Consider the following 144,179-nt stretch of genomic DNA (forward strand, 5'->3'; position numbering starts at 1 on the left):
ACTAAATGACCAAGATATAACAAAGAAGTAGACCAAAAACATGGAGACAAGAAATGTCCAAAAGGCACATGAAAAGATGCTTGACATCACTAATCATCAGAGAAATGCAAATCTAAAGTACAATAAGATATCACCTCACACCCATTAGGAGAGCTAGAGGAAGGAAGGAAGGAAGGAAGGAAGGACGGACGGATGGGAGGGAGGGAGGGAGGGAGGAAGGAAGGAAGGAGGGAAGGAAGGAAGGAAGGAAGAAAGTAAGTGTTGGCAATGATGTGGAGAAATTGAAACCCTTGTGTACTGTTGATGGGATTGTAAAATGGCATAACCACCATGGAAAACAGTAGAGATCCTCAAGAAATTAAAAATACAATTACCATATGATCCAGCAATCCCACTTCTAGGTATATATCCAAAAAGTTTTGAAGTAGGGTCTCAAAGAGACAGTTGCACACCCATGTTCATAGCAGTACTATTCATAATAGCCAAGAGGTAGAAGCAACCTAAGTGTCCATTAATGGTTGAATGGATAAAGAAAATGTGATATATACATATAACAGAATATTATTCACCCTTTAAAAGGGAAGAAACCATACCACATGCTACCACACATATGAACCTTGAAGTCATTATACTAAGTGAAACGAGCCAATCACAAAAAGACAAATACTCCTTGATTCCACTTACATCACTTATATAATAAGGTATCTGAAGTATTCCAATTCATAGAAACAGAAAGCAGAATGGTGGCTACCAGTGGCTGGGGGAAAGGGAGGAAAGGAAAACTGTTTAATGGGTATAGCATTTCAGTTTTGCAAAATGAAAAGGTTCTGGAGATCTGTTGCATAACAATTTGAATATATGTAATACTACTGAACTGTACACTTAAAATGGTTAAGATGGTAAATTTTATGTTATGCATTTTTAGCACAATAAAAAGATGCATGAAAGAACATGGAGACAAAGTACAAATTCCCAACAAATCAAGTGGTGCAGCCTTGGCTCTCAATGTATTTACCCGGGCAACCACTGTCTTGGCTGCCCAGACTGGATGTGCGCGTGGAGTGGGAAAGGTGTGCGTGAAGAGAAGAAACGAAGACTGCTTGCTGCGTCCCAACCCCCGGCCCCCTGGGGGCTGACAGATGGCCATGGATCTGTACCTCAGCAACTGCTATAACATTGCCCAAGCTGCCGCCGCTAAGGCGGCTGCCAGCAGCCTAACTGCCGACAGGCTGCAGTGCGACTCCGTGAGTGGCGGCCAGTCGGTCCTCCTCCAGGATCCGGGGCTGGTCTCAGAAGGGAAGGAGGGCGGGCAGACAGAAAAGGGGGAGATCTCAACAGAGGTGGGGATGGGTCTTTGATGCTTGGCTTCCAGCTCCCAAGCCCCTGGCAGTTAGTTCCTAGAGCTGCCTCTGGCCTGGATTAGCTCTGAATGGTGCTCAGAGATAGGGTTGGTGACCAGGGTAAACTGGGAGGCCTTCCAGGTTGTCAGCAGTGTGGGTTCTTTCAACCCTGAGTGTGTGATTCTTTGGCTTATTTGGAGGTATTAGCCCATTGAAGTTTAAGTAGATTGGTCTAAACTAAAAGAATAGTTCTAGAAAAAAAAGAAACTTTCTAATTATATCTGACAAGAGCTCTCAAAAAAACCCCATTCCAGAGGTGGGAGCCGCTCATCTACTGAATCTTCCTCTTGGGGTCAAGCTGCCTACAAATTTAAGTGAAAAGGTAAACTAACTTTTAATAGTGCTGAAGTGATTTTCTTGACTGTTTTCAGCTAGCTATTAAACTTGAAACACTGCTATGATTTTGCTTTGAGTCAACTTCAATTTCACACACCAAGTGAAGTTAAAATGAGTTAAAGTGTTCAGTGTCTGAACCTCACTTTAATGACAGAAGCCCCCATGATATGCCTCAGCCACCCAATTCAGCTTTATCTCCAACCCAGAGCCTCAATTCTGAAAGGTCGGGGTCTTTTCTGCCTACCCACACGTACCATGCTAATTCCTACTTCTGTGCCTTTGTTCTTCTGGCTCCTGAAACTTGGCATGCACTCCCCTCCCCTTCCTGACCTTCAATCGGAGCCATATTTCAAGAGCTACTATATGAAGCCTTTCCCCAGCGTCCCAACCCCCAACTGTCTCATTTTTCCTTAGAATTTACATTGCCCTTGGCCTGCACTATCTCACTCAGCACTGAAAGTACTATTACTGGTGCAGAGTGCTGCATTCACATTGTTACACATTTTAAGTCCTCTGCCTAACACTCCGCACACTGTCCTTGGCTTTAGGCCAAGCCTGAAGGAGGTTGAGAACTCTCTGGTTGAGTGTGTGCTTTGATCACAATAGCAAAAGGTTCTACAGGAATATTTATGACATCCTTACCCTTCCACTCTCTAGGGTGTCATCAAGGATGAGTACAGGGCTCCTTGGTATTTCTGATATTTGTCTAATATATACAATTTTTTTAAGTTTTATTGCTGGAAAACAATATAATTTCTATTTTCAAAACAAATATGTTCTACCCACTCCCATGAATTAGCATTCCTAAAACATACTCAAAGCTTATTTCACTACTAGTGATAACACTCCTTTTTACTTTGTAAATGTAGCCCTCTCTGTTGGTTTCTTCCTCAAATCTCTTTTTTAAAAAAATATTTATTTATTTATTTATTTTTGGCTGTGTTGGGTCTTCGTTTCCGTGCGAGGGCTTTCTCTAGTTGCAGCAAGTGGGGGCCACTCTTCATCGCAGTGCATGGGCCTCTCACTATCGCGGCCTCTCTTGTTGCAGAGCCTGCTCCAGACGCGCAGGCTCAGTAGTTGTGGCTCACGGGCCCAGCTGCTCCGCGGCATGAGGGATCTTCCCAGACCAGGGCTCAAACCCGTGTCCCCTGCACTGGCAGGCAGATTCTCAACCACTGCGCCACCAGGGAAGCCCCCTCAAATATCTTTTATTTGCCATATTTATATTCTGTTATTCACTTGTTAGCTACTTCTTATTTCCTGATATTTTTCCATACTTAATTATACTGATTTGCTCTATATTATATTGATTCTCCCAAAACGTATGCATTTTTACATGTAAATTTATTTATTTTATTTATTTATTTTTGGCTGAGTTGGGTCTTCGTTGCTGCGCGCCAGCTTTCTCTAGTTGTGGCAAGTGGGGGCTACTCTTCTTTGCGGTGCGCAGGCTTCTCATTGTGGTGGCTTCTCTTCTTGAGGAGCATGGGCTCTAGGCATGCAGGCTTCAGTAGTTGTGGCTCGCGGACTCAGTAGTTGTGGCTCGCAGGCTCTAGAGCATAGGTTCAGTAGTTGTGGCACACGGGCCTAGTTGCTCCACGGCATGTGGGATCTTCCCGGACCAGGAATCAAACTCGTGTTTCCCACATTGGCAGGCAGATTCTTAACCACTGCACCACCAAGGAAGCCCAAAATGTATGCATTTAATCATGGTCAGGTACTGTATTCAACTCCTGTAAAGACTAACTTAGTGGGATCCTTCTTTGTCTTTCGGCAAGATCTCCTCAAGGAAGTTAGACTTTATATTTACACATTTAGTTGTTTTTTTGTTTTCAACTTACTTTACCCTCATGACCACCTTTTAAGGTGAAGCTATGACAGGTAGATAGTGGCAGAGTTTAGACCAGAACCACAGTCTCCTGATTTCTTAGGCCACGCTCTTTCACCTGACCTTGCTGCTTCCTGAACTGCAAACCACTTTAGCAGAGCACTACAGAAACAAGGAATTTAAAGGTCTTTCATATTATTTTGAATGTGAGTGTAAGGGAAATTATAGTATTCTACTGTCTTCTTTTCAATAAGATTAAAATATAACAATGTAATGTACCTGTCTAGCTATTCATTAATCCAAACCTGACAACTGATCCTATTACTTCAACATTTTTAATTGAAGTATAAGTGATGTACAATATTATGGTACAGGTGTACAACATAGTGATCCACAGTTTTTAAAGGTTATACTCCATTTATAGTTATTTAAAATATTGGCTATATTCCTTCAACATTTGATAGTAAACTTATTCTCAAGTAATTTATCTATAAATTAATTTGCTTATTAGTATACTATACTTGAGTAGCACCTGTTCACAAACTCCTTAAATTGGTTTTATTGTAAAGTAAATAGTAAATACTTTGCCAATTAACCTTGACACTTTGCTTTCAGGAAAAGATATCAAGTTAAGTGAAAAGAACAATTTGCATACTTTTAAAAGTCTGCCCTATGATCTCCCACTGGCAGGTAGTGATGACATAATAAATTCTTCTGTTCAGGGAAACCAATTAGTTTGATTGACAATAGAAAGCTTACCCTGTCCTTAATGAATGGATTTGTTCTTTCCTGATAGGTCAGTAGCCAAGGTTTGGTCAACACATGCCATCACCAACAAAAGTCAACATCTAAAAGAAGCAATAATCAACCGACTAACTGCAGCACTGTTTCAATGGCCATCACTGCTGATTGTTTCTCTTCTAGGAAAGATATGGGCTTCCTGTTTAGTTTCAATGTAAATTAAATCATTGCCCAGAAGGATGTCTTTCTTTACCTTTACAAGAAGACATTCGTAGTCAGGGAATCCAGCTTCCTTATATAGGTCCCTTGGGAGAGACAAGAAGCTGGCATCAATCAAGTAGTCAGAAACTTACAAAAGAAGCTTTTAAATGGAAAAACAAAGCTAGAACCCATCATGCCCCTTCCTGTCTGCTCCTCTGCTCATATTTAGTACCCTACCTACCTTGCAGGAACTCTTAGGGCCATATCTCAGTGTCCAGGAATGGGATTGAGGCTGAGGCTGCCACCTGCAGCCTAAAGTCAGCTCTGATAGAGAGGGAGAGAAAGCCATTAGATTTACCCAAATCAGCCTCACTTCAGATTCCCTCTGAAGGAGGGAGTATTCCCTCACTTCAGATTCTTCTTGCATGTTTTATTTTCAACAAACAGCCTAATCACTTCAACAAACTGAGGTTTAAATGTGTGATTTCATTCATTTTACACATGTAGTACTTTTGAATCTGTGTGTTTGCATCTTTATCAACCTTCTTATGACTTTAACCTGACTGATCCTTATTGTCAACTTTTGGAAACCAGCTATAAAAGCCTGCACGATCCACATTTAAAAATATACTATAGGCGAAAGTATATCCTGAGGAGATTAAAGAAAGGCGGCTATGTCACCAGCAATAATAAGGTGGGTTGAATCCTGCTTCCTGTTAACCAGCAAAAACCTATGGACTTGATAGACACCTGCTTCTGTACTTCACTGGGAGCCTGTGTCAACTTTTAATTGAGCAATAAAGAATATCTAACAGGGGGTTTCCCTGGTGGCACAGTGGTTGAGAGTCCGCCTGTCGATGCAGGGGACACGGGTTCGTGCCCCGGTCCGGGAAGATCCCACGTGCCGCGGAGCAACTAAGCCCGTGAGCCATGGCCACTAGGCCTGCGCGTCCGGAGCCTGTGCTCCGCAATGGGAGAGGCCACAACAGTGAGAGGCCCGCATATGGCAAAAAAAAAAAAAAAAAAAAAAAAGATTGGCATAACAGTTTCACATATTAAATGACAATTCAGAACAGCCTTATTCCCTGAAATTAACCACGCTATAGTAAGATTTTAGAAAAGTTGAAATGTGAACCCACAGGAATAATCCTGTGCTACTTCAGACTTCCAGCGCTCGTGGTTATCAGTTATGTTAGTGTTGCCATACTCTAAGTGTAGGGACTATCAGTAACAAACTGTAAGATAACAAAAGAAAAATGGTGAGCCTGAGGGTTTAAATGTGTTACCTAGATCCAAAATTTGAATATTTGTCTCAATTCTTAATAGAGATTTACCAGAAACAACTTGAGTGTTCCCACTTAGCCCTTAGGTTATAGACTTCCTAAATGATGAGCTTCAAGAGCTTCAAGGTCCATACCTATGCCATGCAGAGGAATCAACATATTGGGCTTTTGTGAATCATTTCTCTTCTAGTGCTGATGGGTTGTGCAGAGACAGCCATACTGCCTCACCCTATCCCCTTTGTGACCAATGATCACTCATCTGATGGCAGGAAGCTGGCAACAGACATTAAGGGTACCTGCTCACAACATATATTACCTCTGTGTGTTGCCAATTTGTCATTCATTATAAGAATCAAATGTACCTCCCTGGCTCCGTTAGCACTGCATTAACTGACTCACCTGTTCTAAAAAGTTAACAGATTTTGCCATATTCTGTATTAAATGCATAGAAAGTGACAGACTCAATTATATATAACTCTTCAAATGTAGCATGTTAGCCACAATATGTTTCTCTATATAAACAAATATTTATAAAACACCTGCTATGTCCAGGGCACTGTGCTAACATCCATAATCTGTATGCTTAGTACCTGATTAAAGAATCTTCTTAACTACTTTAAGATAGTTTAGTAGTTGCACATCAGGAATTAACAACTTTTTTCACTAGCCTCACTATACAGTCAGAAAAAAAGTATTCTCTGAGTGTAGCATGAACGGCAAACTTAGCACTACATATGTTATCAAAAAAACCCAATAAATGAATTTAGACCATCTGTTTTTAAAGAAGGCTTTAAAATACATTGGACAATATGAGTAAATCAAATGGTCACAAATACCTAATTTACTTTGAGAAATAGCATGACCACTTTTATTACAATAGAATCCAATGCTATTTTCCAGCTTATTTCACCCATCACATCAGTGTCAGGAAATGTACTTCTGGTGGCTTGTGTTCAACTCTCAGGCCTGGAAAACAAATAAAGTCTACTCTGTTGGATTTATCTTCCTGTATAATTACCTAAGCAGGTAGAGCTCTTGGCCAAATCAAAGAGTCACATCCCTTGTGTGCAGAAAACCTGCTCTGTGCTTTCTAGCTCTCTCAAAACATTTTCCCTATAGTTAACTTTCTTTAAAAACCACACATACTCTTTTTTAGCTATTCAACTGATTACCTTCCATGCTGATCAGTGCATTCCTCAGTTAGTTAATTTTAGTATACTAAAATGAGTTCTATAAGCCTTTGAACTCTGTAAGTAATGTACATAATGTAAACCAAATGCAACACGTGTGTATTATAAATGGACTTTTTTAATCACTTTATTAAATTTCTGTGAGAAATAGATGATGTTCAAATTCTTTGAAAACTCATTTGAGGATTTTCTTTGTTTTTTCTTGTGGCATGTATAGGTGACATATGCTGATTTGAATGGGGAAAAGGCCAAGAAATCAAGCTTCAACTATGAGTCAGGTAAACATTAACAATAACTATTAAGGAAATCCTGCAATCCATTAATGCATTCATTCAACTAACATTTATTGAGCTTTTGCTACATGCCATGCACTATGCTAATTATTGAACACACGAAGTAGAGAAACCATGGTACCTATCCTGGATTTTACAGATTAGTGTAGAACAGTCATGCCAGTAATCACAATCCAACATGATAAGTGCAATAAAGGAGGTATATACAAAGTCCACTCTCCACAGGGAAGCCAAGGAAGCTTTAACAGAAGGTGCCACAATTGAGCTGAGACATGAGGATGAGAAAGAATTTTCTCAGCAGACAAATGGAAAGAGAACCTTCCAGGAGAAGGAAATACATTTACCAAGATATATACATTAGAGCATAGTGGGTTTGTGGAAATAGGTTTTTTTTTTCAGAATTGCTTTAAGTAAAAGTTCAAGTTAGAGAATTACAGAAGATGAAGCTTGACTGGTAGATAAGGGTTGGATCATTAAGATTCTGGTAAGCTGTGCCAGGAAATCTACCTTTTATCCTGTTATCGAAGGGCAACTATTGAAGAATATTCGCAGGAGCATAATATGGTCAGACTTTGCCTTTCCTGCTCACAGACATAGAAAACAAACATACGGTTACCAAAGGGGAGAGTGAGGGGGGATAATTAGGAGTTTGGAATTAACAGGCACACACTACTATATATAAAATAAATAAAAAACAAGGACCTACTATATAGCACAGGGAACTATATTCAATATCTTGTAATAACCTGTAATAGAAAAGAATCTGAATCACTTTGCTGTACACCTGTAACACAACATTGTAAATTAACTAGACTTCAAAAAATGACCAAAGGGGGCTTCCCTGGTGGCGCAGTGGTTGAGAGTTCGTCTGCCGATGCAGGGGACACGGGTTCGTGCCCCGGTCCGGGAAGATCCCACATGCCACGGAGCGGCTGGGCCCGGGCCCGTGAGCCATGGCCGCTGAGCCTGCGCGTCCGGAGCCTGTGCTCCGCAACGGGAGAGGCCACAACAGTGAGAGGCCCGCGTACCAAAAAAAAAAAAAAAAAAAAAAAAAAGAAAGACCATAAAAAAGAAAGAAAGAAAAGAATTTGGCTTTCATAAAAAAGGAAAGTGGAAGTAGACGTGGAAAGACTGGAGGCAATGAGACAATAAAAATAACAGTTAGCATACACTTACTATGTACCGGGAACTATACTAAACTATATTCTCTCATTTAACCCTCCCAACAATAAAATTATTTTATCTAAAATTTTACACATAAGTAAACTAAGTCTCAGAGTGGTAAATTATCATGCCCAAGATTTCACATAATATGTGGCAAAGCCAGGGTTTTAACCTAGGTCTATCTTACTCAACCAATCCTAACTGCAATACCATACTGCCCCTTATTACAATTAAGAGGCTATTACAATAGTCAAGGCTAGAAATGAGTCCTGAACAAAGTCAGTGGCAGTGAGGAAGAGCTGAGCACAGATTTGACTCAGACTAAGAGGGTCGGATGGATGAGATTTGGTTACTGATTGAATATGGGGGAAGACTGAATTGAAGACAACTCCCCGATTTCTAGTCTGAGCAACTTAATGGATAGTGAATAGTGGTGCCATTCAGTAGACAGGCAATACAGAAAGATGAACAAGTTTGGAAGAGAAAAAATTAGTTCAGCTTTGAATATGTTGAGTTTGAGATGCCTGAGGGCATCCAAGTGGGACATCTAAGTGGAACAGTCAAGGGGACAGTTGTAGATATTGGTCTGGGATGCATGGGAGAAGCAGTGAAAAGAACACCTTATATCAAAACCTATGGGAAATAATAAAAGCTGTTGCCATAGGTTTGATATAAAGTGTTCTTTTTAAGGTAGATTATACTTTCTCCTTTTTATTCCCTCTTTGATCTAAGAGTTATCCATAAGTATGTTTCTTAATTATCAGGAAATTAATATTTTTGGCCACCAGTACGCGGGCCTCTCACTGTTGTGGCCTCTCCCGTTGCGGAGCACAGGCTCTGGAAGCACAGGCTCAGCGGCCATGGCTCATGGGCCCAGCCACTCCGCGGCATGTGGGATCTTCCCAGACCGGGGCACGAACCCGTGACCCCTGCATCAGCAGGCAGACTCTCAACCACTGCGCCACCAGGGAAGCCCCTTTCAGCCACATTTTTAAAGTTAGGTTCAGAGAATGTAGCCTGTAGATCTTTAACACATTGAAGTTGTTAACATTTTCTTTGTAGCCAAATATGTGACTGATATTTGAAAGTGTTCCATGGACATACCAAAAATGTATAATTCTCTATTTAAAGGATGTAAGGCTCTAAATGAATTTTAAATTATATTTATTGATTATATTATTCAATTATATGTCTTTACTGATTTTTTGTCTACTAGACTCTTTTCTTAATGTCTGCTAGATGTGTCCAGCCATCAAAGAGGTGTATGGAAGTTCTACACTATAATTGTATTTTTATCAAATTCCCATTGCATTTCTAATAGGTTTTACACAGTTAGGCTCTTTAGGATATTTAATGCACCATGTTGCTAGAGACCATAGAAGAGTTCCTTATTCTTTTAACTGCACCATTATTTATCTATTGCTGAATAACCAAAAAAAAAAAAAACCCCTTAAACCTGGCAGCTTAAAAAAAAATCATCTCACAGTTTCTGTGGTTAGGAATAGAGAAGCAACTTAGCTGGATGGTTCTGATTCAGGGTCTCTCATGAGGTTATGATCAAGATGTCATCCAGGGCTGCTGCAGTCATCCTAAAGGCGTGACTGCGACTGGAAGATTCACTTCCAAGGTTTCTCACTCACATGGCTGTTGGCAGCAAGTCTCAGTTCCTCACCATGTGGGCATCTCCATACACCTCTTGAGCATCCTCATGATATGGTATCAGGCTCCCCCCAGAGTGAGCGATCCAAGAGAAAGGGGCTGAAGCCACACTATATTTCACAACCTAGTCCAGAAGTTATACATCATCACTTCCACTATATATTCATTAGAAGCAAGTCACTAAGTCCAACCCACACTTAGGAGAAAAGAATTAACCTCCACCACAGGAGGAAGTATTATGAAAGAATTTGTAGACATATTTCAAAAACACCACAACAGTATTATCTTCACACTGTTTTCCAGGTTTGTTCACTATTAATTCCAGCTCCTTCCTTTCTAAAACTGTACACACTCAAAAACATACTCATACACAAAGAAACTCAAGAAGGTACATAGAATTTAAGTAAAACTTCTATGCAAATCGTTGGAATTTATTGGTTATTCACAATACACTTTACATTTATTGGGAGAAAAATAAATAGATATTCACCTTGACTTTGAACTGGCTTTAATTGGTAATACTACCAATACTTTCTATTATTCAAAGTATTCTGTTTGTCTAAGACTGTTTAGTCATGACTGTGCACAATCGACACACACCATCCCAGTATTCCTATGGATGTATTCTCCATGAAGACTTGCTTTAGTATCATTATCCAGAAATAGCTGCTAAAATCCACTTTGCTAGATGGCATACGAAGCATGTTAGACAGTATTTGAGTGGGAAGAGATTAATGACAGGCAGACTAATGAACAAACACTGAGCCAACACATGTGTTAAAGAATTAATTCAAGGGACCTCCCTGGAGGTCCAGCGGTTAAGACTCGGCGCTTCCACTGCAGGGGGTGCAAGTTCAATCCCTGGTTGGGGAACTAAGATTTTGCATGCTGCGTGGTGCAGCCAAGAAAAAAAGAATCAATTCAATAAATAAATGTTCTTGAGTGCTTAGTATATGGCAGGTACTGTAATCTAGTACTCACAGTACAGCATAGTAAGTCCTATAACAGAAGGATGTATAGGGTGCTTTAGGAGCATTGACAGAGAATGCGTCTATCTAGGCAGATATCAAGGAAGGCTCTCTGAAGGAGGTGACACAAGCTGAATGAGTCCTAAAAATGAGAAATTTAAGAGGGACACTAGAGTTACAAGGGAAATAGTGAGGGCAAAGGGAACTGCGTGTTGTTCAGTATCTCTGGAGCATAGAATATATGTAGAATGGTGACCAGAGATGAGGCTGGTGAGGAAGGCAATCATCCCAGATCTTAAGGTATATTTGATGCCTGATTGGTAGTCCCTGGAGGGTTTAAACAGAGCACTGACAGCAGGGAATAAAAGACCTATTAAGATATGTTAATTACCATTTTACAAGTAGTCCATGAAGGATACCAATAAATAGTAATTTTCTTTTTCTCTCTGAAAATTCACCTGCAGCTCCCGGAATCGTCTTTTCTCATGACTCGTCAATTAAGTATCTAACAAAACTTAATGATGTGTTGTTTTAAATTAATATTTAAATAATTACACAGATGTGCTGTTTGAATCCTCCATTCTTGTAGTTTTACTTGTCTGTAGTAAAACTCTCACCTTTTGCAACCTCTCAGGACTAAGCTAAAATTGTAAAGTAGGCAAAGTTAGTTGTTCGTGCTCTTCCACCTCCTTCTCTCTTTGTTCCTACTTTAGTCCTGTGCTCCCCTAATAGACAGTACTTTCACTCCCCTTTCAGGGAGCACTCCTTCTGGGATCTGGATCTATTCTTTTCCCCTGTCCCCACTCAGAAATGCTGCATTACTTTTGCCTTTTGAGGTTACTGGTTTACTAATGATGATAAATTAGTTTACTATATAGTTTTTTTTTTGTTTTTTTTTTTTTTTTTTTTGCGGTACGCAGGCCTCTCACTGCTGCAGCCTCTCCCGTTGCGGAGCACAGGCTCCGGACGTGCAGGCCCAGTGGCCATGGCTCACGGGCCCAGCCACTCCGCGGCATGTGGGATCTTCCCGGCCCGGGGCACGAATCCGTGTTCCCTGCATCGGCAGGCGGACTCTCAACCACTGCGCCACCAGGGAAGCCCTACTATATAGTATTAATGACTTAATCTGTTACCCCCCTAAGGATATTTTCACTGTAATCTGAAGAAATCAGTCTCTCATGATGCAAAATAAAGGCCAGTGGAGAACTTTTCTTTGGCCTGGGAGCCTTTCACCCCTCAAATCTTGGTGGCCACCCATTCTGCTGATGTCCTATTCCCCTCAAACTTGAATAATAGTTCATGCACATATAATAACTCCTGATGGAACACACCATCATCTTTTAAACACTCAACAAACACCATCATCTTTTAAACACTCAACAAACCAAATGAGGTTCAGGATAGTTTTTATAAATCCCAAACTGATGCAAATGGTTGGGTAAAGTGAAGTAGTGTGTGGTGGTAAATGGTGTTGATGTTCAGACCAAGTTTCTTAGAAAAGGATTTGGGGGTAGGAGTGATAGCAGTCAGCTTGTCTGATTTGCTGAGGGCTCATGGGATACAAGGATGCTGAAGGAAGGAAACTGACTAGCTCAGTATCAAGGTAGTTTCAAGAAATAAAAGTGAGAGAATAATGATTACGTGTAGTTTTACAGAGTGTTAATTCCTGCCTCCCTCTTCCTCCTGCCCAACTCCCACCCTAGACTACAGAACTACAGAATCACTTGAGTCTTTTCAATAGCAAATGCTCTGGATATCCTTTTATTAAAAATCAGCTAAGATGAAGAACTCTGTATATGACCTGGAGCTTCTCTCCCGTTCCTCTCAAATACACAGGGTTAAAAATACCTTTAGCTATACCTAGGACAATTCCAGGACACAGCACAAGAAAACCTAGCTACAACACATCTGGTATGGCTCTGCCCATTGCACCCATGTCACATTCCTTTACCTTACAGAAAAGAACCCAGGTTCAAGGCCTTTGGCTTAGTCCTCTTGTTCTGATGCAGCTCTTTGCTTCCCAAGACTCAACTGTGGACGCATCATGTCTGTTCCACCATTTACCTCCTCTCTCTTCTCTTCCTCCAACTCCTTGGTTCTCTGTTTTTTCTAATGCTAATGTAAAAGACATACACAGTAAGCTTAATAAAATAGAATTAGGAACCAAAGAAGTCAGGACAGGAGGAAGCAAATGTGATAAGATAGCGATGTGGTAAACAGTTGTAACTATTAAGCTTTGCATTTAGATACTGAGTATGTTCTGATGATTGGGATAGAAGATGAGAGGAGAAACAGAGTAAAGAAGGCAGTGAGTCTGTTGCTCTGAAGACTGTGCTCAGAAGTTTGTATTTCACTCATTGAGTGACAGTCTAAGGTTTTGAGGAGAGATGTAGTATTATCAAATCAGTAACTTTGCTCAGCACCCCTGATAGCATCATATACGACAAATTGAAGACAGTTAAGTAGGTGCTGGCTGCAGAAGTCCATTAATGATTTGTAGCCTGCACAGTGGCCTTCATTTGTACACACAGAGCTAAAATATGTTAAATGGAAATTTATTTACCAAACTTTCTTGAGAACCTACTATGTTCAAAGTATAGTGCTGGTTATTAGACAGATACCAAGATGAATAAAGCACTTCCCCTGACTTCATTTGTACTTCACAAAGCACCAGAAGAAAAGACAGGGAGACACGAGCAATACCAGAGAGTGAATTGAGGGCAGGACAGTGGATAAAATATTAGGCAAAGGGAGAGCCACCCATGGAACTACCCAGTTTTTGGCTTATCAGATTGGAACACTGATGTTAGGATACAGAGGTGCTGCTTCTAAATCCCATTCAACCACTGGAATGAGTAATGGATTTGGCAATAGAATGGACTACATGTATGTATGATCAGGAGGTATGAGACATCACCCCAAACCTGTGGGCCTGAGGTACCAGTAGAGGACCACCAGTTACATTAAAACTTAGATATTCAGAAGGATTAGGCAGATGGACTAAAATTCAGTCTTGTCACATTAATCTTCAAGGGGTGGTTGGCCAGTTATCTTTTGGACTAAAGTGAGGTTGTATGGAGGAGAAGGTTAGGAAGAGAAAGGTTATATTTGTAGTTTTGTGACATAGCAAGTTAAACGGTGAAAAACTGTGCCTTATCTTTGGGGCTTCTAAACTAATTATCATTAATATCACTGCCCTCTTTATTTCAGAAGTAGAGAGTTGGCAGTACAAATGACCTAAACCTTAGACGCTTTAGTAGCATCAACCTATTAGGGAAAACCACCTAAGGCTAGGGAAAAGTGAATGGAATATTATGGCACTCCTAGAATTGTGGTGGAACTTTCCAACATAACAGTGAGTTCATTTGCATGTTTCTGCTCAATTGACTCCAAAGAGAAACTGATAATTCATTGCAAATTGCAGATTTGTATCCAATATTACAACTAGTTTCTAGTGGTCTTATATAAGGCTTTTCTGATCTATATGGTTAGTTTTGTTCTTAGTTCTAAACTAAATACATGCCTTTGGGACAGCAAGTCTGTGGGGACAGGTAGAAACATACACAGGACTCCACTTGCTGCCTGTGGTATAAGACAGGGAGAGCAGAAAAAAAGAATCTGGGTGCATTGGATTGCAGAGGATCTACAAAAAATAAATCGTGCTGGAGTTGGCCTAAGAAACTGAGTCTTAGAAAAATGAATGAAGCCAAAGGATAGGAATTATGTCACTGATGTGAGCATTCATGTTCTAGGTTCTATATTGCAAAAAAGTATCAGTCTGTGGATGGACTATTGATGCCTAACCCTAACTGAGACCTTTTCCTGCTAAGATTTAGGTTGTAATTTCACAGTCTGAGTGTATGTCTCAAAATTAGGTTGTTAGGCCTTGGAGGAAAAAGTAAATTTGATAACATAAAGGCAGGCCAAGTAAAAATGAAAATAGAAGCACCATGTTTCCTTTAAGAAGGTCAAGAAGAAGAGAGGCAAGGGATCCATGGAGGCAGAAAAATATGAAAGTAAATCATAATTAGTCTTAGGCCTTGATTTTTAAAAATCTTTTGTTATTATTCTATAATTTACATGATTTTGTTGTTCCCTTGCTACAGTTTAGTAAAATATAATTTTGCTTCCATGTAGTAGGTCATAACAAATAATTCTGATTAGAACACAGAACAGAATATTGTGATAACTAGAAAAGGGCTCCATCTAATTTGGTATCGCATATGATCTGAAACCCGTTGTTTTAATCTATCATTGTCAGTGGATCATCCATAGATATTTTCCTACTGTGGGGCGAGGAGAGGAGATTAGGAATTTTGAGGAGGTGGGTAGAAAGTGAATTATCAGAAAGTTCTGATCAAGCAGGACAGGCAAAAAGGACTAGCCCATCCCCTCTCTCTTCAACCCCATCCATGCTCTTCTCAACTCACTACAGAACAAACATGGCTAAGGTGGATCAAGAGTGGTAATATCAGATAGGTGTTAGTTTACTCAGCACCTATTATTCTACTCTTTATGCAGCAATTACTCTACTCCTCTGAGTAATTAATAGAGCATGTCCTATACCCAGGGGCCAATTTCTAAATAAGAGGCTAAATAGGAGGGTTAGATAAAAAGTAAAGCTTATTCTTCTCTGTGAATTGCTGGGGAGGAAAAAAAACTCCCAAGCACAAAGCGGGTAATCTGATTCAATGATTAGGAATTTGGAGGAAAGTTACATAAATTATTAACCATAAGAAATAAAATCAATCTCTTTTTACTTTTTCAGGCAACAAGACTACCATCAAAATCACTGTCAAGAAAAAGTATGTATGATGAAACTCACTGATAAAGCAATTAAGGATATTTTCTAATATGTTATTAGAGAAAAATCTATGAATCAGACAACCAGCAAAATCATCTGGTGATATTAGTCAGTTTCCCTCTTTGCCTTTTTTTCTTCCTTGCCTTTCATTCTCAGTTAATCTTGAGTTTTGCAGAGGTCCAAAATTATTGTTAAAAGAGTTATTGTTAAGGGGGGTACAAAGTTACTGTTATTGGCCTTTTGTCCAGGGGGCTCAGGACGGTAGATTGGGGGAGGCTTAGGAGGTTTAATCATCACGGGGAAAGCATCAAATACCACAAACCCACTCCATAATGGGAAGACATTAAGGGAAATGCCTTTGCAGACCCCTGCAGATCTGCCTCAGGGCTGAGCATCCTGCCCATCAGGCAGGTGAGCCAGGATGCCTAGATCTGTCTCTTAATTCTCCTGGGAGTAAGAAGAGTCTTAGGATGGCTGCTCCATCAAAAGAAGGGACCTGGTCACAAGAGAGCTGCAACTTGGGCCAGGCAGAGAAGAGGGTAAATTTGATAAGCTCCAACTCTGGGGCTAGACAGAGGAATCATGAACAAGAAAGGGGTTCAAGGGAGTAGCATACTCACACACTCTTTCACACATACACCTGATCAATTCATAGAATGTGCAACAAACACAAAGGCTGAGACATACTGGCACCAAAACGATATTTCTTGGTTTAATAGTATAGTGAAAATGAGCTGAATAATCAGATTCTACTTATCGCATTTCTCTTCATTAAAAACTTGATGAATGTCCCAATTTTATATGTCAAAGTTGGACATGCTTCTTCTCAGCTACCCTAAGAGTAGTAATGTAGGTCTGCTGTACATTATCTCTGGTGATAAGAAAATCATATATATTGAAATTCTTAGCTCATATGTATTGGAACGGATTTAGAGCAATTTAGACCAAGAAGGTGAGTAACTTACTTATTAAACCATATGCTGTCATTTCAAACTATGTTTTTCAAACTCAGTAGCCATTTTCTGGTCTGCACAATAGGTGAAAAAAAAATACACTACGAGATAGTAGTGATGTTTGTACAACATTGTCAATGTACCTAATGCTGCTGAACTATACACTTTAAAATGGTAAATTTTACGTTATATGTATTTTATCACAATAAAAAATGCATTAGGAGATTTGGGAAATGGACTCAAATAAAACAGCTTTTCCATGAAGTGTCCCTCAAACCTTCTCTAATGGGTCAGCAGAGAATATGCTACATAAGGCAAGGTGTTAACTTTGTTGGCCTAAACCTGAACGATCTGGGGCTACCTTTGGAGATAATTCTGAGGCAACAACAACGTTATAGGGAATCGGGTGCCCAAATGCCACGATATCAAACAACGCACAGCTAAAATGCCAGGCATCCAGCCTTTGCCGCCACTGACTTGTAGCCACAGCCTTGAGAAATAGAGTTCCTGTGGAAGGTACACACTCCTGGTCTGGCTGTCTTGAGGATAACAACTTTAAAAAGAATACTGTTTTATTATAGGCAAAAGGATTTTTATGATCCCAAAATATATCTGCAATAAGTACACATACATAAACAGTTATAGAGTTTGGCAGGGGCACTTTGCATCTGCCCCTGGCCCAGTCTAAGCTGTAATAGTGCACATAATTAACCATGAGGAAATGGCCATTCAAGTCTGGTCCCTGGGTTTCCACTTCAGCTCATACTAAAAGAGCCCCAACTTCCCTCTACTGCTTGGCCTTCTGGCCCTTTGAGTTCGAGTTCTGGCTCAGCCGTTTTTCCTTCCGAAATTAATGTGTTTCTTTATTTCTTGAGCTGTCCTCTGCCTCCCAATCCAAGACAGTTTGCACTGATCATCTTTCGTTGGACCTAAGCCTGTTCATTTCCCTTAAATCGTCAGTGCTAACCGTTGCCCACGGATTAAACTTCAACAACTAGCTGTAGTCATTTGCATATATAAACACAGTCAATTGACAGAGGAAGGCAGCAACAGGCCAGCCACAGAACTCACAGGCTGACCCCTCCACTACGGGGCTTCATTTTTTTACCCTCATTGCCTAGCTAAACGGATGCCTAAGTAAAAGGAGGCTATATCCACAAAGGCACATAAATGTTTGGACTGCAAATTTGTTTCATGAAATAGTTTGTTAGAGGTAACCTGGTTTGTATTTTTAAGAAATATTGCTTGGGTCATAAACACAGTCTTACTTCTTGCCAGGGCATTTGTTTTCTATGAGCCTAGATACCCACTTGGCTGTTTTTTTTTTTAACCAGGAAGCCATTTATCCTCAGCAATAAACTTTTATAGTTCCAAGGGATTTGGGGGTCTTTTTCTGCTTTATTTTATTTTAATGGGTGTACTATTTTATTAACATTTAAATTTCACCAAAAATGAGCTCAAGTATATGGTAGCCATATGTTCAGATTTTTGAAACAAAGATAAAATGGACAGACAGCTTTAAGGGTGCAATGTATTTAACACTACACAATATAGCCAACAATTAGACAATCTAGGTGGTGGTATAACTATACACTTAGGAGTACAAGTATAGGGTCCAAGGGATTTTGAATCAAAGGAAATCTTATTCAAAAATAGATCACAGCCACAGAGAATAAACCAACTTGAAACTACTCTGGTGTTCTAAATAGATTTCCCCTGTTCTCGCTATACACCATGGCTGGATTGTAGCTATGCATTGTTTGATAAAAGGAATTAAAGGTTAGTCCCCGTCCCTAAAATAGAGTAAATTCATATGTGATTTCCCTTGTATCCCCACTCGCCTCCTTTCCAGATAACTTCTGAAGAACTGAACAGTATAATTCAAAATATAATGACCTGTGTTGTGGTTGCAGTGACCAGTGTATTATATCCAGCCATCACAAAATATGAAGAAAGGTCACGAAATATTACATACCCAATGCCTGATGACTCTACCCTCTCTTCTGATAGTGAGAGTTGCTGTAGCACATGCTGTGAAACATTTCTATATGAAACAAGTAAGATGGTTCAGGCAGAGCCCTGTGTAGAGGCATCTGACAGGTCAATAGGGCAACCAGTGGCACCGTCAAAATCATCTTCTGCCCATAAAGAAAGAACAGATGTAGAAAGAACATATCATAGGAAAGAACACTCAGAAAAGAAACCTAAAACCCCCGAACCTAAATATAATGAGAAATCTGAACACCCCCCCACAAGCTTAAAACCTGTAAATCAATAGTCACCTTGTTGCACTGATTCAAACAGGCGCAAGGAAATGTAAAGATACTACCACTGAAAGAGATGGCTTAGAATGCCCACTGTCTCCTGATGAAAAAGCAAAAGCTGTAAATGAGATTCAGGAGTTAAATGATGTTTTAGTTAACTTTAAATATCACCTAAAAGAGGAAACTGAGTTGATTTTAGGAAACATTTTTCATGAAATGGTGTCTGAATTAACCCAGACCATCCCCACCCTTTCCTTTGTTACGGCCGAAGCTTTGGTTGACCAAACTGACACTGACAAAGGAGACTTGCTCTCCAGTGTTCATATTTCCTCAGCAGCTGCTGAAATTATGGAAAATGTGCTTGAGAAGCTACAGTCTGCAGTTGAGAAAAAATGTACCGAGGAATTTTCACAAGAATATGTATCCGTTCACTTTAAATCAAACTTAGTCAGTGGAGAACATTTCATTTCTCCAAAAGAAAAAACTTCAAAAGTTTCACTGCCCTATGCTTTGGGAAACATGAATGATATTGCAGAGAATACAGTACATGTGATTTTAGAAAAGCTGACAGCTCTTACATATTCTAAGCAAAATGAACTTGTTCATCTTGAAATCACAACTGAACTGGCTTATCAGCAACACAGGGAAGATCCAACATATACATTCCTTTAAAGAGCCAGCAAAAGGAAATCCAATGTTGAACCTGATGCTGCCAATTTGATTGGCAAGAAAGAAATACAAAACTTAGTGTCAGGGCTTCCCTGGTGGCTCAGTGGTTGGGAGTCCGCCTGCCGATGCAGGGAATATGGGTTCGTGCCCCGGTCCGGAAGATCCCATGTGCCGCGGAGCGGCTGGGCCCATGAGCCATGGCCGCTGAGCCTGCGCGTCCGGAGCCTGTGCTCTGCAATGGGACAGGCCACAGCGGTGAGAGGCTCACGTACCACACACACACAAAAAAAAAAAATTTAGTGTCAAATATTTTCTCCCAGTCCTCTCTGGTTGGTTATACAGAGGAAGCAATCAGCACTATACTAGGCTATATACAAATTGGACTTAATAATGAAAGGCTCATTGCAACTGAAGAAACAGTGATCATCCTTCAGCTATTTGATGATATCTTGGCTCAGCTACATCAGACACCAGTGAAAACAGATGTCCAAAAGAGTAGACACTCCAGAATGAGCAGTCCTTCTGGCACTGAAGAAGAGAACAGACTCACCAGCACTAGAGTAACTAATGCTCCTAGGTATGGGTGCCCATTTCCACCTATAAATATTCCTGGCATGGTCCTTTATTCTGAAGACGAAAATGAAGAAATAGACAACATTGTAGAAAATGTATTGATTTCATCTATCAAAGATGAAAAAGAAAAATTACAAGAACAGGTTCCTGATTACTGGTTAATAAAGGAAAATGCTGGTTTTATATACAAAAGCAATATGAACTTACCTACAAAGTCTGCTTATCAAGACAAAGTAGTATTTCACGATCAGGGATTAAATACTGATCTTCCAACTTTTAATAATAAGGACCTTTTTAAGGACAAGGCTGGTATGAATAAAGACATTTTACTTTTCAGCCAAGATGAAACGTATCAAATACAAAAAGCTTCAGAAAATATAGTTAGAAGTATTTTAGCACAGACGCTCAAAGATATATCTTCTGGGCTCTCTGAACACTTAGATTATAAAAATGGTAGAGAGGCTTCACTTCTTACCTCAGGAAAACCACAAGATCTGTCACATCAAGAATGGATGGACCAGATGTTCTCTGTCAGAAATCCATATGGTAGCTCAAGATATTGTAGATGCTATATTAAAAATACTTCACATGCCTTCTAGTCACATTATCGCACATTCTTCATCAGTACATCAAACTTCTCTAGATAATGCTGACATACCAAATAAAGAGCCATTAGCAACATAGTTTGATAGTAAAAGGAAGAAATTTTTATCTGCGCTTGGCGTAGACTCTACAAAACATACCTGGTTAGAACCTGGAACAAATGGCTCGACATCTGAACCTGTAGATCACATTAATGATAAGATCATTAACACGATTTTTAAGAAGTTGAACTCATTTGTTTGTCCAAAATTACAAAACTGCTTCAAACCAGAAAGCCACGCTGCCCATTCAAAGCCTGCGCCTGACAAGAAATCTTTGTCTCAATCTCACCTTAGTGTTTACACAATTAAAGTGATAAAAATTGTTCTGGATGTTATCCAGGAAGAACTACAATACAATAAGAAAAATCTAAATCTTAGGAAGAGTAGCCCTCCCAAGAATTTTAGAGATAGAGGATTTTTCACTGACACCAAAAATGAATTAGATTCTGTTGTCACAAAGCTAAGTAATGACATTCTGACAAGTTCATTAGCAACTTGCATTTGTGAGGTGTCAAGTGGAAACACAGATAGTCCCTTCAGATAAACTAAGGTCTAAAATCTCATATGGAACTGGTGGCATTGATCAACAGAAACTTTTGCCTTCTCATTGCCAGCACATGCAGGAGGAAGTTCACCAGTGTACTAGATTGCAAGTGTTAGACAGAATTGGAGATACCTTATATGACATGTTATGCAAGCTCATAGGAGACCATCCACATTCTCCCCTACCTGATAAGCAAAATACAGAGGGGATCAATGAGAATTTGAGAACAACCAGTACACTGCAGTCCAATATTAAGCTAATTTCTCATACAATTCTAGAAGGTATTATTTCAAAATTATGTGGTGTTGAGATAGATTGCATTTTCAAAAATTCAGAATTTAAAGCTATCTCAGAATATATTGACACTGACAGCCTGTCATTTGCTTTGCTTCTTGAGGAAATGAGCAGAGGCTCTGACATAATCTCCAGGATGGTACCCAATGTGACCTGGCCAGGTAGCCAAGAGGTGACTAACAAAAAGGGAAAAACTACTGCCCCCAAAACAGGAACCACAAAAGAAAAGCATCTAAATAAACTGAAAATCATGGCTTCAGATATCCTTAAAATGGTTTTTGCTAAATTGGAAGGGTTTGCCAATAGAAATTTAGAAACTCTGGATGCTATAATCAGTGGAAATAAAAAGGACAGCAGGACATACTGCGAAAGTGAAAATACCAACATTTGTGCTAACACACGTGAAAACGGATTGCAGTCGACTTTATACATGCATGCAAAGAAAGTGTCAAGTACTATTTTGAAAGCTATTCAAACTGAATTAAACGTGAGCTTGCCAGATTTGGAAACATGTATAAGCAAGCCACTGCAAGAGAAACAAACGCTTAAGAATTTAGTCAATTTCATTTTGGATGCAATTTCTCCAGATATGTTTAATGAAACTGAACCAGAAGAGAGGCACTGAAAATTACAGATACAGGCCAACCTATGGAAATCTTCTTCCTGGAAGAGTTGACCCAGAGTCATATCTAGAAGATCCTGCAGAAACAGAGAAAGAAAGTGCTGAAGAGGAAAGACCAACAGAAGAAGAAACTAAATCAGATTCTCTTAAGCAACAGGAACTCGAAAGAACATTAAAAAAATTTGAAGTAGAACTCAAAGAGCTACAAAAGTCCCCAGTCGTGCCCATTATAAGAAATATTTTGAATGAAATTTTTCAGAATGACTTAATTGATCAAGCAAATGTGCTTCCTCTTCCCCAGTCCCATTTATGTGACATTCCTCATGCTGGTGATGAGCCACTTGCTCAAACATCTGTTCAATCCCTGGATAAAACAATGGGCCCTTTAGTGTCTGAAGCGTATGTAACCATTGTTGCAGATAATGTTGTTAGAACCATATTTCAAAAACTTTATTCTGCTGCTATGACAGATAGAAATGAAAATGAAAATAGGTATAATACTATCAACTTTCCTGCAAATATCTCTTTTACTGAACATACCAGTGGAGGAAAGTCCCCTGTTTATTCTACCATACTGGACAGAAATCCATGTACACTTCAGTCCACATTCAATATTGGTAAACTGACCAAAATAAATGTAGTTGAAGATATTATACAGTCAGTATTAACAAATTTAGAAATATTTGCTAGTACCAAAGTAAAAGCCCTCTTTTGTCCTCTTATCAATTTCACAGTTCCAATCACTTTACCTTTACAGCAGGATGAGACTGCTTCAAGCCAACCATGCTTATCAACCAAAGATTCATATTCTGATGACCAATTTTGTTGTTGCTCAGTGGATCATAATGTATCAGGAAAGACCACCTCAATATGTCAACTGAGTGCCTCTAAATTAAATATATATGCAACAAAAGTGGCTAGACAAATTTTACAAGGAATCAAACGTAAGTTAGATATAGAAATAAAAAGTCCATTCTTAACTCATAATGTTGTGGCTTCTGAAAGTATTCCAAGTCAGGTTGTTAACACAATGTTAGATATTGTGTCTACTAAAGGCAAATATGAAAAGATTATATTTGACAGAGAGACTGATCCAGGTCGGCCAGAAGATATTGTTGAAAAGCTGTTCAATAAAAGTGATTATCGAGAAAAACTTCAATTTCAAATACTAGATACCACCGAAGGTATCTTAATTAACATCTGTAAGGAAACAAGAGATGAGAATAATCTCCCACTTGCTGTATCCACTCTTAAATGTAATGTAAGTGGGAGACATTTAGAAACAAACTCTGAAAGGGACCCCAAGTATGCAAATAAGGTTATTCTTAGGCTTTTAGTTCCTAAGGAGTATGCTGCTATGATTTCCAACGGTATGGTGGATATTGTTCTTCAAAATCTCACTTCTGCTATCATGCTTGCAGTAAAGGCAAAGGATTCTATTTCTCCAAGACTGCCTCTGATATTTTCTGACGCATTTCCTATAGCAGAGCTTCAACAATCTCCTGTTATAGAGTCAATGAATGAAAGGAAAAGGGAGAGATTTCCATTTGCAAGAAAGGAAAGAGATGTACAGCTGAAATCAGCTTATTCTGATGATAATCAGACAACTGTACTTAAGAAACAAGATGCCAGACTTCCCTGGTGGCGCAGTGGTTAAGAATCCGCCTGCCAATGCAGGGGACATGGGTTCGAGCCCTGGTCGGGGAAGATCCCACATGCCACAGAGGAACTAAGCCCGTGCGCCACAACTACTGAACTTGCGCTCTAGAGCCTGCGTGCCACAACTACCGAAGCCCAGGCACCTAGAGCCCGTGCTCTGCAACAAGAGAAGCCACTGCAATGAGAAGCCCGCGCACCGCACAGAAGAGCAGCCCCCGCTCACCACAACTAGAGAAAGCCCGCGTGCAGCAGTGAAGACCCAACACAGCCAAAAAAATAATAATAAAATAAAAATTTTTTAAAAAAGAAACAAGATGCCAAGAAATCTGCTCCTGAGCCATGTGAGGAAAATGCTCGTTTCATTACTAAAACTATTTTGAATAGATTAAAATCTTTTGCCACAGAAAGAACAGATTTGCTACTTATTCCTGATACGGAGAATAGAGAAAAACCATATGTTGCACCAGAATTTACAAATGGTATACAAGATGACAGCGTATTTCTTGAATCAAACCAAATGCCATTAGATATGAATATCCTGAAAATATCAACAGCTAAAACTGTTCTCAGTCAACAAGTCACAAATTACATATCTGCTAATTACAGAGAAAAACATGGACCTGCAATTCATGTATCACAAGCTAGTCTTAAGGAATATACTGACATAATCGCCAGTACCATTCTGACACATAAGAAATGACATATACCTAGAAATCCAAAAGATGTATACATATCAAAACAATACTTCATTCCAAGAAAACATCATTGCAAGTGAAACTGTCAACAACATCTTAAAGAGTTTACATGATAAAATATCTTTAAAGGCAAGTAGCTTTTACTCAAAGCAGGACCCTGGTCTTTTTACACAACTAACTGTACAAAATGAAATACTGCCTGGTCAAAGAAAAATGGAAGACAACACTGAACTGCCTCTCTTTTCAAAACGCTCAGATCAAAACCAAATTATAGGGGGCTTCCCTGGTGGCGCAGTGGTTGGGAATCCGCCTGCCGATGCAGGGGACACGGGTTCGTGCCCCGGTCCGGGAAGATCCCACATGCCGCAGAGTGGCTGGGCCCGTGAGCCATGGCCACTGAGCCTGTGCGTCCGGAGCCTGTGCTCCGCAGCAAGAGAGGCCACAGCAGTGAGAGGTCCTTGTACCGCAAAAAAAAAAAAAAAAAAAAAAAAAAACCAAATTATATCAGAAGCAGAAAACCAGAGAAGGACTTTGGAAGAAATATTTAGAAATGGAGAATCTGAACAGGAAAAAATAACTTCTTTGTTAAGTGTAGTTAAGGATATTTTAAAGAAGGTATATCAAAGAGTAATGGAAGATACAGACCATTGGCCTCCATTTAATGAACTCCCCCACTTTACATCTGATTCTAAAATTAAAACATCAGCACACAAAAAAAAAGCCTTCCAGTCACATATAAACAGTGTCGCAAATGACATAGTTGAAAATGTTTTCAGAAAAATGTTCTCAATAATTATGACATCTTTATATGAAAACAGTGAGACCAGGGGAGAATTGGAAGCATCTGGCAATGATGAACTGCTGATGAATCCATCGTGCTTTAGAGAATTGAAACAAGCAGAAAAAAGAAGTATTCCCCCTGAACCTGTGATACCACAAGTTTATCCTTACACAGGTATTGGAAGTGTCAACTTCATTGGAAAACATTTTATTGCAATTTTCTCCATTGCAACTGGGTGAACAATTGGTCCAAAAGGTTCTCAAAAAGATCACAGATTTTGCTTTGCCGAATCTAGAAGACAGTTCATCCCCTAAAGGTCGATCTGATGAAATTCGATATCTGAGGCCATGCAGTTCCAAAGCTAGCCCCAAGGGCAGCCCTAAGGCAAGTTTTACAACAAAATCAAAAGTTACCTCTGGCTAAATTTGGAACAAAACCACAGCTAGGACCTAGTGGAGCTAAAGCCAAAAGCAAAACCAAGTTAGGTCTTAGAGAGAAGGCTCTAAGAGGCAACCAGTCCAAGACTTCCATTTGGCTACCAGGCCTGCTATCCATAGGGGATGCCAAAAATCCCTCAGTGAGAGCAAAACTCCCCACTGCGGAGCTAAAAATGTATTCCAGGGATACAGTAAGTAATATTCTGGAAACAACTGTGTATGAATTTCAAGAGGTGAGGCAAAACAGAGCAATGGTAAATGTAAACACTTTACCTTCTGATCAAATTGAGATAGCAAGTGAAATAGTTGATGCAGTTTTGCAAGGATTATATGCTACGAAGAATAATTTGGCCCATCCAATAAAAGGCTCATACTCAGATGATCTATCTCAAACTTTCACAGGGATATTTTAGTACAATCTCTTTTGCAAATTCAGAAGCCCATTTCTCTTCAGAGAATGTTTCTTCACAACTAGAAAAAATCTTTCCTAAAGAAAATATTTTTAAACAAATGTTTGATAAATGGCAAACAGAACCAAGTGACATGGATAATGAAAAATATAAGCTATAGACGATAGCTGAGGCTGTTTTGAATGTAATTTCAATGAAAGCAAAAGAATTAGAACAATCTGTTTCACTTTTAAGTTTGTCAGTTCTTGAGCCTTGTGAAAGCAGGAACCATAATTTTAAAAGAGCTGTTTCTAGAGTTAAGGATTCCCAAACACAAATTAATACATTTGGCCAGGAAATTGTTGAAAAACTATTCGAAAAATTAGAGTTGTGCTTCTTGACTCAGATGTTCACAACATATAGTAAAGAAACACTAGAGGGCTTCCCTGGTGGCGCAGTGGTTGAGAGTCCGCCTGACGATGCAGGGGACGTGGGTTCGTGCCCCAGTCCAGGAAGATCCCACATGCCGCAGAGCAGCTAGGCCCGTAAGCCATGGCCGCTGAGCCTGCGCGTCCAGTGCCTGTTGCTCCGCAGAGGGAGAGGCCACAACAGTGAGAGGCCTGCATAATGCAAATAATAATAATAATAATAATAATAAATAAATTTTAAAAAAAGAAACACTAGAATGCAAGAAAGAAACTGCTGCTACAAGTAAATGTAATTCCTTGAAGACAAACAATCTCAATTATGTACCAACTTATAACACAAAGTTGAAAGACAGAAAACTGGGGAGCTCTGGCCACCAAATTGCTCAAGAGATCTTGGAAGGGGTTCTGAACACCTTACAGTCATTTGTAGACCTACAGTTTAAACATGTCTCTACATACGCTTTTTCTGAAATTGTGAGAACACCTATTGAAAACTTTTTTGCTGTGCAAAGGAAACCATTAATGAAAACAATATTGCCCAAGTTACAAACACTGAATAAATTTCCTGATGAATCTAAATCAAGTGGTATGATTTCCCAGGAAAACATACAGAATACCCTTCAACAGCTTTACTCATTCCATTCAGAACTGCTTACTTATACTGTCAATACTGTCAATGACATGCTTAGTATAATTAAGAACAAACTAGACAAAGAAAAATGCCATGAGGAACTATCTTCAATTAGCATGTTTGAAGAAAACATTGTAGCAAGTCAGATCATCAGCACACTGATGGACCAGTGCACTTATTTCTATAAGTTGATGAGCAAAAGCCACCCAAAGGAAAATCTGCTCCAAGGAGCTAAAAATGCCTGCACTGCTAATTGGTCCAGATTTGCAACTGGAATGGGAATGTCCACTTCAAAGTCAAAGGGAATTAGCTTCCGGGATGATCCTCCATAAATCTCTGCCTTGTGTTATTCAGAGGAAGATATGAAAATAAAGGACAAGACTTCCTCAAATATATCTTCAGATGTCAGATACTCTGCAGGAAATTCAACTAAAACCACAGAGCCAGTGGAAGGGTTCGAATCAGACCTTAAACCATCATCTTCTAGAAGTGAAGCTCAAGTCTTCAGCCATTTTGATCAAGCTGTGAAAGAATACTGCTCTCTCCTCGAAGGCACTGTCTTATAAAAATCATCTCAGAAATCTAGTGACTCTGCACAAGCAGCACTAGAGCACCCCATGTCCTTCACAGAAATGGAAGAAGGTGAAAATCAAAGAGTGCTTCACTATGATCCCCCCAAACCAGTTGTTAATCCAAACCAAATACAGACAACCATTTCTCCACTCAAAATATGTATAGCTGCAGAAAATATTGTCAATACCATGCTGTTGAGTTATGGCCTTTCAAGTCAAACCCCACACACTAACGAAAGTATGGAAACTATGAAGCCATTTTTTGTATCAAAGGAAAGGCCTTTCTCTGTTATGTGTGAACAACAAAAGGATGAGAAAAGCTTGCTTAAAATATGGGGGGAAAGAAACAGCTATGAAATTGAAGAAGAAAACAAAAGCTTTGTGGCAAGTGGAGAAGATTCCACTTTACTGGAAAAGTGGGAAAATAAGTACCCAAAGTTAGAGAAAATAGCAACTCTTGAAGAGGCTGAGGTCATTGCTTTTGCAGATCAGGAACTGGGGCCACATGAAATCCATCTAGTAGCAAGATACGTTACTATATCTCTGGTCACACATTTCAAGAACTTTGAAACCAGAGGTGAGTGAGGACTGACTTATAAAGAGTTGGTCTCATTTTAGGGAAAAAAAGTCATTGATAATCTTAAGATTTTTATTTTTAACCCTCACATGCAAGAAGCTACATTCACTGCTTCTCTGAAAATAGCCTTAGATTTGGGGTGGCTGTTTATTTACTTGTGTGTTTTTCAACTGGTCAGTATGCTAAAATAAAAAATGTTACCCATTTACATAATTTTTATATGGAGGAGTGTTTTTCAGTTTTCCCTATCTACAGATGAGATTAAATGGGCATAATTTAAGGTGGGATATTTTGGTTGGGCATGAGGTATGGCTATGAAATGATGTACTGCTTGGGACACACAACTGCTAAAGGCAATTCCCAAACAGAAGTTCCAAGAGGGTTTTTTTAAAGTTCTTTAAAAAAAGACTTCTTACATTATAGTCAGACCTCATGCATAGTTAATTGCCTATAATGATTCAACTTCTTTCTGAGGTATAAAGTCTTTACAATTATTGATGATAGTTTATAAGAACAGTGGCATTAAACTTCTTGTTCTGTTCATGTTCCAGTGTTCTGACCTAAATCCTCTTTAGATATAATACTCTAAACCCATGCTTACGAGTATGATATCTGCACTCCTTTTCTATGAATGCTTACATGCATATATTGGGTTGAACCATATGAAAGAGCCATTTTTATATGTCAAATATCAGCAGTTTCATTCTGTTCTATTTAAATGGGATAATTAGATGAATAGCCAAAAATGTTTTCAAGAATTATATGAGATCTCTAGATATCACTGGAATCACTCTAGGGCCTTGTAACACTAAAAGCTAGAAATCATTTCTCTGCCCCAGGATTTCAGCTTCTTAAAGCAACATAGCTATCCAAGGAAGAAACCAGCAATTAGAGATTTGAATTCTAAATGGGCTTCCCAGCAGAAGTAAAGATTCCACAGGTGGGAAATACAGATTTGAAGAAAACCCAGTTCCTTTCTTGACTAGATTTTCCTATTTCTTGAGTGAGGTACACCAAAATGAAATTCATATGTAAAATACTGCCAGTATTTTGAATGGTCAACATTTTTCCTTTAATGCATGTTAAAAATACCAATGTTTTCTGTTTCAAGGTCCTCTTGATGAAAAAGTGTCTATTACTTCCATGCTATTAAGCAAAAAATGCAAATCAAAACAGCCTCTAAGAAGCATAAACAGTGATTCTTCACTTAATCAACTTTGTGAACATCTCACTGAATTGGTTATTTCCTATATAATTTCAAGCATTTCTGATTGCACCAAAGATGGTGGAACAATACAGAAATCACTGGAAAACCAAGATGCAACTTTTAGCAAGGTTATTTTAGTTCATTCCCAAGCGTTTGAGAGTCAGTCAATTTCTATCAGAGGACTTGCTTTAAGCATTTCTGAAATCATTATTCAAAGCCTTTTAAATAGTGATATTTCAAAGGCAGACATTACAGAAGTGGTTTCTGTAAAAGCAAAATATATTTATTGCCCAAAACCAGCTGTGGCTGACTTCAGTGATCTCTGTCAGAATCTCTTAATAGGAGTAACCCATGTTCTGTCCAAAGAAATAGGAATAAATCATCACCCTGACAGCAAAGGAAGAAACAAATCACCGTCCACACCTAAAAGCCATAGTTTGCCCATTTGCAACAAAACCAAAACTATGAAAAGACAGATAGGTGCCAGAGGTTGGAAATTGGCTCCTACTCACCAAATTAATCAACTAGCACAGAAAAATAAATTCTCTAGCATGTAAGTTAGACATTCTGGTCGGCAGCCTAAGAACTCATGAATTCAAAGAAGTAGTCAACAAAATTTTCAATATTGTTTTCAATTTGTTTTTGCCAGACGAATGCCCATATTGGGATACAGATTCTGGCAAAATAGCAAGAGAAATGTTCCTATCTTTAAATAACCAGCAAAGTCATAGAATTCCTAGAAATAACCTAGGGCTCGCCCCCAAATCAGCTTTCCTTCTGAATGTTGTGTGTGAGAAACTTATTAGAATACTCTTGGAAGAATGCACAACAACTTCCTTACAGATGGTCCTCTTTCTGATGAAATATCAACAGAATGTCAACTGTTCAACATACTTCAAAATGCAGAGGATTATTGCAGGGGAACAATGGACTATGGCTTACCAGTTGAAGGATATGACATATCAGACCTTTTGAAAATTTGGCAGAAATAGATCAAGAATCTATGCTTAGTATTATTTCCCATAGCTTGGTAAAATCCTTAATGGAAAAACTGTCACGCGGTATACAGCAACCTCCCAGAAGTCTACCACTTACAAACAAGCATTTAGCATAAAGGACAAGAGAGAGACCTCCTACTACTTTCCCCAAAGCAAAAAGGCCAGAATTAAAAGAATCAAGACAAGGTTAAAGACTCTGTGAGATTCATGAGTTATGACAGCAAGCCTCTGACAGGACCATTGAATAATCATAGGGTGATTCATTCCAAAATGCAAACCCCATTTCATAAGCAATTTTCAGGAAAATTCCCTTCTCTACCTCCTCTTCAAAGACCAGGTAAAAAGGAATTGAATGCAACAGCCTTTCTTAACATGCGATATCGAGGAGGCATGAACACAGGAGTGTACTACTCAGCCACATTTCTGGAGGAAATAATTGCAGACATTTTTCTTAATCTCACCACCTCAGTGCAGGGCAAAAATGTAAATATCACTGAAGCCCAGCTCAACGAGATGAATATATTAGATGTCAACTGTGTGGTGAATGAGTTGGACATATATACACTACCAAACGTAGAATAGCTAGCTAGTGGGAAGCAGCCACACGGCACAGGGAGATCAGCTCGGTGCTTTGTGACCACCTAGAGGGGTGGGATAGGGAGGGTGGGAGGGAGGGAGATGCAAGAGGGAAGAGATATGGGAACATAGGTATATGTATAGCTGATTCACTTTGTTATAAAGCAGAAACAAAGACACCATTGTAAAGCAATTATACTCCAATAAAGATGTTAAAAAAATTTAAAAATAATGCTCAAGTCACTGTTTTACGGGATGTTGAAGAAAGGATATGTTTTCCACCAATCTATAAAGAAACTGTTAGAAAGATTGTTGACTCTGTTTATAATGATGTATTGTGGGACTATGCATTTAAAGTTACCTGTGGCAATCATCTGGCACATGCTGCCACGTCAACAGCAGAACAGATAACCAATGGCATACTGAAAGAGAGTACAGACTACCAACCCCCATTGTGCTTTGTTGGAAAGCTCATGCCTAATTCATATTACCCTCTTAAAGCTGAAAATATACTACAGAAACTTCAAAACAACCTGAGTGAACTTAATTACCAAGGTCAACATTCAACAGGCTATACTACCATCCTAACACACGCATTTTTAGAAGATGTCATCAGAAGACTATTATCTCAGCTCATTCCTCCACCCAGCAAGTCTTCATGCTTGGGAGAGAAATACTTAAATGACTTCGGATTTTAATGAGATGGCCACCTATATAATAAATAAGTTTTGTTAGCCATTTCAAAGCATAAGATTTGGCTCACTAAATACGATTGTCAATATCTATATACAGAAAAAAAACCTTCAAAATATGGTGGAGTCTGTTTATAATAATATTTTGCAGATGTCTGGCTTGCTTGCGTCAATACAGAAAAGTATAGAAAGCCAAAGCCCAATAATGGTTGACCGAATGGCTAGTCTTATTATTCAAGAAATTATTGAAAATCATCTTCAACCCTTTAGTGTGAAGAGGGCTCACCTCATTCAATGACTCCATTGGATGAAATATCAAATATGGTTAAAGAGGTTCTCAGTGAAGTCACAGGGTTACACAGACCCCAGAAGCCAACATCACTAGGTATGGACTTTTATCCTAATGCATTTGTAGAAGAAATTGTTGCCAGACTATTTTCAAAGCTCTTCGATCCAAAATATAACACTGAGTGTGATTTGGATAAAGTGACCCAAAAAATAGTAAACTCGGGCTTCCCTGGTGGTGCAGTGGTTGAGGGTCCACCTGCTGATGCAGGGGACACGGGTTCGTGCCCCAGTCCAGCAGGATCCCACATGCCGCGGAGCGGCTGGGCCCATGGGCCATGGCCGCTGAGCCTGCGCGTCCAGAGCCATAAAGGGAGAGGCCACAACACTGAGAGGCCCGTGTACCGGGAAAAAAAAAAAAAAGGTTGTCCTGGAACCAGATTTTAAAATAGATGATAAAAAGAAGAGTGACAAGAAAAAAGAAAGTTCATTAGGAAAAGGGGAGGTAGGACTTCTGGACCAACACATGCCCATTACAGCTTATGGTGTATTTTTTACAGATAGGGTTTGATTGGGAATCTAAATCAGTTCATGGTGTGAAGTATCATTCTATAGCACTTGGCATGCATCACGGCCCATCCACGTTTGCCATAAACACCCCAGGCATGTCTCTCTCTTCAGAGTGACCAGTGCCAACCAGGTGAACTCCACTGTGCTGTTCACAAGCTAATCTAAGCAGCATCAGCGTGTCTTGAAGGAGAGCTGGTCTCACAAACCTGGCTCCATTTTGACATATCTAACTCCTACTTCCAATACACTGAGAATGCCACACCTACTACTTGATTTCTCTTTTCAGCAGCTTTGCTTTGAAAGGAATATGACTTGTTAGCCAAAGGGTTCATTGTGCCCCTAGGGATGAACTTTGTGTGTGCTGTTATTCTAGCCAGTGCCAATCTTGAACAATATGCAGAATCTATTAGTGACTGCAAACTAGGGGCGGTGTCTCAAAGTGTCATTCAGAGACTGCTTGCACCAGCATCACCCAGGATGCTTATTTGCAGAATCCTGGCCCTTCTCCAGACCTGTATAGTCAGTATCTCAGGGAAATCGTCTCCAGGCATCTGCATTCTTAACAAGACCTGCAAATTGCAAAAACAAAGCTTCATTTTTTCCCTTAACATTTTCAGAATGTGGCTTTGTGGTACATGTCTCAATCCTGTAACTAAGTCTTTGTCTTGCTTTTTCAGAGATCTCTCCACTCAAGCCTGTATCTTCCCCTCTGCAGATTTTGGCTTTTTCCTTATTAATTTCTTCATTGTTCTTATTTTGTTTAAACTACCAGCACATTCCAGTACTGCATTATTAATCTGAAAACCTGAACTATTTTCCCCCTTATTTGGGGGTAAATTTGCTATCTGCTACCTTAGTTTTAATCAGAGATCCTTGAGGTTCCTAAGGTTATACTGCTAGAGAAGATAAAAACTAGGGAACTGTAAGAGGTATAGGAGAACTTTGTCTTTTACTAGAAATAAGAAGGTATGTGCTTCATTGCCCTGGGTCTTTTCATGACATCCTGTCATGATGCATCAGCAACACAGATAACTGCTCATTTCTGTCCTTACAGATACAACAATCATTTTGTTAATATAAACTATGATATACTTTAAATAAGAGCCCTTTGCATAAAACAAGTGGTGCAGAAAAATGGGTCTAAATGGAGACTCTAATTGGCCACACAAGTCCTTTATAGCTCACACAACAAACAGATCACTTGGGGTTAGTCAACTGAAAATTTACCCAAAGTGAGTGAGAAGCGATAGCCTTTTTAAATGCACTGCTGCTTCTGCCTGGATATTTTGAAATGGACACCAGTACTGTTCAAAGTTGAAAGTTACTTTTTCATGTGGAATTAGCTCATCAAGCTTTTTTGGATAGTTATCTGCTAGCACGAGGGAGGCAAGGCACTGCTGAGCTGGCTCAAGAAGCATCAGGGTGCAGGGAGTGCCGAGCTGGCCTGCACATCAGAAACCCTGGGCCCTAGGGCAAATCTGGCCACTTTCTACCCACATGACCTTAGACGAGGCATCTGACCTCACTGAATTTCTCCTGCGTCCTTCCCAGGGCTGTCAGAAGGAGCAAAGTACTCTTTGTGAAAAAGCACTTTAAAAATCAAAAGCTATTATATAAATACTTCTTTCTGTATCCAAAATTATCACTCCCCTAGCCTGACAGCCTCAATTGGAAAGCCTGATAACTGACCACATTTCTCTTTTGGTTTGTTCACAGACTCTGATAAGCCCAGTACTTCCAAAAAGGGGTCTGAAATGATGAGGAAGGTATCATCAGCTCTCTCCAAAAGTGTTTTCAAGATCTAATGCCAATGTTCCCAAATCTTCCTCACCCTAACCCCCTCACCAAGACACAAGCTGAGGCTGCTACACCTGATATCAATTAGCATGTTGACCTTCCTCAAAAAATAAATGGTTTTTGAAACTGCTTCCATGGGACAGAAACACATGACGAAGATCACTCACTAGTCATTCTCATACCAAGGCTTTATCCAGGAATTTAGGCCAGTGGAAGGTCTCAGATTTATACAAAATGCCCAAGGGAAATATTTCAAGGCAAGTAAATGTCTTTTCTGCTGTACCTGTAGTTCATAAATGTTATGTTAACTGAACTTTAGTAAACAGAATGGCAGGCAGTTCTGCCCAAATATCATATATACCCAAATTTGGCTGCCTTCATCTACTCGCTCATTTCTGCCCTTACATACTGAAGTTCATCACAGGCAGCAGCATAAGGTTAAAGTTAGTTTGTAAAGGTCCACAATAATGATCAACACTGATCTTACATATGGTTTTGTCTTTATTAAAAAGAAAAAAAATGTCATGAACTGACTAGGGGTAGGACGGGAATAAAACACAGACCTACTAGAGCATGGACTTGAGGATATGGGGAAGGGGAAGGGGAAGCCGCGACAAAGTGAGAGAGTGGCATGGACATATATACACTACCAAACGAGGGTGGATAGCTAGTGGGAAGCAGCCGCATGTCACAGGGAGATCAGCCTGGTGCTTTGTGACCACCTAGAGGGGCGGGATAGGGAGGGTGGGAGGGAAGGAGACGCAAGAGGGAAGAGATATGGGAACATATGTATATGTATAACTGATTCACCTTGTTGTAAAGCAGAAACTAACACACCATTGTAAAACAGTTATACTCCAATAAAGATGTTAAAAAAAAAAGTAATACCAGGCTTCCCTGGTGGCACAGTGGTTAAGAATCTGCCTGCTAATGCAGGGGACACGGGTTTGAGCTCTGGTCTGGGAGGATCGCACATGCCGCGGAACAACTAGGCCCGTGAACCGCAACTACTGAGCCTGCGTGTCTGGAGCCTGTGCTCCGCAACAAGAGAGGCCGCGATAGTGAGAGGCCCATGCACCACGATGAAGAGTGGCCCCCACTTGCCACAACTAGAGAAAGCCTTTGCACAGAAACGAAGACCCAACACAGCAAAAATAAATTAATTAATTAATAAACTCCTACCCCCAACATAAAAAAAGTAATACCAATCCAGTTTGGAATTCAAAAGTTACAAACGGTACAGTGCAAAGTAAGGCTCTTTCCCTCTCCTCTCCCAGCTGCTACCTGGTTCTCCTCTCCAGAAGCAATTTCTATTACCAATGGATGGAGTACCCTTCTCGAGATAGTCTATGGATAACAAGTGTATTATCGTATGACTTTAGAAAGAGGTCTAATTACACATCCTCCCTCAAAAAGGCAGAAGACAGAGAGACAAGAAGAGAGGGAGGGAGGTGAGAATGGAAGGAGAGAGAATGCACACATGCTATCTGACAGCTACTACGTCCTGATGTCACTGCTTGGGTCTGTTTTCAATTGCTGCATTCTTAGCTTCAAATAAAGTCAGTCCTCATTATTTAAAATGCTCTTTTGTCTAATGAACTAAATGTCAAAAGGTGAGCAGCAGAGTGGTAAGAAATGCACCTACCATAGCTCCTCAAATCCTGCTGGCCAAAATACATTGAGAATGTATAAGCTTGCAGCTCAATATCAAAAAAGCAAACAACCCAATCCAAAAATGGGCAGAAGACCTAAACAGACATTTCTCCAAAGAAGACATATAGATGGCCAACAAACACATGAAAGAATGCTCAATATCATTAATCATTAGAAAACGCAAATCAAAACTACAATGAGATATCACCTCACACCGGTCAGAATGGCCATCATCCAAAAATCTACAAACAATAAATGCTGGAGAGGGTGTAGAGAAAAGGGAACACTCTTGCACTGTTGGTGGGAACGTAAATTGATACAGCCAGTAGGGAGAACAGTATGGAGGGTCCTTAAAGAACTAAAAATAGAACTACCATACGACCCAGCAATCCCACTACTGGGCATATACCCTGAGAAAACCATAATTCAAAAAGAGTCATGTACCACAATGTTCACTGCAGCTCTATTCACAATAGCCAGGACACGGAAGCAACCTAAGTGTCCATCGACAGATGAATGGATAAAGAAGATGTGACACATATATACAATGGAATATTACTCAGCCATAAAAAGGAATGAAATTGAGTTATTTGTAGTGAGGTGGATGGATCTAGAGCCTGTCATACAGAGTGAAGTAAGTCAGAAAGAGAAAAACAAATACTGTATGCTAACACATATATATGGAATCTAAAAAAAGAATGGTCACGAAGAACCTAGGGGCAAGACAGGAATAAAGACACAGACCTACTAGAGAATGGACTTTAGGACACGAGGAGGAAGGGTAAACTGGGACAAAGTGAGAGAGTGGTAGTGTATATATGGACATATATACACTACCAAATGTAAAATAGATAGCTAGTGGGAAGCAGTCGCATAACACAGGGAGATCAGCTCGGTGCTTTGTGACCAGCTAGAAGGGTGGGATAGGGAGGTTGGGAGGGAGGAAGATGCAAGAGGGAAGAGATATGGGGATATTTGATTCAGTTTGTTATAAAGCAGAAACTAACACACCATTGTAAAGCAATTATACTACAATAAAAACGTTAAAAAATAGTAATAAAATAACCCCCCCTCCAAAAAGAAGAAAATAAGAAAGAAATATTCTGTAGGAATAAGGCCTACAGAAACAGTGGAAATGTCAGGACAGTGTTAAGTTGTACTGATGCCCTGTAGCAGGGTAGTGAGAAACGGGTGAGAGTTAATAAGTAGCTAAAGGCTAAGTGTGAGAGCCAGAGGGCCTCTCTGGAGCTTCCAAAAAGGTCCTTAGTTCCTGCAGTGAAGGAGTGGACACAGCAGAGAAACAAAGAGGCCATAAGAGTTGCAGAACTCCAGGGAGATTAAATACTCAATATTTAACATGTGGCAGGTCTGCTTTGCTGCAGTCAGGGCCACATGACTTCATGTGGTTGGAAAACCCTGAGGCCCTGAAACATGGAGTAGGAACATCTGGCCAGACATCCCTGAAAGTGTTGGCTCTGCAGAAAACCCCACCCAGCCCTCAGTTTTCAGAGGGAGCCACTCTTTCCAAATAAGAGCTAGCATACCCCATGCTGGAAGATGCTACAGCGGCTGCTACCCCCACCAGGCAATCAGTCCCAACCCCTCCCCCAAGGAGCTGTGTCCAGCCTCTCTCCTGGTTACCAAAACTGATAACTAGGATTAAATTCCAGCTTTCCCTGGCTGCGGAAGTACCGGGCCTAATAAAGGAGAGAGTATACACCAAAAAGCTGCAAGAATTAACTGACAGGTACTGACAGGAACCAAGGAAACACTGGGTTTCAAGGGTGCTGTATCAAGAGGGCCAGAAAAGCAAGAATTCAGACTTGGGAGCACTTTCTCAATATATAGGATTTAACCCCCTCCCTGGCAAGGACTGCTGGGGGTGAGCAGTCTCTACTAAGGTGGCTCTTAGAGGACTGGAGAAAGTGCTGGCCACCACTAAGCAAAGTAGAAACACCTGAGCTGTCCTGGCAAGGGACCAAGGAAGGAATGAAAAGGCCGAGGAGTAGGTATGCTGGAGTGGAGAGATTACATGAGGTCAAAAACCTCACCAGAGGGTAGTGTTCCACAGGGGGGGCCCAGAAGACATTCCATTCACCGAGGCCATCAGGAACACACTGGTGAAAGGGGCACCAGCATCACTAGGTTCAGAGGTGGCCACCTCTGCAGGCCAGGGATGGCAGTACGAGACCATCACAGAGCTGCAGCCCCAGAGTAAGACACCCAGGTAGAGGTGCTTATCCACCAGAAGGCAGGAGGCCACAAACACCAAAATGAACCACACGGTCTGAAGGGCAGCCAAGGGGGCTTTACCCAAAGGGACTTGTGGAGATGGCATGAATGGACCATGGTGTCCCTAGAAGCAATACAGAGAGCCAACAAGGGTATCACTCAACATCTACAAGCTGAAAAAGACAAGAGTGGAGAAAACGGGGTTGAGGGAGGTTCCTCAGGCAAAGTGTGAAGATTTCTGCATCACATGTTAACAGCCATCAGAAAACATCATAGAAGAGGCACTGAACCACCAAGCAGACACAATGACTCAGCCAGGCACGGGGGCCTTCATCAGTTACCACACAATTGGCATGATGGACACATAAGAAGAGAGACCACAATGGCTGATGGAGGCCCAACAGCAATGATTCCTGCTTGCCAAGGCTCATCTAGCGGGACTCCTCTGACAGGTGTCTTTGGCTCAAGGGCTCACCACGGGTCTTGCTGAAATATTCTTAGAACTCCACAGCAGTGTAAGACTTTTCCTACCAACTTCCTTCATTCCTTCCCTTTCTTCTCCAAGAAGTTAGACCTACATCATTGTCTGACAGCTTTCCCAGACTCCTCCAGCTCCCTCTCCATTCTCCTTCATGGGCATCCCAACCCCAAAATTTCTTGCACATCTAATCTAGGACCCATACTAACACACCACATAATCTAACTTAGCGCATTCACTATTAAAGCTCTAGTCCTCTGTTTTACACGGTCACAAATTCCACTTTAATAATTCAGCAGGGGTATTAAGGGCCTGTGAACTACTTCTTATCAAACTCACAAGGGATTGACTGATAAAAAAGGAAAAGAATCTCAAAATGAGAAAGAACTACCAAGCAGATCAGCTAGATACACAATGGAGCCGACAAAATGTTCCCATCTCATCCAGAGCAGCTACTTGAAAAGCAGACTAAGCCCAGAAGCAGTCTGGTATGTCTGGAACATGAAAAGGGAGCTGGCTAGCCAAAAGGTGGAAAGAACCCACAAGTCCATCCACTCAGGAATGGGTAAACAAAATCTGGAATATCCATACAATGGGACACTATCCATAAAAAGGAACGAAGTACTGATACAATATGGATGAACCTCAAAAACATTATACTAAGTGAAGGCACCGAACACAAAAGGCCACGTTATATGATTCCACTTATATGAAATGTCCAGAATAGGTAAATCTATAGAAATGGAAAGCAGATTGGTGGTTCAGGGACAAGGAGGAAGAGGGAATGGGGAGTAGCTGCTTAATGGGTACAGGGTTTCATTTTGGGATGATGAAGGTGTTTTGGAACTCGATAGGGTTGGTGGTTTTACAACACTGTGAATGCACCAAATGCCACTGAATGTTCCCTTTAAAATGGTTAATTTTATGTTAATTTCTTCTCAATAAAATAAATAAATAAATAAGTTGTAAGGAAAAGATGTAGAGACATATCAACCCAAAAAAAGGGGGGTGGGGGGGTGGGGGGGAGGTGGGAAGGGTGCAGGCTGATGTTAAGAACCCTTACCACATTCACAGCAAGCTGTCTGAGCGTAGTGAAGCCACACTTCTCTACTCTATGGTTATACCTGCCAACTGGAAAGGTTACTGCAAGGGTTCTAAATATCTCACAAAGACTGGAATTCTAGAATTGCCTGGTATTTCCCCTTCCTGGCCATTTCATCATAAATTGGGGTCACAAATTCAAGGGCCATATTTATGAACCCAAATTTAGGATACATACTCTGGTTAAGTACCAAAAGTACCAAGTATACTTCCAGGGACAATGGATTTTGCTCAAAAATCCAGGACATTTAGCTGTTAAAAACTACAGCTCTCTCTATCATTCTAACACTCAAGGGATTAAAAGAACTCATCCTCAGATATTTTACATATAGAAATAATAAAAGCATAACTGAATTTCACTGTATTTTAAAAACACAGTTCATTTCCAATTCACAGGCTGTGGCTTCAGTGATGCCTGTGGTCACTAGGATTAGAGGACTCCCGGTCCCAGGAGTGCCGGGCCCTTTTATGCCTGTGGGATTTATCTTGACTACGACTTCTACTTCTGTGACTATGCCCCTCAGAGCGCCCACTGTACCAGCTGCAGTGTGCGTCTGAGCTTCGACCTCTGTCTCTATCTCTGCTCTTGTCTACTCTCTCCTCCCTCCTGCTTGATGACTTGTGCTCATGCTTGGGCTTCTCCTTCCTCGGCTCCCTCTCTCGGTCCTCTGTTCCACCACGGCAGGTCGTCCTGATCTCAGGGGAGCTGGGGTGGGGCTTCCGCACCTCCCTGGACTCTGACTTCTGACCCCTCTCTGAGTTCTTGCCACTGTGCTTCTTAGAGCCAGGGTCATCCTTTTCCTTTATCATCTTGCTTCTGGGTGATGAAGAGGAGGCTGGCTGCTCTGCCTGTATCTCCTGGTCAGTCTTCTCTTTGTCTTTCTTTCTTTTCTTTTTTTCCTTTCTCTCTGGAGGAAAAGAAGGGCAAAATAAGAAAAGGAAGATGGAAAAGATGGAGGACATGCAAACAGAAAGCATCCTTGGCAGCAGCATGAAGCAGTCACAGTCTCTACTTCCAGAAAAGTGCCTCTGAGAAGCCAAGCTGGATGTCTGTCACCCTTGATATGTCGAGTTGCTGTATAAGGCAACTCCCACTCTTAATTATCTCTTTAAAGACCCTACCTCCAAATACAGTCACATTCTGAGTTACTTGGGTGGGGGCGGTTAGGACTTCAACATATGTATTTTGGTGGACAGAATTCAGCCCATACCATTAGCCTTCTGCTGATACCTCTCCTTTCCCAATTAAAGTAAGCTTCCCCACACCTTCCCCCTTCGCACTTAAGAACTGATTACCAGCTCTCAGTGAATGCTAAGAAGAGCAAACACTAAGCCTACCCAGAATCTTCTCTTGGGCCTTAATGCTTTACCATTTTTGTGTTTTCTGGTGGGTTTGCCATCTTCAGAGCCCTCAGATGAACTCAGTGAGGGAGTGTGAGCCCCACAGCCCCTCTCTTGCAGCTCTCTGGTCACATCATCCATTTCTTCTGAGTCCTTAGGAGCCCGATAGTTAGACACATGATCCACTCGGATAGTTCTTCCTTTGATCTAAGACAGACAGGCAATGCTTCAGCAAAGACAGCCCTCCTATCTAACTATTTGAACCCAGCTGCAGAAATCCATGGTTTGAACCATACCCATTACCCTCCCGCTATTCTATTTCTCAGGAAATCTCAAAAGCAGACCTACCCAACTGGTGTGTCACAGCACATATCCCTACACATTAATTCGCTCAGCCCTTGGGGCAGCCAGGTGGGGCCTGGGGCAGCTGGAGCCCCCAGGGCAGCTGTACTAGGCAGCCTCATCAGTTTACCCCCAGAGTGCCATACTAATATCTTCACGTTCTACATGTGCCATGAAGTGAAAAGAGCCTGCGAAGTACTGCCCCAAAGCACAAGTAGCACGGAAAACTGTAAGAGTTCAGACGCACAAACAATGAATTACCCTCAATCTGTAACACCCATAGTGAAACATACCATGAAAAAGCCTGGCAGCAAGAGGGAATTCCTGAAATTGAGCTCAATGCTAAAGCTGCTTTCTCAACACAGCAATTAGGACGAGGCCAAAGCAGACCAACAGTTGGGAGGGGGGAAGGAATCTAGGAGGGACTACTTTCTTTTTCCTTAAGCCCTCATACCTTGCTCTACTCCCACCATACTGGAACAACTGGCTCACACTGATACTATTACTGCAAAGCACAACTCTCCAGGTGAACAACAAAAAACTGACCCCTTACTTAAAACAAAAACATTCAGGCAGATACAGACTTATTCTATAGACAAAGCCATCTGAAATTTGAAATGTCTGGCTTTTACTGTTCCATTCAAGAGCAAGTTTTTACTCTTACCTTTAAGCCTGAGCACTTTCTATCATCTATCCTACTCCCCATTTCAAAACATTTTTGAAAACCTTCACTTTATGGTGACTCCCTTTGACTGCTGGCTCTCTTAAAAATCAAGCCTAGAACCTTTCTCCACCCTGTCCTATGATCTCCAGTTGTTCCACACTGGTGCAGTCAGTGACAAACTCTCCAAGTCAAGAGTTACCCCTCTGACCTGTGACAACGCTCGTTCAATGGCAGTGCTTTTCCTAAACAAGCAGAGGGACCACATGGAGCACAGATAAGCCTGACTTGCCCCATCCCCTTCTCTCAGCCAAACATCTCACTTACAAGGGTGAAAGAGAGAGGGGAACAGAGGAGAGAAAACTTCAGAATGAGTTACTTTTGTAGAATTTGTCATCAGATTTTAACTAGAGAATTTCCAGGGCCCAGTACTGCTAAGTCAGTGGAGACATGTGACAGAAATACATGGCTATGTCCTCAGCCATGAAACCATGATGGAGCCCCAAATTTCCTGACACAGGACAGCACGGAAGAGCAGCGTTTGCTAGTCTATTTGCTCTCCAGTATACCAGAAATGAGAGTGGAGTGTGAGGAGGGAAAGGTGAGAAATAGAGGCCTGGTTGGGTGCCGGGTGAAGCGGAGTGGGGGGTCATGGTACCTATGCTCCTGAGGAGATGGTTTGCTAAGAGATGGGTAAAGGAACAAGTGCTGGCCGAGTCATGAGCCAATGGAATTATTTCCTGGGATCATTTCCTGGTCAATATGTCCCCACACCTCTGCAACCCTCACAACACACCCAGCTGACCAGTACTGCCCTTGAGCCTGTGGCTATCAGGTGGGAAATGAAACTGAAGCCCTACATGAAGGAAAAGTTCTGCTTAGTAAGCATACTCACCTTGATCCCATTAAAATTGTCAACAGCCAGAATTGTGCTCCTCTGGTCTTCATAGCAGAGGAAACAGAATCCTTTGGATTTCCCAGTCTTCTTGTCCCGTACCAGATTAATGTTAACAATTTCGCCATATCTATTTATTTCATAAAAGAGTAAGACACTATTGATTTAAAATGCAAAAACTTTCAGACTGGACGACAAAATTCAAATAATATAGTCTGTACGGGAGACACATCTAGAACAAGATGACAAAGAAAGGTTAAAAATAAAAAGTTAGACAAAGATATATCAAGAACACCCAATTAAGAAATTGGTGGTAGTATTAAGATCAAAGATGAATTCAAGGCCAACAAAAAAAACATTTACATGTGACTAAGAGGGCTCTTTTGCTCTGAAAAAAGGTCCTAATACATAACAAAAGTCATGAAATTTTATGCATAAATCAACAAATCAAAAATTATAATTAAAAATAGGATGAGCAAGTAAGAGTGAAAGCTATGAGAGATTTTAACACACCACTTTGAGTTCATAACACATAAAACTGAGAAAAATAGGCCAGAGAAATTAATTAATATAAAATTATATAATATAAATACAAATAAACATATAACTAATAGTATAACAATTATATTGTTAAAAATATTAACATCACACTAGTATATATATAGATATATTTGATTGTACAAAAATGAGAGTTTTTTCTCAAGAATCCATGAAACACATATTAAAATTGACTGTAGACTAGGTCTCAAAGTAAACCTCAATCATCTCCAAAAATAGCACAGACCATATTCTCCAACCACAATGTTAAACAGCTGGAAATAATATTTTAAAACAAAAAATACCTTACCTAGAACTTGAAACCTATTCTCCAAGCTAACAACTGGATGAAAGAGAAAGTAAAACAAAATAAAGAAACCAATGGCAGACTAGACTATTTAGAAAATAACAAAAATGGGAATATATAGCAAAATTTATGGGATGTAGCTAAAACCACACTCAGGAAAACCTGTAGATTGTACATCCCCTAAAAAGTCAATGTTACCATAACATAATTTAAACATATGAATAAATTAATGCATAAAAATTAAAAAATAATAATTTTGCATAGCAAAAAGATCACAATAAGCAAAGTCAAATGACAAACTAGGAGAAAACATTTGCAACTTATATCACAGATTAAGGACTAGAAAGCCATTTTTTTCCTTTTGCTATAAAAGACATTATCAGGACAACTGGTGGAGTTGAATAAAGTCTATAGATTAGATAATAATACTGCAACAGTGTTGATTTCCTGAATTTGATCACTATACTGAGGTTAAACAAGAGAATGTACTTGTATTTGGGGAAATACACATTGAAGAATTTAGGAGTAAATGGGCATCATGTCTGCAACTGACTCTCAAAAGGTTAAAAAAATATGTATAGGTGGCGAGAAATAATAACAAAGCATATGTGGTAAAATGCTAACATCTGGGGACTCCGAGTGAAGGGGGTACAGGTATACTTTATCTATTTTATAACTTTCCTATCTTAAGCCAGAAATTATTTCAAAAGAAAAAATAAAAGAATACAGGAGTTGGCGTGAAGGGACTACTACAGACCAAACTGGGACAATCTGAGCATCCAGAAATAAAAACAAAGGCAATGTGGTATAACACATCAAATTTAAAAAAAAAAATTAGTCCACAGCAATACAATACATGATAAAGTGTTACAACAATAAGTTAATATCCTTAACACAGGAACAGCTCTTGTAAAATCAGTAAGAAAATGAGGAATACACTAATAGGCATAAAAATAGGCAAATGATATTAATAGACAATTTACAAAAAAAAGAAATAAGGGCCTGTAAATCTATGAAAGGATGTTCAACCTCCCTGATGATGAAATAAAGGCAAAGTAAAATAATACTGAAAGGCTGTATGGTAATATTTTTTTAAATAACCATTAATGATTCAGATTCAGAAAAATGAGCATTCTAGTGAGTGGAAATTGATACAACCTTTTCAGTGGAAACTGAAACCTTTTCAGAGAGTAATTTGGCAATGTTTATAAAACATCTTAAAAATGCTACCATACTGCTCCAATAATTTCACTAAGGAAACCATCAGGGATGCATACAAAGATGTATATACTACAATGTGTATTGCAGTATAATTTATAACAGTAAAATATTAGAAATAATGCCCAACACTGAAAAGAAGACAATAAAGAAAAACACCAAGATGTTAACAGTTTTTCCTTAAAATACATTCTATTTTCTTCTTTATAATTTTTCTTTTTGCCAAATGTTCTTATTTTTTATAACTATACATTTTTTTAACATCTTTATTGTAGGACAACTGTCCCACAATGGTGTGTCAGCCTCCGCCCTACAACAAAGTGAATCAGCTACACACACACACGCGCGCGCACACACACACACACACACACACACACGTCCCCACATCTCCCCCCTCCCACGTCTCCCTCCCTCCCACCCTCCCTATCCCACCCCACTAGGTGGTCACAAAGCACGGAGCTGATCTCCCTGTGCTATGCAGCTGCTTCCCACTAGCTATCGGTTTTACATTTGGTAGTGTATATATGTCCATGCCACTCTCTCACTTTGTCCCAGCTTACCTTTCCCCCTCCCCATGTCCTCAAGTCCATTCTCTATGTCTGCGTCTTTATTCCTGTCCTGCCCCTAGTTTCTTCAGAACCAGTTTTTTTTTAGATTCCATATATATGCTAGCATATGGTATTTGTTTTTCTCTTTCTGACTTACTTCACTCTGTATGACAGACTCTAGGTCCATCCACCTCACTACAAATAACTCAATTTCGTTTCTTTTTATGGCTGAGTAATATTCCATTGTATATATGTGCTACATCTTCTTTATCCATTCACCTGTCGATGGACACTTAGGTTGCTTCCATCTCCTGGCTATTGTAAATAGTGCTGCAATGAACATTGTGGTACATGACTTTTTGTTGTTGTTGTTGTTGTTGTTTGTGGTACACAGCCCTCTCACTGTTGTGGCCTCTCCCGCTGCGGAGCACAGGCTCCGGATGCGCGGGCCCAGCGGCCATGGCTCACGGGCCCAGCCGCTCCGCGGCACGTGGGATCTTCCCGGACCGGGGCACGAACCTGCATCGGCAGGCAGGCTCTCAATCACTGCGCCACCAGGGAAGCCCCATGACTCTTTCTGAATTATGGTTTTCTCAGGGTATTGCCAAATGGTCTGTAATGACTATACATTACTCTGATAATCAGAAGACAAAATACCTTTTGAAAGCCACTGTTATCAGTCGCAAAGGCAATCTTCATGGAGAGCAATGTGTATAGCCAGAACAGAGAACTGGAATAAACACACACACTAGCTGTGTGAAATAAACACACTCAATGCAAATAAGACAAAAACAGCTCTCAGATGGAAGGCTGGATCAGGTAGAGGTATGACAAAGGGGTGGAAATTATAGGCTGTACCTGCTGTGAACTTCCCAATACCCAGGAGTCGGAGGAAGCAGCCTCTGTCCCCCTCAGGGCCCTCTACCATGGCCTTCTTCTTGCCCAATTTCTTTCCCATGGCCTTCTGCCCTATATGCTGCCCAACTATTCTGCCAGAACCTGCTGCCCTCTAAGTTACTCAACCACTCAGCCAGGGCCCTCTGCCCATTGGATGGCCCAACCATGCCCTGCCATGGCAATGACTCTACCAGGGTGTGCTAACCGTGTTTGCTTGCCCAACCTCTCTTACCATGGTCCTCTGCCCCTGAGGGCTACACAGCCCAGGGGTCATGGCCCTCTGCTCCTGTGAGCTGCCAAGGCCCTCTGGCCCTATGGACTAACTACTCTATGTAGCTCTGGGGTTGTGCCCAACCCCTCTCCTACCAGCTCCGCTACTAGTGTGAGCTGCCAAGACCTCCCACCCAGTGCTGCTGCTATCATCCCATAGCAGAATGAAGAATATAAGTTTCTCCTATACATTCTTATTCCTCAGCAGCCTGTGATTCTCAGCCTCCGGTTAAAGAGATTGGCTCTGCTCACTAACCTTACACTAATCTAGAAACAAAGCAAGCAAACTATTGCCTAAACCTTTTGCTTTTTTCCCAATTCCTCTGTGCTTTGCCCTAATCCTACAATGCCACACAGGTGTGGGCCCAGAAGGGCCCCGTGATCATGAGTTACCACTAGTTTGTAGGAGCCCAAAGAGATGGGCCAACACAGTACCTTCCTGGGAGTTCCAGCCTGTTCCAGTGTAGGCCTCGGTGAAAAAGCAATAAAAATAGACCAGAATCCCCAAGACAGCCTCCTAAATCATCCAACTTCTTGGATATTCCACATTGGGAGAGTACCAGAACCATGTCCTTGGACTGATCTAAACTAGAGCAGAAGCTCTAGCCCTCCCCATGCAGGGAGGCCAGTCAGCCTAGAATTAAAATAAATGGTTTCTGTGATGCCATAAAATGCGTTATGGAAGCAAACTATTCTGATGACTGAGAAGGCAGAAAATGAAAGGGCACTTACTGTGAGAACACACAGATGATGTCTCCTTCAGTCAGCTCATAAGGAAGCCCTCCTAGAAAAAAAAAACACATTTCAGTTCAGCAAACATTTACCAAGTGTCTACTATGTGCCATGCATGCATCAGGCCAGGCACTGGGGGTGCAAAGAAGAGTAAACAACAGGGCCTGCCCTCAAAGAACTCACAGTCTGATGCAATGACAGACACACATAGAAGATGTAGCAGTAGTACAGAAAAAAGTGATTAACTTTGAGTGGAAAGATCGGGGCCACCCCTACCCAAACTAATCCTCCTCACACCCAAAATCTTCTGGACAAAGCAAATAGTTTCCAGCACAAAACTTGGATTCCATAAACATATCTTGAACTCACGTGCTCTTTATCTACAAATTCACAGCTAAGATCCAAAATCAGTTTAAATATGCAAATATTAACCCCAACTCACAAAGACTAAGGATTATAAAGTCAATTGTTAAGCATTTCATATGAAATAAATTCCCCTGCAAATGTTTCCTTCCTCATCAGTAGAATGGGGATATTAGTACTTACTTCACAGAATTGTTATAAGAATTAAATAAAACAATGGATATAAAATGCTTAGCACAATGGCTGGTGCAATAACCTCTTTGAATAAACTGTCAAATTACTGGATGTGACCCAAGTGAATACAGAGGTGGTGATATGACCATGGATAGAAGGCAGGAGCTAATTATATGAGGAAAATAAATTCTGAGGGAAGGGGAATGGGGCGGGAGGGAGTTGGCAGTAATATGGGATAGGGGCTAAGACCATGAGTTCTACAATCCCATAGTTCTGGCTGTTCCACTTACGAGCTACGTGGAAGGAAGACCATTAACTTCTCTGCACCTCAGTTTCCTTAGCCGTATAAATGGGGGGACTGGGGGTGATAAAAATGGTCTCTGAGAAACTAAGTGGCACGATTCTTAGCATAGTGAATAACAAGCAGTACCTATCATGAGCACTGACTTAGCAGAGAGAGAAAACTAGAAATGGGGGAGAAAAAAGACACGGAAAACGGATTCACAGGCAGAGAGCGGAAGGAAATAAAAGTGAGCGATGAATGTCGGGAGGACTGAAGAGCGGGAACGCTGAAATGTTAGGGAACAGGTCAGAAGAGAATGAGGAGCCCTACGGGAGAAAGAAGTGGGCCTCACCCAAGAAAATCCAGGCGCTGTCCTTGTACTCGGAGTGCCAAGACACCTTCTCCGCTACCCCCAGCTGGACCTCACGCTCATTCAGCTCGTTGATCAGCTTAACTTTAGTTAAAGGGCTGCAAAGGGAGCGGAAAAGCGCACAAGTAAGCGCGGCCCGGCCTGAGGTAAAGGAGAGCAAGACTGGGGGACTAATTTTCTAGTCTCCCCGCCTCTCCCGCCCCTCAGCCCCGCAGATGCTCTATCACCTCAGCCCCAGTAGGCCACCTCCGGCTGCCCGTCCCCGACACCTCCCCTCAGAGGGAAGCTCTGGGACCTTACTTCATCTCTGCGGGTTCACGCTCAGAAGCTTGGAACCGACTTCACGCTCAGAAGCTAGAAAACGACTTCCGGGAGAGGCCGCAAGACTCATGCGCAGTCCCGGCGCCGCGCGCCCATTGGTCTCCGCGGAGCTTGCGCCGCGCTGGAAGAGCTCAGCTGCGCGCCCATTGGTCTCCGCGGAGCTTGCGTCGCGCCGGAAGAGCTCAGCCGCGCGCCCATTGGTCTCCGCGGAGCTTGCGCCGCGCCGGAAGAGCTCAGCCGCGCTCCCATTGGTCTCCACGGAGCTTGCGCCGCGCCGGAAGAGCGCAGCCGCGCGCCCATTGGTCTCCGGGGAGCTTGCGCCGCGCCGGAAGAGCACAGCCGCGCGCCCATTGGTCTCCGCGGAGCTTGCGCCGCGCCGGAAGAGGGCAGCCGCGCGCCCATTGGTCTACGCGAAGCTTGCGCCGCGCCGGAAGAGCGCAGCGGCGCCGGGGACGCGGCGCCTGCGCACTAGGTCGACAAGCGACTTAGTTTGGTGAGCTGCTTCCTTGAGTTTTTTTCTGGTCCCTCTCTTCCTTCCTCTGTGAAATTGGGCAAGAGTGCGAGCCTGGTCTGTTACAGGACTCCTAGCTCTTGGACGACGCCTGACATTGATTGGGTTAGCTATAAATGTTTGCTGAATTAAGACTTAAACAGGTGCCTGATACGGCGACTTGAGTCCCAGCCTTCGCTCCCAGGGCTAATTCCCACTCCGTCCTTCACTCCCATCCGATTGCTCACACGCACACCCCCGTCAAATCATCCCGGTTCAGGAGTGACGGCAGGAAAGTGAAGAAGATATGTGAGGGGGTAAATCTTTTTTGTCTCAAATCCCAATGCATAGGCAACTGACAAGTGTGCCTCCATAGGCTGAATTGAATACCCAGATTTGTGTGAAAGCTGCTACCCCTTTTCCATAGTCACTCCTACTCAAGCGGGAGGTAGAAATTCATACTGTTAAATTAATAGCTGACAGTTGAGCAGAAAATGTTAGATTGTGTGCTAATCAATTTACATGTGTTGGCCCTCTATCCTCGTAACAACCCCGTGAAGTCTATAGATATAATTATGCTCCGCATTTTATAGAAGAAACTGAGGTTTAAAGGAGTTAAAGAACTTGAAAGGTCCTTTCTCTCTACCCATCAGGTCTGGCTGATTCATCAGTCCTTACTGAGCATCTGTATTTGTCCTGTACAGAAAGTCTGTAGACAGGATTGTAAGCTTGGGTTCTCTGCCTTCAAAGAGCTATAATATCATCGAGGAGACAGGGTATATTTGCTTGATAGATTTTACTCCAGAAATAATCAGGAACATGTAGAAGAGGTGGTGGTATATAACGTGTGAATAAACCATATTGAAGACTTGAATCCATCTTGCATATGTGGACATCAGTATCTGGTCTCAGATCATGCATGGTCTAAAAGTGAAATTCCAGAGCTGTGTAGTTCTCTGTGTAGGCCTAGCTCAGAGCCCCAGAAACTAGGCACTTCATAAAAGTACTTTGATGACAATGGTGATGATGACAGCTGTACCCTCAGTGGCTCACGATGTACCCAATGTCTTGCCAAGAAGCAGAACAGAGGCTGCCCATAAATGACAGTTTCTCTTCATTCATTCTGTGTCTCTTCCCCTCCCCTGCTCCAACCCAGCTATTCATTAACTTTGTAGAATTACCTTGGCAATGAAAACTAAACAGTGACAGATTGCATATGGGTTTTATCTGCTCCTAGAAACCTTAGGTTGCTTAGTTGTAGTGTTGAAGTCGTCACTGCAAAGTGGTAAACTAGCATGCAGTATTATCTGGCTGGATTCTTCATGCAACTGTGAAATCAGAGAATTGGAGCAATACCTGGGCCTCAGTCATCAGAGTTCAAAAGGAAGATGAAGCAAAAGAGGAGAATAAGATGAACGAAATAATAGCCACCTTGGATGGCAAATGCTGGTCCTCCTCTCAGACATTAAATTCAGAGGGTCCTCTGGATTCCCATCCCCTTTCCACTCAGACTTATGGAAATCTCTAGGCATCATCTTACCTACAATTCCTACCAATTGGAAGCACATCCATGGAGATGTCCCAGGCAAACTGGGAAGATGTTTAGCTCTCCCAGCTTCTACTCCTTCCTCCACCAATAACATTCATTTAGCACCCATTGTATGCAGAGCTCATTTCTAGGTTCAGTGGGTAATGCTAAGGAAACTGAAGGCAGTCCCCACGTTCAAGGAAAAGCTGAACAATATGTCTAGCCAAATTCATCTCTCCACTTCCCACCACCACACCACATCCCAAAACAGCCTTCCCTCACATCAAAACAGCCTTCCCTCCTGACTTCTCGATTTCAGGCAACGTTATCACCATTTTCCTGGTTGCCCAGGTTCTTTTCTCCAGTCTTTTCTCCCATTGTGCCTCACCATGAAGCCTCAACTTCAGTCAGGCTCCACTTCTATCCATTCCCTCAAGGGCCCCTTTCATTATCCAATCCAGATACCTCTTCTGAGAGAGAGCCCCATATCCCTGGGCCACTCGCCTCTCTAACTGAAACCTGCCCAAGCTCCAAACTCTCATCAAGGCATCTCTCGTGCAGGAAACCTTTCCTGACCTTGCCAGCCTGCGGTGATGGCTCTCGCTTCTGAACTCTGCAGCATTTCACCGCTCTTTTATGTTCTCCCCCCAGAAAGACTGTGAGATCCTAGAAGGTAAAAACTGCATCTTTAAGCTCTCAGCACCTCAAACCTCAAACGCTTTCCTGCACACGTACCAAGCACACAATACACTTATTGGTTAATGAAACTGAAAACACAACTATGGTTACCTTTAGGGAAACAGATGAAGGTAGGGGGAAAGAGGCTTTTATTTTCCCTTTGTTCCTTTATATACTGTTAGAATTTTACCATTATCCAGCTATCTTACCTTTATCACATTTTTATTGCCATGTAATCTTGGCAGAAAGAGCATGATCTTAATTTTCTTGCTTTTGTCTTTTATTCATTCATTCAACAAATATTTATTGAGCAACTATTATATGCTAGACACTGTTCTAAGTGCTGGGATTATAACAGTAAACAAGGCAAGTGGAATTCCTGTCCTTATGGAGTTTACATTCTTGTTGGGGAAGAAGGAAAACAGACATATAAATATACATTCGATATTGATCAATGCTATGAAGGAAAAATAAAGCAGCATTAGGGGGCAGAGAGTGAGAGAGTATTGGTATTTTATAAAGGGTGTCAGTCAAAGAAGCCCCCTCCCGATAAAGTGACATGGAGGCGGAGATCTGCAAGAAGATGGGGAGCAAGCCATGGGGGTATCTGGGAAAGACTGTTCTAGGTAGCAGGAACAGTACGTGCAAAGGTCCTGAGACAGGAGTGTGTTTGAGAAACAACAAGGAGGCCAGAGTGACTGGAGAGGAGCAGGCAAGGGAAAGAATGACAGATTTTTGCTTATTTAACAAAATCCCATTTAATACTCACCATGTACCAGGCATTGTTCTAGGTACTTTACACATATTAATTCATTTACTTCTGACAACAACCCTATGAAGGAGATACTGTAATCCCTATTTTGCCGATGAGGAAACTGAGGCACAGAGAGGTTAAGTCACTTACCCTAGGTCACACAATGGGAGAGCCAGGGTAGTGTGGCTCCAAAGTCTGTACCGTTAGCCACTATGCACAGGAGAAGCAGGGGTCAGGGGAGCAAATCAGGCATGGCCATGTTGGGTGGCAACTTTGGATTTTACTCAATGTGAGGTGAGAAGCCACCGAAGGATTTTAGTCTGACTTACATTTTAGCAGGATCACTTTGGCCACAGATTGGAGGTGGCCAGGGGTGGGGAAGTGGGGGGGATGCCTAAGGTAGAAGCAGGAAGACTAGTTAGGAAGCTCTGCAATAATTCAGGCAAGAGATCTGGGGATGACGCTTAGGTTTCTGGTTCAAGACTAGCTGGGTAGTGACATTCTGCCGAGGCAAGAAAGGCAGGGAGGAAGACTGGTTTGGGAGAAAGATTATGAATTCAGTGTTGAGTCAAAGTGCCTGAGGAGCCAACAAAGGAGACGAGGAGGAGGATGACAGATGAAGATGAAGCATCAGGAGAAAGTAGGATTCAAGAAGAGTGAAAGGTGGTCAACATTGTCAGACACTAAAGAAAAGATCTCTTGGCAGAAGAACCTTTAATTTTTCAGTGTTTTCATCCACTTACTTCGATTGATCCAAAAACAATGTCACCATCAGGAAGGCTGACTCAAGAGGACCCATAAATCTAAGCAGCATGCCATCCCGTACTAACCTGTTCCCACACTGGAGACTTAGGGGCAATGCTGCTTGATGGAAGCAAAACAGAAGCCTAAAAAATGGACGCAGGCCACACTTTACTTGAGTTAAAGAAAGCTGTTTAAATGTATTTGTTTAAAAGATCTAGTCCTGATTTGTAGGTTTCCTGGAGGACTAAAGGGAATAAGAAATGATGCATTGTGTTAACAGAGGATCTTATCATCTCTTCCTGGGATATTAACTTGAATCCCTGTGTGGGCTTCAGGGAGTCTATGAAGACCCTAAATTTGTTTGTATGATGTGTATGTACATGAACATGTGCATTTTTTACACGGAGGTCCACAGCTTCCATCAGATTTTTAAAAGGTTCTATGATTCAAAAACAACAGCTAGGAGAGGGTATGAAGAAAAGGGAACCCTCCTACACTGTGGGTGGGAATGTAAATTGGTGCAGCCACTAATGGAAGTTCCTTTAAAAGCTAAAAACAAAGTTACCATATGATCCTGCAATCCCACTCCTGGGCATGTACCTCCGGAGGAAACCGGAATTCACAAAGATACATGCACCCCAATGTTTACTGCAGCACTGTTTACAATAGCCAAGACATGGAAGCAACCTAAATTTCCATAGACAGATGAAAGGATAAAGAAGATGTGGCAAAAAAAAAAAAAAGAAGATGTGGCATATATATACAATGAAATACTACTCAACCATGAAAAAAGAATGAAATAATGCCATTTGCAGCAACATGGATGGAACTAGAGATGATTATACTAAGTGAAGTAAATCAGACAAAGACAAATATCATGTATCACTTATGTGTGGAATCTAAACAATGATACAAATGAACTTATTTACAAAACAGAAATAGACTCACAGACATAGAAAACAAGGTTACCTTTACCAAAGGGGATAGGTGAGTGGGGAGATAAATTAGGAGTTTGGAATTAACATATACCCACTGCTGTATAGAAAATAGGTAAACAACAAGGACCTCCCGTATAGCACAGGGAACTGTACTCAATATTTTATAATAACTTAGAAAAGAATCTGAAAAAGATTATATATGTGTGTAAATATATGTACGTATGTATAACTGAATCACTGCGCTGTACAACTGAAAGTAACACAACATTGTAAATCAACTATACTTCAGTTTTTAAAAAATACCACAATAACAGCTAAGGATAACTGCCTTAGATAAGCACCTTTGATTATCTGTGAACAGCATCATCCACAGATAATTGAGAGCAGTCTGCAAAGCAGACTGGCATGAGTTATGTGAGTCAGGTATTGGTGAACTGGAAGCACAACTGCATCCCTATGGGCTCCCCGCCAGGCTCAGCACAACTGTTGGCCCCTGGTAATCTGATGCTTTAGCTAGAATCCCAAGTCACTGGACAGAGAATCCTGAACTCTTGAGGAACAAGAGGCCAAGCTGCTTCCAGGGGTGAGTATGCCTTCTGGAAGACACACAACAGATGTCCTTTTACCACCCGGCCGTCATTTTCCCCCTTCCTCCACTGCCCAGAGCAGCAGCTTTCCACATGTCAAGCACCACAAATTTCAGAAGCAGCCAAGATTTCTGATAAGCTGACTGTGAAAGCAGAATCCGGTTCCAGAGAAGAAAGTGAGAGAGTAAAGAAGGAATTGCTGGGAGAGTAAATGGCTCTGATCCAGGAGGAGCCCCCTGTAATCACAAATCACATTTACTCTAAATCCATGATGTTAAATCCCCGTTGGCATGCAGCCCTATGGAGTGTGTGTGCTGAACTGAACCGAATGGCACGATCAGACCAGATGGGGTGAGGAACAGAGCTGGGCCAATCCAACTGGAGCTGAACGGAAAAGCACTTTGAGGGAGGACAGGTCCGTCTCCAACCCAGTGACTAGTGCTCCGCACTCCCTGTTCTCCCAAATGCTCCCTGCACGATCAGCTTTTACTGTCCTCATTTCCACTATCTGAGCCAGACTTTCTCTGGGGTGCTCTGTTGCTGAACCATATCACAGCATGACATATCGAGACCAAGGTGAAGAAGCTAGTTAGCAGGAATGATCCAGAAACACTGATCCAGAGTAGGAGACAGTCTGCAGATTAGGGAAAGGAGTGGGTGGGCCACAGGGCAGAGAAGGCAGATCACTGAGACATATCATTGAAAAGACTAGATCAGACGGGCGGTCAGAGAGACAAGCTGAGGGGCGAGCAAAGCCCCTCAGAAAAGAAGCACAAGACGGGCCTGTCTTGGCCCAAGTCACAATGACATTGCATGTAGGCTGGCAGCATTCTTCTTGTATCTGGTGAGGGCTAGCATTCTTCATGAGGCTGGGCACAGGCTTTCAAAGCCTTCAGATGATGCCACACAGCTTTCACCCTTTCTCTGGTCAGCAATTTACATTTCTATAATAACGTTACAATTCTGAAGAGAGCAGCTGACAGAGCTAGAAGAATATAGACTCCGAGGCTTGGCAGACCTGGGTTCAAACGCCAGTTCCACCCCTTGCTAGCTGTGGAACCCTGAGCAATTTAATTAGCTTCAATGAACTTCCATGTGCGTTGGTGATAGTATCATCTCACGGGGATATTGTGAGGAATAAATGAGATCACGCATGGAAAGTGTGTGTGATAAAATGTAGGTACTACTAATATTAACAATAATCCTCTCAGATTCCACATGCCCCCAGGCATTGTTACAAACCCCCACCCCTTCTGCAACCCCCAAATCTTACCCCCAGATCTTCCTCAGGGAACAGCTGGAAATGGCTCTCTGAGAATGTGTGTGTGTGCATTTCTGTATAGTCCGAAAAAGGCCTTTGCAAGCTAGTGCCTGAGTTGGAATAGGAAGGGGGAGTTTTGAGGAGGTTTTTTCTTTTGAAATTACATGAATACATCCTCACTGTGAGAATATATAACAAGTAAGAAGTATTCAAAGTAAATCGTGATAGCCACTCTTCACCCCCTGTCAATACCACTGCCCTCCTCACAGTTATTCACTCACTGTTAACAATCTCCTCTCTATACATTTAGCTGAGGTTTGGGGTTTTACTTTCATAAGTGGGTTCAGACTCTACATATTGATGTGTGACTTGATTTATCAACCAACAACATGTCTTGGAGGTCTCTCTGTGTCAGGACATATAAACCCATCCCATTCTTTTCACAGCACTGCATAATATTTCACAGTAATGGATGTACCAGTCTACTCATTCAGGAAAAGATATTAAAGTCCTGGGCAAGATGCAGCTAAACCATCACCGGCAGATGGCGGGTCTAGGCACCATGAGAAATCAGGTGTGACTTGTCTTGAATATCTTCCTAGAGCTCCTCTCCCAAGAGCCTGGCTCCAAAGCCAGGCTCTGTTGAAGCCTGGCATCTCCTGCACTCGCATTCCAGCTGAAACCTGTGGCCCTCGGTCCCATTCCCTCGGGGTGGATGAAGCGCCCTGTTGCATCCTTGGTGACAGCTCACTGTGACCGGCCGTTAATGCATTCGTTATAGGATAGTTTGACCAGAGAATAAGCCCTTTCATTCTTCCCTCTCTCAACCCCAGCTTGTTTCCCTTGTCAATGCTCCACACTGGAGACTCAAGAGTCCTCGGTCTGCCCCAGGACTGTAAGGACCAGCAACCAAGCTCCCAGGAAGGAACCATGTTCTCTGTGGCTATGACCTAGGACACACAGATGAGACCAGGTGGTGGTGTGGGAAAGGGGGTAGAAAATACCAAGGGAAACACAAGAGATGGGGGTAGCTAAGAATGAAGGGAGAGAGCTAAGGGAGACTCTTGGAGGCCCATCAAAAACAGATTGTGTAGGGAGTGAAAGACAATTCAGTGGGAATAATGATGTTTTGCACCACTGCAGAATCTCCTTCTAAGGCCCTCCTGACAGGTGGGCATTCATCTTTTACTTGCATACTTCCAATGACAGAGAGCTCACTACTTTCCAAGGATGCCTAAATTAGTTTAAATCAGCGCGTGGGTTCCCGAGACAGGAAAGTGTTAATGGCTAAAAGAAAACAAATAACTGTCTAGGGTATGAGCAAAGGAAGAGTAGACTGAGAAGAGCATCTGTTGGGGATGGAGGGAAAAGAGACCTGGGCAGCAGAGAATACTGGTGTGATAGGCAGAATAATAGTCCCCACACCACAAAGATGTGCACATCCTAATCCCAGAACCTATGAGTATTTTACCTTACATGACAAAAGGCACTTTGCAGATGTGATTAAGGATCTTAATATGGGGAGGATATCATGGATATCCAGGTAGACTCAAAGTAATCACAGGGTCGTTTAAAAGAGGGAGGCAGAAGGGTTCTTACCCTTCTCAGAGGAGGAGATGTGATCATGGAAGCAGAGGTCTGAGTGATGTGCCATGAGCCAAGGAATGTGCTCAGCTTCTAAAAGCTGAAAAAGACACGGAAATTATTCCCCGCTAGAGGCTCCCGAAGGAATGCAGCCCTACCAACACCTTGATTTGAGCCTGTGGGACCAGTTTGGGACTTCTGGTCCTGAGAACTAAGATAATAAATTTGTGTGGTTTAAGCCGCTGTGTTTGCGGTAGTTTGTTACAGCAGCAAAATGAAACTAATACAACCAGGCACCTGACAGTAGGAGAGAGGAAAGGACAACTTTAACATGCCTACAGATCACCTGGAGATCTTGTTCAAATTCAGACTCTGCATCAGTAAGTCTTGGGCAGGGCCTGAGGTTTGCATTTCTACCAAGCTGTCAGGTCATACCAATGTTCCTGATCTGGTACACCCTTTGATTCACAAGAGGATAGAAGAAAATCAAGAAAAATACCTGTGTAACATTTTACTGTTCATAAAGCCTTTTTGCATCCATCATCTCATTTTTATCATACCCACAACACTGAGAGGTAGGTATTACTGTCCCCATGTCACACATGAGGAAGCCAAAGCTAAATCGGAGAGGTGACGTCATGTGTCCACACAAAAGCACAGAAATAGCATTAGGCTGGCCCCCAGGTGCCCTGACTCCAGAGCCTGTGCTTCTGCCATTTGACAGTGGTTCCCACCCCTGGCTGACTATTAGAATCACCTGCGGACCTTTTAAAACTCCAGATGCAGAGGTCAAATCCCAGACTAATGACATCAGAATCCCTCGGTGTGTGACCCAAACATCACTAGTTTTGGAATCAACAAGTGATTCCACTGCACAGCGAAGATTAAGAACCGTTTCACTAGAGCATTTCACTAGAGCAACATCAGCATCACCTGGGAACTTGTTAGAAATGCGGATTCCTGGGCCCACACCAGAACTAACACACTCAAAACTCTGGAGGTGAGGCTCAAGAATGTGGGTGTTAACCAGCCCTCGAGGGGATTCTGATGCACTCTTGAGTTTTAGCATGGGTTTGAAAAGGGCCACTTTGACTCCATGCATAGAGTCAAGGGCTGGGGAAACAAAAGCACACCTTAGATCCAGGTATAAAATTAGGCCAGGTGCTAAGCGACTGAAACCAGCCTCCTAATGGATGTACCAAAGGAAAAAAAAAAAACAGTTCTCAGGTTGGCAACCAGAATACCAAGTCCCCACACCACAACCTTTCTGATCCTTTGTAAGAGAGACATCTGCCAAAGGCCCTCTCAGGCTGTCAAAACATCCTGCAATATAATATTTGCTTCCAACTCTGCACCTTGCTCTTCACTCCCCCACTTAAAACACTAACCTTTCCCATTTGTGCTCTGACCTGAACTGAGTAAACAAGCTTATAACCACTCTTCTCCCCACCCCTCTCTTCTTGGTATCCAAGATGAGAGTAGCAGGCAAAAGGTTAGTTCTAATGTACTTGAGCAAATGGATATACAATCTAAAATAGCAGTGAGCTACACAGCTGCCCTCCCTGGGCCCATCTCACCTGCCTCAGCAACACTGCCGCCCTTTGGCCTAACTCTATCCCTAGAAAATGGAAAATTCCACAACCAAACATTAGAGCAGATACTTTCCAGAATGGAGCTCACCTCCCCTTCTCCTGTCCCAGAGATACCCCAAGTCTACAGGATCAAGAAAAACAAGGCTAATATGATCCTGCAATCACACTCCTGGGCATATATCCAGAGAAAACTTTAATTCAAAAAGATAAATGGACCCCAATGTTCACTGCAGCACTATTTACGATAGCCAGGACATGGAAGCAACCTAAATGTCCATCGACAGATGAATGGATAAAGAAGATGTGGTACATACATACAATGGAATATTACTCAGCCATAAAAAAGAAACAAAACTGAGTTACTTGTAGTGAGGTGGATGGACCTAGGGATTATCATACTAAGTGAAGTAAGTCAGAAAGAGAAAGACAAATACCATATGATATCACTTATATGTGGAATCTAAAATATGACACAAATGAACCCATCTACAAGACAGAAACAGACTCACAGACATAGAGAACAGACTTGTGGTTGCCAAGGTGGAGGGAGGGTGGGAAAGGGAGGGATTGGGAGCTGGGGATTAGCAGGTGCAAACTATTATATATAGGATGGATAAACAAGGTCCTACTGTACAGCATAGGGAACTATATTCAATACCCTGCAATAAACCATAATGGAAAAGAATATGAAAAAGAAGGTGTACATATGTATAACTGAATCAATTTGCTGTGCTGTGAAATTAACACAACATTGTAAATAAACTATACTTCAATAAAATAATTTTTTTTTAAAAAAAGAAAGGCAAGGCTACAGGATCCAGAAAGTAGAAGGCAGGGAATTTCCTGGTGGTCCAGTGGTTAGGACTCCACACTTCCACTGCAGGGGGAATGGGTTCGATCCCTGGTCAGGGATGCTATATGCCTCACGGTGTGGCCTTAAAAAAAAAAAAGAAAAAAACAAAGAAAAGTACAAGACTGGCAGCCACAACTCATGACCAGAGACATGGTCCCACATAGTGCAGAAAAAGTTCTCAGTGAGTATACCCAATAGACAGAAGCCCTTGATAGGGAGTAGGCTCTACTCTAAACTGAATGACAGCTAGTAAAAATTCTGTTTTGCTTCTCCTGCCCTTCTGAATCCTCAACTAATCAAGTTCTGAGGGATGAGAAATAGGGGACCAGCACACCCTATTTGAAAGAATTAGAATCTGAGGTGTTAGGAAACAACAGGTATAACTGATTCACTTTGTTATAAAGCAGAAACTAACACACCATTTGTAAAGCAATTATACTCCAATAAAGATGTTAAAAAGAAAAAGAAACAGCCTAAGCGTGTGGTAAGTCCCCTGAAAGTATGCTGGACCCTAAAATAGCTTGCCTGCCCCACTTCCCACTTCAACTGATTATGATCCTCTTGCTTGATTAAAAGCAGTCCTAATAGTAACTGAGAATGCGTTATTAAGCAAATGCTTAATTAAACTGAGATCAGTTGTCAAGCTAGAACTTGAGGCTTAGGAAGAAAAGAAGTGGACATCTAAGATCAAGCTATGGAGAAAGAAAAAGTGTGATTAGAGTCAATTATATCTTCTGCCAGACGGAAGACCTGATGAATGCCCGAGTCTCTCCAAACAAAGTCCTTGAAACATCGGTGAAGGGAGAGAGCCTGGCGAGACAACGGGCAGCAGGTACTCGGGAGTTGTCTAGTAACTTGCTGGTAGGGGGAGGGACTAGCTCAGGACCCAGGGAGGCATCTGCGCTGGGACTGCTGCCTTCAGAGAGTTGGAGAGGCAAGAGGCCGGGGACTGAAAACGAGACGGGGAGTGATTCTCAGTGACCAGCAGTATCCCAAAGAAAGGAAGCTGCCGGCCTGGACTGCCAGCGATGGCCAGCACTGCGTTGTAGCTCTGAACCCACCGCTCTGCCTCCCCGCATGAGACTTTGAGCTGGAGAGCCAGCATGCCCTGGTAAGTGGAAATACTGCCACGTCAAGACATGGAGTCATCTTTCTCATTTGGAGTGATCCTTGCTATCCTGGCCGCCCTCATTATTGCCGCTAATGCCCTAGTGGCCATGGCTGTGCTGTCGTTGATCCACAAGAATGATGGCGTCGGTCTCTGCTTCACCTTGAATCTGGCTGTGGCCGACACCTCGCTTGGCCTGGCCATCTCTGGCCTAGTCACAGACCAGCTCTCCAGCCCGGCTCGGCCCACACAGAAGACCCTGTGCAGCCTTCAGATGGCATTTGTCACTTCTTCTGCAACTGCCTCTGTCCTCACGGTCATGCTGATTGCCTTTGACAGGTACCTTGCCATCAAGCAGCCCCTCCGCTATTTCCAGATCATGAATGGGCTCACGGCCGGGGCCTGCATTGCCGGGCTGTGGTTGGTGTCTTACCTCATTGGCTTCCTCCCACTCGGGGTCCGCGTATTCCAGCAGACCGCCTACAAGGGGCCCTGCAGCTTCTTCGCTGTGTTTCACCCGTGCTTCGTGCTCACCCTCTCCTGCGTTGGCTTCTTCCCAGCCCTGCTCCTCTTTGTCTTCTTCTACTGTGACATGCTCAAGATTGCTTCCATGCACAGCCAGCAGATCCGCAAGACAGAGCATGCGGGAGCCCCAGCCGGGGCTCACCGGCCCCCACGGACCGTCAGTGACTTCAAGGCTGTCCGCACTGTGGCCGTTCTCATTGGCAGCTTCACTCTGTCCTGGACCCCGTTCCTTATCACTAGCATTGTGCAGGTGGCCTGCCAGGAGTGCCACCTCTACCCAGTGCTGGAACGGTACCTGTGGCCGCTTGGTATGGGCAACTCCCTGCTCAACCCACTCATCTATGCCTATTGGCAGAAGGAGATACGGCAGCAGTTCTTCCAGATGGCCCTGGGAATGAAGAAGGGGCTCACGGCATTCCTCCTCCTTCTCTCGGCCAGGGACGGTGGCCCACAGGGGCCCAGGGAAAGTGCCCGTCACATCACCACCATCTCCCACTCAGAGCTTGCTGGCTAAGATGGTAAGGGCAGACGAGTTTCAAAGTGCCCCTCTCTCCCCTCTCAGAGCCCCAGCTAGGAGATCAGCAACTGACCACCCCCTGCACCTCCTTACCTCAGACTGAGAGGTAACTAAGGCAGGGTGCTGACTTCCCTCTATAATCGGCTTCCCCATTTGCAAATCTCCATGCCTCCCTGGCCTTCTTTTGCAATGAGTCTGTTTCTCCTGTAGAGGTATACTTACTTAAAGCAAGAAGTGTACTACTGGAAAGATGCTTAAACTCAAATCTTATTTTTGAATACACTAGAGCAGCACTGTCTAACAGAAGTCTAATGCAAGCCACCTATGTAATTTTAAATGTTCTAGTAGTCATGTTAAAAAGGTTCAAAAAAGCAGGCGAAAATAATGTTTCATTTAACTCAATATATCCAAAACATGAATTCAACATGTAATCAATATAAAAGATTATTACCCTATGTTTTTCATGCTATATCTTTGAAGTCTGGTATGTATTTTACCCTTACAGAATATCTCAATTCAAACTAGCCATGTGCCAAATGCTCAAGAGCTACATGTGGCCAGTGGCTATCATATTAGGCAGCACAGCACTAGAGAACTGAGGTTCTGTTCTTTTTAACTGTGTGCTACAGTGATTGCTTTGGTGAAATGAGGAGTCCTGCCCTCCCTGATGTAAATCAGACATTTTATGTAGTGAGGTTGTACAAATGTAGGAACCTGAATTAGATACTAAAGCTTGTCTTTTTCCACACTTCACGGTGTTCAAAACAGTGTTTCTGGGCTTCCCTGGTGGCGCAGTGGTTGAGAGTCCGCCTGTCAATGCAGGGCACATGGGTCCGTGCCCCGGTCCGGGAAGATCCCACATGCCGCGGAGCGGCTGGGCCCATGAGCCATGGCCGCTGAGCCTGCGCGTCCGGAGCCTGTGCTCCGCAATGGGAGAGGCCACAACAGTGAGAGGCCCGCGTACCGAAAAAAAAAAAAAAAAGTTTCTTTGGTGAATCACCTGTCTTGTAATTATGTCTACTGTTACCCCTCCAACCCACCACCTTCCTAACTCTGTGGTGCCCCCTCCCCTCAGTTGGCCTCTTATGTCACTTGTAGCTACTTGCTGATGACGATGCCAAACCACAAATTCTGAGACATTGAAGGGAAAGAAAGGGAAAAAAAGGGTAGGTACCAAAAAAGGCACTGCCAAGCCCTCCACACTGGACCCACTTTGCTCCTCAGAGCTTGACCTTCTTCCATTTACTCCCAAATTTGCATTTTCCTAAGAAACTCAGTTACATAAGAGGATGTCTCCAAAATGGCCCAGGAGACCAGCCTTATCCTGCTTTCTTGTAGGTCCAGACAATGACTGTTGGCAACTGGGAATTATACTCAGGCTCCCCCTGGGCAACCCTGGCAGCAGCAACTACAAGAATAGAGTGGGGAAGAAACCCAGGAACCACGCTCAGCCTTCCTGAGCTTTCCTGTAACCGTTTCCACAATCTCCTGGTCTCCACAGTACATTACTAGAGAGTTTGTCTCTTAAGGCCCTCAACTAGATTATCTCCCTAGAAAGCTGCTGAGTGGACAACAAAAAAGGGCAGAAGAAACCAAAACAGTATGAATTGATTTGTCTGGGATTTGTTACCAAATACAAACACAAATAGTAACTGGGTTTGGGGACAAAAGTGAAAGCAGGCTCAAATCAATGCCCTCCTTATTGGTGGTTCAAAGCTTAACTTCCTAACCTTGCTGCAAAGGACTGATCTTCCCAAGATAACACAAGCAAAGTGGAATGGAAGCTAGCTACAGGAGAAAGGCAGGAGCTGAGGGGAGGCCAGCTGATTGTTGTATTATGAGGTTCAGGTCTAAAAAAACCCTGCTATTCCTGGGAGTCAGTGTGCGCAGTGGGAAAATCACACGCTTTGAAGTCCAACAGACCAGTGTTCAAATTATGATTCAGTCATTTAAATTCTCAAAGCCACAGTTTCCTCATTTGTAAAATTGGGATGATAATGCCTACCTTATTTGGCTATAGTCACGATAAACTCAGACAATGCATATGAAAATGCCTAGGGGCTTCCCTGGTGGCGCAGTGGTTGAGAATCCGCCTGCCGATGCAGGAGACACGGGTTCGTGCCCTGGTCTGGGAAGATCCCACATGCCGCGGAGCAACTAAGCCCGTGAGCCATGGCCACTGCGCCTGCGCGTCCGGAGCCTGCGCTCCGCAACGGGAGAGGCCACAACAGTGAGAGGCCCGCGTACCACAAAAAAAAAAAAAAAAAAAGAAAATGCCTAGTACACCATAGCACATTGTTAGTGCTCAGAAAATGTTCTCTTCCTCTTCCTTAAAAAACCTAAAGAATAAAACATCCAGCTGACCAATTTAAGGGAATCTGTCACATCTGCAGACATTAGGAAAAATGAGTGATGAGAGGTGACTCAGGCTGGAAAAGACAAACATAAATCTAATACTTTAGCAGGATCAAGACAAAGCAGATATAAACAAGGCACTGTTATCATATTCTTGGGTTTAAGAGTAACCGCGGGCTTCCCTGGTGGCGCAGTGGTTGAGAATCCGCCTGCCGATGCAGGAGACACGGGTTCGTGCCCTGGTCCGGGAAGATCCCACATGCCGCGGAGCAACTAAGCCCGTGAGCCATGGCCGCTAGGCCTGTGCGTCCGGAGCCTGTGCCCCGCAACGGGAGAGGCCACAACAGTGAGAGGCCCGCGTACCGCAAAAAAAAAAAAAAAAAAAAAAAAAGAGTAACCGCAATTAAGAACACCGTGTTTAATAAGCCGCCAAGAGCAGAGATACAGAATGCTATGCTAAAGAGTCTAATGGCTTTCTTTGATGCAGGCTCCTGTACAGATAAGGGAATGCACTGGAGTGGAGACATTTAGATTTCATTCACACATCCAATGTTGTCTCCCGATGGACTTGCAGAGAAGCCAGATCCTGTTCAGCAATTTGATCAAAATAGCCAAGAAGATATTAAGACCTTGTAGGACAGAATGTAGATCAATTGGTCCCATCTATAATTTCCACGAAAAGCTTATTGTGAATCCGTTAAAAAACATTGTGACATGACTAAGTTTTATACTAATTCCTTGGGTAGCTAATGTTAGGTACAGCACATCTCCGTTTCAGAGGACTACCCTCAAGAACAGTACACACAGCCCTCTGGACAGGGGCATTTTGAGTGGTTTCACAAATGTTAGAGGCAAGTTGCCCTGATCCACCAACACTCTCCTGCTTGTCCACATGACCAAAAAGCCCATCTCTGAGAGTTGGCCAGACAGAGTTAGCCTTCGATATCTTCTTCCTATATGATGAAGTGTTTATTGGTTCACATGGGAAATGAACTTGTGACTCACTTGCTCAGTCACTGGCCAAACTAAACAGAGACCAGTGAAAACAGCAGGCTTGAGAGATACTTCAAGAACACACAGAACAAGAGGAAACATGGTGTTGACAGCTGGGCAATGAGAACAGCAATGGCCCCAAGGCCAGACCCAACCCCTTGCTGCCATCAGCCACTCACTTGCTTTGTGACTCCTTCAGTACGTTCCATGTCATCCTTCAAATGGCTGAGTGGTCTGGAATCTTCTCCTTTTCATAAATAAATCTTCATTTGTTATTTCTTGCAATCGTATAAACTCAATGATGGCATCTACAAGTGTCAGCTGGCATTCATTCATTCATCTGTCCATCCATCTACCTACCCCACAAGCATTTATTGAGGGCTAGGTGCTAAAACTACTCCAGCTTTCCTGGATTTCTTTTAGAGCTATATATTGATGTATACATGATGTTCATTTTTTTTCTGATTATAAAAGCAACTTTTTTCATTTTAGAAATTTTTGAATATACAGAAAATCATAAAGGTACCCATAATTATACCACCCAGAGATGATCACTGTTATTTTCCTTCATCTGTTTTCTTCACTTAATATTATATTGTGGGGCTTCCCTGGTGGCGCAGTGGTTGGGAGTACGCCTGCCAATGCAGGGGACGCAGGTTTGTGCCCCGGTCCGGGAAGATCCCACATGCCGCGGAGCGGCTGAGCCCGTGAGCCATGGCCGCTGAGCCTGCGCGTCCGGAGCCTGTGCTCCACAATGGGAGAGGCCACAGCAGTGAGAGGCCCGTGTACCGCAAAAAAAAAAAAAAAAAAAAAAAAAAAAAAAAAAAAATTATATTGTGCTATTTTCCTATGTCATTAAGCTTTCTTCAAAAACATGAGTTCTAAAGGTTGCATGTTTTCAACATGAGTATATAATATTTTAACCATTTTTCTACAGTTGTACATTTCTGTTATTTCCAATTTCTCAATGTTATAATACCACTGTAAATACCCTTGTATATAAATCTTTGACATGTCTGTTTAATCCCCTAAGATAAAATTCTCCAAAGTAGTATTACTGGGTCAAGGAGCATTAAACACTTATAAGAATTTTGATTCATACTTTTGCTGGCCTTTCTTGAAGAGTAATGTTTCCCTAGGATATTTGCTATGAGAAGTCAAAAGTGAGCCATAAATGAACAGACCACAGTGATATGAATATCTCAAAGAAATAAAAGTGCATGGCTTCCTGAAAGCATAAACCATACCAAGGGGGCTGACCAGTTTTTTTTTTTAACAAAAGGAAACCTGTTGCTATGCCCTACTGCTAGAGTTAATCTGCAAATCCAGAATTCTGGACTAATGGGACACAGCAGTCTAACACCCCTCACAGGACAACTGCATCATTGAAACAGCATCGTGTGATATACAGATACCAATTTCAGTGTGTTTTCACTCTTAAAATCTTCTGATAGTGGCTTTGTGCAGTACCATAAAATGCTAAATAGGCATGAGAATATGAAAATATGATCACATGGAGCCAGGAGCCAGGTCTTGATGCAGCTGACAGTCTCGCAGCCTTGCTGACCGGGAAAGATGTGCTCCACCTAATGGATCCACTGTAGCAGGGTGAAGTGTGGGAGAGCTTAACATGCTACTAGCCAGCCATATGTTCACTGGATCGACAAGCTGTTGGGACCATAAGCAGCCACTGAGCTCAAAGAGCCCTCTCACGGGGAGTCCTAGAAACAACTAATGCAGCTGCTAAGGGTCTCAGAGTCTGTTTTAATGCACAAAGCAGTTCCTGTTTCTTTCAAAATGCCTTCTACACAATGAAGCATGCAGAATTCATTTGCTCCAAAGCTCCAGAGGGACTAAAATCAGACCAAGAACCTGGGGGCTGGGGGGGGGTTCTCTATTTTTTTAGGTTTGTTTTCATTTGGTGTATGTTACCCAATAGTTCCATGATTGAATTATATTTCCCATTTAATATAATAAATCCATATTGGTTCCAGTTCTGTCTCAACTGAGTTGACATTACGGCACTAAAAAGATGATGAACATGCTGCGATGACAGTCCTTGGCCCAGCAAAATGCCATGCTACCTTACAAAACTGTTCATTGTGCTTTTACCACTCATAATAGTTTTGCGGATTTGCCCACTGAGCCATTAGACAAATACTAAAGCACATCCTATGGAAGAGCAAACTGATGTCATCTCAGAGGTGGTTTAAAAAGTAAGAAAAATGAACCAAGAAATTAGAGCTGAATGGCTGTGAGGTTATTTCAAATGTGGAAAACGGGCTCATAATCCAAAATTCCAACTACCACTTTAAGATTACCAGGTCCCTTAGTAATCTTACGCAATGATGTGTTAAATTGTTTTTCTTATTTACTAAATAAACGGGAGAGCCAAGGATGCATGAAGAGTGTTTATAATGAGTTAGGCACAGCCCCCAAATACAACTGAATTCTGATGCTGAGACACTGGATAGAGAGAAGAGATATCCTTTACTGAAACCTCAGGGATTGAGATTAATGCGAGTGGCCATTCTAACTGAGAAGATGTGAAGATCAAAAATATTATCCCTTAAGGGATATGTTTTAGTGAACAGAAAAGAAGTATTTATAATCAGGTTCTTAGAAGTTTAATCATCCCTCCCATAAATTTATAAGCCTAACAACAGACTTCTTTGCATGGGAGGAAAGAGGGTGAGAAGTCTAGCCCCATGTCCAAATTACTCAATTTGAAATTAGTGAGATCTGGGACTTCCCTGGCATTCCAGTGGTTAAGACTTCACCTTCCAATGCAGGGGGTGCGGGTTGGGGAGCTAAGATCCCACATGCCTCGGGGGCCAAAAAACAAAACATAAAACAGAAGCAATATTGTAACAAATTCAATAAAGACTTAAAAATAGAAATTAGTGACATCTGTATCAATAATTCTAAGTTCTTCAATAAATAGTATTAGATACAACAAGAACAAACTCCTGTGTGTATGGTATGCTCACTTAGACTGGGGAAGAAGAGGGAGCTAGTGAGGAAGGAGGTCATGGAGAAGAAAGGCCAACAAAGGAAACATAAGGAAGCAGTAGAAAGTGGAGAATAAGAAGAAAATGATATATTTGCAGTCACAGGTCTCCAGGAAAGTAATTTAAATCTTGTCTTACAGTTAAGTGTCAAAGAGTGATCAACCACAACGACCACTGACCTTCTTTCTCCCAGGGTGCTGTAAAGACAGGGGAAGTAATGAAATCAGTACTCTTTACCTGCCATAAACTTTAAGTGACCCTGGACAAGGTTGAGTCAGTACACCTCTAGCATGGTGATTATAAGCATGGGCTCATGACCCAGATGGCCTGGGTTAGAATCCTGGCTCTGCCATTTCCTAGGAATGAAGTTTTTACCTTTCTGTGCCTCAGTTCCTCACCTGAAAAATAAGAATAGTACCTATCTCATAGGGTTGTTGAAAGGATGTAAACAGTTTTATAAACATAATACACTCAAAACAGTATCTGTCACATAAAAGCTTTATAAGCCACTTTGTAAGATAGTTTAGCAGTTTCTTACAAAACTAAACATACGCTTACCATACAATCCAGTAATTGCACTCCTTGGTATTTAACCAAATGAGCTGAAAACTTGCATCCACATAAACGCCTACACATGAATATTTATAACAGCTTTATTCATAATTGCCAAAACTTGGAAGCAACCAAGACGTCCTTCCGTAGGTGAATGGATAAATATACTGTGGTACATCCAGAAAGAAAAAGGAAAAAATGAGCTATAAAGCCATGAAAAGACATGGAGGAACCTTAAGCATATATTACTAAGTGATATATACTTATATATAGTATAGCCCATATAAGCCTAAGAAGGCTACATACTGTTTGATTCCAACTATATGACACTCTGGAAAAAGCAAAACCATAGAGACAGTAAAATGATCAGTGGATTCTGGGGGGTTGGGGGAGAGGAAGGAATGAATAGGCAGAGCACAGAGGATTTTTAGGATAGTGAAACTATTCTGTATGATACTATAATGGTGGTTACATGTCATTATACATTTGTCAAAACCCACAGGATGTATATATAACACTGAGAGTGAACCCTAATATAAATGATGGATGTGAACTGATAATGATGTGCCAATGTAGGTTCATTGACTGTAACAAATGAATCACCCTGGGTGAGGAATTTTGATCAAGGGGAAGCTGCATGTATGCAGGGGTAGGAGGTACACGGGAAATATCTGTATCTCCCACACAATTTTGCTATGAATCTAAAACTTCTCTAAAAAAATTAAGTCTATTAAAATTTATTTTGAAAAGGTAGTACTTTAGATTGACAATTAAGACGACACTGTGGGGTGGTAGAATGAGGCAGAGAAGGAATCTGATAACTATGTGCTAGCCTCAAATCTGCCATAATCAGGCTATGTGACTTAGGACAAATTTTCTTAGCTTTTCTGGACCATATTTTGTCTACCTGTACAAAAAGGGGAGTAGAGCTCAGTGGGGCTTAACCTTGTTTGGGTTGCTCCCTTCCAGGCTACCCTCCACACAAGGATTATCTTCCTAAAAAATAAAAGCTGGTTATATTATTCCCTATTTTAAACTTCCTTTGCCTGGCCCCTCCCTCCAGGATAAAAGCCAAACTCTTTCTTAGGGTATATAGAGATCCTTCACAATTTAACCCTTTTGGCCACACTATTGTAATTTCCTTTCATTCTAGCCCATTTTTTAAAAATTAACATTACTTTTCTGTTTTCAAATCACCTTATTTTCTTAAAATATTTATTTATTTATTTAGGCTGTGCCAGATCTTTTTTTAAAATTAATTAATCTATTTATTTATTTTTGGTTGCATTGGGTCTTTGTTGCTGCGCACAGGCTTTCCCTAGTTACGGCGAGTGGGGCTACTCTTGGTCAAGGTGTGTGGGCTTCTCATTGTGGTGACTTCTCTTGTTGCAGAGCACGGGCTCTAGGCACTCAGGCTTCAGTAGTTGTGGCACATGGGCTTGGTAGTTGTGGCTCACGGGCTTAGTTGCTCCATGGCATGTGGGATCTTCCTGGACCAGGGCTCGAACCCGTGTCCCCTGAATTGGCAGGCGGATTCTTAACCACTGTGCCACCAGGGAAGCCCTGCACTGGGGCTTAGTTGCAGCATGTGGGCTCTTAGTTGCGGCATATGGACTTCTTAGTTGTGGCACGCATGCGGGATCTAGTTCCCCGACCAGGGATCGAACCCAGGCCCCCTGCATTGGAAGGGCGGAGCCTTAGCCACTGGACCACCAGGGAAGTCCCTAGCCCATATTTCTTTACAAGTGCTTCTCAAAGCGCAATCTAAGGATCACCCTCCGTCAAGTGCCTATGACAAAAGCAAATGTCTTTGCCCCAAATAAGGTTAGGATCTCAGGTGACAGGATGCAAGAATCTACATTTTCACAAGATCTCCAGGTGATTCTGCCTCACGTGGTATTTGAAAACCATAACCGGTTATTTCAGCCACGCTGAAATTTCCCCCATTCCCCTGCCTGGAATGTCCTTCCCTGCCTTATCTACCTAGTAACATCTGCTTTTTAGCACAACTGTCACCTCCACTATGAAGCCTTTGGCCAATCCCCTAGGTAATTGGCTGTTCCCTCCTCTGTGCTTCTACAGCACTTAGTTCATCTCTCAGACAGTACTTAGTACCTACTGTACTGTACTTAGTACCTACTTACATGTCTGTTTCTCCTACTATAATATGACCTTGAAATCAGAGACTATGTTTTAATTGATTTTACATCCTCAGCATCTAAGACATAATAGATAACAATAAATGTTTGTGGAACAAATGAATGAATGGATAAAGATGAAGAACTAAGGTATTCATCTCACAAATATTAGTGCCTACAATGTGGCAGGCCCTATTCTGGTACAAGAAAGTAGCCAGAACTTTTTGCCTGTAAGACAATTAGAACACTGGACACAAGAGTTCTATTTTAAGCCTCTTTCAGCATTTTATGTGTGGAAACTTGCGGGTCCAGATTCAACTTCATAGTCACCTTCTCTTTATTGCTTTCTGGAGAATAGAATATAAATTAAAGATTTGGCAAATGAGAAAACAGTAAATGAAGACAAAGCCAAAGTTATTCTGCCAATAAATATTTTAATGAGAACCGAGGTCTGTAACATAAATAGCAGTAACTGCCCTGGCCTATGCCTTCTTCTCTAGCCCAAGTCTGGGGCTAACAAACTGCATTTAACCCACATTTGAAGAGAAGGTCATTTTGTGTGTCATCTATCAGTATCCATCTTCACAGAAGATACCAATCTGGGGCCAGAGTCTCAATGTTAATACTTCCTCTCAGGGAAAAGTTCACATGGCAACACAAACACATGAGCAATTTTGAACCATCCTATCATTCTTCCATCAGGAGGGCCTTGGGAGACCAATGGTTCAGTAAACACTTACAACTTTGTCAAAATACATTAGAACACAGAAAAGGGGAAAAAAAAGAGTAGAAAGGTTGGCAGGGCTTGACTCACATATAATTCAGTCCTTAGATCTGAAGCCTCTTGAGCTGCTCGTATGTAATAAAAAACTGAAGAGTAAGTCATGGAAGATCACTGGGATGATACTGAAAGTCAAACCCGGTTTTAAAATTGTGCATTGCATTCTCTTAAATTGAGGTACTTAGTCTGTGCTATTCTAAGTTGCATTTGCTTAAAAGTCTTTTTTAAAACAATACCTGGCAAATCAAGCATGTGTTGAGTGCCCACCATGTGCCAACTTTGATTGTTGGCATTTAGCAATATAAACATATTAAAATTCTAACATATTTATACTCTTCAGGGGCAAACAGGCCACACACACACACACACACACACACACACACACACACAAATATCCAAGAACATCAACAACATATAATTCAGTGCTAGAGTAACTGTTACAGACATTAGGTGATCAAAGGAATCCCAAGGAGGGAGGGAGATACTATCTCCCTTAACCTATAGACTCCACAAGGGCAAGGATTACTTTTTAACCCTGAAGTGCTCACCACTGTACAAACACCACCACACACACTATGCAACTCATGGCTCTGCCCATAGGAGGCACTCAAACACAGCTAAAGGAAGGAGGGTCATCCATGAGGAAAGAGCCCTGCTTCGCTCTGGATTCTTTTGCTCTATGAGTGTTTTCTGTCTTATTATTTCCCCAGCTATTTTAGTCATACACTTAGGGGTAGGAAATATGGACTACCTCAGCATGGACCTTCCTGTGGGCATCTCCTAGGAGGGTTTCCCAAAACTTCCTAGCCCCTTCCAGATTTGGCTGTGTTTGTTGTTGTTGTTTTGTTTTAAAGAGGAAAAGAAACTTTGGCATTTCTTTTCTAATCCCTTTAGTTTGTATTACACTCCAACTGAAAGCCATTTCTGCACTTAGTTCCACTTGCAGTGGTCACCATTAGAATGCTTGAATAGATTCTCACTTGCCTAAAGGCTTCAAATAATCAAATTTTCCTTCCTATAGCCTAGAATTACCTAGGAGCTTGAAGCATGTACTTTCATTCTCATGTTCCAAAAGGATACAATGATGTTCCAGGGTCCAAGTCGAAGCCAGTTTGGCCAAAATCCTTTATAGAGTGCAAAAAAGCCCTCATGTTTCCACATCTGAAGGAAAGATATAATAAAAAAATAAGAGTGAATTCTCCTTACACTTTACATCTGACAATTATTTTTATTTTAGTACTCATCTTCCATGCCCCTCCCCAACAAGTTAGGATCCATGGATGGTCCTTTTTCTAAAGACATACATTTTGTGTTCTAAATCCACCCACCCACTCATTCAACAAATATTTACTAAGGACCTACAATATGCAAAGTACTCTTCTCCACGTTGGGATAATAGTAATAGTAAACAAGAGAGAAAGTGTCTGTGGTAGCCAGCCTCCAAGATGGCCCCCGATGAAAGCCAACTGCAGTTATTCACACCCTTGTGTAGTCCCTCCCACAACATATCAGGATTGGTCTGTGTCACCAATAGAGTAAGGCAGTAGTGAACTACGTCACTGCCAATGCTATGCTGTAAAAGACGTTTTGTATATAATAAGGTTTTGCCTTGTTCTGTCTTTGATCGTTTACTCTGGAGGAAGCCAGCTGCCATGTCATGAAGAGAAGCCCATGTGGTGAGAAACTAAGCCCTCCAGCCAATAGCCAGAGAGGAACAAAGCCTTCCTGCTGACAACTACATGAGTGATCCTTGAAGCAGATGCCCCAGCCCCAGTCAAGCCTTCAGAGGATTACAACCCTAGCTGACATCTGGACTACTACCTCATGAGAGAGCCTAAGCTGAAATCATTCAGCTAAGCTGCTGCTGAATTCCTAACCCACAGAAACTGTGACATAATAAATGCATGTTGTATTAAGGCACTGAGTTTTGGAGTAATTTGTTACACAGCCACAGGTAACATACATTCCCTGCCCTCATGGAGTGCATACTCTAGTGGAGCTGACAAACGAATACATAAATTGATATATATTATATTCACAAATAATAAGTACTGGGGCTTCCCTAGTGGCGCAGTGGTTGAGAATCCGCCTGCCGATGCAGGGGACGCGGGTTCGTGCCCCGGTCCGGGAAGATCCCACGTGCCGCGGAGCAGCTGGGCCCATGAGCCACAACAACTGAGCCTGCGTGTCCGGAGCCTGTGCTCCGCAATGGGAGAGGCCACAACAGTGAGAGGCCCGCGTACCACACACACACAAAAAAATAATAAGTACTAATAAGAAAACTAAAGCAGAGTAGGGGAAGTGGAGTTGGGCAAGTCACTGTCCTTCTCTGAATCTGTTTCATCACTGTAAATTCTGTGTATGTAATGCCATGGCTGACCTCATGTGAATGACCAGAGGATTAGATGAGGAATAGTGTAAAATACTTTGAGTTTAAGTTTTCTGTTTTATACAGTGGAAGTCCTACATACGCCAACTGAATGGTTATTAGAATTAAATGACACAGAGATTGGTTCAAGATGGCAGAGTAGAAGGACATGCGCTCACTCCCTCTTGCGAGAACACCAGAATCACAACTAACTGCTAAACAATCATAGACAGGAGACACTGGAATTCACTAAAAAAGATACTCCACATCCAAAGACAAAGGAGAAGCCGCAATGAGATGGTAGGAGGGGTGCAATCACAGTAAAATCAAATCCCATAACTGCTGGGTGGGTAACTCACAAACTGGAGAACACTTATATCACATAAGTCCACCCACTGGAGTGGAGGTTCTGAGCCCCATGTCAGTTCCCAACCTGGGGGTCCGGCAACGGGAGGAGGAATTCCTAGAGAATCAGACTTTGAGCACTGGCGGGATTTGATTGCAGGACTTCAACAGGACTGGGGGAAACTCCACTCTTGGAGGGCACACACAAAGTAGTGTGTGCATCGGGACCCAGGGGAAGGAGCACTGACCCCGGGGGAGGATGAATCAGACCTACCTGCTAGTGTTGGAGGGTCTCCTGCAGAGGCGGGGGGAGGGGGGTGGCTCTGTTTCACGGTGGGGACAAGGACAATGGCAGCAGAAGTACTAGGAAGTACTCCTTGGCTTGAGCCCTCCTAGAGTCTGTCACTAGCCCCACCAAAGAGCCAGGTAGGCTCCAGTGCTGGGTCGCCTCAGGGCAAACAAACAACAGGGAGGGAACCCAGCCCCACTCATCAGCAGTCAAGCAGATTAACGTTTTACTGAGCTCTGCTCACCAGAGCAACAGCCAGCTCTACCCACCACCAGTCCCTCCCATCAGGAAGCTTGCACAAGGCTGTTAGATAGCCTCATCCACCAGAGGGCAGACAGCAGAAGCAAGAAGAACTACAATTCTGCAGCCTGTGGAAGGAAAACCACATTCACTGAAAGATAGACAAAATAAAAAGGCAGAGGACTGTGTACCAGATGAAGGAATAAGATAAAACCCCAGATAAACAACTAAAAGAAGTGAAGATAGGCAACCTTCCAGAAAAGGAATTCGGAATAATGATAGTGAAGATGATCCAGGACCTCGGAAAAAGAACGGAGGCAAGGATCGAGAAGATGCATGAAATGTTTAACAAAGACCTAGAAGAATTAAAGAACAAACAAACAGAGATGGACAATACAATAACTGAAATGAAAAACACACTAGAAGGAATCAGTAGCAGAATAACTGAGGCAGAAGAATAGATAAGTGACCTAGGAGACAGAAATGGTGGAATTCACTGCTGTGGACCAGAATAAAGAAAAAAGAATGAAAAGAAATGAAGACAGCCTAAGAGACTTCTGAGACAACATTAAACACAACAACATTCGCATTATAGGGGTCCCAGAAGGAGAAGAGAGAGAGAAAGGACCCGAGAAAATATTTGAAGAGATTATAGTAGAAAACTTCCCTAACATGGGAAAGGAAATAGCCACCCAAGTCCAGGAAGTGCAGAGAGTCATAGGCAGGATAAACCCAAGGAGAAACATGCCGAGACACATAATAATCAAATTGACAAAAATTAAAGACAAACAAAACTTATTGAAAGCAACAAGGGAAAAATGACAAAAAACATACAAGGGATCCCATAAGGTTAACAGCTGATTTCTCAGCAGAAACTCTACAAGCCAGAAGGGAGTAGGAAGATATATTTAAAGTGATGAAAGGGAAGAACCTACAACCAAGATTATGCTATCCGGCAAGGATCTCATTCAGATTCAGTGGAGAAATAAAAAGCTTTATACATAAGCAAAAGCTAAGAGAATTCACCAGCAAACCAGCTCTACAACAAATTCTAAGGGCTTCACTGGTGGCGCAGTGGTTGAGAGTCCACCTGCCGATTCAGGGGATGCGGGTTCATGCCCCGGTCCGGGAAGATCCCACATGCCGCATAGCAGCTGGGCCCGTGAGCCCTGGCCACTGAGCCTGCATGTCTGGAGCCTGTGCTCCGCAAAGGGAGAGGCCACAACAGTGAGAGGCTCACATACCGCTAAAAAAAACAAACAAACAAACAAACAAATGCTAAAGGAACTTCTCTAAGTGGGAAACACAATAGAAGAAAAGAACCTACAAAAAAGAACCCATATAGCACAGGGAGATCAGCTTGGTGCTTTGTGACCACCTAGAGGGGTGGGATAGTGAGGGTGGGAGGGAGACGCAAGAGGAAGGAGATACGGGGATATATGTATATGTATAGCTAATTCATTTTGTTAGAAAGCAAACTAACAGCATTGTGAAGCAATTTTACTCCAATAAAGATGTTAAAAAAACAAACCAATAACAATTAAGAAAATGGTAATAGGAACATACATATCAATAATTACCTTAAACGTGAATGGATTAAAGCTCCAACCTAAAGACACAGGCTAGCTGAATGGATACAAAAACAAGACCCAGGGCTTCCCTGGTGGCACAGTGGTTGAGAGTCTGCCTGCCAATGCAGGGGACATGGGTTCGAGCCCTGGTCTGGGAGGATCCCACACGCTGCGGAGCAACTGGGCCCATGAGGCACAACTACTGACCCTGCGCATCTGGAGCCTGTGCTCCTCAACAAGAGGCCGTGATAGTGAGAGGCCTGTGCACTGCGATGAAGTGTGGCCCCCGCTCACCGCAACTGGAGAAAGCCCTCGCACAGAAATGAAGACCCAACAGCCAAAAATAAATAAATACATTTGTTTTTAAAAAAACAAGACCCATATATAGATAGATAGATAGATAGATAGATAGATAGATAGATAGATAGATAGTCTACAAGAGACCCACTTCAGACCTAGGGACAAATACAGACTAAAACTGAGGGGATGGAAAAAGATATTCCATGCAAATGGAAATCAAAAGAAAGCTGAAGTAGCAACACACATATCAGATAAAATAGACTTTAAAATAAAGAATGTTACAAGAGACAAGGAAGGACACTACATAATGATCAAGGGACCAATCCAAGAAGAAGATATAACAATTATAAATATCTATGCACCCAACATAGGAGCACCTCAATACATAAGGCAACTGCTAACAGCTATAAAAGAGGAAATCGACAGTAACACAATCATAGTGTGGGGCTTTAACACCTCACTTACACCAATGGACAGATCATCCAGACAGAAAATTAAAAAGGAAACAAAAGCTTTAAATCACACAACAGACCAGATAAATTTAATTGATATTTATAGGACATTCCATTCAAAAACAGCATATTACACTTTCTTCACAACTGCACATGGAACATTCTAAAGGATAGATCACATCCTGCGTCACAAATCAAGCCTCAGTAAATTTAAGAAAATTTATATCATAACAAGCATCTTTTCCAACCACAACACTATGAGATTAGAAATCAATTCCAGGGAAAAAGACGTAAAAAATACAGACACATGGAGGCTAGACAATATGTTACTAAATAACCAAGAGATCACTGAAGAAATCAAAGAGGAAATTTTTAAAATACCTAGAAACAAATGACAAGGATAACACGATGACCCAAAACCTATGGGATGCAGCAAAAGCAGTTCTAACTAGGAAGTTTATAGCAATACAATCCTACCTCAAGAAACAAGAAAAATCTCAAACAAACAACCTAAACTTAAACCTAAAGCAATTAGAGACAGAAGAACAAAAATCCCCTAAAGTTAGCAGAAGGAAAGAAATCATAAAGATCAGATCAAAAATACATTTTCTAAAATGAAGGAAACAATAGTAAAGATCAATAAAACTAAAAGCTGGTTCTTTGAGATGCTAAATAAAATTGATAAACCTTTAGCCAGACTCATCAAGAAAAAGAGGGAGAGGACTCAAATCAGTAGAATTAGAAATGAAAAAGGAGAAGTTACAACGGACACTGCAGAAATACAAAGCATCCTAAGAGACTACTACAAGCAACTCTATGCCAATAAAATGGACAACCTGGAAGAAATGGACAAATTCTTAGAAAGGTATAGCCTTCCAAGACTGAACCAGGGAGAAATAGAAAATATGAACAGACCCATCACAAGTAATGAAATTGAAACTGTGATTAAAAATCTTCCAACAAAGAAAAGTCCAGGACCAGATGGCTTCACAGGTGAATTCTATCAAACATTTAGAGAAGAGCTAACACCCATCCTTCTCAAACTCTTCCAAAAAATTGCAGGAACACTCCCAAACTCATTCTATGAGTTTACAAAGCTAGAGTAATCAAGACAATATGGTACTAGCACAAAAACAGAAATATAGATTAATGGAACAGGATAGAAAGCCCAGAGATAAACCCATGCACCTATGGTCAACTAATCTATGACAAAGGATGCAAGGATATACAGTGGAGAAAAGACGGTTTCTTCAATAAGTGGTGCTGGGAAAACTGGACAGCTATATGCAAAAGAATGAAATTAGAACACTCCCTAACACCATGCACAAAACTAAAAGACACATGCACCTCAGTGTTCATTGCAGCACTATTTACAATAGCCAGGTCATAGAAGCAACCTAAATGCCCATCAACAGATGAATGGATAAAGAAGATGTGGTACATATACACAATGGAATATTACTCAGCCATGAAAAGGAACAAAATGGAGTCATTTGTAGAGACGTGGATGGATTTAGAGATGGTCATACAGAGTCAAGTAAGTCAGAAAGAGAAAAACAAATATCATATATTAATGCATATATGTGGAATCTAGAGAAATGGTACAGATGAACCAGTCTGCAGGGCAGAAATTGAGACACAGATGTAGAGAACAAACGTATGGACACCAAGGGGGGAAAGTGGCAGGGGCTGGTGGTGGTGGTGTGATGAATTGGGCGATTGGGATTGACATGTACACACTGATGTATATAAAATGGATGACTAATAAGAACCTGCTGTATAAAAAAATAAATTCAAAAACAAAGAATTAAATGACAAATAATGCATACCAAAGGTCATAAATTGATGATGTGTATTGAATTCTGCCAACAGAAACAGTTCCTGTTTAATGCATAAATATCTATTAAGTAATTCCTGTGTGTTAGGCATTGTATTCTACATTGAAAAAAATGTTATTTTGCCTTCCCACTGGTGAAGTGAAACCCACCACTATACTAAAAAATGAATGAATATATTTGGATAAGACAACAATATGAGAATCCAGACTTCTAAATGTTCCTTATCCCATCCTATAGATTAAGAACACTCAATATGATTATCCTTATTAATCATTTTTAAAGCAAATAGTAACATAGTAAGGGCACTATTTATGGAAGCATAGTGGTAATGTGCTTGCCCCAATGGATCATCAGCAAATGCTATAGGTCTCAGACCAAAATTGATGTTGGAAAATCGTGAAAATCAACCAAAATAAATCCTGGATACAAATAACCTAGAATCATAGACTGCTAAGATAAGGCGCCTGAGAGATACAACCCAACCCCATCACCTCTCACCTGGAACTGGTCTACAATCTCCACCGAGAAGCCAAAGCAATCTTCTAAAATTATAAATCAGATAGTCACTTTCCTGTTTAAAGCTCTCCAATGAATTCCTGGTGGATTTCATTCTAACTGCAAATTTTCTTTAATGACCTACATGATTTAGCCCCTGCTTCTCTCTCCAGTTTCATTTCCTACTACTTTTTCCTTCCTTCATCACATGCAGCATACCAGCCTTGTTTTTAACCCTTGAACACGTCCAACTCATTCCCAACTCAGGGCCTTTGTACCCACTCCCTCTTTCTGAAATGCTTTTCTCTCAGATCTTCTCATGGCCACCTTCTTCTCATCATTCAGACCCCTGCTCAAATGTCACCTCCTCACAGCCTTTCCCTGGCCATCCTAGCTGAAGTACCCCCCACCACTATCACCAAGTCACTATCTCATTATGCTGTGTTAGTTTCTTCATAGTATTTACTTCCATCTGAAGTTATACTGTTTATTGGACTTCCCTGGTTGTCCAGTGGTTAAGACTCCGCACTCCCAACGCAGGGGGCACGGAATTTTATCCCTGGTTGGGGAACTAAGATTCTGCATGCTGCACAGCGTGACCAAAAAAAGATTTGGAATAATGAAATTACACTGTTTATTATCTGTGTGTTCATTGTCTGTCTCCCTCAACTAGAATGTAATCTCCAGGAACGCGGGGACCATGTTGGTCTCCTTCACCATTCTATCCCACCACGTAACACTGTCTGGCACAGTAAAGTCTCCACTAAATATCTGAATAAATATTTGTTGAGTAAATGAACACACAAACTTTTACACACACACACACACAGAGCCTCTAACACTCTCATGAGCCATATGAATCCCTGTAGAGCTCCAAAACAGGGACTAACTTCTTCCAAACATTAGAACTGGGACGCACACTTTTTGGCTTGAGGCAGTTGAGTGAAAACAAGCAAGAACTTCTGTAGATACAGAGATGAGAGGCTACTTCATGAAGTTATACATTCATTCAACAAATAATTTGCTGTGGATAAAGTGATAAACAAGATGCATATGGCCATGCCTTCACGGAACTTAAGAGTCCACTGGGCAGACAGTAGACTGTAATTGCTTTTAAAGCAATTACAATTGACTCTTGAACAATGCAGGTGTTTAGGGGCACCGCCCCTCCGTGCAGTCAAAAGTCCTAGTATAATTTATTTTCAGCCCTCTACATCCACAGAGTCAACCAACCACAGGTTGTGCAGTACCGTAGTATTTACTCTTGAAAAAAATCTGCAGATAAATGGACCCATGCAGTTCAAACTCATGTTGCTCAAGGGTCAACTATACAATAAAATGTAACAAATGTGATACAGCCATACAACAGAATATTACCCAACCATAAAAAGGAACAAAGTACAGGCATACCTCATTTTATTGCACTTCACTTTACTACACTTTGCAGATAGTGGATTTTTAACAAATTGAAGGTTTGTGGCAACCCTGCATGGAGCAAGTCTATCAGCACCATTTTTCCAACAGCACTTGCTCATTTTGCATCTCTCTGTCACTTTTGGTAATTCTTGTCATATTTCAAACTTTTTCATTATATTATATTTGTTATGGTGATCTGTTATCTTTGATGTTACTATTGCAAAGAAATGACTCACTGAAGGCTCAGGTGATGGTTAACATTTTTTAGCAAATCAAGGTATATACATTGTTTTTTTTAAGACAATACTAGCGCACACTTCATAGACTACCGTATAGCGTAAACATAATTTTTTACATGCACTGGGAAACCAAAAAGTTCATGTGACTCACTTGATTGCGACATTTGCTTTATTATGGTAGTCTGGAAGCATACCTCTGAGGTATGCCTGTACTGACACATATTACAGCATGGATGAACCTTGAAACATTATGATAAGTGCAATGAGCCAGTCAAAAAGCTCACATATTGTATGGTTCCATTTATATAAGATATCCAGAATAGGCAAATCTACAGAGATAAAAGTACATTAGTAGTTTCTTAGGGCTGGGAAGATAGGGAGGTAATAGCTAAAGGGCACAGGGTTTCTTTCTGAGGTCGTGAAAATGTTCTAAAATTGACTGTGGTGATGATGGTTGCACATATCTGTGAATATACCAAAAGCCTATTCACTCTGAATAGGTGAATTTTATGAATCTTATGAAGTTAAAAAAACATCAAAAAATATGTTTTTTAAACTATATTAAATGCTATGACAGAGCAAGTATATAAAACTACATACACACACACAGTTTAATGGTCAGGGAAGGCCTTTATGAAAAAATAATGCAATCTGAAGAATGAGTAGAAGCTAGCCATCTAACAAAGTATATGGCATGGGTGAAAACTTGGGAATGAAAGAAAAGTCTAGTACTAGAACTTGTTCAGTATGTCTGGAATACAGAATAAAGGTAGCAAAGCTAAGGCTGTAGAGGTAAAAAGGGGTCAAATCATATGGACCTTGCATCAAAGAGAAGCCATTCAAGGGTTTTAATATAGAGGTAACAGGATGAGATTTGCAGCTGCTCATTTCTACGTCAGAGATGAATGCATAATTCCATTCACCAAAGTGTTATGGCACTCTTATAGATAAAATTAAAAAGTATGATGATAATAAAGAGCAAAGTTGTTTTAAAGAATTTAAATAGCAAGTAAGTGAATAAGTGAGTAAATGTAAGTACTTAAAGGTTACTGTCAACATGAAAATATGTTTCTGACAATACCATACAACACAGTGGTTACAAGTATAAACTCTGGAATCAAACAAACCCTGATTTAAATCCCAGATCTGCCACTTATTAGGTGTATAATCTTGGGTAAATACTTAGCTACTCTGAACCTGAGTTCTCTCCTGTATAAAATGGCAAAGATATTATCCACTCTATAGGGTTGGTAGGAGTTAAAGGATATACTCTAGTGTGTGGTACATAATAAGCATTCAATAAATGCTATTACTATATTACTATACCCTCTATCTCCTCTTAGCCAACCTTCCTGAAAGAGTATTTTATACTTGTCTACTTATCCTCACTTCCTATGTGTTTATCTGTCTCTTCCTATTAGAATTAAAATGTCATGAAGGCCAGGACTTTTTTGTTCATCGACCTAGAACAGTACCTAGCACAGAAGACACAAACATTTTTGGAATGAATGAATGAATGATTAAACACATTCTTCAATGCACAGCAATCTGACTTTTACAAACACCAATCCAGCAAACCTCCTCTAGAAAATATTAAATCCAGCAGACACTTTGCAGTCCTTATACTGGATCTCTCTATTCCATTTAGCATTAAATAACTGCTCATCCCTTCCTGAAGCTCATTACTCCCTTGGCTTCTATGACACTACTCTGTTGTAAGTTTCCTCGTATCTTCTGAACTGTTATCTTTTTTTTTCTTCTCTCTCTTTTTTTTTTTGGCTGCACCACATGGCTTGTGGGATTTTAGTTCCCCAACAGTGGACTGAACCCGCGCCCTCAGCAGTGAAAGCGCAGAGTCCTAACCACTAGGCCGCCAGGGAATTCCCTGAAGCGTTACCTTTTGGTGTCTCTCCCGGGTTCCTCGTCTGCCAAGCCCTTAAAAGTTGGTATTTCCCCAGAGTTCTTTCCTTGGCCCCACTCTTCTCTCTATACCAGTGACTGTCAAGTGGAAGGGTGAGCATGTCAGAAATAGAAAGGGGGTCTTTTGCCAAACTCTTACTCCCCAGGGTATGAGAACCACTGCTTCTGTGAATCACTGTTAATGAATGCAAGGAGTTTTATAATACTCCAGTGCACTAGGAAAGCACAAAAGTTGTGAACTCCTCTACCTGCTCTCCTTGGCCTCCCCCTCCAGTATGTAACACCTATACACTACTGCTTCCCCAGGTTCTTATCTATACCCCTGAACTCTCCCCCAGGTTAAGACTAAGATATCCAAATATATTCACTGGGTGCTCCTCAAACTAAACATCCAAAACTGTGATGTCTCCCACAACACCTGCTCCTCTTCCTGTAATGCGTCTGTCAATGAATGTCACTACATGGTCACCAAGGCCAAAACCCGGGAAGTTATCTTTGACACCTTCTTTCTCCCACACCTCTCCATATCAAGTCAACAAAATCCTGTTGACTTGATCAACTAAATTATTCTCAACTCTATCCCCACTATTCATGCTCAAGTTCAGGCTCTCATCGTCTCTTGCTCAGACTACTATAAGAGCCTTCTAATCAGTTTCCCTACCTCTAGGTCAGTGGTTCTCAAAGTGTGGTCCCAGACTACCAGCATCAGTACTGCCTGTGAACTGGTTAGAAATGCAAATTCCCAGGTTCTTCTCCAAACTTTTTTTTTTTGGGGGGGGGGGGTATGCGGGCCTCTCACTGTTGCGGCCTCTCCCGTTGCAGAGCACAGGCTCCGGACGCACCGGCTCAGCGGCCATGGCTCACAGGCCCAGCCGCTCCACGGCATGTGGGATCTTCCCGGACCGGGGCACGAACCCGTGTCCCCTGCATTGGCAGGCGGACTCTCAACCACTGCGCCACCAGGGAAGCCCTCCAAACTTATTGAATCAGAATCTGGCGATGGGGCCCAGCCACCTGCATTTTAACAAGCCTTCCAGGTGGTTCAGATGCATGTTAAAGTTTTAAGAACCACTGTTCCAGGCTTATCCCCTTAGATTAATAGTTTTCAACCTTGGGCGAACACTGCAATCACCTGAGGAGTTTTCAAACTCCTGACAACCTGTCTCCCACCCCAGGTGTTCTGAGGTCACTGGTTTAAGGTGGGTGCAGAAGCTGTGAATGTTCCCCAGATGACTGCAGTGTGCATCTAAGATTGAGAACAACTGTCTCCACAAAGCCAGCATGATCTATTTAAAATGTAAATCTGACCTGATTAAAACCTTTCAATAGCTCCTCATCAAGTAAAACAATTAAGTCCAAGCATCTCAGCATAGCATTCAATATCCTTTATAACCTAACTAACCCTCAGCCACCAACATGAGGAAGGCACCACAGTGTGAAGAATGTTGGGTTGAAGCCAATGGTCTGAGTTGAAATCCCAGCTCTCCCACTTACTAGCTGTGAAACCTTGGGCACGTTAGTTAATCTCTTAGCACTTCAGAATTCTGTAATGGTGAGGATTAAATGTATGAATACATGAAAGTCTCATTAGGACAGTCCCCGATACACAGTAAAGCACTCAACAGATGTGAGTAACTATGATTTTAGATGCCTCCATCTACAGGAAACCTATCCCAAACTTCCAAATTGGACTAAAATTTCCTCCCATAGACCCGAGTTTATCACCTGACAAGATGTGTTGATTATCTGTTTGTATACGTGCGGCACACTGTAATTTCTCTGTACGCACTAAAATGGTGCCTGATAGATAATAGTTGTTAACTAAACTGAGAAATCATATGACAATATCATATTTTAGCTCCAAATTTGTTTTTTGTGGAAGTATTATCACGAATAATTATATAATACATAATACATGTATGATATTCAGCTTCCTACAAACATAACATAGCAGAAACTTTCAAAGCCAAACCGTGAACAACAGTACAATGCTGAACGGAAACCAAGTACCAGATTTTCTATTACAGCATCTCTGCCTTGTCTGAAATGGGCAAATGTGGGATATGTTAAGTCCTTTCTATCAGTAATTCTACATGATGCTATTGATAAAAGTATCCTGCAGTCTTAAGCATTCAAACTGGAATAATAATATTAAGGACCACTGTGCATCAGCAGATTGCCAAGGAGACAGCTTTCCTACCTAGGAATTACTCTGACAGGCTACTAAAAATAGACATAATGATTCTTCCACCTTCAGAATGAAATGCAGCAACTAAGAACAAAGACTGCAAGAAGGTCTGAGATACCAAGGGAAATTTAAAATACAGTCCAAGTCCACAGTGTGCGTACCTTTAAAATACCATCCAAAGTGCCCTTGTAGAGGTCCACATGTCCCACAATTGCCCTCTGGTTCATCATGCGAGTTCGAACCACATCAACTGGATTGGAAGCCAGAGCCCCAGCCAAGCCGCACGTAAAGCTGGAACTAAAGATAAAAACTTTAAGAAGATAGACTGCCCCACTTCCACCTCTGCCCGCTTAAACTGAAATTAGTCCAAACATAAATGTACAATGAGTCAGACTCATCAGATAAAACCTGGCACTTGCCCTTTCATTACAACCTAAAGAGAAAGCAAATCTTTGCTAATCTTTACATTATTCAAAAGTTGTCCCCTTCACTTTTCAATCCAAAATTCAGATAGCCTTTTTTTTTAAAGGGGACAGTTTATATAAGTCTAGCAAGTTCCCTAAGCAGGAAGTATTATGCATCATTTATTAGTTATGCAAATTTTTCAAACCACAGCATCATATGCCAAATGCATATGAGTAGTAAAATATCATAAAAGTTGCAAGATGAAGAAAATGTAGGATGAAATTAGCAACAGTCTTCAGCCCAAAACTGTGGTTTTGTTTCACAGGCCCTATAAAATTTCACCCTTTTATTCTGTTTCTCATTGAGAAAATTTGCTTTCTGATCCAAAATTAACCAAAGCAAATAATGGATGAGTTTATTAGATACAGAGGCTGTGTATGAACCAATGTAAATCCTACAGACATCTGATAGGCTACTGTATTAGACACTGCCCCCAAGTACCAAAGTGCCCATAGCATCTGGAATCTCTGTACCTGTATCAGAAGGCTTGGAGCTCTGGTGATGAGAGAGAAAAAGGTATTTAGACCATATGTACCCATTATCAATTCTACATGAGGACTTCAGTGAAAGGTGCTTTTTGTGCTTAAAGTACTGAACATATGGAATGAGTACAACATATCATACTTACACAAAGTGAGTTAAGATTGTGTCTCCCATCACCCCTGACAATATTAAGTGCTTCTTCGTAATGTCATAGACTGGTAGCTCTACTCCCACAACGATGGCAGCCCGCTGAGCAGTTGGGACAACACCCTACAAAACATAAGTGACATGAGACACCAAGGAACTACACTGGTAGTGACATAAGTCTAAAAGTGAACAAAGTAAGTCAGGAATTTTAAAATAACAGAAAAAATCCAAGTCTGAAGTATAGGGGTTATTACTCCTTCAAATCAATAGCTAATACTGGAACATTTATCAATTTCCAATTCACTTACTGTACTAAAAAATAAAACCATTGATATGACACCCAAAGCACAAGCAACGGAAGAAAAAATAGATACATGGGACTTTATCACAATTAAACATGTTTGTGATTCAAAGGATACCATCAAGAAAGTGAAAAGATGACCCACACAATGGGAGAAAATATCTGCAAATCATATATCTGGATTAGTATATATCATATATTATATATGGACTAGTATCCAAAATAAAGAACTCTTACAACTCAACAATAAAAAGACAAACAACCCAATTAAAAAATGGGCAAAAGATCTAAATGGACATTTCCCCAAAGAAGATATACACTTATACACTACTGGTGGGAATACAATATAGGGCAGCCACTGTGATAAACACTCTGGCAATTCCTCAAAAGTTAAACATAGAATTACTACATGACCCAGCAATTTCACATCTAGATACATACCCAAGAAAATTATAAACATATATTTATGCAAAAACTTGTACATGAATGTTCATAACAGCATTATTCATAATAGCCAAAAAGTACAAACCACCCAAATGTTTATTAATTGATGAAGGGATAAACAAAATGTGGTATATATATATACAATGGAATTATTATTCAGCCATAAAAAGAAATGAAGTACTGATAAATGCTAAAACATAGATGAAACTTAAAAACAGTACATTAAACTAAAGAAGCTAGTCATAAATGCCACATATTGTACAATTCCATTTACATGAAACGCCAGAATTGGTAAATCTATAGAGACAGAAACTAGATTAGAGGTTGTCTAGGTTTGGGAAGGTTGGAGGTCATGGGAAGTGACTATTAACGGATATGGGGTTTCTTTTTGTGGTGATACAAATGTTCTAAACTTAAGACAGTGGTGATGGCTGCACATGTCTGTGGATATCCAAAAAACATTAAATTGTATACTTTAAGATGGCACATTTTTATGGTATATGAATTATCTCAATAAAGCTGTCATTAAAAATAAAACCATGAAGCAAAAGTCAATAGGGAGAAGAGAGCTTTCAAGTTTATTTCACAGAATTTAGGATGTGCAGAAGGGACACACTAGGATGACAGCAAAGGTATGATGCAGCTAGGGAGAAGGCCAAGGCAAAGGAGTACCTCCTTATGAGTCCTCCTGTGATAACACTACCAGCTTTTCACTCACTAGTACAGTATTCCTAACACAGCTCACGTTACAGCATAGGGCTGCCAGAGCATTAAAAGTTCTGTGTTTGAAGAATATGAATGACACGAGAAAATGCCCATAATGCTGAAGAGGTAAGACATAAAATTACTTATAGTATTATTCTAACTTTAGGGGAAAAGGTATACACACACATGCCAAATATTTGTAAAAATTTTCACAAGGAATGTTTCACTTTTTTTTTTTTTTTGGCTGTGTTGGGTCTTTGTTGCTGCACGCGGGCTTTCTCTAGTTGCAGTGAGCGGGGGCTATTCTTCGTTGTGGTGTGCGGGCCTCTCATTGCGGTGGCCTCTCCTGTTGCGGAGCACAGGCTCTAGGCGCACGGGCTTAAGTAGTTGTGGCATGCAGGCTCAGTAGTTGTGGCTCGTGGGCTCTAGAGCACAGGCTCAGTAGTTGTGGTGCACGGACTTAGTTGCTCTGCGGCATGTGGGATCTTCCCAGCTCAGGGCTCAAACCCGTGTCCCCTGCATTGGCAGGCAGATTCTTAACCACTGCACCACCAGGGAAGCCCAGGAATGTTTTACTTTTACAATTGTGTTTCAATTTAAATATCATTTAAAAAACTGAAAATAACATACCATGGGGAACAACTGCTTTCTGTGATACCTGTTATAATTGAAGAGTTCAATCATCTCTAAATTCCCAAACTCCATTTATAAAGTGGAAGTGATGTAGCTGTGCTGTCATCAGGAGATGTTTGATTCTGCTGATCAGGCTGGCTGGCCCAGCAGTACCTTCCTCTCTGATCCTTCCACCTGACTCAACTCTGTTAGAAGATGGCCTCAGAAGACTAATTTGGTGAACCATAAGGCCCCACGGGCTGAATTCAGGTCACAGACATGTTTTGTGTGGCCTACAACAGTGTTTCTTGTGGCCTACAACAGTGTTTCTTAGAATGCTGAATTAGCTGTCAACATAAAACAAAACCAAAACCAAAACCACAGGAATGGATATTTCACACAGGAATGCAAATTTCCAGCTTCTCTTGAAAGCCCAGAAAATTTGGCCACACTGGACTCACGTGGTGCACGACAGCAATGAACAGGGCAAGTGCTCTCCAGTTCACTACGCTACTGTCTGTCCAACTCTCACCTAAGTGCCAGTTACTCTTTATTACTGTACTCCTGTTGTTATTTCTTACAATGGAGTTTGGAAGAAAGTGAAGTGTTTCCAGTGAAAGTGAAATGTTTCCAGTACCCATGTTACAATCAAAGCAGGAAAACAAAATAGACGTGTGCTTGAAGAAAAATGTAAACATATTTCCTTGTTGAAATGAAAAAAAGATTCCCATATTTTAATATGTAAATAATACATGTCTGTGTCAAAAGAATACATAACACAATATACTTCACCTCTCCTTACATGCCTGGATGAAGTAAATAGCCTGGATCATAAAAGTAGCTATGTTCAGTTCCTCAAAAAATTAAACATAGAATTACCATACAATCCAGCAATCCTACTTTTGGGTATATACACAAAAGAATTGACATCAGTCTTGAAGAGGTATCTGCACATCCATGTTCACAGCAGCATTATTCACAAGAGCCAAGATATAGAAACAAACTAAATGTCCATTAATGTATGAATAGATTAACAAAATGTAGTATATGCATATAATGGAATGTTATTCAGCCTTAAAAAGGAAATTCTGACACATGTGACAACATGAATGAACCTTGAGGACATTATGCTAAGTGAAATAAGCCAGTAATAAAAAGACAAACAGTGTATGATTCCACTTATATGAGGTACCCAGAACCATCAAATTCATAGAGAGATAATAAAAGGTTGGTGGCCAGGGACTAGGGGAAGAGGAAATGCGGAGTTGTTGTTTAATGGGTAGAGTTCCAGTTTTGCAGGATGAAAAGAATTCTGGAGACTGGTTGTACAAAAATGTGATATTTTATATGTATTTAAACACAATTAAAATATTATTTTAATTAAAACAAAGTAGCTATGTTCCCCTGACAAAATCTCCAATTCTATTTATTGTTCTGTCTTTGTCTTTTCCTTAGCCTTAGTTTGTGAAAAAAGTTCTAGTTAGTTCCATTTTCTGGTTTTAAATTAGACTAATCAAAAAAGTGTACCTTGAGACTTCCCTGCCGGTCCAGTGGTTAAGACTCCACACTTCCACTGCAGGGGCGCGGGTTCGATCCCTGGTCAGGGAACTAAGATCCCGCATGCCGTGCAGTGGCAAAAAAAAAAAAAAGAAAAAGAAAAAGAAAAAGGAAAAAGAAAGAAAGAAAAAGGAAAAGAAAGTGTACCTCCAAGTGCTTTTTATCAAAAAGCAAACGTCAAGGATCATTAACGGATGCTAAGATCATTTGGTGAAAGGTCATTAAGTAATAGGATATATGCACGTTGTTAGAATATTACCCTACAAATTACTTGCTAATTGCAAAGGGGAAAAATGTATCTTTTACTATGATAAGACCTGGTAGGCATCATCTTAACAAGTAAACGAACTTGGCATCACCAATTTTGGGACAAACTAACATTTTGTGTCTCTTGCTGTGATGCATATGAAATAGTGTCATCTATGAAGTTCTCTTACCAGAAGTGTTTAACATACATCTAATCAAGCCAACAGATCTAACTTCTAGCTTACAGGAAATACAGGGGAAATGCAAGGAAACATTTTATATAAGAAAACTGACCTGATCTCATCAATAAAGGAAATTTGAATATGGACTGGGTATTAGATATTAGGGACTTATTAATTTTCTTAGGTGTGACAATGGTATTGTTATTATGTAGGAGAATGTCCTTATTCTTAGGAGATGCATAATGAAGTACTTAGGGGAGTACCATGATGTCTGCAACTTCCTTTCAAATAGTTTAGGAAAAAAAGGAAAGAGAGAGACTCATTACTTAAACAAAAAAAAAGAGTGTGTACGTGTGTGTGTGTGTGTGTGTGTGTGTGTATGGGTATATGTGTGCATGTGTGTATATACATAAGTAGATAAAGCAAATAGGGCCAAATTTTGAGTCATTTAATCCAGCTATGTAGGTGTTCATTGTTCTGTTCTTCCAACTTGTCTGTATGTTTGAAAATTTTTATAGTAAGTAGTTAGGGAAAATTATAAAGAAATAATAAAAGCAAAGCTCTCTCTTTTAAAAGTCTATTAATGGATTTCCCACTCTACTCTCTACTATTAGTAGTCTTATTTAATATTACAAACCTAAGTGATTAAAACTGTATAAAAAATTACAGGAACAAAAATATTTTAAAAAGTATAGATAGAAGACTGGAAGATAATATGACAAAATGTTAACAGTGATATCTCTAGCTAGTGGGACTACTGGATATTTTTATCTTTTATATATTTTCTCAACATTTTATAGTACATCTTTTACCTTTTATAATGTTAAAAAAAGTTGTTTTAGGCAATAACTTTTGATCATAAGCACTACAGAGACTACCATAAACATACATTGCTGTGTTAATACAAAACTGGCAAAAATATATATTGAAAAATTAAACTCACTGTGAATTTGAACAAATCAAAATGGCTATCTCAAACAATATAGCTTCTCTCACACATTCAATCCCCAAACATTAAGCAGAAATAAAGACGACTGATAAGTTTTGGTTCTTTCATAGCTGATAAGGAGCTCCTTACCTTATTTTTTAGGTTACCAAGAATCTTACCTAGTATAAGGTGCCAATTCACAAATTTTTTTTGTTTTGTTTGTTTGTTTGTTTGTTGCAGTACGCGGGCCTCTCACTGTTGTGGCCTCTCCCATTGCAGAGCACAGGCTCAGCGGCCACGGCTCACGGGCCCAGCCGCTCCGCGGCATGTGGGATCTTCCCGGACCGGGGCACGAACCCGTGTCCCCTACATCGGCAGGCAGACTCTCAACCACTGCGCCACCAGGGAAGCCCAACAATTCACAATTTTATGGCTTTATATAAAAGGTAATCTTTGCAAATTCTAGCAACTGTGTAAAGAATAATACCAAGAAAAGAGTACTCACCCTCCACAGACCCCTGGTACCTTCTTGTTGGTATATATCAATGAAGCTGCCAATCATGCTGCCTTGGAACAAGCTTCCTTGAGCCTGCATTCGAATCTAAAATCGGAAGAGGTGAACATTTTATTTTGACAGAGAACCAAAATGAGATGTTTCACTCATTTAAAATGAAGAAAACAGTATTTGGGAATTAAAAAACAGCTTACTGTTATGATGAAATTAATGACTTAAGCTACATATAGAAAGAATGTAATTTGTGTCAAAGTATATTTTATAAAGACGATTTTTATCAGCCTCACATTCCTCACACTAAGCCCATCATTTCTGGAGTTGGAAGAAAATTTGGGGAAAAGAAAGAATGAGTACTCTGTGGGGGTAGAAAAGAATCCATTTAAACTATGATTAGTTTAGTGAAAAACTATAAACAACCTATATGTCCAAAAATAACAACAAAGGATTAGTTGCATAAACTATGATATATCCATTTAAGGGAATACTCTGCAGCCATAAAATTTTATTGTAGAATAATATTTGTGGATATTGGAAAATGTCAACAATTAATTGCTAAATAGAAAAAGCAGGTTGCAAAGCAGTATGTATGGTATATCATTTTTATCAAAAACATGTAGACTTAAAAATAACCATATGTTCAACAAAGAGACTGACTGAACATACACACTCAAATGTTGACAGTGGCTTACGTCTAAGTGATGAAGCTCCAAGTGGGCATTTTTCTCTTTTGTGTTTTTTTCCTGCCTTCCACTTTTTACTACATTAAACATGCATTGCTTATTGAAGTATAAAAAGCAGAAAAAAGTTTAAAATATAGTTTAATGCTTATAAGACCTTAAATTGAGTTTTACTTGTAAAAAGCATGATACTGGATTCTGCAAAGTAGCCTTTGAGAGGCACAAAAAAGGAGATACAGCGTTAAAAGGCCATGTAAAAGACTTGGTACAATTTCCCACCAACTGCACATATAGAGCATAGTAGTCAGTCACTAAGTACTAGTGGCTCAAATGTAGGCCTGATTTTCATGAAGCATAACTCTAGGTTTTAATAAATGCTCTTGGTAAGTCATGTTACAGCAGCATGTTTTTATGCGGAAAGTCAACTGCTACTACTAAGAGTTTTGAAATAAAACCTAAACCAAATTAAAATGCAATAGAAACTATCACAAAGACAAACTGAAACCACAAATATCCTATGGTAAGTAGAAGACTTCTTTATGCAGGTGATTCCTGACCAGGGCTGGGATGAGGGTGAGGCAAGTGTGGCACTTTCCTCAGGCACAAAATGTAGTGGGGGGCGGGATGTAAAAAACCTCAGTAATCCAGATAAATAATACCTTAATGTGGTATTTTTAAAAATCAAAATTAATGCACAAAAACCCATGATGAACCAAGTATCAAAATTGTAATTAAGGACAGGATCCAACAGGGCGGGATTAGAGCGAGTGAGATGGATTGTACAAAACATTGCTATTTTGTTCATCATGAATTTTTCACATTCATTTTAATTTTTGAAAAATATTGCATAAAAATGTTATTTCTCTTGATTGTTGAGTTTTTTTGGCACACCCTTACATTTTGCACCCAAGGGGAGTATCTCCCTTGTCCTAGTCTTGGCCGTGTTCCTGAGCAGTCTTGAAGGGTAAATTCATGAGGAAAGGGGGAAAAGGCATTGCAGGCAAAAAGAGAACTACATACACAAAGGCAAGGAAGCAGCACGTAGTTCAGAGAAAGATCTATTCAAGGATAAGTGAAAGGATTAAACAGCCCAACTGTGATTATAACTCCTATATAGGATTGTGACTACCCCCGACTCTCCACGCCCCAGCACCACTCACCACTCAGCTCTACCTAAGGATATGAAAGGAAAAGGGTGATTGTAGCATTGGTCAATGGTTGTAATTGTACCAGACAGATCAGAGCAACAGGAAATTGAAGTGAACCACTTATATGATTAAGTTTAGGATCCTGATGGATAACAAAGGAAGTTTTAGGGAATTAAATATTATTGTTCTTGAAAAGCATATTCTAACCAGTGTATTATATTGCAAATATTTTAGAGTTTTAGGATATCGTCAAGTATCAACAAAATACTTGTTCTGTAAATCTAAAGTGATATAAAAATTCTGTAGCTAAAGTATTCTCAATTTAACCCAGAAATATCATTTCATATCATTTCTTCATCAACCACCACTGGTTTCTTTCATGTGTGTTGTTTTGCAAGTCACTCTCTCAGGTTCTCAAAACTCTGAATCACAATAGATCTCCCTGCCACCAACTTAGCCACTTGTGGTTTCAAATAAATAAAACTATGTTCTCTTACTTTTTCTTCTCACATTCCCCCTAAAATGATTTTTTAAAACTTGGGATCCTCTTACACATTTTAATCATATAATTAGTGCTTTTAATTATCAAAAGTTTAAATGAGTTAATAAGTAAAAAATGTTAACCATTTTATCTCAAAAATAAGATGCAGATTGCTATTATTAGATTAAGTTAGATTATTAGATTAAATAAGATATAGATTGATATTATTGATATTATTAAATAAATGTTTCATTCTGAATTTTGATAAAATCTGAAAGAAATTCAATTACATTGTAAAAAACTCAGCACCACGAACCTATACTGTTCTGGTTCTGAATTCAGAATATCTCTAATAGGCCAAAATATATCATTTTAAAGCCAAATCTCGTCCTTAATAGAAATATGGATAAGACAGGAAAAGATAGTGACATTATAGATTTATGGTATTTCAATTAGTTATCAAAGGAGGCTTCTCTAAATACTGTATTTCAATTTATCCCTTTTTCTGATACTCCAGGTTACACCACAGGTCAATATACCATACTATGATTTGGAATTAGTGGGGGAATGTGTCTTTCTTTTGTAAAGTGGGGCAAGGGCTGTTCTAAACACAAGCTCATTTTCAGATCAGTTTTTGAGAAGGGTACAAAGAAAGTAAGGGATCTGGAAACTGATTCCCTTAAAATTGCATAGCCCCCTTGGAAAGAACCTATAAAGGTTTGCATACTCTAGTTTGAAGACCAATGGATTAATGTACATCATAATAAATTGACTACTATTTATTAAGCATCAACTACCTACCAAGTACAATGATAAACAGCTTACATGTATTATCTTTAATCCTATGCAATACATACTGAATTATCTTCATTTTACAAATGAGGAAACTGAGGCTTGAAGCAGTTAAGTGATTTGCCCAAGGTTTTACAGCTGGCAAGTGACGGAGTGGGGATCTGAGCCCAAATCTGACTAAAGCTCATGCTCTTTTCGTGTCACACTGCATACATCCAACGCTGCCAGACTTCTCTTACCTTTAGCACATCGGTGGGATTGGCTATAGTGGAAGATATCACTCCTGACACTACCCCACATATCATATTAATTAAAAGAGTTTCATCTGTAAAAATGAACAAAAAAAAGAAAGGTCTGCTTGTAAGAGGTACCAGTTTCTGAGAACAGAGTGCTGAGCTATCAGAGAAAGGGAAGCATGTCAGAGAACTGACTACAGAAATGAACCACAAAGCTTATGAAAATAAAGAAACTCAAATATTTCTAGGTTCCAAATCAGTACTGAAACATATACAATTAAAATAAATATTTCTAAAACACACTGTAATATATCCTATTATTCTGTATAACTGCCAATATTCCATATAAATTCAGAATGTGCTATTTCTCCTTCAATCATTTCAAACATCTAAAGAAAAAACATTTTAAGTCTTTTTCTGGAGAATCATCAACTCTAAAGACTCAGGAACCGAATGTTAAAGGATAAAATCTTATGTCTAATAGGAAAAAAATACCTAAATATTAATTTTAATTGGCCATATTATCTACTAGCCTCTTTACTGACAGAAGATTTCTGTAGTTAAATGTGAAAAACTAGTCATTTGGAACTAAATCCTCTCAGCTAGAAAAAAAGAACAAAGAAACCACAGAGCATATTGTTCTAAAATTCAATCTTCACCACGCCTCCTCACCATAACGAGCCTACAAGTTAAAAACTAGGTAAACCCAAGTGAAGAATCTGTGAAAGGAAATTATTTTAGGACTAGAATCCTTCAGGATCCTCAAAGAAGAGGCTCCAGAAGAAGTTGACTTAGACAATAAAGCAATTCAAAGGACATTACTAACTGAAAAGCTCTCCATGACTTAGACAATAAAGCAATTCAAAGGACATTACTAACCGAAAAGCTCTCCAGCTGTCCCCAACTATGCAACAGCCTCAGGCCTGTAGTAAAATAACCATTTTAGTATAGTATCCAGCTGAAAAAGCTACAGCAGCAAATAGAGAGACATATGGTAATGCTGAATGTGGGTTAAGGCCATATTTTGTATATATATAAAACTACTCTACCAGACCAAAGCTTATCAAAACCCACAGCTAGAGGATTCCTTATAGTTGAAGTGCTCTTGTAGATGAGGACAGCATTACTTTTCTGAACAAGTTTGCTCCATGTTTTCTCTGTGATGACCAGAAGCCTTTTTTTGTTCGTTTGATAGGAAAAGGGACAAACTTAAAGAGCAGGTCCCTCTAACCTATACATCACCACTGCAAGGATTAATCCCAAATCAGTACAAGCTTATTTTGTCCTTGCAATGACTGCTACCCATTCTCAGGCACCCTGTGATGAACACTTCTCATTAAGCATGATTTCAACAATCCCTTTGAGTATTACCTCAAAAGAGAGTGAGGAGTCTTATACTGACCTTCTAAACGTTCTACAAATAATCCCTTCAAGCTCTGGTAAATGCCAATTTTAATGGTGCCATATGATGCCTGTCTTAGTAAAGCAGGAGCGATTCTGCCAGAAAGAAGGAAAGAAAAAGAAAGTCAGTTATACTTAACATGCACTCACAGATTATACATATCTAGACAGCCTACTCACTTCCATCACTCACCTCATTCCATAAAAACAGCAAAATACGCATTTTTTTCAAGCACCCATGGAACATTCATCAAGAGAGCCACATCTAGGTCATGAAACAAACCTCAAAAAATTTAAAATAATTGAAATCATATAGAATATGTTCTCTGACCATAATGGAATTAAGCTGGAAATCAATAAGGAAAATCCACAAACACTTGGAAGTTAAACAATACTTCTAAACAATCCATGGGTGACACGGGTGTATTTTTTAAATACATAGAATTGAATGAAAATGAAAATTCAACCTATTAAAATATGTGGGATGCAACCAAAGCAGTGCTGAGAGAGAAATTTATAGCACAAAATGCTTACATTAGAAAAGAGGGAAAGTCTCAAAATCAATAATCTAAGTTCCTACCCTCAAGAAACTAGAAAAAAGAAGAGCAAAATGAACCCAAAGCGAGCAGAAGGAAGTAAATAATAAAGAGCATAAATTAATAAACTTGAAAACACGAAAATAAAGAAAAATCAATGAAACAAAAGGTTATTTTGAAAAAAAAATCAATAAAACTAATAAACCTCTAGCAAGGGTCCCAGTAGTAAAAAGAGAAATGTCACGAACAGGAATGAAACGGGGAATTGCACTACAATTCCGCAGTCATTAAAAGAGTAATAAAGGAATACTATAAACAACCTTATGCTCATAAATTCAACAACTTAGAAGAAATGGACTAATTCCTTGCAAACTACAAACTACCAAAACTCGATCAAGATGAAATAGATAATCTGAATAATCTCATAATCATTAAAATTTTTTAATTTATAATTTTAAAGTTCCCAAAAAGGAACTCTCCAGGCCCACCAGATGATTTCACTGCAGAGTTCTACCAAATATTTAATAAATGAATGCCAATCTTACACAATCTCTTCCAGAAAACAGAAGAGGGAACACTTCCCAACTCATTTTATGAAGCTAGTCTTACCCTTCTAACAAAACCAAAAAAAACAGTACAGAAAAGGAAAACTAACTACAAGCCAATATCTCTCATGAACTTAGATGCAAAAATCCTTAACAAAATATCAGCATATTGAATCCAGTAATGTAGAAAAAGTATACACCATTACCCACTTCATAGATTTTTTTTAAAATCAACCTTACTTCCTAGCAGATGCAGATATATCTTCAATCCTATCAAGAAGGTACCAGAGCCAAGATTTCACCCTGTTTAAGTTCTGCTTATAAACTGGAGACATTCTCACTCATACCTCCTTTGAGATTCTTCCAAACTGCAGAACTATACTTTAGCAGTTATAAATAGAAAGACAGCAGCAGCTCAAACAGTTAAGATTTTAAAATGATGACAAAACATGCATATTTCTGACTTTATTGCTTGCTATCTGAAAACAATAATCTTGTGATCATCTGTGCCGATAAAAGTACAAGGTGAAACAGATGATCCATGATTCACTTGCTTAAGGATGTAATACTTGATTTTTCCCCCAAGTAAATTATCTTTGAAATTAAGTCTAACATAAGTTAATAATAAAACTGATATCCATTCTCTGAGCAATAAACTGGTACCCTAGATGCAGGAGTGGACCAGTAAATTGGCAGCAGATAAACAACACACTGGACAATAAACCACCAACTTATGAATAACCAAAAGATGACCCTCCCAAAAAAAATGATGGGTCTCCTGCTCTCTCATTCTGCATTTTCTATTTAAACTGCCAGAATAGTATTTCTTTAAAGAGTAAAACTTTTTTTACAAGTCAGTATTTGGCAACTCAGGAAGATTATCACAGAAATATATACTGCGAATTGGTGCCGCTATCCACAGTGGCTATGGATGACTCTCAGGAAAACAGGAAAAAGCCAATGCTGCAATGAGATATCCATTTTAAAATGTATCGCTTATAGCCAAATGTACACAAAATCCAAAGCTCAAGATTTACAAGCAAGTGAAATATAAACTGGCACATCAATACTGAATTATACGTTGAAATGGTGAATATAAAGGGCACAAACTATCAGACAGCTGAAATACATGGCTTCTCAAAAAAGTATTTCTATTCGTGATGTAAGGAAAGAGTCCAGTCTCACCCTGAATACAGAGCCAATACACCTTCTTCCTTATAGATTCGGAACAAGGCATGAAACATTCCTCGGTATTTTATCTCTTTGAAGCGGACATCAATACTTTGGCCTTGAACTTGAAGTCGTGTTTTGGTCAGGTCCACAGGGAAAGTTCCTGTTTAGGAACACACTCATTTATAAGTTTTTCCAAAGAATCACAGTTAAATTTTGGATGAATTTAAGCCAATGGTAATTTTTAAAACATAAGACAAAGTTCTTTCTCTAATACCTAGGTCTCTACTTAAATATCACTATCAGAGGACAACAGTTGTATGTGATAAAGTGAAATGTACTATATCTAGGCAGCAGGATTTGACCCACAGTGTAACTGAAACTGCGATATAATAAAGTGCTTTAGGATAGTCCTAATACACTATAAATGCAAAATACTTAAATGTTTTAATTTCATCTGTTAACATACAATCTGGCATTTATCTGTCTCTTCCTTCTGCCCCCCTCCCACCTCAAGTCTCCCTACTTCTCCCTCATAAAATCTCCCCAAATCTTCACCAAGAATATAGGAAAGCATGGGATTGCTGCCCCACATACTCTTAAATACTATTACAAAGTTTTGTGGGTTTTTTCTTTTATCTGTCTATGAGAAATAGTTTTCTAGTATTACGAAAGATAATGGCAAAGTCCTATTTGGCCTACTCATCTGGGTTCCTTAGGTAATTCAGGACTAACACCAGCACAGTGCTTAGTGGGAAAATTTCTTTAACCAAACTTCTTTCTCTTATTATATCAACACAGAGAAGTGGTCATTATATTGGCAAAATATACTTCAGGGACTATTTCAAGGTCTAAAACTAACAAGATGTTTATGCAGCTCTGGTCACTGATGACCTTGATATCATAACACCAGACAATATGCCAAGAAAGTCAATAAAAACTAGTAGATTGGGGTCACTTATGAACAGTTTAGGAAAGAAAATTCGGAAGATAAAAAAACACAATCTAAAAGTATTTCAAAATTAAAATCAAATAGAGAAGAATCTGGTTTGATCTTGGTCAGTTTTCTTCTAAAATGGGAAAGAGGCTTGAAAAAAGGAAGTCTGAATACTTACTAAGAAATTTATAAACAACTGAGCACAAAGAAAGGCCACTTGTATAAGAATATAACAGAAACCCCTATCTTATCTAACTCCCTCTATATTTTCATGTATGTTTCTTAAGCCTAGAAAGTTAACAAATCATTAAACTATCAAAACAGCTTCCTAAAATTGACTTTTCTTAACTTCACTTACCATACCATTTGTAGTACTTTTTTTTTAAGCTGTACATCTTTTTTTAAACATCTTTATTGGAGTATAATTGCTTTACAATGGTGTGTTAGTTTCTGCTGTATAACAAAGTGAATCAGCTGTATGTATACATATATCCCCATATCTCCCCCTTCTTGCATCTCCCTCCCACCCTCCCTATCCCACCCTGCTAGGTGGTCACAAAGCACCGAGCTGATCTCCCTGTGCTCTGAGGCTGCTTCCCACTAGATATCTATTTGACATTTGGTAGTGTATACATGTCCATGCCACTCTCTCACTTCATCCCAGCTTACACTTTCCCCTCCTCGTGTCCTTAAGTCCATTCTCTACGTCTGCATCTTTATTCCTGTCCTGCCCCTAGGTTCATCAGAACCATTTTTTTTAGATTCCATATATAAAGAAAATATTACTTGATAGCTTTGAGACAACAGTTTTTAAAACAAATAGGGTGGGACTTCCCTGATGGTCCAGTGGTTGAGACTCTGTGCTCCCAATGCAGGGGGCCCAGGTTCGATCCCTGGTCAGGGAACTAGATCCTGCATGCCGCAACTAAAAGATCCCGCATGCCACAACTAAAGATCCCATATGCCGCACAAAGATCCAGCACGCAGCAACGAAGGTCCTGCATGCTCCAACGAAGGCCTGGTACAGCCAAATAAATATTTTTTTTAAGTACATTACTTTCTTATGATAAATTTTCTTTTAAATAGGGCAGCTTCTTTTTGCTTCTTCTCTAGTTTTTACCAAAAATAACGCTACCATATCTATACCCTAAGGAGCAGGTTTCTCAGTTTTCACATTCTTACCAAACTCAGCAACAATAGAGGCAAGGCCGCCATATACAAAGGGTTTCCAATTCAGACCAGACATCTCATGGCTTACAGTGGCACTTTTCTGGTGCTAAAAATAAACACAAATCAGAACAAGGCACAAGAGTGAGGAGCATCTGTTAGTGTATGATCACATAATTTATATCAACAAACTTTGCAAATAAAACAAATGAAGAGGAAAAACCCTACCAAGTGGAATGACAGAAAATGAAGGCTCCTGTTTTATGTGATGGATGATCATGAATGTGTTCTTTACAGCCATTCTGTAGAGGTAAGTGTGCGATTCACTCAAATATCAACCTGTGCCCTTCACGTTCTCTAGTTTCTTTAATGTTATTCCCATCCCCACCTAAAGAAGAGGTTTCATTCCATCCAGCACACCCAACTTAGACATTCAACTAGACAATTACAAGTGAAGGAGTCTGGACTTTAAATTATATAGGCTGAGGCATCTCATAAAAGCAGTTCATGGTATTCAGTTAGCTTGATTCAGGTGCAAGGCACACTGACACCACTACCCTCTCATATTCTTAGTCCTCTCATCTCTCCACTAAATTTTAGGGTTTTATTTCATCTAGCTACTTTCCAGCTACACACAACCTCCCCCCACTAGGCCCAGGGTAAGTTTAGCACATTTTCACCTTCCTTCTGGTTCCCAGAGGAATGACGGCAATATGGATGTTGTCTCTCCTCTCTCTGACATTTTACATCCATCCATCTAGTGAATCTCCTTTTCCCTGGCCTTTTAAAGCACATACATACAAATATTGTTTTTCTTTGATGTTTGGGTTCTTTAACAATGTATACTACACCCCATCGCCCTCACCTCCTTCCCCATCCCGCCTCCATTAGACCTGTCACCCTCAATCTTTGCAGCCTTTTTGTCCGGCCACTCCCAGCTATTTCTCTCTTGGATTTTATTTTTTCCACAGTTCTGCCTTCTAAATCAGTGGTTTTCAAATTTCAGTGTGCACCAGAATCATCTAGAAGACAGATTAAAACACTGACTGCTGGGCCTTACCCTCAGAGTTTTTGATTGGTGGTCTGGGTCTGGCGTGAGAATTTGCAAATTTGCAAATAATGCTGATGCTTCCACGCTTTAAGAACTACTACTCTAGGCATTGCCTACTAAATCCTGATCCAGCTGGAAGCAATCTATTTCCGAGGATGGATTCTCAGATTTCTTTTAAATATTCCTTTTTCAGATCTTCATGGTAGGCATACTATTGAATTTCAAAAGCAACTTCAAGTGGTTTACAGTCAGGAATGAAGACTCTAAAGTCACACTTGCCTAGGTTTAAATCCTGACACCACCACTTATTAGTTCTGTGACCTTGGGCAAGTTATTTAACCACTGTGTGCCTGAGTTTTCTGAACTGTAAAATGGGAATAATAATAAATACTATATAATAGGGTTGTTGTGAAAATCAAATAATATATGTAAAACACTTAGAAAAGTACCTGACACCTAGTTCAACTATTAGCTATTATCATTATTACATTTTTGAATAGTTAAGTACTCAAATATCCATTTTAACAGATAATACTTACTGCCCACCTCCCCTACTGCAAAATCTGGGCTTAGCACCATTAAATCACAGTCTCTTTTTAGGCGAGACAAAATTTTGTTTCCACATAAGGAATTCTCTGTAACTAAGCACAGAAGGACAGTTTTCCAGAGAGGATAGCTAACAAGCAGACAAATGTTTTAGAGGCCACAACAATAATTATGGAAACTTCCTTTCAAACATAGTATGATCAGCCAGTCCATCTGACAGAGTCTGCAGTAGACAACTCTTTTGGAGGAAAACTGTTGAAAATAATTCTAAAAAGCAAAGTAGGAATAAGCAATTCAATTATCAGCTTCAGCTTGAGATAAGTCTTGAGTACTAAATACTACCTTATCAACATTTTAATAAGCTATGCCCATATTTTAAGATTACAATTGATAGTAAAACATAACACAAATGATGAGAGGGTAGGCATGGAAAAGCAAGGACCATGGCATATCCCTTCTCTAAGTTGAGGTAAGGGGGAATGCCCTTTCCATTCACCTATTTAGAGATTGCCCAAAACAGTCAAACATTTCAAATGGCTGCTATACTTGTCTCCAACACTTTCTCTTTATAACTTCTTTCAACTCTTTTCATCACAGAAGAAGCCTGACTTGACTACCTGCTACCCAGCCTTTTAATAAAGAAGATGTGCTCAGGGTTCAGGGAGCAATAATAAAGCAATTAAAGGCAGGGGGCAAAGCCACAGCAAGGACCAGAAAGAACAGTCACAATCTCAGGTCCGTTAGCCCCGTGGTTCTTTAATGAAAATGTTCACGATTCTGGGTTGAACTAAAGAAAATAAGGGCACCTAGTGCCTTTTTTTTTCAGCTAAATGTATTTAATGTAAAGAACTAAAAAATAAATAAATAAATAAATAATTAAAAAAATAAAAATAAAAAACTTTGGGCTTCCCTGGTGGCACAGTGGTTGAGAGTGCGCCTGCCGATGCAGGGGACACGGGTTCGTGCCCCGGTCTGGGAGGATCCCACGTGCCGCGGAGCGGCTGGGCCCGTGAGCCATGGCTGCTGAGCCTGCGCGTCCAGAGCAAAAAAAAAAAAAAAAAAAAAAAAAAAGAACTATTAGAAGATCATGTTCTTCCTACTCCTGGAGCATTTTTTTAAATCACCTTTCTTGTATGAAATGTATTAGTAGTTGGTAGCTGATTTTGTTTAGTGTTATTTGGCAAAATAAGACTGGCTACCCTACTTCGTGCTCCCTCCCCACACTTTCATTTAAATTTTATTGGTCCATGAAATCTAAAACTCTGGGACCACTGCCACCTTCCCACCTCCATCTCATAGTAAAATACCTTTCCCTCCAATATTAGGAAAGAATCTTGTTATGAAGAAATCCTGTATCATCTTCGATTAGGTCTGATTTTAGACATTCCTTCCTTACTGAGCCAAAAGTCTGCCTTGCCCTAGTTTTCACTCATATTTTCGAGGCAATATGAACAATTTATTCCTTTTCCCTAGGGTAGTCCTTCAACTATTTAAAGATAGCTATCATGTTCTACATCTTATTTTTTTAAGCTAAATATCTACAATCATTTTTGTCATTCTCTATATTACACTTCAATTACTACAGCTGAAAATTGCAGTCACTTTTGTGGGGGCCATGTCAGACTACTGAATCATTCAAATGTCAGCTAAAACTTTTACATAAGGCTGTATATATGCATGTATGTTATGTCATACCTATTCCACAGCTGTATAATGCTCTTTTGAGCCTTCATTTATCCCTTCTGTATCTTAAATCTCAGGCATACAAATAATGACTAGGATGAGGTTTATCTTCTGGTTGCCCCATGTTATTTTCTCTCTTAACTAGGTAAGATCCCTGAAGGCCGACACCATGTCTCACAGTACTTTTTATAACCCCTACAATAGCTGGCACAGAACTGGGTACACGCCCATTATTGATAAATACTTGGTTGGTTCCAGTGTGATGTCCTTTATGCATGTATACAGCCTGTATGTAAAAGGTTACAGGGAAAATTTGAAAGTTAACTTACTGGACCTGACCAATGCTACACACTGTACATGACACTTTGTGATCCTCAGAGATTCTCTCCCTACTAATTCTCTCCCCTGGCTTTTGTTGCAGAGGATTACTTGTGTAAAATACCCCAAGCACTCTAAAAATGATTTTGACTTGTGGGGGCTATCCCCAGATATGGATAAAAGAAAAGAGTCATATCTGAGTTGAAATAGAAATATAGTACCTTAAATATTTTTATCGTGTTAAGAAGCCAATGAAAAATGCCTTCAAAATGCAGACACGTATTCTGAAGTCTGACTAAGGGAAATCTTATAGCCTAAAGAGTGAGAAGAATATCTAAACACAAATTACATAACCCTGTTACACTACTCCAAAGATCTGGTCAGAAAAATGCAGGTGCCTTTCTTGCTTTCTCCTTTAAGGAAGAGTAGGCATTAGAGATTCTCAGATTCAGGAGGTAATAATGGAGGGTCAAGCAAATGTTCATTGAAGGCATACTAAATGCCCAAATGTGCTATGGGTATAAATGTGATGTTTAAAACACACACACACACACACACACACACATGTTCTAACACCATGACAATATTTATGTTTCCTGGATAATTAAGGAGATGGGTGTGGGGATAAAAGTTGTATGAAATACAATTCTTGCCTTTCAAGAGCTTATAAACTGGTGGAAGAAATCAGAGTAGTTCATTAAAGAAAAAAAAATAAGTGCCAAACTATGTAGCACAAACTATAAGGGCAGGAGAAGCATGGAAAAGGAGACAATCCGCGTGTGCCTGAATAACTTGAAAAGGCTTATGGAGATGAGAGAACTTAAAGTGGGCCTTGACAGAGGGCGGGTAGAATCTCAACAGGTATAGGTAAGGAGAGGGTGCAGGGAGAAGAACAGGATGGATAGATACAAATGTGGGGAAAAACACAGCATGTGGAGGAAAGCATCAGTATGGTTTGTTCGTGGAGGAAAGCATCAGTATGGTTTGTTCTCAGAAGGAAGAGTGCAATCTAACTGGAACAGAGAATTATTTTATCTGACTGAAACAATATCAGACAAAAAGTATGATAAGGAACAGGTTAAGCTGAAAGTCCTAAAACCAAAGTGTGTGTGGCAGGGTGGGAGGGATACTGTAAATTTTTGAATAGGGAAGTGACTTGAGGAAATCTACCACATTTAGTTAGCCTACTAGGGCTGCAGCCAACCAGTGGATTACAAACAGGAGAGGCAGGGAAACTAGATTAGGATAGTGTGAAGTACAGCAGATAAGATGTTTGTTGGCAGTGAGGTTAGAGACAAACTTCTAAAACAGAGACACAAAGGAACTTGATGATGTAGGGAATGAAGGCAAGGGAAGAGTTCATGATGACTTGAAGCAACCCCAGCCTGAAAAAACCAAGGAAACACTGACAGAACACTACAAATGTCCCTGCTGTTACCTTGTCTGAGAAACTAATTCATGTTAATAATGGCTGTCATCCCAATTAGTTAGCTGAACTGCATTTTAATAGATGCCTTCAATGCCTTGACCTCAAGGAGTGGCAGGGGGTAGAAACTGAAGGGGAGCATCTTTCAACAGCATCCGTCACACTAATACAATGGAGGTGTTTGCTTACTCCGCTTACAATCACGGCCGCCGTTGCAAACTTCACCCTTAGAAAAATTAGGATTATTCCGGGAAAGATACCCATTCACCCTCTGGGTAGCAGGATCTTGCCAGTTCCTCAGCTGTCAGAGCGAGTTCGTGGAGAGAAGGGAGGCGCCTGAAGGAGGCGGCCTCCCTGGGGGGTCGAGGAAGCAGGGTTCAATCGAAGAAGAAGTAAAACCACCGATGCCAGAAGAGTGAAAGACAGGGAAGGGACTCAGCTGAGGGGAGAGAGAGACCAAAGGACCGTTAAGCCCCTCCCAGGCCGGGAACCAGGTCAGCCCGGCCCCGCGCGGCCTGGCGCGGCCCAGCCCCGCTCCCCAGCCTGGAAGCCCAGGAGCTCCCCCTCACCTGCTCGGGCTCATCGGACGACTGGGAAGCCGAGGCTCCCACAGTCGGAAGCACCACTGCAACGCCAACCCGGAAGTATTGCTTCCAACGGAAGTAACCAAGTCGTCGCCTCGGCAACGGCGGTACAGCCATTCCAACTCCGACCCCTCCGAGCCTAAAAGAGAAGGCGCGAAATAAGAGGCGGAAATGACAAGGGTCTTAACGCGGTAGTCGGGCAGGCTGCAGGTGCAAAGGCCCAGACGGAGCAACCTGACTTTAGGGAGGTGCAGGCAGAGGAGGCTAAAACGCGAGAAATTTGGCAGTTTCCGCAGCTAACGTGGGTGCAGAGATGTCGCCCCGTCACCGCATCACCACCTACCTAGCGCGTACAAGGACTAGGGAAAGGAGGGGCGGGGTACGAGGGGCGGAGCCAGCAGAGTGAAGGGGCGGAGCGGGGCGCCTGCGAGCAGAGTACCAAAAAGGAGGGAAAGTGAGGGGGCGGAGCAAATGCTTAAAACAAAAGTGGGAAAATGAGGGAAAGGGAGTGAGCGGTATTTAGAGAGGTGCCTGAGCTGGTAGGGGGGTGTAGTGGGGCGGGGGGGAGGAGTGGGTTAGGGTGGGTACAGAAATAAAGATCAAATAAGCTAATAACCTCAGCACCAGGTCTGAGGTCGCCAGGTGCTCAAAGCACATGGTAGAGAAAGAGCAAGTTAGAAGCAGAAAAGGGACCATAAAAAGTTCAAGATAGGGCTTCCCTGGTGGCACAGTGGTTGAGAGTCCACCTGCCGATGCAGGGGACATGAGTTCGTGCCCCGGTCCGGGAAGATCCCACATGCCGCGGAGCGGTTGGGCCTGTGAGCCATGGCCGCTGCGCCTGCGCGTCCGGAGCCTGTGCCCCGCGATGGGAGAGGCCACAACGGTGAGAGGCCCGCGTACCGCAAAAAAAAAAAAAAAAAAAAGTTCAAGATAAAGAAAATGAAGAGTAGAAATACTAACGCGGGGAATCCGAGTTAATCCACACCTCACAATCAGCCAGCAGATGATGAGGGGACCTGGTGACCACCTTCAGGCTCTAGCCCCACCCCAGGAGCCAGAAGAAATAAGTTCAAAGCGTTAACCAATGGGCTATGTTTTTAAGCCTCTCGCGAGAAGGTTCCGTAATCACGCAAGAACACAAAATACTATGGTTTAGACGTTGAGTATATGTAAAAGTAAGTCAATGCAAGGCCTGTGGCCCTAAATAATTATTTGTTAAATGAATAAATGTTGGGAATACCGTTGTTCCAAAAACATCTTTCTCAGTTTAGTTCACATCTTGGTTTTTTTCCCCCACTTAAAAATCTATTCAGGGACTTCCCTGGTGGTGCAGTGGTTAAGAATCCGCCTGCCAACTTAGGAGACAGGGTTTCGATCCCTGGTCCAGGAAGATCCCATATGCCACGGAGCAACAAAGCCCGTGTGCCACGACTACTGAGCCTGTGCCCTAGAGCCCGCTTGCTGCAACTACTGAAGCCCGTGCGCCTAGAGCCTGTGCTCCGCAAGCCCCCACTTTCCGCAACTAGAGAAAGCCCGCGCACAGCAACAAAGACCCAACGTAGCCAAAAAATAAATAAATAAATAATTTAAAAAAAAAATCTATTCAGGCAGCACACATAGTATTAGCTGACATTATGGAATGCTTACCAAGGATTCTGCCAGGAGCTTCATGTGCGCACAACTACCCTATGAGACAGGCGCTATTATTTCCCTTTTGATAGATGAGAAAACTGAGGTCTTAAGAAGTTAAGACCTCAAATTCAGTTCTGACTTCAGAGCCCAGGCTCTTAACCACTGCTATACTGCTTTCAACTTTAATAATACCCTTGTTACCTTCAGAAACTTCCTTACTAAATATAAAGATAATGCAAGAAACCCGTCCATGCATTCCAAAATGCAAATACCCTTAAATTTACGTCTCAGCAAAGTACTCCCTTTCAGCCACTCTAAGGGGGTTGTAGCTTAGAGTCTTTCTTATTTGGAAGGACTGTACTCTCTCCAGTGACATGAATTGTATGTCCAGCTGTGGCTGTGGCCTGGGCCTGTCCCTCACATCCAGATTGCTCAACCTTGTAGAATTTTGGCTCTCTTTGTGACCAAATCACTATCTTAGCTTTTCTACGAGACTGCACTGCACTTTTGTCTCCTCAGCCACTGCCACTACCAGCTAATCTCACCAACCACCTAGGTAAATTTTGTTAAAAAGGAGCACTGTTTTCAAATGACTTATTTTAAAAGATCTACAATAGATGAATTTTAAAATAGCATTATAAACACATAGCACAGTTTTATTTAACACATTTGCAGTTTGCTTAGTTTCCAACATTATCGCCTTCTATTTGTAGTCTCTGCCACACAGACCCATACTTGATTATACTCTGTCTTGTGTTATGCTCAAATTCTGATCTCTCCAAGAGATAAGCTGTTCAAGAGAATAGAATCCTTGAATCTTCAAGTTGGAAGGAGATTTAGCGGTCCCTTCTACAATATTCATTATAGACAGTTGTCCGGTCCCTGCTAGAATGCTTCCAGTGTAAGTATAGATCACAAGTCAGCCCATTACACTATTTGACAACTCTGAAAACTCTCACTTATGTTGAACCGAAACGTGCTTTCATCTTTCTACTCTCCCAAGAGAAACATCTGATCTTAAAAAATGAAAAGAGAATTTTATTTGGAGTCAGAAGACCTTTTTTATTAATTGAGGTGAAGTTCACATCACTAATACAATATTATGTCAATTATATCACAATAAAACTGGGGAAAAAACAAATTAAATTGAGAACATTTTTATTTTCATTGAAAGACACGATTAAGAGAGTGAAAAGGCAAGCTCCAGGCTGGGAGAAGAGATTTTTAATCATGTATCCCACAACATCTCATACCCAGTATAAATAACTCCTAAACTCAGTGATCAAAAGACAGGCAACTCATTTTTTTAATGGGAAAAATACTTGAAAGACACTTCATAAAAGAATCCTTCCACTCATAGCTGTTTTAAAAAATTTAACATTTTACTTAACCCAATATAACCAAAATAATATCATTTCAGAATGTAATCAATATAAAAAGTATTAATGAGATGTTTTACAGTTTCATTTATACTAAGTTCTTGTATATTTTACACTCACAACTCATCTCAGACTAGATACATTTCAAATACTCAATAGTCACGTGTGGCAATCTGACCACCGTACTGGACAGCAGAGATCTAACTTTATGCTCCACCTGATAGATTATCACATACCTTCTCCAGCATCCACCCACCCCAAAGAATCATCTAGCTCAGTTGGCTGCAGCATCACCTGATGTTGTTAGAAATGCAGAATTTCAAGCCCCACAAAAGACCTGTTTAAATTAGAATCTACATTCTAACACTATCCCCAGGAGATTCATTCACATACAAAACTTAGAAGTCTGTTCTACCTCCTGTTAAACACTTCCAGTAGCGTGAAACTCACTATCTCATCCCCAACGAAGCCCTTTCCATCTTTAAATGGTTCCAATTATTAGAAATACATTTGTCCCTCTTTTATTGAGAATTCCCTATAAGCCCAGAATTATGCTAAGCACTTCACATGAATTATCTCGTTTAAGCCCAGCACTCTATGTGATAGTCTAATTTTGTCTCCTTTTGTCATTGCTGCTGCTGTTGTTGTTTATGGTAAAATATATATAACATAAGTTAACCCTTTAACCATTTTTAAGTGTACAATTCAGTGGCATTAAGTACATTCACAATGTGCAACCACCACCACTATCCATTTCCAGAACTTTCCATTATCCCAAACAGAAGCTCATTAAACAATCACTTACCCTTCTCCTCTCCCTGCAGCCCCTAATTACCACTATTCTTTCTGTCTCTCTGAATTCGACTATTCTATCTCTGAATTCGACTATTCTAGATACGTCATATAAGTGAAACCATACGATATTTGTCCTTTTGTGTCTGGTTTATTTCATTTAGCATAATGCTTTCAATGTTAATCCATGTTGTACCCTATATCAGAAATTCCTTCCTTCGTACAATAATTATTCCGTTGTATGTATGTACCACATATTGTTTGTCCATTCATCTGTTGATGGACATTTGGGTTTCCACCTTTTGGTTACTGTGAATAATGCTGCTATGAACATTGGTGTACAACAATCTATTTGACTCCTTGCTTTGATTTCTACTGGGTATACACCTAGGAGTGGAATTGCTGGGCCATATGGTAATTCTATAATTAACTTTTTATTTTTTTGCGTTACGCAGGCCTCTCACTGTTGTAGCCTCTCCCGTTGCGAAGCACAGGCTCTGGACGCGCAGGCCGGGAGGCCATGGCTCACAGGCCCAGCCTCTCCAGGGCATGTGGGATCCTCCCTCACAGGGGCACAAACCCGTGTCCCCTTCATCGGCAGGCAGACTCTCAACCACTGTGCCACCAGGGAAGCCCTATAATTAACTTTTTAAGGAACCGCCAAACTGTTTTCCACAGAAGCTGCATCATTTTGTCATAGCCTTTTTTTTTAAAAAAAAGAACAGTTATTGTAGCTAAATTTCTGATCAGAACATTTTAAAAACATGCTCTTTTAAGAAAACTGGAGTATAGAGACAAAGAAGATTTTTGTAAAAACCTCTAAGCCCATTATCCCATAAAACTCTTCACATATTGGTAATGTTCTTCCAGGATTTCTTTTTGACAATTATTTTTTAAAATAAAGGTTTTGTTTGTTACCATGGAATTCTAAACATGTTTTTGAAGGAATAAATAATGTCTTAGAGATATACTTACCTTAAATATATACCATTTTTTCAAATAATATGCAGCCATCAAAAATTATGTTTATGAGAACTATGTAATAATAATAATAAATTCTACCTTCTATTGACTACCATATTCCACAAACCTTTCACATGCTGACTCTATTCCTTACAACAACCCTGTTTAGACTTTACCACTGATGGGCCAGATTTCACCAGCTGTGTGGTCTTGGATAAGTACCCACCCTCCCTGTTCCTAAGTTTCCTCCCCTGTGAAAACAACACTCCTGCTGGCACCCACCTCCTGAGTTACTGAGCATTCAAATGTGATGATCCACGTAAGGCATTTGGAACAGAGCCTGGCGCACCACAAGGATTCCAGACATGTCTTTTCACCAAGTAAATTCCAGGTCCCGTGAAAATTTAAACATGAAAAAGAAAATCAAACCATGACAGTACTAGAAGAAAATGCAAGTGAACATTTTTACTTTTTTTTTTTTTTTTTTTTTGGTGGGTACGCGGGCCTCTCACTGCTGTGGCCTCTCCCGTTGCGGAGCGCAGGCTCCGGACGCGCAGGCTCAGCGACCATGGTTCAACGGGCCCAGCCGCTCCGCGGCACGTGGGATCTTCCCGGACCGGGGCACGAACCCGCGTCCCCTGCATCGGCAGGCGGACTCTCAACCGCTCCGCCACCGGGGAAGCCCGCAAGTGAACATTTTTATAATCCTGGGCTGAGGAAGACTTTCTAAGCATGCTATCAGAGGCAGAGACAATAAAAGCAAAGGATTATTAGAACTTACCTCACAATAAAAAATCATTTCTGAATGGCAGAAAACACCAAAAAGTTAGAAGATGAGCAATAATTTGGGGAAAATTATAACAAATTTGACAGACTAAAAGCTCTTTAATATACAATGAGCTTCATAACTTAAAAAAATACATACACTTAAAGATATTTTCCTAGAAAAATAGGTAAAAGATATAAACAGCAAAGCAAGACAGTCTGATGTGGCCCATTTATCTGTGGGGACATTTTATGAGCCCTGTTGACACAGCTGCTCCAATGCAGCTGCTGTTTCCCACTGTGTCCTGTCCCAAGGCACAGTGCACTCTCCCAGTCTGCCCTCTCTCCTCACCTCCAGTCCAGAGGACATTCACTTTCCACCTTAGTCCTTTCTGCATTGCTTACATTTTCTTTTACAAAACTGATATTTCTAATCAGAAAAAAATGAAAAGAAAAAAAAAGCCAAATCATCTTTATAAAAGAGATTTTATGATATTAAATATATTTGCATACTCAAATCCTGAAAGTTAAGAATTTTATTGAGCAATTTTCCTCTATAGTCTGGAGCTGAAGATTAGGAATCTTGTGTTCCAAATGCCTTCCTTCCCTATATCTATATCTATGTATACATATACATATATATATATATATATACATCTAGATAGATAGATGTCTATATCTATATCAGATTCATTCATTCGTTCACTGATAGGTACCTACAGGCACCTACTGTGTGCCAGGCACTGTGCTGAGCGTGGGGATCTAGCAGTGAACTAGAAACATTCCCTGCCTCCATGGAGCAGACAGTCTGGTTGTGGAAGGAACAGGCAAAAAGGAAGTAAATATTCAGGTTAATAACATTGTCGAGTGTGAGGAATAATGAAAAAGGGAATGAACACAGAGAATGGCAGGGGCTGCTGTTTTACATTAAATGGTCAGGAAGGCCTCTCTAATGAGATGATATTTGAGGAGAGGTGTGAAGGAGGTGAGGGAGTGAGCTATAAGGATCTCTGAGAATGTTCCAGGCAAAGAGAACGGCAAGAGCAAAGGTCCCTAAGCAGGAGTGACCCTGCTGTGTTTGAGGAACATCAGGTTCACCAGGGTGGCTGGAGCAGAGGGATGAAGGGGGACAGCAGTTGGAGATGAGGTCAGAAAGGTAACAGGGGTCGGGGAGACCAGGTAGGACTGTAATATCCTGGTAAAGACTTTGGATTTTATTCTAAGAGTCTGGGAAAGTTGACGTTATCAGGAAAAAGCAAGACTACAAAAAAGCAGAGGTGTCTATTCTTTACATTTTTAAATGAAAAAGAAAGTAATTTCCATTAAAACAAATGGCTCCTGGTTATTTGTGATTACAGACCAAATGGTGCCCAATCCCCAACCATCTTTCACTGCCCCATGACTGAGACCTGTGCCTCAAATTGGCAGGAGTTACCAATAGGGAAATCTCATGTTTGGGTGTTATGAGGAAAGAGTTCACACAGCAGGCTTGGTGACTTACTCCTTGCATGTCTCCAAGAGAACCATGACTGACCCTTAACCAACCCATGAGAATATGTCTGTCAGAGTATTCTTTATATCACCAATGGATTGATGATTTTGTTGTGTACACCTGGAGTAATAGACATTGCTGTACCATCTTGTTGGGGTTGCTTTGCATAAATATGAAGCTTGATGATGTGAACCTGTTTTCATTGCTGGAGTCAACAAGAATGTTAGGGTCCTGAGTTTTCTGGTCATGGCCATTTGTTAACAAGATGTGCATATGTGAGCAACTCTCCCATCATTGGGCATAGATATTCCACACATATTCCTGGAGTTCACCGCTCCAAGAAGTCGAAAGGGAAATTAGAAAATATTTTGAACTAAATGAAAAATGAAAACAACAAAACCCGTGGGATGCAGCTCAAGCAGTATTTATAGCACAAAATCCCTATATAGGAAAAGAACAAAGGCCTCAAATCAATGACCTTAACTTTGATCTTAGGAAACTAGAAAAATAAGAACAAATTAAATTCAGAGTAAGCAGAAGGAGGGACATAATAAAGTTAAGGGCAGAAATCAGGGAAATAAAAAATAGAGAAAATCTTTGAGAAGACCAATAAAACGTATACACCTGTATCCAGACTGATCAGGAAAAAAGAGAGAAGACATAATTTACCAATATCAGAAATGAGGGACATGTCCTCCAGACAATAAAACAATAATAAGGAAATATTATGAAAAACAAGCAATAAAGAAAATGTAGGTAAATTGAACTTCATCAGAATTTTAAGAAATCTGTGCCTTAAAGGACACTACCAAAAAAGTGAAAAAATAACTCACAGAAAGGGAGAAAATACTTGCAAGTCATATATCTGATAACAGGTTAGTATCTAGACAAAGAACTCTCACAATTCAACAAAATTTAAATAATCCAATTAAAAAGTGTATATCACCAGGGAAGGAGAAGGACATTATATTGACATGATTATTAAAAGGAGGATAAATTTTACAAGAGGACATATAATACTAAACATTTACACACCTAATAACAGAGCTTCAAAAGACATGAAGCAAAACCAGAATTGAAATAAAAAATAAACAAAAACACACAGAGATTTCAACACACCCGTCAATAATTGATAGTGAAAATAGACAGAAAATCAGTAAGGCTATAGAAGAGTTAACACTATATCAAGTTGACCTAGCTGGCTTTTATAAAACATTCCAATCAACAACAGATACATTCTTTTCATGGCCAGGGAACATTCGCCAGAATAGACCATTTTCTGGGCCATAAAACAATTCACAACACATTTAAAAGTATTAAAATTAATACCCATTACTATATATAAAATAGATAACTAATAAGAACCTACTGTATAGCTCAGGGATCTCTACTCAATACCCTGTAATGACCAATATGGGGATAGAATCTAAAAAAGAGTGGATATGTGTATATGTATAACTGATTCACTTTGCCGTACAGCAGAAACACAACATTGTAAATCAACTATACTCCAATAAGGGACTTTGCTGGCAGTCCAGTGGTTATGACTTCACCTTCTAATGCAGGGGTGCTGGTTGGATCCCTGGTTGGGAATCTAGGATCCCACATGACTTGAGGCCAAAAAACCAAAACATGCAACAGAAGTGATATTGTAACAAATTCAATAAAGACTTTAAAAATAGTCCACATCAAAAAAATCTTAAAGACAAAAAACTATACTCCAATAAAAATTAATCTTTAAAAATCAAAATAAATAAAATAGCCTAACAAAAAATTTAAATTATTAAAATTATACAAAGTATGTTCTCTGAACACAATAAAATTAAATTAGATTTTATTAGATTAAAGATTAAATTAAAGTAGATCAGTAAAAGAAAGATTTCTGGAAAACCCCCAAGTATTTGAAATCTGAATAACACACTTCTAAATAACACATGTCAAGAAAGACATCAAAAAAAAAAAAAAAAGAAAGACATCAAAAAGGAACAAAAGGGAAATTATAAAGCATTTTGAACTGAATAAAATGAAGACATAGATAACTAGACTTACTGTGGTGAATATTTTACAATACATACAATATCAAATCATTATGCTATACACCTGAAACTAGTATGTTATATGTCAATTACACCTCAATAAAAAATAAATAAAAATTCTACTGCTAAAAGGAAAATGAAAACAGAAAAATTTATGGGATGCAGCTAAAGTCATGCTTAGAAGAAAGTTTACAGCACTAAATGCCTATATTAGAAAACATTAAGGATCTGGAAAAAATGGCCTCAGCTTTCTTTTTTTTTGACCTCAGCTTTCACGCTAAGAAATTAAAAGACAGGGACCTCCCTGGTGGTGCAGTGGTTAAGAATCTGCCTGCCAGTGCAGGGGACATGGGTTCGAGCCCTGGTCTGGGAAGATCGCACATGCAGCAGAGCAACTAAGCCCATGCATCAAAACTACTGAGCCCGCACACCACAACTACTGAAGCCTGTGCACCTAGAGCCCATGCTCTGCAACAAGAGAAGCCACCATAATGAGAAGCCCGCACACCACAACGAAGAGAAGCCCCTGCTCACCACAACTAGAGAAAACCCGTGCACTGCAACGAAGACCCAATGCAGCCAAAATTAAAAATAAATAAATAAGAAATTAAAAGACAAAAAGCAAATTAAACCTAAAGTAAGCAAACTTAAACCCAAAGTAAAGATGACAGAATTCAAACACATCAAAAACAGAAAAGCTGGTCCTTTGAGAATGTCAATAAACTATAAATTATAGATCCTACAAATATTGTGTCTAAATTGTCCCCATTGATGCCTGCCTCCTGGTATTCATGCCCCTGTGTAGTACCCTTCCCTTGAGTGTGAACTGACCTAGTGACTTGCTTCTAACCAGTAAAATATGGCAAAGGTAGGGGGATGTCACTTCCAAAACTAGGCTATGACTACCATCTTGCTACACTCCCTCTATTGCTGGCTTTAATGAAACAAGCTGCCATGTTGGAGAGATAACATGACAAAGAACTGAGGGCCACCTCTTGCCAACAGCCAACAAAAAAATTGAGGACCTCAGTCCAACAACCCACAAGGAACTGAATCCTGCCCAAAACCATGTGAGCATAAAAGTGGATCCTTCCCTAGTCAAGTTTTCAGAGGAGACCCTGGTCCTGGCTGACACCTTGATTACAGCCTTTTGATGCAACCGAGCTTGAACTGAGGACCCAGCTAAGCTGTGCCCAAATTCCTGAACTGCAGAATCTATGAGATAATAAATAAGTATTGTTTTAAGCTGTTAAGTTTTTGATAATTTATTATGTAGAAATAGTTAACTAGCACAAATGTTAAAATGATAAGGAAATATTATCAACAGCTTTATGTTAATAAATTTGACAACTTCGATGAAAAAGATGAATGGACAAATTTCTTAAAATACACAAACTATCGAAGATCATTCAAGAAGAAATCAATAAACCACATAGTCCTACAACTATCACAAAAATTAATTTGTAGTTAAGAAAATTTCCCACAAAGAAAACTTTGGGCCCAGATGACGTGACTGGTGAATTCTCCCAAGCATTTAGTAAGAAATAATTTACAATTCTACACAAACTTTTCCAGAAAATAGAAGATAACAGATTACTGCCCAGCTCATTCTATGAGACCTGCATTACTCCAAAATCAAAATCAAAGACATTATAAGAAAGAAAAAAAGACTAATATCCCTCAAGAACTTATATGCAAAAATCTTTAGCAAAATTTTAGCAAATAGAGTCTAACAATATGTAAAAAGGATACTTCATCATGACCACATGGGGTTTCTCTGAGGAATGCAAAGTAGGTTTGACAATCAAAAATCAATCACTGTAATCAAAACAGTATGATCCTGGCACAAAAACAGACATATAGACCAATAGAACAGGATAGAAAGCCCAGAAATAAACCCACATGCTTATGTCAATTAATGTACGACAAAGGAGGCAAGGATATACAATGGGCAAAAGATAGTCTCTTCAGTATGTGGTACTGGGAAAACTGGACAGCTACATGTAAAAGAATGAAATTAGAAATTCTCAGACACCATACACAAAAATAAACTCAAAATGGATTTAAGACCTAAATGTAAGACTGGATACTATAAAACTCCTAGAGGAAAACATAGGTAGAACACTCTTTGACATAAATTGCAGCAACAGTTTTTTGGATCCGCCTTATAGAGTAATGGAAATAAAAGCAAAACAAAAAAACAAATGGGACCTAATTAAACGTAAAAGCTTTTGCACAGCAAAGGAAACCATAAACAAAACAAAAAGACAACCTACGGAATGGGAGAAAATATTTGCAAATGATGCGACCGTCAAACAATTAATTTCCAAAATATACAAACAGCTCATAAAGCTTAATATCAAAACAAACAAACAACCTGGAGAATTCCCTGGCTGTCCAGTGGTTAGGACACCACACTTTCAATGCCGAGGGCCCAAGTTCAATCCCTGGTCAGGGAACTAAGATCCCACAGGCCACGCAGGTGCAGCAAATAGATAAATAAATAAATAAACAAACAACAAGCTAGAAGAGTGTTTTAAAAGAAACCCAGTCCAAAAATGGTCAGAAGACCTAAACAGACTTTTCTCCAAAAAAGACATACAGATGGCCAAAAGGCACATGAAAAGATGCTCAATATCACTAATTATTAGAGAAATGCAAATTAAAACTACAATGAGGCATCACCTCACACCAGTCAGGATGGCCATCATTAAAAAGTCTACAAATAATAAATGCTGGAGAGGGTGTGGAGAAAAGGGAACCCTCCTGCACTGTTGGTGGTAATGTAGATTGGTGCAGCCACTATGGAGAACAGTATGGACATTCCTTGAAAAACTAAAAGTAGAGTTACCATATGATCCTGCAGTCCCATTCCTGGACGTATATCCAGAGGAAACTCTAACTCGAAAAGATACATGTACCCCAATGTTCATAGCAGCACTGTTTACAATAGCAAAGACATGGAAGCAACCTAAATGCCCATCGACAGATGAATAGATAAAGAAAATGCGGTATATATACAATGGAATCTTACTCAGCCATAAAAAAAGAATGAAATAATGCCATTTGCAGCAACATGGATGGACCTAGAGATTATCATACTAAGTGAAGGAAGTCAGACAGAGAAAGACAAATATAATATAATATCACTTATATGTGGAATCTAAAAAAATGACACAAATGAACTTATTTACAAAACAGAAATAGACTCACAGACACAGAAAACAAACTTATGGTTACCAAAGGGGATAGCGGGGGAGGAGGGGATAAATTAGGAGTTTGGGATTAACAGATACACACTACTACTACATATAAAATATATTTAAAAAAAATATATATATATATATAAACAAGGACCTACTGTATAGCACAGGGAGCTATACTCAGTATTTTGTAATCACCTATATGGGAAAAAAATCTGAGGCAGACTATATATATATATATATATATATATATATATATATAAACATATATATACATACACATATATATACATACACATATATACATAAACATATATATACATACACATATATATACATATATAAAAATAAAACTGAATTTCTTTGCTGTACACCTGAAACTAACACAACATTGTAAATCAACTATAATTCAATGAAAATGAATTAATTAAAAACAAAAAAAAATTTTAAGAATATATATATATATAACTGAACCACTTTGCTGTACACTTGACACTAACACAACGTTGTAAATAAAATAGACTTCAATTTTAAAAAGAAAGAAATCGGGCTTCCCTGGTGACGCATTGGTTGAGAGTCTGCCTGCCGATGCAGGGGACACGGGTTCGAGCCCCGGTCCGGGAGGATCCCACATGCCACACGCCGCGGAGCGACTGGGCCCGTGAGCCATGGCCTCTGAGCCTGCGCGTCCGGAGCCTGTGCTCCGCATCCGGGAGAGGCCACAACAGTGAGAGGCCCGCATACTGGAAAAAAAAAAAAGGAAAAGAAAAAATCAATCACTGTAATTCACCATATTAATAAAAGAATAAAGTAAAAACATAATCATCTCATTAGACACAGAAAGCATTTGACAAAAGCATAAAATCTTTTAGCAAACTAGGAATAGAAAGGGATCTTCCTCAATCTGAAGAAAAACCTATAGCTAACAACACATTTAATGAGAGACTGAATGATTTCCCCTTAACATCAGGAACAAGGCAAAGTTATCCACTTTTACTACTTCTCTTCAATATTATAGGGGAAATTCTAGTCAGTGCAATAATGCAAGAAACAATGCATATAGACTGGAAAGGAAAATGTTAAGCTCTCTTTCAGGGATGATAAATTGTCCAAACCGAAAATCTTCCAGAATGTACAAGAAAGCTACAACAACTAACAAGTGATCCTGGAAAGGTTGCAGGATATAAAGTCAATATACAAGAATCAATTGTATTTTCATATATTAGTCAGAAAAAATTGGGCATTTAGATTTTTTAAAATCATTTAAAATAGCATCAAAAATGTGAAATACTTAGGGATAAATTGGATGAAAAATGTGCAAGAGCTAGATATTGAAAACAAGACTACAAAATTAAAGAAGGGTTAAATAGAAAGATACTATACTCATGAGCTGGAAGACTCAATATTAATAAGATGTTAGTTTTCCTCAAGTTGAGGAATAGATTCAACACAATACCAACCAAAATCCTAGGAGACTTTCCTGTAAAAATTGACAAGCTGATTCTAAAATTCAAAACTGATATGCAAAGAACCTAGAATAGACAAAACAATTTGGAAAAAGAATGACAAAGTTAAAAGACTTACACTACTTGATTTCAAGATTTATATAAAATTAAATTTATAATTTTAGAATCATAAAGGTACAGTAATCAAGACACAAAAGTATTTCTGGAAGGATAGACATACTGATCAATGGAACAGAATAGAGGGTCCAGAAGTTGATCCATACATATACAGTCAACTGATTTTTGACTGAGGTGACTAGGATAATATTTTCAACAAATGACGCTGTCAGAATTGGATAACCTTATGCAAAAAAATCAAGTTTCACTCATTTCATTTCCTATATAAAAATAAACTCACAATGAATCATAGACCTAAAGGTTAAATATTTCTTGAAACTGTTATGCAGCAGTTAATTTCTAACTGATACAGAGGGATTCTACGGTGCAAAAAAATGTGAAGAATTATATTCCCTTCTTAAAGATTTATAGTTTACAATATCCAATTAAAAACTGAGAAATCCAACAATAAACAAATCTGCTTAATTTTGTTTAACCCAGTAATACACAAATGTATTTGACCATGGAGATCTTTATTTTTGCACATTAGTAATAGTCTATGAAACACACTTTGGAAACTATGGTCTTGTTCAAAATTTTTGCTTTACATGTGGGGAATGTGATGTCCACTTGAATAATGGAAGATGTCTGCAGGCCTAAATCTTCTGCTCCTTGTATTACACAACAGATTATCATTTTCCTTTGGTATGGTACATGCCTTGAAGGTTTCATAAGCACGTGTTGCTTCTATTTCTGTATTTCCACTACTCCATGGGCTGTCTGTATTATAGCACTTATCATCATATAGTACAATTACCTGTATTCCCCATGAGATTGAGCATTCCTTCTGCTCAGGGAATGTGGACTGACCATTTTTGTTTTGCCCAGTTAGTTCCAGTGACTAGAATACAGCAGAATCTCAATAAATGTTTCATGAACGAAAGGAGGGGGGCAGATTTCCACGTGAACGGCCCAAGAACAAGAGTACAGACATCCAAGAGACGAGTACAAGACTCCAAGTTGGGAAGAAAGATACTGAGGAGAAGTGATCTAAGGGAGGGAGACAGGATTGGTGGGAGATTCGCACAGCATCAGGAAAGAAGATCCAATGAGATATAGTGGTATCATCAATGCAGAGAAGATATTTGGTTCAGGACAGCTGGTACGTTGTTGCATAATCTCTAAATAATTAGCTATGCTAAAGGCCAAGAAAATGCTCTGCTCCATGCAAAAAAATGCACGCTATGACATACTAACATTAAAATAATTATTTCAGTTGGATAACATTGGATATATATCATAAATAAGTATCGGTTCAGTACGTTGAGGGAAATCATTTCAAGCGTGTCTTTCTCAAAATAAAAATATTACAGGGCTTCCCTGGTGGCGCGGTGGTTGGGTGTCCGCCTGCCGATGCGGGGGACGCGGGTTCGCGCCCCGGTCCGGGAAGATCCCACGTTCCGCGGAGCGGCTGGGCCCGTGAGCCATGGCCGCTGAGCCTGCGCGTCCGGAGCCTGTGCTCCGCAATGGGAAAGGCCACAACAGTGAGAGGCCCGCGTACCGCAAAGAAAAAAAAACAAAACAAACAAACAAAAAATATTACAATATACGAAAACAAAAGTACATCACAAAAGAAACTAGTATTTATTGAGCATGACAAGCTGTTGACATACCTACCCCATTTAGGTCTCAAAACTATCCTGTGAGGTAAATATCTCCCTGTCGCTTTAAAAAAGATTTGAGAAACTGAAGCATCCTCTCTTCTAAGAATCTGCATTCTGTCATAAGAATCTGGATTGCCCCTGTTTTTTTCCCAATAATTTCCAAAACCAAAAAAAAAATTTAATGTAGTGAACTTCTCCAATGACTCCAATTTTACAAACAGAGTTTAATTTTCCTGACTTATGGAACCTTTCGTTGAGCACTTAAAAAACAGTAACAGATCCATCATCTTGCTCAGGACAAAGTGTAGGAATTCAAAACAGCTACCTCTCTAAGGAGAATCCAAGACTTATAAGAGTTCCTAACATGGTTTGTATCAAAACCACTTTGTAACTTTTCATGGGAACAGAAGTAAAAAGAGGAATGAATGCTTATAGAGTGCTTAATAAATTCCACATATTGTGCTAAACAATTTATAAAGCTTCCTCTGTGTAATTCTCACACCCTCCTTATGAGATAAGATATACCTTGCTTCTGGAATGTTTATTTAAAAAATTTTGAGTTTTAAAAGTTAGAAAAACAAAATGCATAAATGGGATAAATGTTTAGTAATCGAGATTAACCATAAATACACAGAAAGTAAACTTAAAGACAGCACTAGTCTAGGAAAAAGAATTTCATTTAAGTTTAAATCTAAATTTCTATTTATTTGTACCATTTATTTCATTAACATTTTAAATAATAGTCCACAAATATAAGGCAAATACATTGAGTGATACTATTTCCCAACAATACTTGGGAAATATTGGTTATGTTCTGTTTTGAAAAACCAGTCACTTACATGAGAGATTTTAAGATTATTAAGTTTAAATTGTAAATTTTTGCCTCTGATCTTCATTTTGGAACGAAGTGAATCTCACTGCATTTACACACATGCAGTCAAAATTGTGTCCAGTGACACTACCATACACAGTGAAGATTCATTATATCACAGTTCTATAGAACAGCTGTGGGTCCTGCCTCCTACCCAGCAGTTAACAAAATTCAACCCTTTAAAAGGGCAGTGGCCCTTTGGTTTCAGCTAAAATTTTTTAGTTATTAAATTATTCCCCATGTCAAAAAAAAAAAAAAAAGCCAAAACAGTCTTAAAATAAAAGTGCCCAGCTAAATCGGCTGGAAATTCTAGCCCTGTACTGTCTTTCTTATAACTGACATCTTTCAGGTATCATAAACTATATTAATATGATCTTGGAGAGGGGAATTGAAAGGGATGTTGAAGAAAATTTAATGTTCTTTTTTCATATAAGACCCCAAATACCTAAATTCCTAATAAACATCAGGGTCAGAGAATGACTCATGATTTCACTGTTCTCAACTGGTTAAATCAAGTGACCCCTCTGGCAGTCAAGTTTTAAATCTGCAAGTCTAGACATTACATCAAAATTCAGATGTCCGAGTCCGGGAAGCTGGACTCCAGCCCCGAGAACTACTGCTCAAAGCAGATGTCATACCGCACTGAAGTCGAACAGGTCGCTAAGCTCCTAGGTCCCTATAGCGGCCACGCCCTGCTTCTGGGTTTCATCTTAGGACCCCACTTGCAGCAGGTCCTAAGGCTGGGGAAAAGGGGCTCAGTGGGAGGCAACCAAAGCCAGAGTGGGGAGTAGGCAGATGGGGCACGGAGTCGGGAACGAGGAAGAAGGTTGGGGGCGACGGGCTGACTTTTAATGTCCCCTACTAGTTTCCAAAGCAGTGCGGGCAGGAGGTGGGAGACCCCAGGCCGGGTAAAGGGGTCAATTAGGCATCCCACCAGCTGGGAGGCAGCGGCGGCGAGGAGAGACGTGAAGTGACCGGCTAGCCCCGCAAGGGTAGAATTGCCAAGTTGCAGGGAACGCGCCTCTGGCAGCGCGGGATCCGAAAGGCCGCCAGATGTCCCCAACGGGGTCCTGGGGTCCCCAACGGGGTCCTGGGATCGGAAAGCAGGTCCAAGGAGCGTTGTTAAAAAGAAAACAGCGTCTCGCTGTCGCCTGGCATCCTCCTCCCTTGGCTTGGCCTCCTCCCACTTTTGCGGTCCTGCCCGCGGCCGAGCGGCCCCGGACCTGCCGAGACCACGAGGCTCGCTGGGCTCGGAAACCGCATTCTGTCCCACGTGTCCCGGAGCCCGGGCGCCGGCCCTAGTCCGGCGCGTCGCCCGCGGACTCGTGATCCCGGACTCGCGCCCTCCATCCGCTCCCCAGTGCAGAGCGGCCTAAGGGTTCGGCGCGCTACCGAGGAGCGCAGGAGTCGGGGGGCGGGTCAGGGGCGCTCCTCTACCTGCTGCCGGCCTGAAACTGCCAGCCGCCCCACGACTGTATCCATCCACCGGGATTCCAGTTCCTTTGGTGGGGAGAGCGCCTCTGTTCACTTTGCCCCGCAGGGGCTCTGGGTCCCGGCGGGGTAAGTGGCTCTCCGTCCTGGCTGCCCCTTCCTCCCGGGACGAGGTGGCCGTCCCCCGGACTAGAGCTGGTGGGTCGCCTCAGGCGGTCATTTTTTCGCTGGGGTGGGATCGGCACCGGCTCTGCCCCAGCTCCCGCTCCTGCGCGCCCCGTAGGCCGCGAAGATCCCCTGGTTAACCCCTTAGCCCCCGGCTCGCTAGCGCCACCTGCGCGGAGGAAGTAGGGGTCCTCGGGTGGCCGAGGGGCTGCGGGCGCAAAAGAGCCAGCGGGAATCTGAAGGGGAGGGGGGACGCTACACAGCGGGAGGACAAAGCCCTCTGTGAGGGAAGGAGGGGCCGACTGAGAGGAATGCAGGCCCCCTGGGGAGTGCGGGGCTGTGGGCACCTCGGCGCCTCCTACCTTCCGCTCTTCCCGCTCCTTCCTCTGCCCCGAAGCGCAGCCAGAAGGAGATGCAGCTGCGGACGCATCTGGATCCGCTGCCCAGGCCATTGATGGCTGCTGGCCCGCAGCCAGCCGCTCTGGACGCTGGCGACTCAGGTCCGGGGAGGCTATGCTGCGCTTGGCACTGAAGATGCGCGCATGAGGGAAGGGAGGCCAGGATACCTCGGCCCACTCTTGGAGTAGGTTTAGGTTGGTCAAATTCGGTGCGGAGCCCAATGCAGAATAAAGGGCAAAACCTCCCTCAAACTCTACAAAGCAGTGTGGGCTTCAGGTTTCCAAACACAACACTCACTGAGCCCCTCACGTCGATGATCATTTCCTCCCACCAGAATTCATCCTTCGAATACCAACTGATTGAGAGGGAGAAATAGCCATCTGCCCAAATCCTCAGTCACTGCGACTTCTGTGTGGATACTGACTGGTAGAATTTTTCATATCGATCATGGTCGCAGAATTGCCGTGGGACCAAGTCCCTGGAAATGGATCAGAACACCCTTTTCATTTTACCAAGAACCAGATAGGTTCTGTCACATAGCCACTATCTGGCATAAGTTCTGAACTTGGCTTGAGGAAGAACCCTCAAAAGCAGTAGAAAGAAAAGATAACTAACCTGCATTCATTTCAATTCAGGATTCAGGAAGAAATTCCAGTGACAGCGAGTCACTTTTGGGGTCAGTGAATTCAGTAAAGAATGGTAAGGCCCAGGCAGAAGAGACGCTGCTGAGAAAGAAGACACATACAGAGTAATAAATGCAAGGAAACAGCATGACAAGAAGGAGCCATTGGTACTCTGAGTTGGATGGAAGCAGAGAGGTTGATTCAACGGAAAATATACTTTCTTAAAATGCAAGTTGTACAGCAGGGAAGGCAGTTGTAGCTTGGGAACGGGGATTTTCATGATGTTGTCAATGGCTAAAAAGCAAGACCCTGTGCCACACAGACGCTGTGGTAACCTCCCCAATATCCATACCTTCTTATCTTGGTGGTCACCTCCCGTTCTTTAATATCACATCCCTGCCCTTACTCCTTCCTGGAACATATGATTCCAATCTTAGCAAATTGGCACAGTTCAAATCCAGATTAATCAGCATAATCAGCATTATGTTTTCAAGGTTCACTGATGTTATAGCATGCATCAGTATGCCATTCTTTTTAGGGCTGAATAATATTCCATTTTATGATTACTCCATACTTTGCTTATCCTTTCATCCATTGATGGACATTTGGGTTGTTTCTACCTTTTGGCGAATATGAATATTGCTGCTACAAACATTAATGTACAAGTTTTTCTTTGGATATGCTTTCATTTCTCTTGGGAATATACCTTAGAGTAGAATTTCTGGATCATATGGTAATTCTATGTTTATCTATTTGAGGAACCACCAAACTGTTTTCCACAGCAGGGACAATATTTTACATTTCCTCCAGGAATGTATGAGGGTTCCTATATCTATACATCCTCACCAGGACTTTTATTATCATTTTTTTAATAATACCCACCCCAGTGTGTATGAAGTGGTACCACATTGATTTGCATTTCCTTAAGGGCATCTTTTCATGTGTTTGTTGGTCTTTTGTATGACTTCTTTGGAGAAATGTTTATTCAAGTCCTTTGCTGATTTTTAATTGGGTTGTTTGTCTTTCTGTTGTTGAGTTATAAGAGTTTTTTATATATTCTGGATATTAAACCCTTATCAGAAATATGATTTGCAAATATTTTCTACAATTCATAACTTGTCTTTTCACATTCTTGATAATTAACTTAGAGGAACAAAAGTTTTTAATTTTCATGAAGTCAGATTTATTTATTCTTTGGTTGCTTGTATTTTTGGCATCAATCTAATAAATAATTGCTAAACCCTTATACAATGCTGGTAAGAATGTAATATGGTGCAGCCAGTGTGGAAAACACTTTGGCCATACCTCACTAAGTTAAACATATACATAAATATATGATCTAGTAATTCCATTCCTAAGTATATACCCAAGAAAATTAAAAATTATATGTTCACACAAAAACCTATACACCAATGGTCATAACAGCATTATTCATAATAGCTAGACACAAAAGGACACATACTGCATGATTCCACTTATGTGAGGTATCTACTTTACACAAATTTATAGAGAAAGAAAGTAGGATAGAGCTTACAGGCACTGGGAAACAAGGGAAATGGGTAGGTATTGCTTAATTGTTACAGTCTTTCTGTTTGGGGTGATGGAAAAGTTATGAAATAGAGAGTGGTGATGGTTACACAGCAATGTGAATGCATTTAATGTCACTATATCATAAACTTTAAAATGGTTAAAATGGTAATTTTTATGTGATACATATTTTGCCACAACTAAAAAATAGCATAATACACCAAAAACCATTGCATTGTACTCTTTAAGTGAGCAAATCCACTATATACGAATTATATCTCAATAAAGCTGTTTTGAAAATCCGTTATCACCCCCCAAAAAACGTATCATTAAGAAGGACAAAAATATTTAGGAATATATTTAACCAAAGAAATGCAAGACTTGTACACTGAAAAATACAAACTATTCTTGAAAGAAATTAAGGAAGACCTAAATAAGTGGAAAGCCAGACCGATTTGATAGACTAGAGAGGTAATAGAGTTAAGATGGCAATTCTCCCCAAATCGATTTGCAGTTTGATGTAAGAACTATCAAGATACCTTTTTAAAATAGAAATAGATGAGCTTATCCTAAATTTCATGTGAAATTCCAAAAGACCTTGGATAGCCAAAACAATTTTCAAAAAGAAGAACAATGGTGAAAGATTCACACTACCCAATTACACAACTTACTATAAAGCTGCAGTAACCAAAACAGTGTTTAGCAGTGAGAATCCAGAGGTAAGCTATATCTCTATGGGCAATTGACTTTCATCAAGGGTGACACATTGATTCAATGGGGAAAAATAGTGTTTTCAGCAAATCATTCTGTGACAATTAGATACTTAATATACAAAAGAATGTATTTGGCCCCTACCTCAAGCCATACATAAAATTCACTCGAAATGGATTAAAAATAAATGAAGTGTAACCTAAAACTATAAAAATTTAGAAGGAAATATAGGTTAAATCTTTGTGACCTTGGATTGAGAAATGGTTTCTTCATTATGATACCAAAAGTACAGGCATGAAAAGAAAAAGTAAATGACTTGGACTTCATCAAAATTAACAATGTTTGTGCCTCAAAGGACACTATCAAGAAAGTGATGAAAAAAAAAAAGAAAGTGATGAGACAACCTATAAATGGGAGAAATTATTTGCAAATCATGTATCTCATAAGAAAGTAGTATCAAGAATATATAAAGAACTCTCGCACTTAGAACAAAAAGATAAACAACCCAGTTAGAAAAATAGCTAAAGGACTTGAACAGGCATTTCTCCAAATAAGATATATAAAGTCAATAAACACATGAAAAAAATCCTCAATTCTTTAGTCATTAGGGAAACACATCAAAATCACAATGAGATATCACTTCACATCCACTGTACATCTACAATTTTTAAAAGGTTAAAAAACAAGGGTTGGCCAAAAATGTGGAGAAACTGGAACCATCATATAATGTGGATGGGAATATAAAATGGAACGGTCCCTGTGAAAGACAGTTTGGCAGTTCCTCATAAAGTTATGCATAGAGTTACCATATGATCAAACAACCCACTTCTAGGTATATACCCCCCAAATTGAAAATATTATTCTTTTTTTTTTTTTTTTTTTTTTTTTTTTTTTTTTTTTGCGGTACGCGGGCCTCTCACTGTTGTGGCCTCTCCCGCTGCGGAGCACAGGCTCCGGACGCGCAGGCCTAGCGGCCATGGCTCACGGGCTTAGTTGTTCCGCGGCATGTGGGATCTTCCCGGACCAGGGCACGAACCCGTGTCTCCCGCATCGGCAGGCGGATTCTCAACCACTGCGCCACCAGGGAAGCCCTATTATTATTCTTAATAATTATTCTTATAGAGAAAATTATTCTTAGTAGAGGAAAAGTAGAAGCAACCCAGATATCCAGCAACTGATGAACAAATAAACAAATGAGGTAAACCCATACAATAAAACAGCATAGAGCCATAAACAGGAATGAAGCACTGCTACATGCTACCATATGGAGGAACCCTGGATACATTTTGCTAAGGGAAAGAAGCCAGGCACGAAAGGCCACGTAATGTATGATTACATTTATATGAAACATTCAGAATAGAAACAAGTAGATTGCATTTAATTAGGGTTGGGGGAACAAGGGGTGAAGGTAATGATAGTTAAGTATAGGGAGTTTCTTTTTTTTTTTTTTTTTTTTTGCGGTACGCGGCCCTCTCACTGTTGTGGCCTCTCCCGTTGCGGAGCACAGGCTCCGGACGCGCAGGCTCAGCGGCCATGGCTCACGGGCCCAGCCACTCCGCGGCATGTGGGATCCTCCCGGACCGGGGCACGAACCCGTGACCCCTGCATTGACAGACGGTCTCTCAACCACTGTGCCACCAGGGAAGCCCAGGAGTTTCTTTTTTAAGTGATGAAAATGTGCTATAATCAACTACGGTAAAGAAGACATACAAATGACCAATAAGCACATGAAAAGGTGCTCAACATCATTAGTCACTAGGGAAATACACATCATAACCACAATATGATACCACTTCACACTCACTGGGATGGCTATAATTTTTTTTAAAAGAGGGAAACAAGCCTTGGCAAGGATTTGGAGAAATTAGAAGCTTCATGCATTGATGGTGGGAATGTAAAATGGTACAGTCGCTTTGGGAAACACTTTGATGACTTAGCAATTCTACTCCTAGATACATACCCCGGGAAAAGGAAAACATATATTCACACAATAACTTGTAAACCAATATACATAGAAGCATTATTCATGATAGCCAAAAGGTGAAACAACCCAAATGTCCATCAAATGAGGATAAACAAAAGGAGGTATACCCATATAATAGAATATTATACAGCCATAAAAAAGAATGAAGGACTACTATATGCTACCACATGGATGAGCCTTGAAAAACATTATGTATGTGAGTGAAACCAGACACAAAAGACCACATGTTGTATAAGTCCATTTATACAAAAGGTCCAGAATAGGCAAATCTACAGGGACATCAGGGAGAATGGAGGTTGCTTATGGTTGAAGTAAAAAAGGAGGTAAGTGAATGTCTGCTTAATGGATATGGATTTGCTTTACAGAGTGATGAAAATGTTCTAGCATTAGATTGGTGATAGTTGCACAGTATTTTGAATATACTAAAAAACCACTGAACTGGACACTTTAAAATGGTTAACTTGGGGACTTGCCCAGTGGTCCAGTGGTAAAGAATTCACCTTACTATGCAAAGGACGCGGGTTAAATCCCTGGTCGGGCAACTGAGATCCCACATGCTGCGGGGCAACTAAGCCCTCGTGCCACAACTGCTGAGCTCATGCGCCTCAACAGGAGAGCCCACGTGGCACAAACGACAGAGCCCACACGCTCTGGAGCCCACACGCCACAACTAGAGAAAGAAAACCCACATGCCACAAATAGAGGGAAGCCTGTGTGCCACAATGAAGACCCGATACAGCCAAAAACATAATAAATAAAATAAATATTTTTAAAATAGTTAATTTTACAATATAGGAACTACAGCTCAAAAGTATATTTTCTATAAATGAACAATACAGAAACAAATAAAAAATTATATTTCACTTCTAATCCCACCAAACAGATAGCCAATAGGGACTTTTTGGTATATTTTCTTTCCCTTCTAATATATGTATGTGTGTATACATATATAATATACATTTCAAAATTAAAAGTAAGATTTTATTCTAAATACAACTTTATAACCTAATTATATTTTATGAAAAATTCATACCTTATAATATGGATAAAACAATATAATTAACCTCCATGAATTTATCATCTGAATCAACAAATATTCACCTCATGGCCAATGTTGCTCCATCCTTACTTCCTGATTAATTGAAGCAAATCCCAGATATCAATTTATTTTACCCATAAATATTTCAACATACATTTCTAAAAGATAAGGATACTTCTTAAAAACACAACCGTGATATCAATATTGTACTTACAATTTTTATAATAATTTTTCATAGCATCAACCTTTCAGTCAGCATTCAGATTTCCCCCAATTGTATCATCAATGTTTTTGTAACAGTTCTTTTGTTCATACTGGGATCCAGATAAGTTCCACACACTACAATTGTTTTGTTATTGTTTTTTTGTTTGGTTGGTTTTTCCTGTTATTTATTTATTTATTGCCACTATGCGAGGCATGCGGAATCTTACTTCCCCCCCACCAGGGATCCAACTGGCGCCCCCAGCAGTGGAAGAGCAGAATCTTAAGCAATGGACCACCAGGGAAGTCCCTACAATTGCTTATGTCTTAGATGTCTTTTAATCTAAAGCATCTCCCTCCTTCACTTTCATTTATTTATTTATTTCAAAGTGCAACAACTTATTAAACGAATAACTTTTATTTTTTCTGATTTTGTCCTGGAACAGGAAGAAACACCAAAAACATTTTAATGGTGAAGACTAGAACTCCAAATTGCAAGGTACAGAATCGATGGTGAGAAGTAAACAAAAGTAATTGTATAACATCATATGAAAAGCAAGTCACATACAGAATAAAATTTGTTCCTGTACTATATCAACTAATTTACATCATGATGGTAATAGATATCAAATTACTACTAAGTATTTTCTAAGGATATATTATATGTATAGGACTATATTCTAGGCTATATTCTAGTTCCTGATTGGGTTCACAAGAAATATAAAACCAAGGTCTACTATATGTTATTGTTTCCTTCTTTAAATTGTGTTAAACATAAAAGTTACCATTTTTAAATGTACAATTCAGTGGTGTTAAATACGTTCACATTGTTGTGCAGCCATCACCACCATCCATCACCATAACACCACCTGTTCTTTTTTTTTTAACATCGTTATTGGAGTATAATAGCTTTACAATGTTGTGTTAGTTTCTGTGTATAACAAAGTGAGTCAGCTACACGTATACATATATCCCCATATCCCTTCCCTCTTGCATCTCCCTAACACACTCCCTATCCCACCCCTCTAGATGGTCACAAAACACTGTGCCTATCTTCCTGTGCTATGCCGCTGCTTCCCACTAGCTATCTATTTTACATTTGGTAATGTATATATGTCCATGCCACTCTCTCACTTCGTCCCAGGTTACCCTTCCCCTCCCCATGTTCTCAACTCCATTCTCTACATCTGCGTCTTTATACCTGTCCTCCCCTAGGTTCTTCAGAACTATTTCTTTTTTCTTAGGTTCCATATATATGTGTTAGCATACAGTATTTGTTTTTCTCTTTCTGACTTACTTCACTCTGTATGACAGACTCTAGGTCCATCCACCTCACTACAAATAACTCAATTTCATTTCTTTTTATGGCTGATGTAATATTCCATTGTGTATATGTGCCACATCTTCTTTATCCATTCATCTGTTGATGGACACTTGTGTTGCTTCCATGTCCAGGATATTGTTAGGAGTGCAGAAATGAACATTGTGGTACATGACTCCTTCTTTTAAATGTATGTTTTGTTAGTTTCTGCTTTATAACAAAGTGAATCAGCTATACATATACATATATCCCCATACCTCTTCCCTCTTGCGTCTCCCTCCTTCCCACCCTCCCTATCCCACCCCTCTAGGTGATCAGACAGAATGTTTGATAATTGTTTTTCTAAGACTCTTGGACACAGGCAACAACTCTTTTCTTTAGGAAGAAAATGAAGCACTCTCCAGAGGGAAGCCAGCACATATTTTCAAATTTTCTTGTTTTTAATGACATATTTTCTTAATTTGCTGTAAGACTCATTTCATCCATATTTTGAAAGGAATGTAAGTCCGATTCTATGGGATAAAGGTGTTGTTGGTCAAAATTCCTTAAGTATAAGTAATTGTAGGTCTAAATCATAGATCTGTTTGAAAAAAAAGACTTAGTAGTCTATGGAACAGTTAATAGAGGAAGCCACTCACCCTTCAAAGTATGAAGACGTCAGGAATGGAATGCGAATGCAGAATTCAGTGTGCTTGAAACTGTATAGAGTTTACATGCTCTACTGTCATGCTATTTATAATCTACCGTGTCAAAATAGAAAACTGGTGTACCCGCATTCCTCTCGGCCATTATGTTCATTTTCCCTTTTGTTCATTTTCTTAATTGTAGAGAGAGGGGTATGTGGATGAGTAGAGTTGCCAGATAAAAGACAGGACATACTTATACTAGAAAAATATTCATTGTTTATCTGGCAATGCAAATTTAACGGAGAGTCTTGTATTTTTATTTGCTAAATCTGACAACCCTATAGATGATAGAGAGTAACAGTGAATAATCTTAGGACGTTAAAAAGGACTACAGGGCTTCCCTGGTGGCCCAGTGGTTGAGAGTCCACAGATTCAGGGGACACGGGTACGTGCCCCGGTCCGGGAAGATCCCACATGCTTCGGAGCGGCTGGGCCCGTGAGCCATGGCCGCTGAGCCTGCGCGTCCGGAGTCTGTGCTCCGCAACGGGAGAGGCCACAACAGGGCGAGGCCCGAGTAACGCAAAAAAAAAAAAAAAAAAAAAAGGACTACATATTGTATAATGTAGACTTGGCTGCCCAGATTGCGAGCGTGCCTCTGCGCCAGGATAGAGAAGGAAGCCTCAGCAGGACGGTTCTGAAGTACAGCGGCGCTCCCTCCCTGCCGGGAAGCAACGGTCCTGAAGTCCCTTGGTGCCCCCTCCCCCGGAAGGTCCTGAAGTCCCCTTGCGGCGGAGCCTGGCCACCACTGGGCGTGCTCCGAGGAGCCCCCGTGGCTCCTGCAAAAAGGGGCGGGGAGCTCGGCGAGCCGCCCGCTTCTGTGGCTTCTTCGCCACGCCGCAGCCTCCGCGCAGCGAGCGGAGGACGCGCCCTGGAGCCCGTTCCCCACGCCGCGGCGCGCTCGGCCTCCCGGCCCAGCCCAGGTAACTTTTCTGCTTCCTGAGTCCTTTTTAGCATGATCCAGTGATCTTTGATATTTAACTTCTGATATGACGGGATGTTCTAGAATCATTGTAATTTCCTGCTCCAACCCTGGAGTCAGCTATATCTCCAAGAAGACCTGGAAAAGATGATTTTTAATGGCTGCATCTTATGGATGTACGAGTTCTGATTTAACCGGTCCACTATTTGGAGGGAAAGAGTTTTAGAAAGTTTCTGTAACGTTTCTGTATTATAAATTAAATACTGAGATGTTGTATAGAAATAGTATATATAAGTGAGTGATGATGACCTTATAATTGTTTTCTCCACTATTTAATATTTTTAAAAAGCCTAGTCAGTTGACCCACCTAGGGCGTGATGCATAAACTAGTGTGCGTCATTCACCTGTTAGAGATATCTGCTTCTAGAGAGGGGCTTGCAAACAGTGAATTAAAAGGTGGTAGCTTGCTGGGTAGAGTAATCTTGGTTATAGGTTTTTCTCCTTCATCACTCTAAATATGTCCTGCCACTCCCTTCTGGCTTGCAGAATTTCTGCTGAAAGATCAGCTGTTAAGTTTATGGGGATTCCCTTGTGTGGTATTTGTTGTTTTACCCTTGCTGCTTTTAATATATTTCCTGTGTGTTTGATTTTTGATAATTTAATATTTGTCTTGGCGTGTTTCTCCTTGAATTTATCCTGTATGGGACTCTGCGCTTCCTGGACTTGATTAACTATTTCTTTTCCCGTATTAGGGAAGTTTTCAACTATAATCTTTTCGGATATTTTCTCATTCCCTTTCTTTTTCTCTTCCTCTTCTGGGACCCCTAGAGTTCGAATGTCGGGGCGTTTAATGTTGCCCCAGAGGTCTCTGAGACTGTCCTCAATTATTTTCGTTCTCTTTTCTTTATTCTGCTCTGCAGTCGTTATTTCCACTATTTTATCTTCCAGGTCACTTATCCGTTCTTCTGCCTCAGTTATTCTGCTGTTGATTCCTTCTAGAGAATTTTTAATGTCATCTGTTGTGTTGTTCCTCAGTGTTTGTTTGCTCTTTAGTTCTTCTAGGTCCTTGTTAAACGTTTCTTGTATTTTCCCCGTTCCAGTCCCAAGATTTTGGATCACCTTTACTATCATTACTGTGAATTCGTTTTCAGGGAGGCTGCCTATTTCCTTTTCATTTGTTTGGTCTGGGTTTTTACCTTGCTCCTCCATCTGCTGTGTGTTTCTCTGTTTTTTCATTTTTCTAAACTTACTGTGTTTGGGGTCTGCTTTTCGCAGGCTGCAGGTTCATAGTTCCCTTTGTTTTTGGCGTCTGTCCCCGGTGGCTAAGGTTGGTTCAGTGGGTTATGTAGGCTTCCTGGGGGATGGGACTAGTGCCTGTGTTCTGCTGGATGAGGCTGGGTCTTGTCTTTCGGGTGGGCAGGACCGCATCTGGCGGTGGTGTTTTGGGGTGTCTGTGACCTTATTATGATTTCAGGCAGCCTCTGTGCTAATGGGTGGGGTTGTGTTCCTGTCTTGCTAGTTGTTGGGCCTAGGGTGTCCAGCACTGTAGCTTGCTGGTCGGTGAGTGGAGCTGTGTGTTCGCGTTGAGATGCAGATCTCTGGGAGAGATTTCGCCGTTTGATATTACGTGGAGTGAGCCGGGAGGTCTCTGGTGGACCAGTGTCCTGAGCTCGGCTCTCCCACCTCAGAGGCACAGGCGTGACACCTGGCGGAAGCCCCCAGACCCTGTCAGCCACGCGGCTGAAGGTCAGGAACACCCTCCCCCCACTGGGGCGGCGGGGGGCGGGGGGCGGTGTGTCTGGGAGGGGCGGGGGACTGGGAGCCCGGCGGAAATCGCAGTGGAAATCGAAAAGGCTCACGCGGTTGGCAACGGTCTGGAGGCGTGGCCTCGGAGCGCACCTTTGCGCCCGCCCGAATAGAAAAGGCAGCCGCGGGAGGAGGGTCCTCAAGTCTCGTGGCGCCCCTCCCCCGCGGCTGAGCCCGGCCGGGCGCCATCCCTGGGCCTGTGCTCGGGGCAGCCCCCGTGGCTCGTGCAAAAGCGGGCGGGGAGCTCGGCGAGCGGCCCGCTTCTGCGGCTTCCTCTCCACGCCGCAGCTTCCGCGCAGCGAGCGGAGGACGCGCCCTGGAGCCCGTTCCCCACGCCGCGGCGCGCTCGGCCTCCCGGCCCAGCCCAGGTAACTTTTCTGCTTCCTGAGTCCTTTTTAGCATGATCCAGTGATCTTTGATATTTAACTTCTGATATGACGGGATGTTCCAGAATCATTGTAATTTCCTGCTCCAACCCTGGAGTCAGCTATATCTCCAAGAAGACCTGGAAAAGATGATTTTTAATGGCTGCATCTTATGGATGTACGAGTTCTGATTTAACCGGTCCACTATTTGGAGGGAAAGAGCTTTAGAAAGTTTCTGTAACGTTTCTGTATTATAAATTAAATACTGAGATGTTGTATAGAAATAGTATATATAAGTGAGTGATGATGACCTTATAATTGTTTTCTCCACTATTTAATATTTTTAAAAAGCCTAATCAGTTGACCCACCTAGGGCGTGATGCATAAACTAGTGTGCGTCATTCACCTGTTAGAGATATCTGCTTCTAGAGAGGGGCTTGCAAACAGTGAATTAAAAGGTGGTAGCTTGCTGGGTAGAGTAATCTTGGTTATAGGTTTTTCTCCTTCATCACTCTAAATATGTCCTGCCACTCCCTTCTGGCTTGCAGAATTTCTGCTGAAAGATCAGCTGTTAAGTTTATGGGGATTCCCTTGTGTGGTATTTGTTGTTTTACCCTTGCTGCTTTTAATATATTTCCTGTGTGTTTAATTTTTGATAATTTAATATTTGTCTTGGCGTGTTTCTCCTTGAATTTATCCTGTATGGGACTCTGCGCTTCCTGGACTTGATTAACTATTTCTTTTCCCATATTAGGGAAGTTTTCAACTATAATCTTTTCGGATATTTTCTCATTCCCTTTCTTTTTCTCTTCCTCTTCTGGGACCCCTAGAGTTCGAATGTCGGGGCGTTTAATGTTGCCCCAGAGGTCTCTGAGACTGTCCTCAATTATTTTCGTTCTCTTTTCTTTATTCTGCTCTGCAGTCGTTATTTCCACTATTTTATCTTCCAGGTCACTTATCCGTTCTTCTGCCTCAGTTATTCTGCTGTTGATTCCTTCTAGAGAATTTTTAATGTCATCTGTTGTGTTGTTCCTCAGTGTTTGTTTGCTCTTTAGTTCTTCTAGGTCCTTGTTAAACGTTTCTTGTATTTTCTCCGTTCTAGTCCCAAGATTTTGGATCATCTTTACTATCATTACTGTGAATTCGTTTTCAGGGAGGCTGCCTATTTCCTTTTCATTTGTTTGGTCTGGGTTTTTACCTTGCTCCTCCATCTGCTGTGTGTTTCTCTGTTTTTTCATTTTTCTAAACTTACTGTGTTTGGGGTCTGCTTTTCGCAGGCTGCAGGTTCATAGTTCCCTTTGTTTTTGGCGTCTGTCCCCGGTGGCTAAGGTTGGTTCAGTGGGTTATGTAGGCTTCCTGGGGGATGGGACTAGTGCCTGTGTTCTGCTGGATGAGGCTGGGTCTTGTCTTTCAGGTGGGCAGGACCGCATCTGGCGGTGGTGTTTTGGGGTGTCTGTGACCTTATTATGATTTCAGGCAGCCTCTGTGCTAATGGGTGGGGTTGTGTTCCTGTCTTGCTAGTTGTTGGGCCTAGGGTGTCCAGCACTGTAGCTTGCTGGTCGGTGAGTGGAGCTGTGTGTTCGCGTTGAGATGCAGATCTCTGGGAGAGATTTCGCCGTTTGATATTACGTGGAGTGAGCCGGGAGGTCTCTGGTGGACCAGTGTCCTGAGCTCGGCTCTCCCACCTCAGAGGCACAGGCGTGACACCTGGCGGAAGCCCCCAGACCCTGTCAGCCACGCGGCTGAAGGTCAGGAACACCCTCCCCCCACTGGGGCGGCGGGGGGCGGGGGGCGGTGTGTCTGGGAGGGGCGGGGGACTGGGAGCCCGGCGGAAATCGCAGTGGAAATCGAAAAGGCTCACGCGGTTGGCAACGGTCTGGAGGCGTGGCCTCGGAGCGCACCTTTGCGCCCGCCCGAATAGAAAAGGCAGCCGCGGGAGGAGGGTCCTCAAGTCTCGTGGCGCCCCTCCCCCGCGGCTGAGCCCGGCCGGGCGCCATCCCTGGGCCTGTGCTCGGGGCAGCCCCCGTGGCTCGTGCAAAAGCGGGCGGGGAGCTCGGCGAGCGGCCCGCTTCTGCGGCTTCCTCTCCACGCCGCAGCTTCCGCGCAGCGAGCGGAGGACGCGCCCTGGAGCCCGTTCCCCACGCCGCGGCGCGCTCGGCCTCCCGGCCCAGCCCAGGTAACTTTTCTGCTTCCTGAGTCCTTTTTAGCATGATCCAGTGATCTTTGATATTTAACTTCTGATATGACGGGATGTTCCAGAATCATTGTAATTTCCTGCTCCAACCCTGGAGTCAGCTATATCTCCAAGAAGACCTGGAAAAGATGATTTTTAATGGCTGCATCTTATGGATGTACGAGTTCTGATTTAACCGGTCCACTATTTGGAGGGAAAGAGCTTTAGAAAGTTTCTGTAACGTTTCTGTATTATAAATTAAATACTGAGATGTTGTATAGAAATAGTATATATAAGTGAGTGATGATGACCTTATAATTGTTTTCTCCACTATTTAATATTTTTAAAAAGCCTAATCAGTTGACCCACCTAGGGCGTGATGCATAAACTAGTGTGCGTCATTCACCTGTTAGAGATATCTGCTTCTAGAGAGGGGCTTGCAAACAGTGAATTAAAAGGTGGTAGCTTGCTGGGTAGAGTAATCTTGGTTATAGGTTTTTCTCCTTCATCACTCTAAATATGTCCTGCCACTCCCTTCTGGCTTGCAGAATTTCTGCTGAAAGATCAGCTGTTAAGTTTATGGGGATTCCCTTGTGTGGTATTTGTTGTTTTACCCTTGCTGCTTTTAATATATTTCCTGTGTGTTTAATTTTTGATAATTTAATATTTGTCTTGGCGTGTTTCTCCTTGAATTTATCCTGTATGGGACTCTGCGCTTCCTGGACTTGATTAACTATTTCTTTTCCCATATTAGGGAAGTTTTCAACTATAATCTTTTCGGATATTTTCTCATTCCCTTTCTTTTTCTCTTCCTCTTCTGGGACCCCTAGAGTTCGAATGTCGGGGCGTTTAATGTTGCCCCAGAGGTCTCTGAGACTGTCCTCAATTATTTTCGTTCTCTTTTCTTTATTCTGCTCTGCAGTCGTTATTTCCACTATTTTATCTTCCAGGTCACTTATCCGTTCTTCTGCCTCAGTTATTCTGCTGTTGATTCCTTCTAGAGAATTTTTAATGTCATCTGTTGTGTTGTTCCTCAGTGTTTGTTTGCTCTTTAGTTCTTCTAGGTCCTTGTTAAACGTTTCTTGTATTTTCTCCGTTCTAGTCCCAAGATTTTGGATCATCTTTACTATCATTACTGTGAATTCGTTTTCAGGGAGGCTGCCTATTTCCTTTTCATTTGTTTGGTCTGGGTTTTTACCTTGCTCCTCCATCTGCTGTGTGTTTCTCTGTTTTTTCATTTTTCTAAACTTACTGTGTTTGGGGTCTGCTTTTCGCAGGCTGCAGGTTCATAGTTCCCTTTGTTTTTGGCGTCTGTCCCCGGTGGCTAAGGTTGGTTCAGTGGGTTATGTAGGCTTCCTGGGGGATGGGACTAGTGCCTGTGTTCTGCTGGATGAGGCTGGGTCTTGTCTTTCAGGTGGGCAGGACCGCATCTGGCGGTGGTGTTTTGGGGTGTCTGTGACCTTATTATGATTTCAGGCAGCCTCTGTGCTAATGGGTGGGGTTGTGTTCCTGTCTTGCTAGTTGTTGGGCCTAGGGTGTCCAGCACTGTAGCTTGCTGGTCGGTGAGTGGAGCTGTGTGTTCGCGTTGAGATGCAGATCTCTGGGAGAGATTTCGCCGTTTGATATTACGTGGAGTGAGCCGGGAGGTCTCTGGTGGACCAGTGTCCTGAGCTCGGCTCTCCCACCTCAGAGGCACAGGCGTGACACCTGGCGGAAGCCCCCAGACCCTGTCAGCCACGCGGCTGAAGGTCAGGAACACCCTCCCCCCACTGGGGCGGCGGGGGCCGGGGGGCGGTGTGTCTGGGAGGGGCGGGGGACTGGGAGCCCGGCGGAAATCGCAGTGGAAATCGAAAAGGCTCACGCGGTTGGCAACGGTCTGGAGGCGTGGCCTCGGAGCGCACCTTTGCGCCCGCCCGAATAGAAAAGGCAGCCGCGGGAGGAGGGTCCTCAAGTCTCGTGGCGCCCCTCCCCCGCGGCTGAGCCCGGCCGGGCGCCATCCCTGGGCCTGTGCTCGGGGCAGCCCCCGTGGCTCGTGCAAAAGCGGGCGGGGAGCTCGGCGAGCGGCCCGCTTCTGCGGCTTCCTCGCCACGCCACAGCCTCCGCGCAGCGAGCGGAGGACGCGCCCTGGAGCCCGTTCCCCACGCCGCGGCGCGCTCGGCCTCCCGGCCCAGCCCAGGTAACTTTTCTGCTTCCTGAGTCCTTTTTAGCATGATCCAGTGATCTTTGATATTTAACTTCTGATATGACGGGATGTTCCAGAATCATTGTAATTTCCTGCTCCAACCCTGGAGTCAGCTATATCTCCAAGAAGACCTGGAAAAGATGATTTTTAATGGCTGCATCTTATGGATGTACGAGTTCTGATTTAACCGGTCCACTATTTGGAGGGAAAGAGTTTTAGAAAGTTTCTGTAACGTTTCTGTATTATAAATTAAATACTGAGATGTTGTATAGAAATAGTATATATAAGTGAGTGATGATGACCTTATAATTGTTTTCTCCACTATTTAATATTTTTAAAAAGCCTAGTCAGTTGACCCACCTAGGGCGTGATGCATAAACTAGTGTGCGTCATTCACCTGTTAGAGATATCTGCTTCTAGAGAGGGGCTTGCAAACAGTGAATTAAAAGGTGGTAGCTTGCTGGGTAGAGTAATCTTGGTTATAGGTTTTTCTCCTTCATCACTCTAAATATGTCCTGCCACTCCCTTCTGGCTTGCAGAATTTCTGCTGAAAGATCAGCTGTTAAGTTTATGGGGATTCCCTTGTGTGGTATTTGTTGTTTTACCCTTGCTGCTTTTAATATATTTCCTGTGTGTTTAATTTTTGATAATTTAATATTTGTCTTGGCGTGTTTCTCCTTGAATTTATCCTGTATGGGACTCTGCGCTTCCTGGACTTGATTAACTATTTCTTTTCCCATATTAGGGAAGTTTTCAACTATAATCTTTTCGGATATTTTCTCATTCCCTTTCTTTTTCTCTTCCTCTTCTGGGACCCCTAGAGTTCGAATGTCGGGGCGTTTAATGTTGCCCCAGAGGTCTCTGAGACTGTCCTCAATTATTTTCGTTCTCTTTTCTTTATTCTGCTCTGCAGTCGTTATTTCCACTATTTTATCTTCCAGGTCACTTATCCGTTCTTCTGCCTCAGTTATTCTGCTGTTGATTCCTTCTAGAGAATTTTTAATGTCATCTGTTGTGTTGTTCCTCAGTGTTTGTTTGCTCTTTAGTTCTTCTAGGTCCTTGTTAAACGTTTCTTGTATTTTCTCCGTTCTAGTCCCAAGATTTTGGATCATCTTTACTATCATTACTGTGAATTCGTTTTCAGGGAGGCTGCCTATTTCCTTTTCATTTGTTTGGTCTGGGTTTTTACCTTGCTCCTCCATCTGCTGTGTGTTTCTCTGTTTTTTCATTTTTCTAAACTTACTGTGTTTGGGGTCTGCTTTTCGCAGGCTGCAGGTTCATAGTTCCCTTTGTTTTTGGCGTCTGTCCCCGGTGGCTAAGGTTGGTTCAGTGGGTTATGTAGGCTTCCTGGGGGATGGGACTAGTGCCTGTGTTCTGCTGGATGAGGCTGGGTCTTGTCTTTCGGGTGGGCAGGACCGCATCTGGCGGTGGTGTTTTGGGGTGTCTGTGACCTTATTATGATTTCAGGCAGCCTCTGTGCTAATGGGTGGGGTTGTGTTCCTGTCTTGCTAGTTGTTGGGCCTAGGGTGTCCAGCACTGTAGCTTGCTGGTCGGTGAGTGGAGCTGTGTGTTCGCGTTGAGATGCAGATCTCTGGGAGAGATTTCGCCGTTTGATATTACGTGGAGTGAGCCGGGAGGTCTCTGGTGGACCAGTGTCCTGAGCTCGGCTCTCCCACCTCAGAGGCACAGGCGTGACACCTGGCGGAAGCCCCCAGACCCTGTCAGCCACGCGGCTGAAGGTCAGGAACACCCTCCCCCCACTGGGGCGGCGGGGGGCGGGGGGCGGTGTGTCTGGGAGGGGCGGGGGACTGGGAGCCCGGCGGAAATCGCAGTGGAAATCGAAAAGGCTCACGCGGTTGGCAACGGTCTGGAGGCGTGGACTCGGAGCGCGCCTTTGCTCCCGCCCGAATAGAAAAGGCAGCCGTGGGAGGAGGGTCTTCAAGTCTCGTGGCGCCCCTCCCCCGCGGCTGAGCCTGGCCGGGCGCCATCTCTGGGCGTGTGCTTGGAGGAGCCCCGTGGCTCGTGCAAAAGGGGGCGGGAATCTTGGCGAGCAGCCAGCGTCTGCGGCTTCCTCGCCACGCCGCAGCCTCCGCGTGTTGAGCAGAGGACGCGCGGACTCAGAGCGCGCCCTTACGCCAGGATAGAGAAGGGAGCCGCGGCGGGCCGTTACTGAAGTCCCGCCCTGCACCCTCCCTGGCGGCGTGTAAGGGTCCTGAAGTCTGGCGTCGGCCGAGCCTGGCCACGTGCCACCACTGGGCGTGCTCCGAGGAGCCCCCGCGGCTCCTGCAAAAGTAGGCGGGGAGCTCTGCGAGGGGCCGGTGTCTGCAGCCTCCTGTCCAAGCCGGAGCCTCCGCGCAGCGAGCGGAGGACGCGCCCTGGAGCCCGTTCCCCACGCCGCGGCGCGCTCGGCCTCCCGGCCCAGCCCAGGTAACTTTTCTGCTTCCTGAGTCCTTTTTAGCATGATCCCGTGATCTTTGATATTTAACTTCTGATATGACGGGATGTTCCAGAGTTATTGTAATTTCCCGCTCCAATGCTAGAGTCAGCTATATCTCCAAGAAGACCTGGAAAAGATGATTTTTAATGGCTGCATCTTATTGATGTACGAGTTCTTATTTAACCAATTCACTATTTGGAGGGAGCTTTAGAAAGTTTCTGTAACTCTTCTGTATTATAAATTAAGTACTGAGATGTTTTATAGAAATAGTATATATAAGTGAGTGATGATGACCTTATAATTGTTTTCTCTACTATTTAATATTTTTAAAAAGCCTAGTCAGTTGACCCACCTAGGGCGTGATGCATAAACTAGTGTGCGTCATTCACCTGTTAGAGATATCTGCTTCTAGAGAGGGGCTTGCAAACAGTGAATTAAAAGGTGGTAGCTTGCTGGGTAGAGTAATCTTGGT

At 41.2% G+C, this 144,179-nt stretch overlaps 3 protein-coding genes across 10 annotated transcripts; 1 reads left to right on the forward strand and 2 right to left on the reverse strand.

The window, feature by feature from the left end:
- Positions 1–4,286: 4,286 nt before the first annotated feature.
- RBMX2 (RNA binding motif protein X-linked 2) lies at positions 4,287–49,494 on the reverse strand. 5 transcript variants are annotated; one of them, XR_010838580.1, is made up of 10 exons: positions 49,427–49,494; positions 49,109–49,224; positions 47,937–47,988; positions 43,428–43,557; positions 41,559–41,736; positions 40,151–41,096; positions 21,070–21,107; positions 20,802–20,975; positions 18,796–18,958; positions 12,811–13,178 (listed from the first exon to the last, which is right to left on the reverse strand). XR_010838580.1 is itself a non-coding variant. In XM_059050972.2 (6 exons), the coding sequence occupies exons 1-6, from the start codon at positions 49,429–49,431 to the stop codon at positions 40,594–40,596; spliced, it is 984 nt and encodes a 327-aa protein (XP_058906955.1). In that variant the 5' UTR covers positions 49,432–49,494; the 3' UTR covers positions 32,815–40,593. The 5 variants fall into 5 exon arrangements, 2 of the variants coding, with proteins under 2 accessions (XP_058906955.1, XP_066879335.1); XR_010838579.1 differs by lacking the exons at positions 18,796–18,958; positions 20,802–20,975; positions 21,070–21,107 and adding exons at positions 4,287–4,610; positions 4,748–4,830 and having other exon boundaries at positions 13,015–13,178; positions 43,428–43,584; XR_010838581.1 differs by lacking the exons at positions 18,796–18,958; positions 20,802–20,975; positions 21,070–21,107 and having other exon boundaries at positions 11,973–13,178.
- A 12,101-nt stretch (positions 49,495–61,595) lies between these two features.
- On the forward strand, positions 61,596–62,603 carry GPR119 (G protein-coupled receptor 119). The gene has a single exon (XM_059050971.2). It carries the CDS (start codon positions 61,596–61,598, stop codon positions 62,601–62,603), a length of 1,008 nt encoding a protein of 335 aa, XP_058906954.1.
- A 9,466-nt stretch (positions 62,604–72,069) lies between these two features.
- Positions 72,070–107,518, reverse strand: SLC25A14 (solute carrier family 25 member 14). 4 transcript variants are annotated; one of them, XM_059050967.2, is made up of 11 exons: positions 107,365–107,518; positions 106,985–107,234; positions 101,787–101,880; positions 99,683–99,830; positions 97,418–97,512; positions 96,019–96,104; positions 92,673–92,768; positions 87,191–87,315; positions 86,259–86,394; positions 73,517–73,597; positions 72,070–72,525 (listed from the first exon to the last, which is right to left on the reverse strand). In XM_059050967.2, exons 2-11 carry the CDS (start codon positions 107,057–107,059, stop codon positions 72,484–72,486), a joined length of 978 nt encoding a protein of 325 aa, XP_058906950.1. In that variant the 5' UTR covers positions 107,060–107,234; positions 107,365–107,518; the 3' UTR covers positions 72,070–72,483. The 4 variants fall into 4 exon arrangements, with proteins under 4 accessions (XP_058906950.1, XP_058906952.1, XP_058906949.1 ...); XM_059050969.2 differs by having other exon boundaries at positions 106,994–107,234; positions 107,365–107,427; XM_059050966.2 differs by lacking the exon at positions 106,985–107,234 and having other exon boundaries at positions 107,365–107,444.
- Between the last annotated feature and the right edge of the window lie 36,661 nt (positions 107,519–144,179).

The sequence above is a fragment of the Kogia breviceps genome, chromosome X (genome assembly GCF_026419965.1).
Source record: "Kogia breviceps isolate mKogBre1 chromosome X, mKogBre1 haplotype 1, whole genome shotgun sequence".
In the NCBI taxonomy this organism is placed as follows: Eukaryota; Metazoa; Chordata; class Mammalia; order Artiodactyla; family Physeteridae; genus Kogia; species Kogia breviceps.

Bases quoted from the DNA above. Each gene is read 5' to 3' on its own strand.
- GPR119 (XM_059050971.2), top strand. From the start codon at position 61,596: ATGGAGTCATCTTTCTCATTTGGAGTGATCCTTGCTATCCTGGCCGCC.
- RBMX2 (XM_067023234.1), bottom strand. The intron at 47,989-49,108 runs GTGAGGCCCACT...TTTTTTTTCTAG, and splicing joins CAGCGCCTGGATTTTCTTGG to GAGGGCTTCCTTATGAGCTG. The intron at 41,097-41,558 runs GTAAAGCATTAA...CTTTTCCTCCAG, and splicing joins CACCAGAAAACACAAAAATG to AGAGAAAGGAAAAAAAGAAA.
- SLC25A14 (XM_059050967.2), bottom strand. From the start codon at position 107,059: ATGGGTATCTTTCCCGGAATAATCCTAATTTTTCTAAGGGTGAAGTTT. The intron at 73,598-86,258 runs GTACGCACACTG...TCTTTCCTTCAG, and splicing joins CTTTGGATGGTATTTTAAAG to ATGTGGAAACATGAGGGCTT. The intron at 72,526-73,516 runs GTATCCTTTTGG...CTTACTCTTCAG, and splicing joins TTGGACCCTGGAACATCATT to TTTTTTATTACATACGAGCA.